The sequence below is a fragment of the Monodelphis domestica genome, chromosome 8, assembly GCF_027887165.1.
Source record: "Monodelphis domestica isolate mMonDom1 chromosome 8, mMonDom1.pri, whole genome shotgun sequence".
Taxonomy (NCBI): Eukaryota; Metazoa; Chordata; class Mammalia; order Didelphimorphia; family Didelphidae; genus Monodelphis; species Monodelphis domestica.
Genome location: NC_077234.1, coordinates 97,496,739 through 97,634,641, shown reverse-complemented (window position 1 = coordinate 97,634,641; position 137,903 = coordinate 97,496,739). Strand labels below are relative to the sequence as shown.

At 35.1% G+C, this 137,903-nt stretch overlaps 1 protein-coding gene across 14 annotated transcripts; it reads left to right on the top strand.

Annotated features, from left to right (window-relative positions):
• Nucleotides 1-16,275: 16,275 nt before the first annotated feature.
• AKAP11 (A-kinase anchoring protein 11) lies at nucleotides 16,276-75,478 on the top strand. 14 transcript variants are annotated; one of them, XM_007501530.3, is made up of 13 exons: nucleotides 16,276-16,478; nucleotides 23,334-23,442; nucleotides 44,557-44,675; nucleotides 47,375-47,491; nucleotides 48,126-48,173; nucleotides 48,647-48,781; nucleotides 52,699-52,963; nucleotides 53,654-58,283; nucleotides 61,087-61,230; nucleotides 65,394-65,477; nucleotides 66,250-66,296; nucleotides 67,818-67,978; nucleotides 71,547-75,478. In XM_007501530.3, exons 3-13 carry the CDS (start codon nucleotides 44,610-44,612, stop codon nucleotides 71,685-71,687), a joined length of 5,838 nt encoding a protein of 1,945 aa, XP_007501592.1. In that variant the 5' UTR covers nucleotides 16,276-16,478; nucleotides 23,334-23,442; nucleotides 44,557-44,609; the 3' UTR covers nucleotides 71,688-75,478. The 14 variants fall into 14 exon arrangements, with proteins under 14 accessions (XP_007501592.1, XP_007501596.1, XP_007501595.1 ...); XM_007501531.3 differs by having other exon boundaries at nucleotides 16,365-16,508; XM_007501532.3 differs by lacking the exon at nucleotides 16,276-16,478 and adding an exon at nucleotides 16,547-16,776.
• The last annotated feature ends 62,425 nt before the right edge of the window (nucleotides 75,479-137,903 follow it).

Genomic DNA, 137,903 nt, shown 5'->3' with positions numbered 1-137,903 from the left:
CCTGGAATATGGTGCCTCCTTCATGCTACCTTTTAGAATACATAATTTTCTTTGAGGCTTAGCTCAGATTTTAATTTATTTATGAGATTTTTTTGTGATTCCCCTCTCCCATCGGTACTCTTCTTCCCCCCCCCAAATCATTTGACTTTATATTATTTTGTAGTTATTGATCCATGCACACACACACATACACATACTGATATATAAGATATACTGTACTTACTGATCTATTAACATATACTCATATATCTGTTACACTATATATGCTGATCTATCAGTTTGTCTGTCTATTTATCTATCCATCTATCCATCTATCTATTTATCTATTTTTCTTCCTTCCTTCCTTCCTTCCTTCCTTCCTTCCTTCCTTCCTTCCTTCCTTCCTTCCTTCCTTCCTTCCTTCCTTCCTTCCTTCCTTCCTTCCTTCCTTCCTTCCTTCCTTCCTTTCTTCCTTCCTTCCTTTCTCTTTCTTTCTTTCTTTCTTTCTTTCTTTCTTTCTTTCTTTCTTTCTTTCTTTCTTTCTTTCTTTCTTTCTTTCTTTCTTTCTTTCTTTCTTTCTATCTGGTATACTGAATATACTGATATACATACACACACATCGATGAATCAGAAACATGTATATATTGATACACATGATATATATGGATATATCCCATATTATATATATATGGAATCCACACACACACATACACACAAAGTGATATATCTAATATACTATGTATACTGATTCTATATATATACATATATATACGGATATATCTGGTATTCTATATGTACTGATATATATATATATATATATATATATATACACACACGCACACTGATATCTGGCATACTGAGTATACTGATATAAGTGTATATGTGTAAATAACACAGATATATCTGATACACTGTATATACTGAGATATATGTGTATATGTATGTGCGTGTGTGTGTGTGTGTGTGCGTGTGTGCATGTGTGTGTGAATATGTCCATGGGTAGATTTCAGGAGGACCAGCTAATTGTTTGACTGTGACAAGTCATTTCATCTGTCCAGCTCTCAGTTTTTCTTGTCTATAAAATGAAGGGATTGGACTAATAGATCCTCCAAGTTCCTTTTAGTTCAAACATTCCAAATAATTTTATTATATATGTCCAATTTTTAAATATATAGTAGCCAAATTCTGGGCATTGTGAATAAAGAGCACCAAAGTTCCTTATATTTTTTGTTTTTGATTAGATTCAGTTCATTTATGTTTTCTCTCATTGTTTTGTGTTATTTTGTTATAACTGAGTGATAGAGAGTACACTTTGTTTACAACACAATAAGACAAGAAATACAATAGCATCTGAAGAATAAAAAGTGAATATCACATTGAGGGCAATGGAGAGGCATATGGTGGATGTGAGCAAGCTATGACATAAAACCCATGAGGACCTTAGGTGAAAAATAGGAATAAATGATGTCATCGAGGAAATGTATGATTGGAAGAGAAGGTGAGAGGGCCAAAAAACATGAGTGAAGTATGACTGAAGGGGAGATAACAGAGTGTACCATTTATAGCCTTGAAATTGCAGGAGTAATCAAGGAAGGTCACCAGAATGCTAGATGAACCCACTTTAGCAGATGTAGTAATAAATGGATGTATATCCAGACAGGTGTAGATGCTGCAATCTGCATTGTAGGAGGGAACACAGACCTAGTTGAGTATTTGGGTAATAATAGCAAAAATAATCTGGAAAAAGTACTCAAAGAAAAAAATCTAGAGCACATGGGAATAAATAGGACATTTTATTATCATATCATTATTAATTTATGCCTTTTAAGACATTTTGATGGCTCAATGATTTCACTGATATAAGTACTCTTTCCAATAGTACAGTCTGAAATGCAGTTTATCTTGTGTGATTCTTGTCCCTGGCTATTGGTAAGAACTCTATAGAGGATCTACTCATTTCACTTGGGATTTTCTGGATTTGTTGACATTACACAGATACCAATGGAGTGTGTGGGATAACAAACCATAAATAACAAAAATTTGGCTTTATATTCTCATTTTTTATTTTAATGTTTGTTTTTTTGGATCATTTCTGAGTCAAGAAATTTTAAAAATATCATCCGGACCAGAAGAATGGTAATATATTTTGATTTTATCCTTAACCTGAAATAGTGTTCACAGCACCCAAGTGATATGGTCAGGTCTCTGACATTTGAAGTGGAGAAATGACAATTTGTGAAAAAAGAAATGGAACTGTAGGGACACAAAAGAAGTTGGTGGAAAGTGTTTATAGATTCAAGTGAGAAAAAGACACATTGTAGTGGAAGAAAATCACCTGAACAAAAGTCCTGTATTGGATTCTTGGATATTGTTTTATAGATTCATTAAGAAAAGGCCATATTGAAGTATGGACCCTACCTCCACAAAAGACTAGCAGCAGATCAGTGGTTCATTCCTTCCCACAATACAACCTCTTTTCCACTGTTTTTTTTTTTTAATTTATTTTACCTACAACTGAAAAAAAAAAAGTTTACCTCATCTTCTTTCCTAACCCACCCAGATATGTGGAAAGAATTCATTTGGATGTTTTCTTTCAGAGAAAATGCTTGAAATACTCCCCCTCAATGCTTGGGTCTTTCACATGGAGCTTCAATAAATTTACCAGAGCAAAAACCCACCATACCAATTTAAAGAACTTGCTCAACAATAAAGCTGCTTTTGAAGCATGGAAGCACCATTTTGAAAGGAAAGAAAACCTTACCATTTTCCACAGTGACCTTGAGAATAGAATATTCTGATTACTTATAAACTTAATTGATGATAGATCCATTGGACCTAAATTTATAGTCTATTCAACTTAACCATCATTATGTTCTTAGAATTTGCAATCTTTAGGCTTATGCATTGTCATGAAAAGCTAAATCTGGTCATCTAACAGATCATTCAGCCTGAAAAGTCCTTCTATAGACCATAAATGTCATAGCCACTAGATTACATCTGGAATTATCAGAACTAATTCACCAGCAAAAATTAGGACAAAAATAGTCATTCAAATGGATCATTTCCTGAACCCCAGGGATATGTCTCATGTGAACTCCTGTACTTAAATTAATTTCTATATACATATCCTAGAAAAGCTTAATGAGTAGTATGCCATCTCTGTCATGCACTTTGATGGTAGGTCACAGGGGACCTTATATAGAGTCATCTGTGACTCCTGGTGGTCACCACTGTAAGACCATATTGAATAATTTATCCAGGCAAATAATGTGTTTGTTTGGGTCAAGGATTCAGAGGGTCAGGGAAAGAGACTAGGGAAACCATTTTGCCACTTAAAATTATAACATCAAAGAATATGAGATTTGGAAGGGATCTGAGAAATCATTAGTACAATTTAATCATCTTTTATGAATGAGGAAAATGAAACTTAAGGGGTGAAGTTAATTATTCAAGGCCATAGAGTAAATTAATAGATATGTCAGAACTAGAAGTCAGATCTTTTGACTCCAAGACCAGAGTTCCTTCCATTTATACCTTGTATACTCCAGAAATGGTGGGACTTTTCACCAGTGAGAGCCAAATGTCACAGGTTCTATGGAAATGAATCATTTATTTTTAGACCTAGAAGATACCTCAAAGGTCATGTAAGCTAGCACTTTCATTTTACAAGTGCACATACAAGACATTGGTGCAATCACTGATTTGCCAAAGGCCACATAGAGAGTAATAGAACAGGCATGCAATTTATATGTCTTCTGAATACAAATCTCTTGTCTTTCTACCATATTATGCTTCTTCTGGCGTCTGGATCCATTTCTGAGTGAGGTGGGAGAATGACTATAACTGACTTAAAATGTTGTAATTTTGTATTGGTTACTTACATGAAACAAATTATCAGAAACAAACCTTGTGCTTTCCCTTGGGGCATTTTATTGCCCTTGCACCACTGGTTCTAGATTATTGCTTCTAGAGTTAGTTCAAGATTTCCTGTTTAACCCTATGAATTGATTAACTTTTAAGAATCTTACTTTTTATTTTACCTCAATAAGGCTTTCTCTTTAACTTTTCTGTCCATGCCCTTTTCCCTTTGGGGTATTATCTTTCTTTGGGTCTCTTATTTACTAAGAATATCCAATTTAACCTTAATCTTCCTTCTCTCTGAAAAGTGCTAAGAAAATGAACATGTTTAACTTTCCCATTCTATTTACTTTTTTTTTTTGCTGCTCCCAGTGAGTAACCCCCTATGAAGGCCCTTGATTCCTTACTGAAGCCATTTTGGAATCCCCTGGAATCTACCTTGAAGTCAACCTCAATAATCTAGTACTTATATCAGATTTTATTAATTCAGTATGGGTTTTAACAGGTGTTTACACTATTGTCCTTTGGACTCTTTGCTTTTTTATGTTGTGATATGTTGTGATATCTTCTCTAAATATCTCTTTGCTTATTGAATAATTGGTTTGGCTGGTTAAAATTTGTATTTCTGAAAACTCGTTTTCTCTTTGGCCTTCATCTAACAAATAGATTTAGCTACTTAATTGCTGAATATATTTAGTTCTATGTACTTCTTTGTATTTTTATAAGAAATTTGGAAATGTGAAATGCTTTTGGCCTTTCAAGGTCCCTGAAAACCCTTTTCATGGTATAGACATGGCCTCCTTTGTAAGGTGGTCATTTTGGTTGCTGAAAGGGACAAAAAAGGGCATTTTTATTAGGAACACTCATAAAATTGACTTGACATGAAACACAGCCCCTTGAATAAAAATTTTGGTGAAAAAAAGTAGTCAGTTTTCAGTTCCTGAGAAAGAAGTCCTCTGAGTTCTCTGCCCCACAGAGGACTAGTCTGAAAGAAGAGAATTGAGTAAAGTTTGAATTTTAAAAAAAGAATGCAGTGCATTCTGGTTCAATAGATCATTTAAGTTGATATGCTATAAATTAAATAACTTTTGAGGAAATGTGGGAGTCAAATTTGGGGAAATGTGGGAGTCAAATCGGAACAAAATGCAGTTTTTAAAGTTTAATATCTTAAATTAGAATTGGGCTACTGTTCATAAGGTTCTAAATTGAGTCATTAGATCCCAGGGAGGCCAGATGAAGATAGAAAATTGGAAACACTGAGTACAAGATAAGTCAGAAGATAGAAATAGAAGGCACTGAGAGAAGCTGCCTACAAAACAAAACAAAACAAAAATACAAAAGCTACTATAAACTGAACTGACAGTTTCTTTAGCTGTTCTGCTGAGACCTGTATTATTTGGAAGAAAGGTATCTTTTTGCTGAGAATTGACTGGTTGAAGAAAGGCTGAGTCAGCCAAGAGGGCTGACTGAAACCCAATAGCCTCTGCAATTGTTGGTAGCTTGTTGTAAGTGAGTTGAATCCTGCTGCTATTGAAGAGTTGTGGAGGATTATTGCTCTTTAGTAACATCTATAACATAAGAAAAGGGACCTTCCAGGGGTATCTGTGTGGCCCTTTATTAACCTTTATAGTTTAAGAGAGGAGGAAGGAGAAGAATGTGTCTGTGAGCTATGTTGACATATTTTTTCTAAAATTGTGTAACATCTCAGTACCCTGCCAGGGAGGCTGTGTGTGTAAAGAGCTTGATACTATTTCAGTAGCTCAAGATTGGAAGCTTCACCTAGTAGAACATTGATGAGTAAAAAAGGAGAAAATTCAGAGTAGTTTTGATGAATATATTGTGCAGATTATTCACTAAAAAAAAAAAGGAAAATGAGGCCCATCAACCAAAGCCTTAGATTACCTAGGAACTCGGGTTTTCCTTCATACATATTTATAGGTGAACTGTTATGATCATTCCTACATTTGCCTTCTGATGAATACATGTTATGTTTATTCTTACTCTTGCTTTATCACTTAGTAAACATTTTATGTTTGAGTTAATAGTGTCAATGTAACTGATTTTATAAAAGCTAGAAGCACATCATTGGGAACTTCAAAGATAAAATGGTGAATAGTAAAAGTAAATCTCCCTTCTGTAGGAATGTAGATAAGGGATAGAATAAATTTCATAAATTAATTTTAAGAGGAAAAGAGGAGAATTTGGATATAAGCCCTGGGAGAGGATTCTGACAAGGAGAAAAGGATTGTGGGAGTTTGTACTGGCATTAACTGTCACTTTCTCTCTCTTGCTTTTGACTGAGCTGGAAGGAGGTTTGCTCTGACAAATTTTCTCTTGGTAGTTCTAATCTTGTGGAGAGATTAGTGATTCCTTGGGTTGAGAATCTGCCTTGGAGTGGACTATTTCCCCTGAGATACAGAGACCATCTGCCTGTTAGCCATATTCCAGAAATCCACTTGGCCAAGGTAATCCCAAGGACTTGTCACCTGGGACTTTGGGTTATCTAGTGAAGCCAACCCCAGGCTTTAGGCAAGGGGTCAAATATACCTGTGAGTCCTTTCCTCTCCCTCTTTTTATTAATCCATATTAAGTAGTTTAGTTTATAGTCAGATAGCTTTGGGGGTCTTAGATAAGATCAGGGAGACATAAGAAGGACTTGAGAAGACCAGAAGAGTGTACCCCATGAGGAGGGGGTGTAGATTGGAAGGGAGGAGCTATAGCTGGATAGATTTAGGACTATATTTATCATTTCCCTACCCTTAATAAACTTGTTTTTACTAATTTTAAGGGTTGTGCTTTTCTGGCCCTGGGGAGGTTCCTAGGTGGATTTTATCATCTCCCATCCATCTAGGAAGGATATTCATTTCAACTCAGAACTATTTGAGTTTGAATAGTAGCCAAGTGGTAGTGACTATGGTCAGTCCTCCATTCTAATTCAGATCTATTCCCTATCCCCCAGTGTCAGGTCATGTTTGGGGTGAATCAGAGAAAGAGAGAAGGTGTCATAGCTACTCCATTAGGGTCCACATCAGGGTTATACTAGTTTTACCTACTTGGATGTAGTGGGGATAGAAAAAAAGAAGGTGAAAAAAGACTTGTCTTATAAAGACTGAAAACTCATGCCCAAGTTGCCTTTCTTTAGCTCTGAATTATTTAGGAAATCTCATATCAAATGTCAAACATATTGATTATAGATTGGGGAGGAAGTAAATGGTTTCCCATGGGAAATCTATGGAGGTAAAATTTAGTGACAGTTTTGCAGATTATATGGTCCAACAGTTTAAAGAAAAAGAGGAAGAAACCTGATAGGAATACAGTTACTGAGGAACAAGAGGGATATTATTGATTTTTTAAAAAGTAATAAAGGGAATGAACAGAGAAATAGTTTGAAATAGGCATGGAAAATTCTTCTACCCCCAAACTGAGTCAGGCAAAGTAATTAAAAATTGCTACTATAAACAGCTCAGTCTGACTATTAAGACTGAAAATTAAACTGCACATACATGTGATGTTTCTCTCACTGAACTCATCCACCAATATCTTTTATTTCTATTTCACTTTTTAAATTTGTCTTTACTATGTAAAATTATTTTTCGTATTCCTCACAGGGTCCTAGACAGTGCCTTCTTTACTCAGTATAGGCTCTCAATAAATGTGTCAATGGTGCATGCTGGACAGGGAAACACATTTAGCAGGTGGCAAACTTGGCTAAAGCTATGCTTATCCTACAAATACTATCAGCAAAGCAGGCTGCAAAACGTAATGGTGACATGTGTCAGGAATTTGGAGTACTGCAAAACTGAGAAGGGAAGATTAGTGGAAGGTATTTCTCCTTTGCCCAGAAGAGTTCCTTTCTGATTTCTGTCTGGTGGTGACTGCTGAGAAAGGTGAGTGATTACAGTTCTTTCAGGGAATATATACAGTGGTTTGGAAGTTCTAGAAAGTCAATTTTGGTGTGGTAAGCAAAGGAATGTGAAAGGAGAGGCAATAGGTTTGGAAGTCTCAATATTTTATTTTGAGTTTGAGATTTGGTATGAGAATAGAGGGAGTGTCAGAAAATCCTTGTGAACCTGAAGATTGGTGATTTGGTGATATTTTCCAAGGGTGGCTTTCTTGGTAAATTAAGAGGACTTTATGGAGGAGAGAGATCTGTTAGTATGGAGGACCTAATGAAGGATGAAAAATCAATTCAACAAGCATTTGTAAAGTCTTTAATATTTATAAGGCACTGTGCTGATTACCAGAAGATACACAATATAATAGAAATTTAAAAAAATAATCTCTACCCTCAGCTTGCTAACACTGTACTGTAGATGCATCATATTTATATTAATAAGGAAATATAAGATAATTTGAGGAAGGAGATGGCACTAACAGCAAGAGGGATTAGGAAAGTCTTCCTGTAATATGTAGCACATGACTTAAGCCTTGGGGTATATTCCTTTTTTACCTTAGCTTCTATGAGGTAAAAGAAATAAAAGAATCTATTTCAGGAGAACTAAACAGCTTGTGTAAAGGATGGAAGCAACAAATGAAAAATTTAATTTAGGGGACAGCAAATAGTACATGTAGGAAAGTAAGGTAAAATAAAATTGGCCAAAGACTGAATGACTTTAAATATAAAACTATGGAGGCTGTGTTTTATCTAAGAGCCAGAATTTTTAACCCAGGGTCCAAAAATTTGGTTGCTTTTTAAAAAAATCATTTCAATGTAATTGATTTCCTTTGTAATTCTATGTATTCTTTTTTTTTAATTTAAAAACATTATTTGGAGAAGTGTTCCATAGATTTTATCAAATTGCCAGAGGTCGGTGATGCAAAAGTCAGGAACCTCTGTCCTAGAAGCAATAGGAAAACATTAAAGATTCTTTAGCGGAGAAGTGACATGATCAGTACTATCTTTTCCCCCTCCCAACTCCCCATAAGCCCTATTAGATGAATGAAAAACTGAGACTACTCTGACCTACAACTTCTGAAGGTCATCTGGACAAGACTCTTGCTTCTCCTAAAGTATTTTAATTTTAAAAAGTTATTATTTATTTTAAACATTATTAATTTTTTTCAATTCCAGATTCTCTGCCTTTCTCTTCCCACATTCACTGAGAAGACAAACAATATGATATCAATTATATGTGTTCAATCATCCAAAATATATTTTCATATTATCCATATGGGGAGAAAGAGAGGGGGAAAAAGAGAGAGAGAGACAGAGAGAGACAGAGAGACAGAGACAGAGACAGACAGAGAGACAGAGAAAGAGAGAGACAGACAGAGAGAGAGACAGACAGACAGAGAGAGAGAGAGAGAGAGAGAGAGAGAGAGAGAGACAGAGAGAATGAGGTGGGGGAGGGAGGAAGGGAGAGAAAGGGAGAGTTATACTTCAATTTGCACTCAGAGTTAATCAGTTCTTTCTCTGGTGATGGATAACATTTTTTTTGTCATGAGGCCTTTTTTTTCCATTTGGCCAACTATGCTTTAAAAAAAAAGTTCTTTTCTTCAGTGAAATTTTGTGCCTCTTTTACCATTAGACTAATTCTGTTCTTTTTTTTTTTTTGAAGGTGTAATTTTCTTTAGAATTTTTTGTGTATCTTTTACCAAGATGTTAATTATCTTTTATAATTTTCTTGCATTACTCTCATTGTTTTAAGGGGAACGTGTGGAGAATTCAACTTGGTCTTGGCTTGTATTATGCTATCTTGACTCTTCCCTCAAGAGTTCTTAAGTAGGTATTAAGAGAATTGGTGGGGTCTAGGTTCTCTGTCATTGATTCTGGTTCCCACTGATAATATTTTTTCAAGTAAAGCTAGTGTAGCCCCCTGTACCCTAGCTCTAGTTAGCTCCTTATAGTCAGATTAGTTTTTAAACAGGAATATTTACTTCAAAAAGTATAATCACCAATACAATCTTACTCCCCCAATACACAATCTACTTCTCCCATCCTTTGTTTACCAAAGCAGTCTATAGAGAAAGAAAAGGGATTGGGTTCATAGTTTATTTCAGTTCCTACCAGGCCTAGTCCCAGTTCCAAATCTAAAATTCACTATGGGTTCAAGTCCCAAGCACCATTATTTCTCTGGACTTCCTTGCTGGGATGCCATAAGTTATCATTGCTCAAACTCTTGGTTCTGTAGAAGCCACTTCTGGTGCCTGAAACTGAGGACAAATAACATAGAACAGAAACAAATACCCCCAGACTCATTTTTCATAGCTGCAGTAAAAGAGAAAGTAAAGAAGGAGAATCCTTCCTCTCTCACTGGTTTGTTTCATGGCCATTGCTGTGGGTGAACTGGGAAGAAAACAGCCAGAGAAGAGAGCATCAGAGAAAGGTGAGTAAAAAAGTGAATGACTCAGTTTGGACAATTGTAAAGACATAGGTAACCAAACAAAGGAAGCTACCCCAACCTTTGTGGTAGAGGGCCCAGCAGATTCCATGTTAAGCAAACTGGGGATGCTCTAAGTGCCCTTCAAGGTGGTCTCCATTTTAGGAGAACTGGGTATGCCAAGAGAAATCCAAACTGCCAAACTGAAAAGAATTTCACATTCTACTGATTTGTTTAAATTTTGATAATACTTCTGGAATTCTGGATTTCATCATCTTTAATCATGCTTTTAAAAATATTATTTTGGCAGCTGTGAAAGGGAGTCTGGAATAAAGAGAGATTGGAAGTAGACAGGCCAATCACAAGGCTATTGTAACATTATTTAAATAGTCTGGGTATGAGGTGAGTCCTGAACTAAGGTGGTGGCTCTGAGGGGATGGGTTTGAGGAGCATAATGGAGGAAAAAATAATACCATTTGGCAACTGAATGGATGTGGAGGATGAAGTGAAATGAAATGTGAGTATTTCCGAATGGACACAAGAAGCCTCTGAGATTCTTCCTGGATTTTTTTTTATATCAGAGAATAATCTGGGCCCAAAATAGATTTCTTAGATGTAGACCTGAATCTTCAGCATGTTCCAAAGTGCTTATAATCTAGTCATAGCCCAATAGGTATATAACTCAGTATATGCTAATTTGTAGATACTTTCTAGACTTGCCTTTCTCAAGCCATTTAAGCATTTATTAAGCTAGAGAGGAATACAACATTCTAAATATGTTGTGTCCCATAACGCTATTTCTTGGAGTTCTTCCATATTAGGGTGGTTTTTTTTTTGGTGAAATATGATGAGTTGATAAATATTGAGAAAGCTCTTGACTGAAAGTCTATGAAGCAACATACCAGTGTAAAAGAACTGGAGCAATAACAGGATAATTTGTTCTAGATATTAGGTTATCATTTCATCATCATGAAATAATTTCAAAGGATTTCCTGAAAAGTTTTCACTGAAGATTTATAAGTTAAGTTGTATGTTCCTGATGATTTATATAAGAATTTATAGTGTACTGTCTGAAATGCTTTATCTTCGTTATGATTCCTCTTCATTAAGCAATGACTCAACATTTAAGTTTTCTTTATTCCTGCCTCTGTTAGATAATTCGTGATTTTTAAAACACTTGGATTCTTCATCAAGGTGGACCAGGGCTCTGGAAACATTGAAAAGAGCAGATATAATTCCAGAAAGGAAGTATCATATGGCTTGGGATTAGAAAGTATGACCTTTATTGGTTTCATATTCGGTTACACAATTGGAAGCAGATTTAGGAGGTACTGAAAATCCTCCTATCCTTAGAAGTAGTTCTTGAGAGACACTTTATCCTTTTAGTAGTAGAAGCACTGCAGTCCTAAATCTACCTTGGACTACAAGTTCAGATTTAGCTTTAGAATCCAGTCCAGAGGGATTTGAATAGAGGGACAAGTATCCTGTAAGCTACTTTGGCTAAGTCACTCTAGCTAGATGTTAAAAATAGGGTCATAATCCTTCACTCAGTAAACTTGTTAATTTTCCATGCTTTTGTGTTGTTCCCCCTATTAATTTCCTACTTTATATTCTTTGGAAAAATTCAAGCCTTGTCTCATTTGAGCTAGGAAAAGAGGGGTTTTTTCCCATAACTTAGGAGAGAAAAGGTCCAGTGTAACACTAGAAGATAGATATGATAGTGACAGTGGTCCAAATCTTTTATAGATTCCAAAGAATCAGTAAAATTTGTGTAAATAGTAATAAAGTAGGGAAGGAACTAGTAAACATTATATATGTTAAATTGTGAGAACTTTGTGGCTTGCATTATTGTACATCACTATAGAATTATTATGATAGGTACTCACTTCCTTTTGACATGTAAGGTCTGGTTATTCTTTGGTGACTTTTCATTTATCTGGCAAAAATTGGGAACTTATATATGGTTGGTTGTTATATTCCTTCCCCTTACCTCTCTAAGAGTCACCACCCACTCTGCCTCATAAGCACTCTAGTCCACAAGGGTCAAAACGTAAAAATCATATTTACAAAGGAATGAACACAGACAAACCTTGCATCTAAGCCCTTAAAAAGTCAGATGGTATCTTCTTAGTTGAACCACTCTATATCCCCCTTCTTATGGATGGACCAGTATCATCTTCATGACTTAATATGTCATCCAAAGTGGGATGCTAATGAGGAACAAATTCAAGGTTTGTTATTTCCAATAACTCACCACTGGAGCTCCTTCCTCTTTCACTTACTATTATATTTATCTTTCTCTCCTCATTTGCTACTACAGTGGCTCTCTACCTATCATTTCTTGTGATTGCTCCATTACTGTCAGGTATATACATTTTAGTTCTGGAAGGAATTATGAGTTATTCCTGCTGGTTATTCATTGACTCAGGTCTCTATGCTCCTTTCTGATCACCTCCCTCAATGGATACCTTCTCTTTCCTCTTATTAAATTTTCAACTGACATAAAACTAGCAGGGATAGCTAACTCATTCCTAATGATGTCAACAAGCCCAAAGATAGTGACAAGTCATAACATTATGCTATGTAATAAGATGAAGTTTAATGGAGACAAATATAGAGTCTAATATTTGATTTTAAGAAAGTCAACTTCACAAATACAGGAATGGGGTAGATGTTATTAGACAGCAGTTAATCTGTATGTTAGTGGACTACAAATTCAATATGAATCAAAACTGTGACATATAGTCAACAATTAATAAATTCGTTTGCCAAATTGTCTCATTCATTCTTTACTTTCATTTGCATCAAAAATTTTAAAAGTACCAGTTAGTTTCTTATCCAAATCATAAAGTTTTTCTTCAGTTCCTCTTCTCCCCTTTGAAGTATTATCTATCTTCCCTGACTAGGAATCTATGAATCATTTCTTGATTTACCAACTGCATACATAAGTCCGGATTATCTGATGAGGAAGGTGATAGGGCACAGAACAGGTGGCAGCTTTTCCGTTTCCATAATTCTGAGAGGGGCAAGCTTTCCTAGAAAAGAATTTCTGGTATCTATTCTAATCTCTTTCAGAGATCCTCAGCTGCTGTGTTCAGTTTCATTTGGCATCTTATGCTGGCTCTGTGTGGCCCTTTTCCTTTTCCTTCCTCTCTCTGCTTCCTTTATACTGTGGTGTGCCTGCCTTCTACTCTGACTTTACCTTAAAAGTAAGCAAAACCTGTTCTGTGCCTGTATGCTGGGGTTGGAAAGACTTGGGGCAGGTGTCCTCACATAGACAGACAGATAGGGAGATAAACAGACAAATATATGGATAGAGAGAAGGGAGATAGACATATAGTAGATAGATAATGGATATTTAGATAGATGATAGATATTTTGAGAGAAAGATCACAGATATAGCTAGATAGTTGCTAGATAGCAAGTAGATTGAAAATAAATACACAGCAGATATATAAATAATAGATGATTAGGCAGACAATAGAATGATATTTATAAAGATTATAGATGAAATAGATACAGATGGATATTATATAAATAATACTCAGATAATTAGATAGACATAGTAGATAGCTTGTAGATATACAGATAGAGAGAGGAGATAGCTAGCTAGCTATTTTCCTTACTCCCTTTTTATAGTGTCAAGTATTCTAACATTTTTGGTTTATTCCCTTAAGATCTTGAATGCTTTGAGGTTTCTGAGAATTCCTCATTAAAATTCAAACGACTATTTATCAGCTAATAGTTAAAGAGAGAGTTAAGACTCAGAATAGCTCTGGGTTAAAAGGTAAGGAGGGACACAGACTAAGACTAATTCATCTTTTTTTTTTTTACAGTATTGTCTGGGATCTGCCTTGATCATAAACAAATAACTATGGCTAAAGTTAGGACTTTAGCAATGATAACTCCCTACTCCTGAAAAGCCTGCCCCTACTTCTTTCTTAGTTTCTTTAGAAGAGAAACCATGGAATAATGTCCACCAGCTTTTCTACTATTCCTGACCTGGACATAGGAAAATGTACCAGGCAAATTGTCCTCCTTGCTGTTCTACTCCATCTACTATTTTTATGCCTTTGTGTATAGGCCTTTATTCTTTTGTTTTTGCTGCCAGTTACTAGTGCTTTCTCTCTACCCTCTAAAAAATATCTTGTATTTCCTATTAACTTAAAGGGGGACATATTGTTTCTCCCTAGTCAATGTGAGTTCTTTAAAGGCAGGGATCACCATATTTATCTTATCTTTTTATAACACTGGCTCTTAGCAAATAGTAGAGACTTGATATATACTTATTGAATTGAATCCATATAGTGTAATTTTAAGTTAAAATTAAGAACCAAAAAAACCCCCAAGTCTTCATTGACAGGCTTCATGGCCTGTTGTTTCCAGACTACTGTGATAAAGTAGAAAAGATCAGATGACTGTGACTTTTGGGGAATTGGACAGAAATCCTGTCTGTGCCACATAGTTATGTGATATCTTGATCCTATCTGTTAGTTTCATTGGGCCTCAGTTTCCTCCTTTGTAAGGTGAGAGTATTGAACTAGAATTTAAGAGTTCCTAAATTGGGGTCCATGACTATGCTTAAAAAAGGTTTTGTATTTTGATATAATCAGTTTTCTTTTTAATCTGATGTATTTTACTTTATGTATTCAAAACTATTATACTGAGAAGTGGTTCATGGGCTTCACCAGACTGCCACAGGGGTCCATTAACTAAAAATGGTTAAGAACTCTTGGACTAGACAATCAGTTCAAGAAAGACTGATATAATAGAGTACCAGTGCAATAACCAGGACATTAAACTGATAACAGTGAGGCAACCAGGATGATAAGGGGCTTTGAAAACATGTCAAATGAGGGTCAATTGAAGGAAATGGGCATGTTTAATTTGGAGAAGATAAGATGTGGAGGACCATGAAAATGTTCTTCAAATATCTGAAAGGCTGTCAGAAGAAATGAAGATTAGACTTGTTCTTTTTTGGCCCCAGAGGGCAGAAGGAGGATTCATTAGTGAAAGCTGCAAAAGAGCCAAGTTTAGGCTTGATGTAAGAAAAAACTTGGCTTTGGAGTCAGAGCCATGGTCCAAAATCTACTTTTGCCAAATGACTGAGTTTCTATGGGCAAGTTACTCTCTTTTGGGCTTCAGTTTCCTCTTATGTAAAATGAGATTAATTTTTAAAAATCAATTTTGTGTTTACTTTTTATATATTCTGTATATCTATTGTATTCCTCTATACCCTAACTCTCCTTAGAATGTAAGTTCTTTGAAGCCAAGGTATGCTTCATTTTTATCTTTGCATCATTACCTGGCACAGTACTTAGCACATACAAAGAGTTTAAAGAATGCATAATAATTGCATGATTCTCTTTCTACCAGTCTGATACATCTTTCAATCTCCTTTGCAGGATCCTTACCCATGTTTCAGTTCCTTTGTGGGAGTCAGTCCCTAGGGCTCTGTCATGGGCCTTCTCTCTCTTTACTTTGGTTACCTCCCAAGGATTCAATGATGCCAACCCTTATCTCTTTCTTGAGCTCTAGTTCTGAATTTCTTCCGGTTCTGCAGTTGCTTGCTTAGAAATCTCTCCTCAAAAGTCCAAAATGGACCCCATCTTTCTTGTCAAAACATCCTCTTTCCTAACATATTTTCTGTCCAGGGCGTCTCTTTCAAGAAACCTTTCCCGATTGTTCCAGTTGTCAAGGCTACCTCCAACCCCATCTCTTTGTGTTTATCTTGTATATGTTCTGCACCATTTATTATCCCTCCATTGAAAGTCATAAATACGTAATGATTATTTGATTGGAGGAAGAAAATCCCTTGCAGGCCTGGGCCTGGATTCAGCACCCAGGGCAGAGGTTGTACAGTCACCATAAACACCCAGCAGGCCTTGCATGAAGAGCATAATGCAGCTGAAAAACATAATGCCAGCCTATAGTTTAAAGCCCAGCAACTGAGATAGCCCTCAGACCAATGGGAAGGCGGTATCATAGTCATGTGACAAATTCGAACCCACCCCCCCTTTTTTTTAAAGGATTCTTTAGCCCCACCTCCTTATGCGCCATCTCGCGAGAGCTACGATTCTCCCACTCGCGAGAGCGGAATGAGCGACAGATTTGGGGCGGGGTGGAAGGGACGGTAGGCGGTGCTGAGCGCCGGAGCTGCTACGGCGGAAGCCGGTACGCGGCTCGGGGGCGGGCCGCGGGGGCAGGGAGGGAGGGGGGGAGGGAAAGAAGGTGGGCGGGTGGGGGTGCTCCGCGGGAGCCGTTGGTCTTCGTCGGGCCGGTGTCATGTCTGGGAGCAGCGGAGGCTGCCGCGGCCCCGAGGTAAGCACAGCGCTGGACCCCCTGTTTTAGGTACTGTGGGGCCGGGGCGGGGCAGGGGGAGGTGAGGTATGAGGGAGGGGGAAGGGTGAGGAGGATGGAGAGGGAGGGGATTTTGCCCGTCCCCCTTCTGTCTTCTTCCCTCCCATCCCCCTCCCTGCCTTGGACTTGAGTCCAGCCCCTCTTCCCCCCGCGCGTCCGGGGTCAGTCCCGCAGTAGCTTGGAACGTCAGCGGAGGCTGCCGCTGCCGCAGTCTCTTCCTGAGCGTCTCCTCGGGCTGCCTGCCGCAGGAGGGAGGGGGGTAAGAGCTGCAGACTGGGAGGGGGCTGGGGCCAAGGCTGCTCTCGGAAGAGGGGGTGGGGGTGACTTGACACAGCTGGAGGAAATCCCTTCTATCTTTCCTCCTCCTCTCTGTCCCCGCACCTCCCCCCTTCCCCCCACACACTCCCCACCCAAGGGGCCGAGCACTAAGAACCTGGGGTTATTTTGTCTGGGATTCGTGCTTTCAGGCTCTTCTTACCCCCACCCTCGGGGACCTGATTCGAACCCTGTTGTTGCAGACTCCTCCTGCCTGAAGGAACCAAGCAAGCCTCTGCGGATACCGCCGCAGAGCGTGGGTACCTTCCCGTTTTCTCCCCAATGAGCATCCTTCTGTGGCTGAGCCCAGTGCCACTCAGCGCTAAGTAAAAAGGGGGCAGGGTTCATGATAGCTCTTGAAGGGACCTATTCTCAGGTTGCTGTCAGTGGTTTATCTGTAGAGTGCTCCTACTGGCCACAAAGCACACACTTTAACCTGGTTTTTCCTGTCGAGCATTCTGACTCACTTGTATGAACGCCATCTTCTCCCGTATTCCAGTAATGCTAGTCATCGAAGCTATTATATCCTTCAGATCATCAGAGGCAAGTGTGGTAAAAAGAAGGAAAATTGAGTTTGAAATTAGAGGACCTGGATTCAAAGCCTGGCCCTGACACTTATCTATATGCTCTTGGGTATATCACTTAACCTCACCAGGCTTCAGTTTCCCTACTACAGAATGAGTAGAGTTTGACTAAGTGGCCCTTGAGGGCCCTTCCAGCTCAAAATCTGTGGGTCTAATATGATCCTTTAAATATTAAGGAGTGAGGTAGTTTGATTATAGTGGGAGGGAGATGTTGTATCTGAAGTTGGTTGAGACTTGGGTTGGAAAGCCTATATAAGTTGTATGACCATGGACAAGTCATTTTCAGTCTTGGCTTACTGTTCTGTGAAATGTACCTTCTCAGGGTTATTACTGTATTCAAATGAGGCTGTGTAAGAAGATACTATACACATTACTTGTTATTTAATGGTAAAGTATCCTCTAAAGCTCATTAAAATAATAAATAGCAATATTGGCAGGAAATCCTGGGTTGAAAAACTATGGAAGTGTCATCTGTCTCAGTACAATTTAGAACGCTTAAATTCTGTTTTCAGCTTTGCAGTATGTTCAGACTTGGACACATTTCTTAACAGTTTTATTCAGTTAGTGTCTTTAACTCTGTAGTGGAGGTGATCTACTTTGCTAAGATTATTGTGTTGATACTGATTTTGGGGTCTTTTGAAAGTGCTCTATAAAAAACACAAAGTTCTATTAAAAATAAGATTTTAAAATATATTTTTATACTAGAATTTTAAAGGTTAATTCAATTTGGGTACTATCTCTTAAATACTTGTTGCTTGTAGAGTAATAATAGTGCAATTTGAACACCAACCAAATGAGAAGCCTTATTTCTTATTTGTTGATGTTCTTTAATACTACTTCTTTTACCTGTGTCATAGAGCTGTTGTAAGGCTCAAATGAGATGATGTTTGTAAAGTGCTTTCAAAGACTATATAAATGTCAAATCATCATTACTATTACTTTAATTCAGGGGTTCTTAACATTTTTGTGTTGGACTGGATCTAGTAGACATCTTTTGTCAATTAATAAATATTTAGTACCAGCTATGTGCTAGGTACTATGATAAGTGTGATAGATACAAAAAAAGGCAAAAATAGTCATTTCCCTCAAGGAGCTTACAATCTAATGGAGAAGACAACATGTTGCAAATAAACATATAAGCTGGTTGGTTGTCATCCTTAGTCCTGGAAGAGGGCCAAAATGACATCACTGGTGATGTTTTTTGTCTCAGGAATAAATTGGATTTAAGTAAGATGGAGTTACACAAAGTGGTTGGCCTCATTCTCTCTTTCAGAGTCATCAAGATCCAGTGGCAAGGCAAAAGTCAAGACATTGGTAATGCAGTGGGTGATGTGGCTTCTTAGATGTCTAAATGAGCTCTAAGTGCTTCAGGTACCCAAGAAGCCCAGGTATCCATGTGCAGCAGTCATACCCCAGCAAATCTCAGCAGACAGGCTAAACCAGGTTGAAGGTAACTGATAGGTCTCAAACCTGACAGTGAGTTAAGGGGATGTATATCCCAGGCATTTGAAGACATTTGAAGACTCTCTGCTGAAGGGGCAGATGGCAGGAGCATGAGAGCAACTAATTGACTCAGTGGATAGAGTACTAGACTTAAATTCAGAAAGACTCATCTTTATGAATTCAAATCTGACTTGAGATACTAGCTGTGTGACTCTGGACAAGTCACTTAACTCTGTTTACCTCAGTTTCTTCATCTGAAAATAAGCTGGAGAAGGAAATGGCAAGCCACTTTAGTATCTTTGCCAAAAAAAAAACAAAAACAAAAAAACCCAAATAGGAGTCATGATGAGTCAGATATGACTGAAAAACAATGTGACTCTAGGCAAATCCCTCGACTTTTCTGTGCCTGAATTTTCATCTACAATGAGAGTAATAATAGCACCTCTCTCAGGATTGTTGAGGTGATCAAATGAGATAATAGTTGTAAAATCTTTGCAAATCTTAACAATGTAATCTTAACAAGATAAATAGTAACTAATAGATAGAAGGCTCTAGAATTAAGGTGGGATGGGAAGGATCCTAGCAAGAGATGGGATTTTAATTGGGAAAAGGAAATGAATGAGAGCTCAATAGGTGAGAATGGAGAAGGAAGAACATTTCAGGCATGGAGAAAATGCCTAGAGTACCCTTTCCCATTTCTCTAGGTTCTAAATAGGTGTCATCCTTTATTCTTCCCTTAAAAACAAAACAAAAAAGACCCTTACCTTCTGTCTTAGAATCAATACTAAGCATCATTAGTTCAAAGGCAGAAGAGCAGTAAGGACTAGGCAATTGGGATTAAGTGGTTTGCCCAGGGTAACACAGAAAGTGTCTAAGGTCAGATTTGAAACCACCTCTTTTCACTAGGCTCTCTATCTGAGAAACCTAGCTTCCCCTTACTGTTCACTTTCTCTCACTTTCCCTTCCCTAACATTCAATTATTTACCAAATTCTGATCTTTCTACCTTTGGTTCTACCTTCATTCCTTTTTCATCCTCCTACTTCAGGCTCACATCATCTCGTGCCTAGATTGTTCTAATAGCCTGTTAATTAGTTTCCTTGACCTAAGTCTTTCCCTCCTTCAGTCTGTCCTGATGTCAGATTGATCTTCCTTAAGCACAGATCTGATCAGGTAACCAGTCTCTTCAGTAAAGTCCAATGACTCCTTGTCACCTTTGGGATCAGATGTAAAGGACTCTATTTTGCTTTTTAGAGTCCTTTCTCACTTCTCTCTTTGTAATCTGTGTTTAAATGACAGGGACCTTCCAATTCTTCAAAAATGACACACCATCTCTCTAGAATGCAGGTATTTTTAGGGGTTTTTCCCCCTGCCTAGAATTCTTTCTCTCCTCACTTTTGCCTTTGATTCCCCAGCTTTCTTCAAGTCTCAGGTAAAATCTTTTGTAAAAAGCCTTTCCCCTTCCCTGGTCCTCCTTAATTTTAGTATTTTCTCTGAGATGATCTCCAATTTATCCTGTAATATCTTGTTTGTACATATAATTTTTGTTTCTCCTTCATTAGATTGCGAGCTCCTTGAGAGCAGGGACTTTTAGCTTTTTTTTTTTTTAATATCCTCAGTGATTAATGGTGCCTGGCACATAGGGGGCACTTAATAAATGCATGTTGATTTGTCATGGCAATTTTTAATGATCTTGTCTGTTAAGGTATCTTTGGACCCCTTCTCAAAATATTGTTTTTAAAATGAGTAAAATAAATAAATAGGATAATAGATACCTGTGTCATTGAAATTCAGTTATCAAAATACAATATTATAAACCAAGTTTATGGATCCCAGAAGAACCCCTGCTTTAATCAGATAAAGCAATTTACTAGCTGTGTAAATTTGGCTTTGTTACTTAACTGCCAGGGCTTTCTTATTTCTCCTATGAATATTCATTTGACCCTTAATCCCTTTTCTCTATAGTTTTATCTCTTATTTTTTTCAAAGACAAACTTAGTAAAAAGCTACCTGTACTGTGTGGTGTGGCTTTTGAAACCATCAATCTACTGAAACTTTTTTAACTCCCAGGCTATCTTCTTGACAACTGCTACACTAAGAGAATACCTTGGAGGATTTAGCCATTTTACTTTTTGAACTCCATCACTACTTCTTCTCTCCTCATCCTGATTTGGGAGTGCCTTATGTACCTACATCTAGGTAGTGTATTAGGAAGGTTTTGGGGATGGGATAAGATGTATTGAGTTGGACCAGTAACAAGATGTTACCCTGTGGGTTGAAAGCCTACAGTTAACTCTCACCAGGGCAAACCTGGTCTGAGATTAACACACAGACCACTAAGTAACTGGGAAAGTATTTTAATTAAATAGGGAAAGATTGAAAGGAACATAGGGTAACATTGATACTAATTTTCTCTAAAGTCCCAAGAATGGAAATGTTTCCTTGAGGAGAGTCTTCATGGAGTTCTTGGTCTACTCTGATCCTAACCTCAATTACCTAAAATTCCTAGTCCCTGCTCTAGCTGATTCTGAACTACCCCTCTCCCCCTCCCCTTGGTTAGTATAAAAGGGTAATGGTCTGTGGTAAGCTTATCAGGACCCAGGGAAAGATCCCAAGTCCAGATGGACTCAGATCTCACATTCACTAACAGCTGCACTTGACTGGATGTTGAGTCAGGCTAGCTTCAGTTCAAGGATCTTCTCAGGAACCACAAGTCTTAACAGCAATGGACAGGTAAAGGTAATTCACCAGGTAGCTTGGCAGCAAAACCTCCCAGATGCTTGCAATCAGCAAACCCCCAGAGAGACTGCTTCTCAGTTTTTCAGCTTAACCCTCTTTTCAACATTCCAGAATTCTTTCCCTGTGATTCTCATGCCTATTCAACTTGTGCAAAATGAAATTTCTTATCTTATTATCCTTTATCTATTCCAGACTTCCCTAATTTTGTTGAAAGTATTAGTATCCTTCGAGTAGGGATCATTGCTTTTTGACTGGATTATTTCAGTAGCTACTGTGTAATACTACCTTTCCTCTTTCCATTTATTTAAAATTATATCCTTTCACACCCTCTGTTCTGACCACTCCCTATTTGTTCTCTGAATTTTGCATTTCATTTATTGCCTTTCTACCTTTGGAGAGTCAGCTTCCATTTCTGAGAATCCTCCATTTTCTTCAAGGCTTTGATCAGGTGCTTCTAACTTTGAAAAACTTTTCCTTTTGCACCCCTACTTGATAGTGCTCCCCCCAAATTTGTTTATTTAAGAGAAACCCTAGGATTTGGAGGTGGAAAAAGCCTTCACAGTGAACTAGGTGAGAAGTAAAGAGTTCCTAGCCCTGGAATGAAGAGGAGAAGAAAAAAGAAGAAAACAACTAGTGAGAGATGCTGTGGAGGAAAAAGTGACAGGGTAGAGCAATTGAGGGAAATGCTGAGTTTAGGAAAGGAACCTGGGAAACTGGCAGGGTAATAGTGCCTTCAGCAAATGGGATAATTTAAGAGGAATGAGTTCAGTTTTGGACATGCTAAGATTTCCCTAGGATATCCAGTTTGAAATTTCCAGTGATAATGGATGATGTGGGATTGAAGTTCAGTAGAGATTCTGGATGACTGTATTGATCTGCGAGTCATCTGCAGAGAGATGATAGAGATAAACTTATGGAAACTCATCCCAAGCGAATAACTGTAGAGGGAAAAGAAAAGATGACCTAGGACAGCACCTTTGGGAGCACCTGCAGCTAAGGGGTGTGACATTAGATGATGAGCCAGCAAAGGAGATTGAGAAAAGTATATTTTAAGAAATCTTAAATTTAATGATTTTTACATATACACAAGAGAAGCTTCAGCAGAATTACCTTTAAGACAATATTTTACTTAACTGAATTAAATACTTTAAAAAATGCTAAGCAAACATTTTGAGACCATGTTTTCTACACATTTTATTCAATTCTATGACTGTAATGACGTGGTCTCTTGTAGACTATCATAGAATTTTAGTTAGAGGTTGAAGTGATGTTAGAAGTAAGTCATCTAGGAACACCGAGGTAGCATAGTGGCTACAGCATCAGGCCTGGAGTTGGGAGGACCTGGATTCAAATTTGTCCTTAGATACTTCCTAGCTATGTGACTCTGGGCAAATCACTTAACTCTCGGTTGCCTAACCCTTGCTGCTTTTCTGTCTTAGAATTGATATTGTGACAGAAGGTAAGAGTTTAAAAAATAATCTAGTCCAATCTTCTTTTAAAAATTAAAGAATTAAAAAAAATAAAAATTAAAGAATCAAGGGGCCAAAGACATGGTGACTAAGCAAATCTTTATATTTGTCTTCAAAAGCAAAAACATGTAATTAAACAGCATGGCAAAATTAGTGAAAAGAATACTTTTCCAGGACATATAGTATGCATGGCATAGTTTACCACAAATAACTACATTGCTTACTCTACACTGGAACTCTGCTTCTTCTTATGCTTGCTCCCCTTCAGAGTTGTTGATGTCTTCTGGTGAAATTATTTGGTGACCTGTTTTCTCTGCTGAGCTGGATCGACATCTCCTTATTCCAACTCCAAACCTACTACTCTGCACTGTTGCCTGGTTTGTGAAAGCCTGCATGTTCCCTTATCATATTTTCATTGATGATAATAATCTTAATCCCTTTTATTAAATGTATTCTCAAAAAGAATAACAAAGATGAGAATGTCCATTTTAAATTCTCTTTGATAGGAAGCTCATCTTCTTTAAAAATTGTATTTAGAATATTTTTCCATGGTTACATGATTCATGATCCTCCCTCCCCACTCTCTCCTCCCCTCTCCCAAAGCTGATAAGTAGTTCTGATGGGTTATATATGTATCATTGTTCAAAACCAATTTCTATGTTATTCATATTTGCAGTAGAGTGATCCTTTAACATCAAAACTCTAATCACATCCCTATTGCCCTATGTGATTGATCATATATTTTACTAATGCATTTCTGGTATAGTATTTTTTCTCTCAAGTTCCTCTGGATTGTCCTGGGTCATTGCATTGCTGCTAGTAGAAAAGTCTATTACATCTGATTGTACCATAATGTATCAGTCACTGTGTACAATGTTCTGGTTCTGCTCCTTTTGCTCCGCATCAATTCCTGGAGGTAGTTCCAGTTCACATGAAATTCCTCCATTTCTTTATTTCTTACAGCACAATAATATTCTATCACCATCAGAAACCACAATTTGTTCAGCCATTCCCCAATCCATGGACACCCCTCATTTTCCAATTTTTTGCCATCTCAAAGAATGAGGCTATAAATATTTTTTTACAGGTCTTTTTCCTTATCTCTTTAAGCCCAGCAGTGTTTGCGCATAATTCCAAATTGCCCTCCAGAATGGGTGGATCAGTTCACTACTCCACCAGCAGTGTATTAGTGTCCCAATTTTACCACAACCCCTCCAACATATATTACTTTCTTTTGCTGTCATATTGGCCAATCTGCTAGGTGTGAGGTGGTACCTCAGAGTTGTTCTAGTTTGCATAGAAAGGTTATCTTTAAAAAATCATTTTTCTTCCACTGATTTTGTATGACTGGCAATCATAGAATACCACATTATTCATAGAATTAAAGTTTAAATTGCCTAAAAGGCAATGGGGAAAATTTTTTTTAGGGAATGAATAGGCTGTAACCCAAAAGGATCTGATCAGAAACGTATGAGTTACTGGAAAAAGAGGTGGGCTCATCATATAGTGAGAATGAATAATAATTGTGGAGCCATTGCCATTCTTCATTGGTATCCATGAAAATTCAGGGTCATTGGGTCATAGAACATATCCTCCATCTAGTTGCACCCCTTCTGTGGAATATGTATAGGTTATCATGAACAGAGTGGAAAAGTATGGTTGGTTTGTGGTTTGAAACTCAAAGAGAACTATTCCCCAAACCATATATTGACTTAGAAAACTTAACCTTGTTTTACTTTATTTTCATTTTATAAAACCTTTTCAAGTTACATTTTAATCTTGTTCTGCCACAATTGGGAGGCCATTTGACACCTTCTCATGGAAGAAAATAATCATGACTTATAGGCATGGGTTATCTCTAAGTCTTTGACTTTAATTTTTATTCCTGAACCAACTTTTGAAAGAAACAAAAATTTTAAACACTTTTACATATATAGCGGATGGCATATCATTTATGATTGATTTAATATGAATATATTTATCGTATTTTCCATTAAAAGTTTATATTCAGATTCTTGGGCAGCAATTTAACCCCAACAAAGATGATCTTTGTATCAGAAAACCAAATTTGATTTACCTCATTTCCATTTATAGCACTTTCTTCAGTGTTTTACATGATGTAAATGTGAAGTTTTCCTGTATTTTACCTTTTTTAAAAAATACCCCAACAACATAGGAACTCTACTTTTACTTTACCAAGGCCTTATTGGTGTCCATTTTGTGATTATAGCAAGATTGAGAATCACAAATCACCATTACCACAACTAACATTTTATATAGCAATATTTATGTGCTGAGCACTATGTTAAGTGCTTCACAATTAACTCATTTGATTCTCTCAACAATGCTGGGAGACAGGTGCAATTATTGCCTTCATTTTACAGATGAGGAAACTGGGGCAAATAGAGGTTAACTGACTTGGCCAGAGTCACATAGCTGATAAGTGTCTGAAGCTGAATTTGAAATTAGGTCTTCCTTATTCTAAGCCTGGCAATCTTATCTACTATATCACGCTAACATACAACACTTTCTGTAGTTAAATCCTTTTTTTGTTTCAAGCAAGTGACTTGCATTTCAACTGTTAGCACATAATTCAAAAGCCTGGAGTCTGGGACAATGCTGGTCTGAGAGTAGCAGAAGAAATATATTTTAAGGATTTATGAACAGATTGGATACATAGGAAACAACAAAGAACTCTCAGGGAGAAACAGGAGGGAGCATGTACCAGAGGTTCAAATGACACCAGCTCATTGATTACTATCTCCCTTGAAACACTGATGGAGACAGTACAAAACTCAGAAATGACCAGACAAGCTTACAGCCTAGCCCTTTCAGCCATAATTGAGGGAGGGGAATTCATTGTAGAAAAGAGGTTCACTACATTAATAGCAGCTACTGATTAATTGCTGTTAATAAGCAGATAAGCAAAAGGGCCCTAGAAATGACAGCACCTCTTAGATCACGGATCCCATTTTTGTTCCAACCCTCATAGTAATTGTCTGGGGAAGCAACCCCTAAGGAGAAGGGGCTGGCCATTCCCAACAATTGCCATCCAATTCTACCACCTCTTTCTCCCCTTCTCCATATTCATACACATACAGGGCTGGTAAAAGCTAGCTTAGCTGAAGCAGTAAGGCATCTTCTAAGGGAGATGCAGTAGGCAGCATGTGCTAGGTAAGCCAAACTACTCCTGTCACCTTGACCAACATTTCTTCCCAGACTGAAGGATAACCCAGGATGCTGGACTTAGGATCTTAAGGAATAGTAGTAGTTCTAACCCAGTGCTTGCCACTATTGTCTTGGGAAGCAGCCCTTGTGTAGTTGCAGTTGTAAATGCAACAACGCGGACATTTGCTTTTGCACATGTTACAGCCACAGCTACTGAAGACCCTTGAGTCCTCTTTACCACCAAAGTCCTTACCTGTCTCCCTCCCTCTGTTCCTTTCCTTTTTTCCTTCCTTAATGATCTTAGCTTACCTGTGACTTGTATAGAATAGGTAGAATTATCATTTGATAAAAGAGAACCTCCATAAAATCTTATCTTTAGTGCTTTAGCTTGACTTGGAGTTGATCTTGGGTTCACCATGCCAGGCTAGAAGGGTTTCAGATTTGGTCTTGGCAACAAAATCTTATCAAGCAGAGGTTTATCATTAGTAGGCTGACCATTTGGTGTTAAAATTATTTATTTTTTGATGGTTCCTTTAATTTTTTCCTTTTTATTATAAATTTGACATGTAAACACGAACATTTCCTCATACAAAGCACAGAAAAAGAGTACTGATTCTCCATTGTGTACAAGGTTTTTGTTTTTTTTGAGATATACTTTTACATGATAGTTCCATTATTGCCCTACTTATCTATGCTTCCTTCTATACTGTGTTTTGGTCTATTCTGTTTAATTTTTAAACAATTCATCGACTTAGTTTTAAATGCCATTATTGTTACTTCAATTTCCTACCATAAAAATCTTCCCTTGTTATAATATAGTCACAAAAAAGGACATTTATATATTTATTATATTTGATGATATAATTCTCGTTCTGTACCTCTCTAGCCCATTTTTTTCTCTATCAAGAGGTGGAAAACATGAATCATAATTAGTTATTGTATTGATTATATCTTTTAAATCTTTCATAGTTCTTTTCCTTTACAACGTTATAGTTGTAGAGATTTTTTTCTTTTTAGGTTCATTTCATTCTGTATTAGTTCATTTAAGTTCTCCCAGGTTTCTATGAAACCATCCACCTTTCTGTTTCTTATTGGTGATGTGTTTTTGGCTATGGCAACTCAAGAAACAAAGATACTAACAAAATGGACTTTGGTCACAGATGGTATACTTTTCTAGTGGTAGAGTAGAGGAAAAGGAAGCAAAGAGTTTTAAGAATTTGTTTAGACAGTCTATAAATATTGATTTAGTTGTTGGCACTATAAATGAGGTCCTTGTCCACAAATATTGGAGAAATTTAAGTGTAGAAACCTTGCTGTTCTTTCCACAAACAAAACTGGAAAACATGGAACGTATAGGTAAATAGAAGACTAGCTACAGGTTCTCTTAGAGAGGGCAGAAAAGGAGTAAATAATTAATTTTATCATGCATTAAGAAATAGTGTTTTGGGGGCAGCTAAGGTAGCTCAGTAGATTGAAAGCCAGGCCTTGAGAAGGGAGGTCCTGGATTCAAAGCTGGTCTGAGACCCTTCCTAGCTGTGTGACCCTGAGCAAGTCACTTAATCCCCATTACCTAGCCCTCACTGCTCTTCTGCCTTAGAACCAATAAACAGTATCGATTCTAAGATGGAAGGTAAGGGTTTAAAAAAAGAAGAAAATATTCTTTCATTGGATGGTTAATAATCTAATTTTGTAGTGATCACAGTAAATTTTCATATGTACTTGTAGATTAAACACCAGCTTCTGTGGCAGCTGAATCATAGGATTGTAATATCAAGATACAGAGCTGAAGGTGGATTTCAGAGGCCATGGTCATCTCCCTCATATTAGAGATAAGAAAACTGAGATCCAAGGAAATTAAGTGACTTGGCCAGGATTACATAAGGAGTAAGCATCAGTGGTAGATTTGGCCCCAGGTTGTATTACTAGTCAGTGTTTTTTTCTATTCTACCATGCTGCTATTTAAGAAATTCCAGGAACTCCTCCAAATTAAATCAAGATATACTTAGATACTTCTTTACTTCCATTTGAAGGTTGAGAATAGAGGTGGACAATTAAAAATATAGATCCAGGAATAAGGAAAGAGAGAGGTCAAGACTTGTAGAATATACAGGAGCTTTTTGCCTATTCATCATGAGTGTTTTCTTCAAGAAAAGATGGAGAAGGTGCTGATCAGGGTGAGTGCAAATACAAACACAAAAGATCATATTTTAACTGGCAAAAAATGACTTATTATTGATGTAGGAGTCATTCCTTAGTCAGCTGTCTGTATAACTTGTTAGAGCAAAGATCAAAGCTAATAAGCTAGGGGAAAAAATGAAAAGAAAAAAAAATCATCTATACTTTTATATTTAAACAATGCAGACAGAAAGGCTGGGAGGGAATGAAAGTATACAAATTATTATAATTATATGCATAACTTTAGCTGATATAAATCCACATCATAATTAACAAAGGGTTTAGTATGTGCTAGGCTCTGTGCCAAGCACTAGGAATACAAAGAATGGGAAAAAACAAGTTCTACCCACAAAGAGCTTGCATTCTAGTGGTTGTGACCCCAAAAGTGCTTTAACAAACACTTGACCTACTTGCCAAATAGAGAGATGACAGTTAAAGGCAACATAGATTTTGGGTATAATTCCATTTTCAGAATGTAACAGAGATGAGTGATGGAAGCTTGTGAAAAGTTGCTTTATAAAACAGAAGCAGTAAAAGGTAGTGGAGTTGTCAGAAAAACAGGCAGAAAACCAGGAGAAAGGAATATCTCAACCCCCCCCCCCCCCCCCCCCCGCTAACAGAATCAGATACAGCAGATACATTGAGAAGGACCTGATTTTTGAAAAGTCCCTGAGTTATTAGAGGTAATTTAAATTTATAACTTTTCATGCTATGGGGGTTGGGAGGTGGGGGGAGTTGGTAGGGGAAGAGAGGATGGTAGGATGTGATGTGTGTGTGTGTGTGTGTGTGTGTGTGTGTGTGTGTAATAATTGAGATTTCACTTTGCAATTTGGGAATTACTTATGAAAGAAGAAATAAATGATGTTATCAAGGACATAAATGAAGGAAAAGAGATGTTATGGTCATTGAGGGAGTCATTGATATAGCTTGTGTGTACTCCATTGGTATTTTAACTATGTCCAAAATGGGAAGAAAGCCTATGAACCTTTTGGGTTGACTCCTTTTGATGAATTTATGGGAGGACATGTATGAGTCACATAAGATGGATAGACGTGTGTAGGTAGCAATCTACTTCATTGGAGGGATTACCTGTGTTGATGAAATAACATCTTTTTTGAATTTTTGAGTGACAAGTTAAAATTGAGAAATGTAATTTTCTTTGTCTAGGGCTACATTGAATCTTGGTCTCTACTCTTGGTTCTGCTTTTATCCACTGTATCTTTTTAATTGAAACATGAGCTTATAGTTGGAGAAGGTAGGTTGGCAGTTGATCTTCTTTCAGTCATTCAACTCCCCTGGCATAGAAGTGGTGGTAACAGATTTTGTAAATGAGCTGAGGTTTAGGTTTTAGTTTTATTTGAGGGACAGAGATGAGACAACATGGTCTAGGATCCCATAACCCTGATGGAAGAAGTTTAGATTTATAGCCCTTTATAGGTAGTAGCAAGTTATTCTTCAGAGGAAGATGTGTTGTTTGTGACATGTCAAATATTGACTTTTTTATTCATGATATCTATAACTTGGTGCTTATATTTCTGCAGATTTTATATAGCTTGAAGGCCAGTGTTTTAAAAAAAGCTGTTTTAAGGTTACCTCTAGGGAACAACAGAAATGGAAATATACAATTTGGATAATTTGAATGAATTTTCTTTAATTAAAAACACATTATGCTCCTCATGTGTATATAAGAAGCACAAAAAACATAAGATTGTTTTCTCATGATTCTAAATTGTTTTCCATAACAGCTGAACTTCTTCACAGTTCCACTAGAAATGAATACATTGGTATTTCTATCTTCCTTAACTTATTTTTCTGGGTGCTATTTGTTTTTCTAGGAAAGACTTTCTTCAGTATATTGCTTACATTATAAATGTGTTCTTTGAAAAATGTGTGTGTTTTTTTTTAATTTTCCTGTGGCAGAAGATAGCTTTGTTGCATTCTAAATTATAATTTTATGAAAAATTTACCCAACACTTATACCGCTTTCCCTCTTGTGCTATTGTTTCCTTCAAAGTTCTGTTCCTTTTCTCCATCCTAGCATAAAAGTCATCATGGTGTTCTTGAAGACTGAGCGAATGATGCCAGATCTGGAGTCAGAAGCTGGCTATATTGAAAATGATTTTGACATCAAGACACAAAGGAAGCACAGTGCAGAATGCATAGTAGGCATTTAGTAAATGCTTGTTTATAGATTCATCATTTATTTCCTAGGACCAAGACTAGTGATTATAATTAATCTGAGTTCAGCTACTTTTTAGTGTAGTTATTTTCATTATTGTGGTCATTAGGTCTCTTAATTCTGCTTATTTCTCTTTACAAATTCAGACAAACTTTGCCCTATTTTGCTGAATTCCTCATAGCTGTCATTTATTAGAGCACAATAGAATTCCCTTATGTTTATTATTATACAAGTTCTTTTTTCAGCTATTCCCTTATATGATGGGGCTCCTCACTTAGTTTCTAGGTCATGCAAATATTCTGGTTTATATGGGACTTTTTGCACTGACTTTGACTTCTTATGGGATCCAAATAGGATCATTTTCCTACATATTCTGAATTGTTTTTCAGGATAGTTGGACTTTTTCACAGTAACATATTAGTGTTATTACCATTCCTTAGCCCTTTCCAACATTGATTTTGTCCCTTTAAAAAATCATTTTTTCAGTTACATGTAGAAGCAATTTTTGATAATTGTTTTCTGACATTTTAGAATTCAGGTTTCTCCTTTTTCTCACCCCCTCTTGTCAGTCAGTAAATAGTCTGATATAGGTTATACCTGTACTTTCATGCTTTACATCATTGATTTTTGCTTTTTAAACAATCATCTTTGACAATTTCATTGGTGTAAGGTGAATCCTCAAAGTTGTTCTATTTGCATTTCTCTTACAAGTTAGAATATTTTTTCCATTTAGTGGGTTGCATTTCTTTTTTTAACTATTCTTTCCTTATATATCTTTTGGTGAATTACTCTTGGTCCTACATGTTTTCTTTATTCTCTCTGTACCTTGAATTTTATGCTTTTTTTAATTTTTATTTATTTTTTTAAATATTTTTTATTTGATCATTTCCAAGCATTATTCGTTAAATACATAGATCATTTTCTTTTCCTGCCCCCCACCCCCCATAGCCGACGCGTAAGTCCACTGGGCATTAGATGTTTTCTTGATTTGAACCCATTGCTTTGTTGATAGTATTTGCATTAGAGTGTTCATTTAGAGTCTATCCTCTGTCATGTCCCCTCAACCTCTGTATTCAGGCAGTTGCTTTTTCTCGGTGTTTCCACTCCCATAGTTTATCCTTTGCTTATGAATGGTGTTTTTTTCTCCTGGATCCCTGCAAGTTGTTCAGGGACATTACACCGCCACTAATGGAGAAGTCCATTACGTTCGATTATACCACAGTGTATTAGTCTCTGTGTACAATGTTCTCCTGGTTCTGCTCCTCTCGCTCTGCATCACTTCCTGGAGGTTGTTCCAGTCTCCATGGAACTTCTCCACTTTATTATTCCTTTTAGCGCAAAGGTACTCCATCACCAACATATACCACAGTTTGTTCAGCCATTCCCCAATTGATGGGCATCCCCTCGTTTTCCAGTTTTGGGCCACCACAAAGAGCGCAGCTATGAATATTTTTGTACAAGTCTTTGTGTCCATTATCTCTTTGGGGTACAGACCCAGCAGTGCTATGGCTGGGTCAAAGGGTAGATATTCTTTTGTCGCCCTTTGGGCATAGTTCCAAATTGCCCTCCAGAATGGTTGGATCAATTCACAACTCCACCAGCAATGAATTAATGTCCCTACTTTGCCACATCCCCTCCAGAATTCATTACTTTCCTTTGCTGTTATGTTAGCCAATCTGCTAGGTGTGAGGTGATACCTCAGAGTTGTTTTGATTTGCATCTCTCTGATTATAAGAGATGTAGAACACTTCTTCATGTGCTTGTTAATAGTTTTGATTTCTTTATCTGAGAACTGCCTATCCATTTCCCTTGCCCATTTATCAATTGGAGAATGGCTTGATTTTTTGTACAATTGATTTAGCTCATTATAAATATGAGTAATTAAACCTTTGTCAGAGGTTTCTATGAAGATTTTTTCCCAATTTGTTGTTTCCCTTCTGATTTTAGTTATATTGGTTTTGTTTGTACAAAAGCTTTTTAGTTTGATGTAGTCAAAATTATTTATTTTACATTTTGTGATTCTTTCTATATCTTGCTTGGTTTTAAAGCCTTTCCCCTCCCAAAGGTCTGACATGTATACTATTCTGTGTTTACCCAATTTACTTATGGTTTCCTTCTTTATGTTTAAGTCACTCACCCATTTTGAATTTATCTTGGTGTAGGGTGTGAGGTGTTGATCTATTCCTAGTCTCTCCCACACTGTCTTCCAATTTTCCCAGCAGTTTTTATCGAATAGTGGATTTTTGTCCCAAAAGCTGGGATCTTTGGGTTTATCGTATACTGTCTTGCTGAGGTCGCTTTCCCCCAGTCTATTCCACTGATCTTCCTTTCTGTTTCTTAGCCAGTACCAAATTGTTTTGATGACTGCTGCTTTGTAATATAGTTTTAGGTCAGGGACTGCAAGGCCCCCATCATATGTGGTTTTTTTCATTATTTCCCTGGATATCCTTGATCTTTTGTTCTTCCAAATGAACTTTGTTATGGTTTTTTCTAAATCAGTGAAGAAGTATTTTGGTAGTTCAATGGGTATGGCACTAAATAGATAAATAAGTTTGGGTAGGATGGTCATTTTTATTATATTGGCTCGTCCTATCCATGAGCAGTTAATGTTTTTCCATTTGTTCAAGTCTAGTTTTAGTTGTGTGGCGAGTGTTTTGTAGTTGTGTTCATATAGTTCCTGTGTTTGTCTTGGGAGATAGATTCCTAGGTATTTTATTTTGTCTAAGGTGATTTTGAATGGGATTTCTCTTTCTAGTTCTTGCTGCTGAGCTGTGTTGGAGATATATAGAAAAGCTGATGATTTATGTGGGTTTATTTTGTATCCTGCAACTTTGCTAAAGTTGTTGATTATTTCAATTAGCTTTTTGGTTGAGTCTCTAGGATTCTTTAAGTAGACCATCATGTCATCTGCAAAGAGTGATAACTTGGTCTCCTCCTTGCCTATTTTGATGCCTTCAATTTCTTTTTCTTCTCTAATTGCTACTGCTAGTGTTTCTAATACAATGTCAAATAATAGAGGTGATAATGGGCATCCTTGTTTCACTCCTGATCTTATTGGGAATGCATCTAGTTTATCCCCATTGCAGATGATATTAGCTGTTGGTTTTAGATATATACTGTTTATTATTTTTAGGAATGACCCTTCTATTCCTATGCTTTCTAGTGTTTTTAATAGGAATGGGTGTTGTATTTTATCAAAGGCTTTTTCTGCATCTATTGAGATAATCATGTGGTTCTTGCTAGTTTGCTTGTTGATGTGGTCAATTATGTGGATGGTTTTCCTAATGTTGAACCAGCCCTGCATCCCTGGTATAAATCCTACTTGATCATGGTGAATGATCCTTCTGATCACTTGCTGGAGTCTTTTTGCTAGTATCCTATTTAAGATTTTTGCATCTATATTCATTAGGGAGATTGGCCTATAGTTTTCTTTCTCTGTTTTTGACCTGCCTGATTTTGGAATCAGTACCATGTTTGTATCGTAAAAGGAGTTTGGTAGAACTCCCTCTTTGCTTATTATGTCGAATAGTTTGTATAGTATTGGGATTAACTGTTCTCTGAATGTCTGATAGAATTCACAGGTGAATCCATCAGGCCCTGGGGATTTTTTCTTAGGAAGTTCTTTGATGGCTTGATGGATTTCAATTTCTGATATGGGATTATTTAAGAATTCTATTTCCTCTTCTGTTAGTCTAGGCAGTTTGTATTTTTGTATATATTCATCCATTTCTCCTAAATTGGTGTATTTATTGCCATATAATTGGGCAAAGTAATTTCTAATGATTGCCTTAATTTCCTCCTCATTGGAGGTGCTGTCCCCCTTTTCATCTTTAATGCTGTGAATTTGCTTTTCTTCCTTCCTTTTTTTAATTAGATTGACCAGTACTTTGTCTATTTTGTTTGTTTTTTCAAAGTACCAGCTTCTTGTCTTATTTATTAAATCAATAGTTCTATCACTTTTGATTTTATTAATTTCTCCCTTAATTTTTAGGATTTCTAATTTGGTTTTCTGCTGGGGGTTTTTAATTTGATCGCTTTCGAGTTTTTTCAATTGCATTTCCAATTGATTGATCTCTGCTCTCCCTTGTTTGTTAATATAAGCTTTCAGGGATATGAATTTGCCTCTGATTACCGCTTTGGCTGCATCCCAAAAGGTTTGAAAGGATGTTTCGCCATTGTCATTTTCCTTGATGAAATTATTAATTGTTTCTATGATTTCTTCTTTAACTAAACGGTTTTGGAGTATCATATTATTTAATTTCTAATTGGTTTTAGATTTGGTTTTCCATGTACCATTACTAATCATTATTTTTATTGCCTTGTGATCTGAGAAGGCTGCATTCATTATTTCTGCTTTTTTGCATTTGTGTGCTATGTTTCTGTGACCTAATGTATGGTCAATTTTTGTGAATGTGCCATGTGGTGCTGAGAAGAAGGTGTATTCCTCTTTATCCCTATTTATTTTTCTCCATATGTCTATTAATTCTAATTTTTCTAAGATTTCATTCACTTCTTTTACCTCTTTCTTATTTATTTTTTGATTTGATTTATCTAAATTTGATAATGGTTGGTTTAAGTCTCCCACTAGTATGGTTTTATTGTCTATTTCTTCCTTCAATTCGCCTAGTTTCTCCATTAGAAATTTGGGTGCTATATTATTTGGTGCATACATGTTGATTAATGATATTTCCTCGTTGTCTAGAGTCCCTTTTAACAAAATATAATTACCTTCCCTATCCCTTTTGATCAGGTCTATTTTTGCTTTGGCTTTATCAGATATCATGATTACCACTCCTGCCTTCTTTCTGTCAGTTGAGGCCCAGAAGGTCTTACTCCATCCTTTAATTCTGACCTTGTGGGTGTTAACCCGCCTCATGTGTGTTTCTTGAAGACAACATATGGTAGGGTTTTGGATTCTAATCCATTCTGCTATTCGTCTATGTTTTATGGGTGAGTTCATCCCATTCACGTTCAAAGTTATGATTGTCATTTGTGGACTCCCTGGCATTTTGAAAGCCTTCCCTAATTCTAACCTTTTCTTCTTCAGCTCTACCTTTTAGTCCAGTGATTTACTTTGAATCAGTCCCCCTTGTCCCCTCCCTTGATGTTTCCCTTTTTAGTCCCTCCCTTTTTGTTCCCTCCCCCTCCCCCCTCTCTTTCCCTCCCTTTTTGTTCTCCCTCTCCCCCTCCCCCACTTGGTTTTCCCTTCTCCCTACCCTTGTTGGGTAAGATAGACTTCAAGATCCCAATGGATCTGGATGTTTTTCCCTCTCAGAGTTGATTTCCCTGAGATTAAGGTTTAAGTAAAAAAAACACCCCTCTCTTCCTCTCCTTCTTATAGGAGTTTTCTTCCCCTCCCCTTCCCATGTGAATCTTTGTGTGAGAACCATTATTCTATTTGGTCTTTCTTTACCCCCTATTTATACATTACATTTTCACACATGTTAGTATACATAGATTGATATAAATGTAGTCCTTATAGAAGAGAGTTTGAGTAAAAGAAGAAGATAACATTTTTCTACTTTCCCCTTTCCTTAATATTTACCTTTTCAGGTTTTCCTTGCACTTTGTTTTTCAGTATCAAACTTTCCACAGAGCTCTGGTCTTTTCTTTGCAAAAAGTTGGAAGTCTTCTATTTTGTTGAATGCCCATACTTTCCCTTGGAAGTATATAGTTAGTTTTGCTGGGTAGCTGATTCTTGGTTGAAGACCCAGCTCTCTTGCCTTTCTGAAGATCATGTTCCATGCCTTACGATCATTCAGAGTAGAACTTGCAAGGTCTTGTGTGACCCTGATTGGCATTCCTTTATATCTAAATTGTCTTTTTCTGGCTTCCTGTAGGATTTTTTCTTTCGTTTGAGAGCTTTGGAATTTGGCAATTACATTCCTGGGAGTTGTCTTTTGGGGGTTTAGTGTAGAAGGTGTTCTGTGAGCTCTGTCAGTGTCTGTATTGCCCCCTTGTTCTAGAATCTCTGGGCAATTTTCTTTGATTATATCTTGTATCACGATGTCGAGTTTCGTGTTCATTTCTGGCTTTTCTGGAAGTCCAATTATTCTTAAATTATCTCTTCTCCCTCTATTTTCCAGATCTATCACCTTGTCGGTGAGATATTTTATGTTCTCTTCTAATTTCTTGGTATTTTGACTTTGCTTTATTAATTCTTGCTCTTTTACATGATCGTTGTCTTCCAGTTGCCTGATTCTGGCCTTTAAAGCCTGGTTTTCCTTTTTAGTTTGGTCACACTGGTTTTGTAGATGCGTGAATTTCTTTTGCATTATTTCCCACTTTTCCTCCCAGAAGGCTTCCATCTTTTTGGTCATTTCTGATTCAAATTCTTCCTGGGTTTGTGGAGAGTTTCCATTTCCTTTGGAAGGTTTCGGGGCATTTTCTTGTGTATCGTCTTCTATCTCCTCTGTATTTTGTATTTTGGCTCCATAGAATGTGTCCAAAGTCGCCCCTTTCTTCTTATTTTTCTTGGGATTTTGGGGCTTCTGTGCTTCTGTGGAGTTTGCCATCTCTGAATGGGGAGGATTATCTTTTCTTATCTCTGTCTGGTGTTCAGAGGCTTTAGTCCTTGGCAGATTGTGGGTTCTATGAGTTTTCCCTGGGTTAAACTGAGTATGCCTTAAGGCAATGACTTCCACTTAGAACTGGAATGGAAGGGTCAGACCAGGGGGCCACACTCTCCCCTGGCTCTCTCTGTTTCCCTGCTGCTAAGGTGCCCCCTCGACTGGACTGGGTCGGATTGATTTCAGGAAGTTGCTTTCAGAATAGCTGGCCGTTAGGCTGTTTTGTCGGCCCTGAGGGTTGCTGTTGTTTCAGAGGACCCTGCTCTCTGAGGGGGGCGGGGCTGCGGCTTCCCGGAGCCTTGGACTCTGCGCTCCTACCCCTTAGGTCTGAGTGATCTCGGGTTCTGGCTTTTGAGGGGGGTCGTACCTTTTGATCCAGGTCCAGGTCCAGGATGAGGATTCCCAGGGTCTCTGCTGTTGATTGTTTTGAATTTCAGTGCCTTAGGAGCTTATTGTTTGAGATTGGTCTGGAAGGGTTTCCGGAGATCTGAACTTTAGCATTCTCTAAGCCGCCATCTTGACCGGAAGTCTAAAAGGGGTTTATTTTTAAAAAGGCTGGATTTTATATTTTAAGAGTGTGATTGCCAGGAATTTAATTAATTCCAAAGAAATTTTATTTACAGTTTCATTACAACATGTAGAAAGAGTGAAGCAAGAAATCAGAGAGAGGATAAGGTAAGATATCTAGCCTCAGCACTAAGAAATATATCTCCCTGCTGCGTGCCACCTCGGTGCACCTAACCCTCCTCCCCCCCAGCAGGGAGAGCTAGTTTCAGTCAAGGACCTGGGGAAACCTCTCTCAAGAGTAGGTCTTTTCCTGAGGCCTATCTCTTCAGAGAAAAACCAGCAGTTAAGAGTCAGCCTTTCACTCACTGCGTGCCAGTCCAGTCAGCAGATTCTTTATCAGCCTCATCAGGAAACCGAGTTTCAGGTCCAGTTAGCACTCCAAGGAATGAAGAAAATTTCTTTCACAGGAAGTAACAGCTCCTTTTAAAGACGCTTCCTTTGCATCACTTCCTACGTTTTCCCTAATTTTATGTCTACCAATCATAGTTGATGGTCTGCTCTAGGACTGCCCAGAAGGCAGTAATTTGATTCTGATTCGTCACCCACTAAAGCACATGTGGGTCACAGACCTCCCCCACTCACTGTGTGAAATGGGGTGTTTGCACCTTTGGTGATTAAATCTAAAAATGGGCAGATTTCCTACTCAACTTTTAGTACCATGTTCTAAAAATAGGCAATGGTTACAATTTAATCTTCACAGGACTGTCTCACTAAATGACCTAGATAATAAACATCTCTACTCCAGACTTAATAAAATTGTATGTATTTTTCATTCTCTTTCAAATGCGTATAGAACCTGTTGTTGAAGTGTAAATTAATTTAAAAGCATTTTGAATTCCTAGTAACATGTAATGACTCTTTTGGTGAGCTTATTAGCTCCAATGAGTTTAATATCTCTGTGGTTGACTTCCAGATGTGCATATCTAGTCTTAGGTTCTCTCCTGAGCTCTAGACCCATATTGCAAGTAACTTACTGGACATTTTCAACTAGTTGTTTTAGGGGCATTTCAAATTCAGTTTGTGCAAAATAGAATTCATTATTTCCTCCTCCAAATCCGTACTCTTCTTCCAACTTTCCCTTTTATAATTGAGGATACTTTCAGTTTCCTAGGTTTATAACCTTGGTATCGCTCAGGGCTTTTCATTCTTTTTTATCTTGTTCAGTCATTTCAATGGTATCTGACACTTTTTGACCCCATTTGATGTTTTCTTGGATGTTGTTTTTAAATATACCGGAGTAGGTTGCCATTTCCTTCTCCCTCTCACTTTACAGATGAAGTAAACAGGTTAAGTGATTTGTCCAGGCTCACATAAGTGTCTGAAGCTGAATTTGAGCTCAGAAATATCAATCTTTCCAACTCTGGGCTCAGCACTCTCTCCATTGTGCCACCTGTTGGCCTCTTTTATGTTTCCAAAACATCATTCATATGTGTCTCTTTTTCACCACTTCTAAAACTGCTAAACTAGTTCAGGACTTCACTGCCTCTCACCTGGGCAACTGCAACAGCCTTTTATCTCTTCTTCTTGAGTTAAGCTTTTCCATATAGCTTGCCGATGTGGTTTTCCTAAGACATAGTTTGATCATGTCATTTCTTTACTTGGCACACTCCAGTGGCTCTCTTACTGCTTCTAGGTCAAAATATAAATTTGTTGAGCTTTGAAATGCCTTCACATCCTGACCTCTTTCTTCCTTCCCAGTCTTCTTATACTTTTACTCTGCTGTAACACTGTACTGTGGTCCAGTAGTTCTGTCCTTTTTGTTGTTCTGTATACATGATGCTCCACTTCTGTCTCCCTGCTTTTTACTAGTTGCATACCATTGGAATCTAGTTCCTGCAGTCTTCAAACAGCGTCCTACCAGAAGCTTTTCAAAATACTAGTGTACCCCCTTTCTAAATTATTTCGCCTTTATTTCGTGTATTATATGTGTAGACATGATCTTCTCCATTAAAAATGTTGACTCCTTGAAGGAAGGGACTGTATTCTTTTTCTTTGTATACATGGAGATAAAAGCACATAAATACTTGCTGATCATTTTCTTCATCATTAACTAGTAATAATACAGCTACTAACTTGGTGCTGGTGAATTTGCTACTTTCTCTACAATTTAAAACCTTCAATGCCTAAAGCTCTAAGAAGTCACATGACTGCCCCAGGATATTTCAGAGTCAGGACTTGAATCCAGTTCTTCTTCATTTGCAGGTCATCTGTATCCATTATGTCATGCTGCTTCTCAGAGGCTTAATATGGCTCTTCAGAAAATCCTCTGCTTCTAAGCTAATTTACTTTTCTTTATAGCAGCACCATGGGAAGGAAATACATTTACTACCATATGTATATGCTCTGATAATTAAGTTTACCACTTTAAACATTTTAAAATTCCTGTGAATGAATGAGAAATGTTTTATTAAGCATTGCTGTTTAATATATCAAAAACTCTGTTAATTCCTGGTGATAAAAATACAAAAATAAAGATGATCCCTTCCCTAAGACATTTTACATTCTAATGGAAGAAAAACATACCTAAAGGAATGGTGGTCAGGGAGAGACACTTAGGTATATGAGACCCTAGATTGATACACTGTCCAGGAACAATGGCAAAGTCAATTTGATCATCATTATTGGTTCTAGAACTGTAGAGAGGTAGTATGTATGTGGAAAGAGTGCTTGCTTGGAGGGCGATTAGTGATTGGAGAGGTCATTGTGGAATAGCAAGTGTCCAAGCGGAGGAAATGCAGTGAATTGAATCATAGTTAGGCCTTTCCTAAAATAGTGAACTGGATGAGGTAGTCACTCATCAGGAGACTGAGGGCACAGACTGGAACTTCTCCAGGATATGATTTTTGGTGTGTGAGGCAAGACAGTTTCCATAATTCCTTATATGCATGCACAGATTATATGCATTTAGAGATCTGCAAATTAGAAAATCTTTCTTTTCAAATTGTTAAGAAGTGTTTGGCAGAATTTACCTGTTATTGGGATAACGTTTTCTTTTAAGATGGGGAAAAGCTAAGATTATTTTGTAAGTCAGTCTATTTTTAATACCTCAGATTTTATTTACAGCTTTTGTTTTTATCTCACCTTAGTTTCCAAATACAGCCTTCTTCCCCCTCCCCAGCAAAGGATCCCTTATTAGGAAAAATGAAAAATAAAAGCTCAGCAAGCTAACCAACCCATTATTTTAGCCTGTGTTACAAGGGAATCACTTTAAAAGACTGATATATATTAATTTAAGGTCGCCAAGGAATTCAGCTATGTAATTCCTAAATGAAAACTCAAGTCAGCAGTAAATCTTTTATGGAGTTTAATTACAATAGGAGTAAGAAAGGAATTAGAGATAGAGAGAGAGAAAAAGGGAGAGAAGGGAATAGGGCTTAAATACCCCTTCTGTTTAGGCTGGGCCAAAAGGCCCAAGCCCTTAGATAGCTGGGGCAAAGAAAAGAGATCAGTCCCTATTACTCACGTGACCAAAATGGAGAAAACAGTCTCAGAGGCCCCCACCTTCAGCTTCCTTCAGAGCAAGCTTCTCAGAGCACACCGCAACCACTCCGGCCAACTGCTCAACCACCACCCTGAGTCTTCAGACCCCCCTATCCTTAAGGAAACCATCCAAGTTCCCTCTCCTCAGTCCTCACATCTACCAATCACGTGTCCATCAATTTCCCTGTGCCAATGGAGGCTCTAGCTTAACCCAGGACCGCCCAGAGGCTTTGCACATGTCTGTTGAAGGTCATATTTTCAAATAATTAAATCTTTGCTCCTTTGCTACAGCCCTTTCTAAATCCTGTTAACCTGAGTAGGGTAGAGATTGGAATAATTAAATTTTGATCTAGGCTGCAGCCCTTACTCAATCCTGTTAGGACTGAATAGGGCGGAGATTGATTCCAAGTATCTCCATTGTATCAATTCTAAAATCAATCATGACTCAAAGAAATTCCTGTTCTATGCTTAAGCATAGGTCAAAGTCCTTTCCATTGTTCAGCAAAGGGTTTCTGTCCTAAAGTAATCTTAAGAAAGGAAAGGAGAAGAAGGAACCTCCCATGCCAATGGGGTTCACATTCCAATAGTCAAGACCCACTATCAATAGGAAATTTTTCAAGTATGAAATTTCCCAATGGTGAAATTTCCAACATTTATAAGTCTAAGAAATTTTGAGGTTTACACCTGATAGTATATGTAATGTTACCACATCCATATTTCCTTTCCTCCTCTATAGTGCAGAGAGAAGGATGTGTTTTACTTATCCTTTCTTTGGAGACAAGTTTGGGAGTTATAATTACACAGCATTCAGTTTGGGCTCTTTTTATTCATTTCGTTTAATTGTCACTTTGTATACTTATTTCCTTATTCTTTTTCACTCCTCATTAGTTCATATTAGTCTCCTCATGTTTCTTGGATTTCTTCTTCTAGTTCATTTGTTATGGTACGATATTGTTCCATTACATTCATGTATCATAATGTATTGATCCATTCCCAAATATGTAGGTGTCTTATTTTATTTCTAGTTTTTTGCTACTACACAAAATAATGCTATATTTTGATATATAGGAAACCTTTTTTTTTCTGATTTTGACTTCTTTAACAAAGTTACATGCCTAATAATTAGTGAAATCTATGAACATTTTAGATACTTTGTTAGCATAATATTAAACTGGTTTCCAGGAAAACTGGACTAATTTTTATAGTTCGGTCAACAGTGTATTTATGTGCCTGTCTTTCTGTATTCCTCCAACATAAACTGTTCTTTCTTTGCCAGATTGCTGCATATAGTTGTTTTAATTAATTAGCATGTGTTTTCTTATTAATTTGGAACATTGTTTTATATGATAATATTTTGCAGTTCTTTTAATAGCTGTTCTGACCAGAAGCTTTTATTGGTTTATACTAAATGCTTAAATGCTTTGTCTATATTTTGACCCCATCAATTAGAGAATGACTCAATCTTAAATAATTCTTCTAGTTTCCTATTTACCTTGGTGTCAGATTGAGAGGTAGCATGGTGTAGTAGCTCATAGAGAGCTTGAACTCATCTTAGTCTTGAGCCAGGAAGACTTAGAGTCAAGTCCTGCCTTTTACATAGAAGAAGCCATATGACCTTTAGCAAGTCATTTAAACTTTTAGTACTCCAGGCAATTCTCTAAGACCATAAACTGAAGAAGTTCCAACCTGACTTGTGAAAGTTTCCTCTACCAGTGGAATCATAGGGCCAGGCCCTTTCCCTCCCCCATGTTAAAATTTATTGTGGTTGGACTCTGAATATGTATATAGGTGGTTGCCAGGGATTTAATTTCTAAATCCCAAAATGAATTACTAAAGTAAATGGAATTTATGGTAGTTTATTTACAATAGAACAGAGGGAAGATATTACACCTCCGAGAAAGGCAGGGTCCTGGTAAGTCAGCCTTTCACTCACCAAAGGTGACCATCTAAATAGAAAGAAGTCTTCTGGTCACTCAAGTGTTTGTCTTCCAGTCTTTCCTCCAAGTCAGAGAGCTCAATCTCTTTGAATCTAATATCAAGAGGCTAATCCTCCAGTCCCACTCTGTGTCAGAGATCCTTCATCCAACTGGAATCTCGAATTGAATATCTTCTTCTGGCCTCTGATTATCTTTTTAAAGATCTTTTTCTCTTATGTCACCTCCCCTAAATTTTACATCTACCAATCACAGCAGACACTTTACTCCAGGACTGCCCACTCTTTAGTTTACACTTTCTTTGGTTAGATTATACCTTTTGGGTTACTTAACATCTCTTTTGGTTAGTTCACCTTTTGTAGTTAACACCTTTTTTGGTTAGTTCACCTTTTGTAGTTACTTAACACCTTTTTGTAGTTAAAATGGGTAGATCTACTTAAAATACTGAGTTATCACCTTTTGGGGATTAAAATCTAAAAATAGATTGTGGATTACAATTCAATCTTCCCAATAAAGGAAGAGTTAAGTACCTTCATTGTTACAGTCAGGGATTACAATTTAAACATCACAATAAAGGAAGAGCTAAGTATCTTCAATGTTACAATCAGAGGAGAGCTAAATCCAATCTTCACACCCATTAGACTGTTATTAGAAATATATAATGCAAAGATTTTTTTCTGCAATTGTCAACTTCCTTAATGTCACAAGATATTAATTTTGTTAATGCAACAGCTTTTTAATTTCATGTAAGAAAAATTATCTTTTATAATCATTCTCATCCCTTATTTGATTAAGAATTCTTCTTCCCCTAACCATAACTGTGAAAAATATCTGATGTTTTTCCTCTTCTAAATTTTTTATAAAGTACCCTTTAAGTCCAAGCCATAGTAATAATCCACTTTAAAGATTTAAAATATTTTTTTCTTTTTCAAATATTTCTTATTGAAATTGTGCAACCAAAAAATGAGTGTGAGAGTCAAGGGAGATGTTAGTAATTCTGAAACTGAAATTCTTTACATGAACCTTATACTTTTTTACAAATAACTTGCAAAGCATTTAACTCATACCTCATTTAAGATAGAAGCCTCACAATAACTATATCAGAAGTGTACTACAGGTATCGTTATACCCATTTAACAGATTAGGAAACAGATATAAATGGTTTGCTCATAAACATGTGCCTAATAGGTTCAGAGGTGGACTATGCACTCAGTTATTTGCTAATTCCAAGTTCATCACTCTTTCTTGTATGCCACATCTTCTCTTAAACCCATTATTAGTGCTTTCCAAATTGGCATGTTAAATTAGTTTAAAAATTATAGGTTATTAATTTTTAACAAATGATATTAATTAGTATAAAATAATTGTTTATTTTACTTAGGATAATGGCTTCTTTTAATATGTGTATGTATTCTATAGGTTTTTTTTTTTGAGAAATTCATCACTGATTGACTACAAACCATAATATAGCAATGGATACTTATACTATTAAGAGCAGTAAGATGAAGACAGTGAAGGCTACGGTGACTGTCAAAAAGGTAAGTATATGGTTACCTTTTTTTATTGTTAAATTCTTTACCTTTTATAGTTGGAAAAGTCCTCAGATATTTAACCTTTTTCATTTCACATTTGATATAATTGGAGTCCCAGATGATTGTGACTTCATATGGCTACCTAGCTAGTTACAGTCAAGCTGGAAACCAGGACCAGAACTCAAGTTTCTAAATTTTGAGCATTGTCTATTTGCCCTTATATCATGTAGCTACTTCTGATCAGTTTTTGAGAAAATTCTTTATTTAACATTGCTATTGTTATAGGATTCTTCAATATGGTGTCTATGGAGCCAGAATTTTAAAGTAGCAAATAAATTCATTAAAAATTGATAACTTTATTAAAACATTAATCAGCCTTTAATTTTCTGCTTTTTTGTAATGACGGCAAGGGTTAGAAATCCAAAGGAAATCCCAAACAGTAGACTTTGTGGTTGTTAGGTGTGTTTTTTAAAAAATAAATATATTAATTCTTTCCCCTCAACTTCCTTGGTTGCTTCATGAACATCAAGGCCATTATTTGTCATTATTATACACTCTCATCTTTACCACAGCTGATTGATTATTTAACTCCCACATCCATTTCTTGCTACTTTTTTTATTTTACTTTTACTTTTTTTTTACTTTTACTTTACAACAAGAAGGATAATATAGTGAAAAGGTTGTGAGATTTAATCAGAAGTCTTTGCTTTGTCACTCAATAGGTTTCTAATTTTGAATAAGTTGCTTTCATTTCTGAAACTTAGTTTTATTTCTTATAAAACTGAGACATATACATATCAAATCCAATATTTAGTTAATTCTTTGTGGCTTGCGGTGTACTTTATAGTCATTATTTCTTGGGGTCTGCTTAGCAATTCTGGAAATTGCATTGTGTATGTGTAATCTTATTTATAGCTTATAGGTGAGGAAACTTAGGTTTGGAGGCCTTAAATATTTTCCAGAGGTCACTACCAACTGGTAGAGCCATAGAAAGCCATGCTTTCTGATTCTGAATCTAGCTACCATTTTTTCCCATTAAACCAAAACTGCTTTTGATAATAACTCATATTACACAGTTACATATATAGAGGATCATTGTGAAGGAAACTATAAGCTCCGTGTGTATGTTAGCTGTTGTTATTCAAGCATGCTTGTATTTTCTCTCTCCTTAAAGTCATTCCTAGGTTTTTTCTCATAAGTCCCTCAGGATTGTCCTGGATCATTGCATTGCTGCTAGTAGAGAAGCCCATTACATTTGATTGTGACACAGTGTGTCAGTCTCTGTGTACAATGTTCTCTTGGTTCTGTTCCTTTTGCTCTGCATCAATTCCTAGAGGTCTTTCCAGTTCACATGGAATTCCTCTAGTTCATTATTCCTTTCAGCACAGTAATATTTCATCACCATCAGAAACCACAATTTGTTCAGCCATTCCCCAATCCCTCTCTCATTTTCTAATTTTTTGCCACTACAAAGAGCACGGCTATAAATATTTTTGTACACGTATTTTTCCTTATTTTCTCTCAGCTGTTGGATCAAAGGACAGCCCCTTGGGCGTAATTCCAAATCGCCCTTCAGAATGATTGGATCAATTCACAGCTCCACCAGCAACGTATTAGTATCCCAATTTTGCCACATCCCCTCCAATATTTATTATTTTCCTTTACTGTCATATTGGCCAATCTGCTAAGCATGAGGTAATACCTCAGACTTGTTTTGGTTTGCATTTCTCTAATTATGAGAGGTTTAGAACACTTTTTCATGTACTTATTGATAGTTTTGATTTCTTTATCTGAAAATTGCCCATTCATGTCCCTTGACCATTTAACAATTGGGGAATGGCTTAATTTTTTGTACAGTTGATTTAGTGCCTTATAAATTTGAGAAATTAGACCTTTGTGGTTTTTGTTATAGATTTTTTTTCCCAATTTGTTATTTCCCTTCTAATTTTGGTTGCATTGGTTTTGTTTGTACAAACCCTTTTTAATTTAATGTAATAAAATTATTCATTTTATATTTTGTAATATTATCTATCTCTTGCTTGGTCTTAAATTCTTTCCTTTTCCATAAAACTATTCTATGTTCACCTAATTTACTTATAATTTCCCTCTTTATATTTAAGTCATTTACCCATTTATCTGGGTATTGGGTGTAAGATGTTTATCTAAACCTAATCTCTCCCATTCTTCTTTCTAATTTTCCCAGTAGTTTTTGTCAAATAGTGGGTTCTTGTCCCCAAAGCTGGGATCTTTGGGTTTTTATCATACACTATCTTGCTGAGGTCATTTACCCCAAGCCTATTCCATTGACCTACCCTTCAGTCTCTTAGCCAGTATCATATTGTTTTGATTATAACTTGGCCACCCAGGGGGGCAGCACCTGTGGAATCAAGTTTCCCATCTTGTTGGTTACTTGGTTCTTTAACTTCCTTTCTCTGAGGTCTTATCTATACTTGAATTTACTCAGTGGTATTTGACCTCCAGGTCACTGAGAGATGATGTTAAAAAAAGACTCAATGGAGAGAGAAATTTGCTTTTGACAGATTATTAGCTTCTTGAGTACAGAGATTTCTTTTTACCCATAGCACTTATTACAGAGCACCTTATATGTATTAGATACTCAGTAAATATTTAATAAAGGAATGTTTAAAGTCACATTATTTCATAGATTAATTTGTTTTATAATAAGATATATGGTTTCCTTTCAGAGCTTCATTGAAGGTGTACTCCGGTCTATAAAGTCTTTGTTACAGAGCCAAAAGGAACTATGTAGTGTGTCAACAGAAGAAAGCTTAAAACCAGAAGAACAAATCAGTATAATTGAGGTTTGACATTACTACTTTTTTTTTTTAATCCTTACCTTCTGCCTTGGAACCAATTGGGGCAGGCAATGGGGTTGAGTGACTTGCCCAGGGTCAAACAGCTAGGAAATGTCTGAGGCCAGATTTGGTCCCAAGACCTCCCATATGGCTCTCAATATACTGAACTACCCAGATTCCTCCAGACATTACTACTTTGTAACATTTAAAAAGTAGGCAAAAGGAAAGATTGAATATTTTTATAAACAGTTGCCTCAATTGAATCTAGCATTAATAAACTTGAATGATGTTTCTCAAGTAAGACCATAGAAGACTAAATTAAGTCTTTGTTTTCTATAAGAAATCAATAAGAGTCATTCTGTTAAGTGGAAGAATGTGTTTTTTAGAGACTTTTAGCAAAACTATATAGGAATTTAAAGTAGTAATGTTCATAAAATAATGATCATCTTAAGATTCTTCTGTTGCATATCTAAAATTGTGGTATATGATATTCATTACCATTTTTGAAAAATTGTTATCTGACAATAAGCAGTTACATTTTTTGTGTTCAGTGGGCTTCTGCCCTGCTTTTAAGCTCTACCTTTCTGTCTTGATACAACAATTAGGAAAATTTTATCTTAGCAGAATTTTTTTTTTCCAGGTTACCTTCCTAGGTTTCAATGAAGAAACAGATGCTAATCATATGCAGGTAAAATAAAACATAGAGCTTGCAAAAGGAACCTTCATACATCATCTCATGCCTCTTGATACTATGAAAATTTTGCCTAGTATATCATTATATATTAAATCTTTGAATTAAAACTTGATTTTTTGAAAAATTCTGACAGTGCATTGAAAACTTTGTACTTCTGGTATTTTCATTTGAGTTTTCTTCTCATGGAAAATAGTTATAGTAATTTTAATTATTATTTCTAATTTAAAATTTAATTATTTTAATGATACAGTAATCATCAATGAAGTAATCTGAATAGCAGATTTCAGGTTTCTAGGTAATATGGATAAAAATTTAATTTTTTCTTTTTTGAATATTGGTTATTTCCTAGATAGACTATTTTACTTGTTATTTTATATTTTACCTGTTAACCAAATAGATTTTGTTTTCATGTTTAAGGACCCAAATTAGCATTATCTCATGTGTTTCTCTATGTGTTTTTAAATTAGGATTTAGCAACAGTGTCTCTGGAACTTCCTGATATTCTGAATTCTATCCATTTCTCCAATCTAAATGAAAATGAAATTATTTTTCTTAAGGATATAAATAAGTCTTCAGAAACAAATACTGACTCTCAGAAACAGGTAAATAAGATTTAATAAAAAAAAAACTTCATTTTCCCAAGCATTTAGCTTTTCTTAGTTCTTCTCTGTAATATTGAACAATTAAAAAGTAAAAGAAAATGTGGCAACTATGTATAGACTTGCAAAACAAATCCCTATATTTGCCATATCAAAAACATGTATATCACATTATGCATTTTAAGCCTATGAATTCTTTGGCAGGAGATGGATAGTGTGTTTCATCTTTAGTCCTCTGATTTACCATTTATAGTGATTACATTAATCATTGTAGTAATCACTTTCAAAATATTTCAAATTTATTTTTTGTTTTAGTATTGTTATTGTATGAATTGTTTTAATTCTTCTAATTCACTTTATGTCAGTTCATAGAGGTGTTCCAAGTTTCTAATAAACAATAGCATTTTGTCATTTCTTACAGCACAGTAATATTCAAATAATTCATATTCCATAATTTGTTTTGTTCCTCAGTTTCCTTAGTAATATAGTACTATAGTGTAGTACTATATAGTACTATATAGTACTATAATCCTATAGTAATATAAGTATAAAATAAACTAAGGTAATTCCCTTAGTTTCTTGTCTGGGACTATTATGAAAAAACCTGCCATATTTTTGTATACATAGGGCATTTTCCTCTTTGATTGTAATTTTTTTGTGAAAGGAGAGTATGCATAATACTTTATTGACTTCAGGCATAGTACCAACTTGCTTTCTAGAATGGCTGGTCAGTTCACCATTCCACAGACACTTCATTAATGGTCCCATTTTTCAGAAACTCTTCCAATATTTGTTATTTTCCTCATTTGTCACCTTTGCCAATCTGTTTGAATTTGAATTTATTTTATTAGTGAATGGGATTCTTTTTTCTTCAGGACAATTTTTTCTTTGATTTTCCCATGATAGCACTGATTTTTTTCCTTTGATAACTGCAGATTCATGTCCTTTGACTATATTTTTCTATTGGAATGGCTCTTACTCTTATTTAATTTGAATTAGTTCTGCACAGTTCTTTGATATGAGATATTCATCAGAAAAACTTACATAATTTTCCCATTCCCCATCTAATTTTAACTGCTTTAATTTTATTTGCATGAATTCTTTTTAATTTTATGTCATTAGAATTGCCCCTAGTAAAACCTTTCATTAATTTTTTACATCCAAATTTAGATTTCTGGCTTACAAATTATTGTTTAATTTTCACACCATGAGTTTTTCAAATGAACACAATTTTTTTTATAAGATACTCTTCTTCTTTTTTTTTTTAAGACCCTTACCTTCCATCTTGGAGTCAATACTGTGTATTGGCTCCAAGGCAGAAGAGTGGTAAGGGCTAGGCAATGGGGGTCAAGTGACTTGCCCAGGGTCACACAGCTAGGAAGTGGCTGAGGCCAGATTTGAACCTAGGACCTCCCATCTCTAGGCCTGGCTCTCAATCCACTGAGCCACCCAGCTGCCCCCAAGATACTCTTCTTTTTTAATTAAAAATATTTATTTAATTTAATGTTGGATTTTTTTTTTTGGTTTATTGAGTTCTGAGCACTTTCTTTCCTTCCTTAACTCCCTCCCAGTTCCACGCTAGATAAGGCCATTATTTGTCCTAGATATATATGTGAAACTATACAATACATAGTTCCATATCAGTTCTTTTTATAGAGGTGGACAACATCATCCCTTATAAGGTCCTTTGTAGTTGATTCAAATATTCATATAAGTCAAAATAGCTGTTATTCCTATTTACTCTTCTGTATATATTACTGTTAATATATATAATATTCTCTTGGTTCTCCTTATCTCACTCTTTATTATTTAATTCAAGATGTTTGTAAAAAAATCATCTTGTTCCTCATTTCTTACAGCATAGTAGTATTACTTCATCAGTGTTTTTCCAATTTCTTCCCCTCTTCCATCAAAACAGGAAGGTGGATAGTGTTATAAACTTGAAGTCAGGAATTTAAGAATTTGAATCCTGTTTTAGCCCCTTAATACTGTGTGACCTAAGGCCAGTTAACTTCTGGTCCTTGATATTCTCATCTATAAAATGAGGGCCCCAAACTTGATAAACTATAAGATCCATTGAGTTTTAAATGTTTCTTTTTTTCGTTTTCCCTTTGATCTTTGTCTAAAACTAGTTCAGACTTTTTAAAATTTTGTGCTTGGACAAATGCATATGTTTGAGTAAATCATTCCTTGTGTAGATACCATCAATGGCTTTTCATTGCCAGGTTACTAAGTTTGGACTTTAATATATATTCATAGATTCAGAACTGTAAAGGACCTCAGAAGCCATTGAATCTAGCCCTCTTATTTCAAAAATAAGGAAATGGAGACCTAGAGATATTAAGTGACTTGCCCAAGAAATGGAATGGAACTAACTCCAGAATCAGACCTTTTTCCACTCCACCATATTGTTATTAAAGATTCTCTGTAAAGGGGCTGTCCAGCTCTCTTTCTATTCTTAGTTTATACACTACCCTTCACATAGTCTATGCCCAGTAGTCTATGCCAAAGATAAACTTGTCTGGTCTTTTGTCAAACATGCCCTGGGCTACTTATGTTTATTCATATTGTTCATTGTAACTGGAATAGTTGAAAAAGAGACTTTCCTCAGATAGACATAATTGGAAACAAGACTCATTCTTCAAGGTTTCATTCAAATATCACTTTCTTGTAGTCTTTTCCTTTCTTTCTAGAGAGTTCCTACTTTTCAACTCTGGCAATGTTTTAGTGCTTCCTTTGTATGCTTTCATATTTTGTTTTATTTTATACAGATGTTCCTAATAGTTTATATTATTTTCTCTGCTTTACAAATGAGGAAACTAAGGCTCAGGGAGATTAGGCAAGTTGCCCTGGAATTCTTTAGTTAGTAACTAGGACTCACAGACTTAGAGACTCAGGCCTCTGATGTGTGGCCTTGCTCTTTTTCTATTCTACCGTACTACACATCTATTAGAGGATAAATTTCTTAGAGGGCAGTGTCTAACCCTTAACTTATCACACTTGTATGCTTTGTTGTGAGTGTAGTTGAAATGAGGAAAATATTTTGCATAATGATGTTGTGTAATTCTGTTGTATAGCATTGTACAATGCTTTGTAACCTTGGGAGAGCCACTTAACTTCACAATGCTCCGGGCAGTTTTTCAAGACTTTAAATTGAAGAAAAGATGTAGACCTAGAGGAATTACCTCACTGAGTTATCCCTATACCAATGAAACCACAAGTCCAATCACTATCCCTATTTTGTGTAATTAAAGATGTATCATTTTTAATATCTAGTGGTATGTTAATTGTTCTGCATTCATAGAATTCTTGATAACTCATCAGGGTATAAAGATATCCCAAAGTTCTTGGTTTATCTAGTAAATTCTCTGAAAGGTCTTACCAAGGTGGAAAAACTTTGAGTACTTGTCTGTAATATGTTATATATCTATCATCATGGTACTGGTCAAAGTTGAGAGAGAGAGTCACATCATTATATTGATCACCAGGTCATGGCCAGGTTATTTTGTTTTAATGCATGAAAACTAGCCACCAAAGTATAAAGAAGTTGTATTCAACAAGTATTTATAAAAAAAAAACAACCCTACATTGGGGATAGGTAGATAACTCAGTGGATCAGGCCTGGAGATGAGAGTTCCTGGGTTTAAATATTGCCTCAGACACTTCTAGCTTTGTGACCCTAGGCAAATCACTTAATTCCAGTTGCCTAGTTCTTACCATACTTATGCCTTGGAACCAATACTTAGAATTTGTTTTAAGACAAAATGTAAGGGTTTAAAAAAAGAAATAAGCAGACAAAGGAATAGACAAGTATGCTACTATTTGGGCAACATTCTTTCACTTTTAGTTATATTATTTTTAGACTTTTATTACTGGCAAAGGGAAAGTAATATTTTAAATTTTCTATTGTCTTCTCCAAGAATCATTTTTCTAGAGTTCTTTGTGTAATGAAAGTATCTCCAGCAGCATTCCCAAGACTCAGAGTTGACTTCATATTTAATCTACTAAGCAAATATGCCACAGGCATCATATATACCCTGGAAACATACTTACGTCAGAAACGTCAACTGGAGAAATCTCATGGAGATGATGATGATGACACCAATCAGTCAGTGTCTTCTATTGAGGATGATTTTGTCACTGCATTTGAACAGTTAGATGAAGAAGAACCTTCCAAGATGCATGGTAAGTTTTGTTATGTTTTCTTGAGATAGGTTACAATACAGGGATAATTGACATTTTTAAAAAGTACAGTTTTTGACGGTAGAGAAATGTACTTCCCCAAACTTGAAGCACATATATTAATTTGTCTATTTTTACCTTTTTTAGGTAGTTATATTACTGTGATGTCACAAGTTTCAAAGTCTTAATTCCATTGCAAAGTCCATTATACTCAGTGGTATGCTAGTAAATATTTAACACCCTGTTCCCCAGCATAAAAAACTGAAGTTTAATCTGCATTATTAATATTTTCTTAATGTCTAGACAATCAACAAAACAATAAATCAACTCCTGATTTATAACATTTGCTGATTTTTGAATTATAAATACTCACACAGCAAATTTAACAGTCAGCTTTCCTGAGCTGGTATAAGCTATCTCAGCACACCTGTTATTATACTCATTAACTGGAAAAATTAGAATACTGTTACTATTTACTCAAAGATTAGCAGGCTTCAAACTTAAGAGGAATTGTTGAAAATCACAGTCATGTCATAAGACTTCAGATAAAAATTTTGGTAAAGTAGTGTAAGTTCAAAAATACTTTTTTAGTTTTATATGTATGTGTGCAAGATACATATTTTATTAAAGTCAGCTAGTAAAGCTGAGTTAATATATCTTTTTTGTTGAAGAATAATTTTATTTTTGCTTTAGGAATGAGCTTTGCTACATTGCGGAGCCAATGTGATGCTGCTTCACAGACCATCCCTGCTCACTGCTTGGAAGCCAGTGATTCAGAGGTCCTGGTTAGCTCCATGAGACAGAAATCATTGGCTAAGTCTTCAGCTTCACTAATAAATATCTTGGGATTTAAGGAGCGACCTTCTAATGTGAAAAATTCAGTGACAACATCTATTTCTGAACCTTGGACTCAAAGGAGCTTCTATAAGTCATGTAATCCTTCAGATACAAGTGTTAATTTACACAAAACACTATTTTTATCTTCTCCTGCTGATTCCTCTGAATCAGAATGTTCAAGCCCAAGCCCTGTTATTTTCTTAGATGAAGAGGGATATCAGAAAAGCTTAAAAGCAAAACTTGAATTGCCCAAGATTCCTGTAGGGAAAGATGGTATAGAAGACTCAGATTCTGAAATAGGTGAATTTTTTGACAGTTTTGATCAGTTTGATGAGCTAGAACAAGCTTTGGATGCACCTTGTTTACTTAAATGGGAACCTATTGCAGGAAACCCATCCAAAAAGAGAGTTCACAAACACGGGAAGTCTTGTTCCATTACCACTACCATGAATCCTCAGAAATTTAAGTTTGATCGGCCCACTCTCCCAGCTAATGTAAGAAAACCAACTCCTCGTAAACCAGAATCCCCCTACAGTAATTTATATGAAGTCCCAGACTCTCCTCGCCCAGTGAAGACATCTGGGGAAGATAGTGGTTTGTTTAGTCCCATTAGATCTTCAGCTTTCAGTCCCCTAGGGAACTGTACTACTACTGAATGCTGCTGCCACTTTGATGTCATTGGAGAGAAATTTAATGAAAATCACAATATTGCTTATCATGCTTACTCTGATTATGCAAACAATGTTTCATGTGCAATACTTGGCTCTGTTTTTCATTCTCAGTTAGTTCCCAAACACACTGATAGTATTATATCCACAGAGGGGAAAATTCCAACTCTAGACCTTAAACATAGGGTACCTGATTGGAAAGTAAGATCAAAATACAAATCTTTAATGATTAAGGAGAATATTCAAAAATTTGCTACAGACCTTGTAGAAAAAAGTTTTGGCCATGCTTTTAAAGACTTACAGAAGGGAGTCTCTTCATGTACCAGTGCACTCTGCAGCTTAGCAGTAAAATTGACATCCTCAGTCTTTGATATGGCATTTAATGAAATTGGAAGGCGGAGAGCATCTTTGCTGAAGGAGCGCGCCATCAGTGGTTTGGCCAACTTCTTGGTTGGGGATGCTCTAACTAGTGCTTTACAAGATTTACACTATGTCAAGAAGCAGATATTTACCAACACCGCAGCCAGATTTGCTGCAGACCTTGCTGAAGAACTTATTTTTGAAGGCCTTATGGAAGTATGCCAGTTTTCTCTTCCACCATCTCCCACAGGAACACATGAGGGCCCTTTTGATTATGAAGACAAAGTAGTTAGGTCATATGCTAAAGACTTGTCTGAATCTGTCATACAGGAAGCATTCATTGAACTATCACAAGTTGATGTGACTTTTACCACAAAAGCAGCAATTAGTGTCTCTATGGATAATATCAAGTATGTCAGTGCAGAAAATGTGTTGCAGTCAACACAAACCTCAACATCTTTCCCTACTTGTCACGATCAAGTGCTGACAGCACTGAATCCAGTACAGAGTAACAGAAAAGAATACACAGTACAGCAGGCTTTGTTTTGTACTTCTGGTGTTGTGACGTCTATCCCAGTGCCGTTGGCAGGAAGTGCCCTTGGCAGATACATTTCATCTAATTCATGTCAGGAAATTTCTCATCTGCCATCAGATAATAGTCTTAAAATGTATAATGATGCTACCCAAAAACACTTTGTTGTAAAAAATAAGGAAGAGGAAGTGGCTTGTCTTAGAAATATTCATCTGCCTTCAAACATCAATCTATGTGATGAAAATAAATATGAATTTTCACATAATAAGAATAATCATAAATTAATGAATAATACTGGAATCAATAGCTGTTCAGAATTAGCATATGGTCCATCAGCCATCAGTAGTTTCTCTGGCACAATGGTAGATATGATAGTAACTGAAACTTATGAAGCAATCACCTCCAAAGTTACCAAAGCAGTTGGAGAACCTTCAGATTATTTAATGAAAGATAAAGCAGAAGGAAATGTCCCTTTACTACATGGTGGAGTATCTCTACAGCATGGTGAAAGAACCTATAAGAACTATTTTGCTGATCATTTATCTAAATATATTATACAACATTCTATAGATGAAAGCAAATTGATTACTTCAAATAATAAGAATATGGCACACATTACAGGTATCCCAACATGTGCAGGCAGCATTAGAAAAGATGTTTCTAATTTGATTAAGAAACATGAAACAGAGAAACAACAATATTTGCCTGCCCTCAAGGAAGAGTCACAGCTGACCCTGAATAAACCAACCAACTTTCAAGATTATCTAGATCAACCTGCTCAGTATATGTCTTCCTTAATAAAAGATTATATTCCAGAATATAAGGGCTCTATGGCTCCCAAGTTTTCTTCAGGCACATTACCACCATGTCCAGATATAACATTCCAAGGACAGAATATAGAAGATCTCACTGAGGCAATGGACTCTTCAGTAAAACCTTTTGATAAATCTTTGAAAAAACATGACCTGAATAAAACTGTCCTTGGTCCTCTGCCTTATGGGCAAGAAAACTGGTTTTCTCCTGCTCATACATTCTCACCTGCAGTGCTTCCTGGTGAAGACATTTCACAGGCAGAAGATAAGCAGAAAATCAGAGATGGGAATATAATACCTGATACTCCTCCACCAACTCCTTTAGTACCCCCCCAGACTAGTTCAGAGCAGAACCTAAGGAAATTAACCAAAAAGCTCAAAGGAGAATTAGCAAAAGAATTTGCACCTGCTACACCACCTTCCACACCTCGAAATCCATCTGTTAGTGGCCTATCTGAAAATGAACAAAATACTATAGAAAAAGAGGAGTTTATGTTGAAACTCATGAGATCTCTTTCAGAAGAAGTTGAAAGCAGCGAAGATGAAGAGTATCCAGAAATGCATATGAAATCAGAATGTTCAGAGAAAACAGCTCAGTATGCAAATAATTTAGCCACACATATAATTTCTATGGCAACTGACATGGCTGCTTCCTATTTGCATAGCAAAAGTTTCCAAGGACCTAGTACAAAATCTCAGTTAAATGTGAAGAGTCAAACAGCTGGTTATGCTACAGTTGTAAATAAAGATGAGACTTTACAGTTCTTACAGGATTATGCAGGTGGTGTGGCTGGGGATGTCATCAGAGAGGCTAAGAAAATGGTAAAATCAAAATACTATAAATTATTGAGGCTAAAGAAGAATAATTGTCATAGGGATAGTCTTTGTCTCAAAAGAGATGAGAGAGACTATAGCTCAAAAGAGAAGTGGAATATATCAACCGAACAGTGGCCAAGAGAGGTTGACCCATTTAGTCATTCATTACCTCAGAATTGCTGCATGTCAGGTCTGACATCTAAGTATCCTAGCTGTGAAAGTGTGACAGATGAGTATGCAGGTCACATTATCCAAGTTCTGAAAAGGGAGGGTGCTAATAGGGAGCTAATAATGGATCAGTATGCTAGTCGACTTGCTTATAGATCCATTAAATCAGGTCTACAACAAGCAGCTAGGAAAATTCAACTCAAATATAATAGAAAAACATTCCCTGTACTAAGCTCACAGATGAACGATAAAAATGAATTGTTAAAAATTTTGAATCAAGAAAAGCACCAAATAGATAAAATAGGACAAAGCAAAATGTTTGAAAACCAAGCCGATGAAAGGTCTAAACTTACACAGAGAATTGAATGTCCAGAGTTGATAAGATTTTCAGATTCTCTTGCTTATAACATAACACAAGATGTTAAAAGAAAGCTAAAAATGTCCACAGTTGGTTTGCCAAAATCTTTCACAGATTCTTGCCTTTATGAAAAATCTGCCTGTGAGGAAGATATGGGGGCTTATGTTAAATCGGCATTTTCTAAATCTCTTCAACTTTCTTCTCCAAAACAAAAACTTTACCATAGCACAAGCAGCTTAAATGAATACACGGACAGCATTCTTCAAGCTATAGAACAATATGCCAAGAAAATAGTAGATGACACTTTAGAAATAAGTTTGGAATCTGCAGTTTTCCAAGTTTCTAAGAACAGAAAATCGGCAGCTCAATTTACTTATGCTGAAAAGTTGTCACCACTCTCTGGTACAGCTTGCAGATATTGTAACCTAAAAGAATACCAGGATTGTATGGCAAAATCATCACAGTACTTTCTTGGACAAGAGTCCTTTGCTAGAAATAAGCCAGTATCTAATTCAAAACTTATAACTGGCTGTCAGAAGTCTGGAGTTTTACACCTTGATGTTCCCAGAATCCATATTGATCTTGAACAGAAAGTGGTATTGGCTGAAAAGATAGTTGCTGCAGCTATTGAAAAAGCAGAAAAAGAACTAAGTACTACCAGTCTCGCAGCCGATAGTGGAATTGGAAAAGATGGTGTTAGCTTTGCTGACAGCCTTACCACAGAAATAATGACTTCAGCTATGACGAACATTGGTCAGACTGTTAACATCAGGTAAATTTAATACTTTTTTGTTTTGCTTTTATTTGAGAAGTTATACTCTCCATTTCAAGTATTGACCACTCTTTTAAAAAAATGTGCAGAACACTACTAGATACCAGCAAAGTGGGGACTGTCCACTTTGCCTTCTGAGGATTCTGTTTTCCCATAAGATCAGGCCCTTTTGACTATATTATTATAATAAGTTTCTTTGCTGCCAGTCTTTCCTCTTCCTGGTATATCCTTCACCTAATCATCCCCCCCTCAAAAATATTCAGTTGTTCCCTGTTGAAAAATAGAAAAATTTCAACTTGGCATTTAAAGTGTGCTACAATCTGGTGCTTCCCTACTTGTTTAATCTTTTTTCATATTACTTCCTTTACCTAATATGCATTCTAGCCTTACTGGACTCTGAAATGTTTCCTGCTCTTCACATGATATCTTTCAACCTTATGAGTGATAGCATGTCAACATCAGGAATTCCCTATGCCTAGAATATATTCCCTTTTTGTCTTTGCCTGTTAAAATCTGTTTGTTTCTTTTTCTGAGATCCACTTAGCTGTGACTTTCTCCATGGATACTTTCCTATCTTCTTGGCTGAAAATGATCTCCCAATCTCAGATTTTCTTAGAGCACTCACTGTATCTCTTCTTTGTCTCCATTACCTTATACCATATGTGTTTCTTATTTGAATCCATGTCATACCCACTAGTAAGTTGTAAGGCCCTTGAAGGCAGGATAGGTGTCATTTCAATTTTGTATCCCCGCAGCTAGCATGTAGTAGGCACTGAATGTTTCTTGAAATATTTTCATTTCAATAGAAAAATTCCCTTAAAAATTGGAGCTACACAAACAAAAGCTTTTGTTGGGCTCTTTTGTTTTAGTTTGTAGTGCTATATTTAATGTAAATTGTTCCAGTTTTATGAACTGATTATTATTTCTCAGCTTTCATATTTTGTCAGAATAATTGTTTCAAATCCTGCCGAGCAGTGAAAAAGAGAGAAAAGGGAAGCTGGTTGTCATTGACTAAGCATAATTTTTGTAAAATAAGATTTTATTGATATTTTTGGATTTTTATATTACCAAATTTTGCATTGATTTCCTCCTTCCACTAGCAAATCCTTTAAAATAGAATAAAAATAAGTTTTTCAAAATTAATATAACAAAAAATTCCAACAGTGTGTGTGTGTGTGTGTGTGTGTGTGTGTGTGTGTGTGTGTGTGTGTGTGTATATATATATATATATATATATATATGCAGTGTTTACTAGCCATATCTTCTACCTCTAAATCCCATGCCAGCACAATGGATTCTTAAGAGATCCGCTTGTTTTGGGGAAAGATAGTAGTTTTCCTCTTCTAATTTTTTAATTAGTATTATTGCATGACTTATAGCAGCTGGCCATCTTGCTTGTTCTTCCCTCTTTTGATCTGGCATATGTCTTTAATTTTTTGAGGGAAGGTCAGATTTATGCAGCTATTTGGAAACATGTTACAAGGCTGTCATTGATCAATTTAGTTGCAGAAATATTTTAGTGTTGGCAAATGTAGTCTTCAGTTTAGAGGGAAAAATTTTAAATCGTATTCTGAACTATAAGTTATAATAATAATTGTCAATAACAATGTTAACTGCTATTTATATAATGCTTTATGGTTTGCAAAGAATTTTACAAGCATTATCTCATTTTATCCTCACAAAAGTCCAGGGGGTCAGATGAGAAAACTGAAGTTAAATGAATTTCCCAGGAGGATCACATAACTAATAATTTTTCTGCAGTAAAATTTCAATTTAGGTTTTCCTTTTTCTTGGATCAAAACTAGGTACTGTACTCCTTAGCTCATTCATTGTTGACCATACTTTCAGATCACTAATTCAGTGTTCATTTCAGCAACAATGTCAGCAAAATGTGGAGTTTTTTCAGGAAATATATAAGGGAAAAAAACCATGTCAAATTCTACTCTTATATAAAATAAAAATATATTTATCCTGTTATATTTAAATTCTTTCTGATGTTTCATGTCTCAGGAAAGACAGTAGAACCAGAAAAGCACTCTTATCTAGCAGAGTGATAAAATGATCTTAGGGATAATAGTATTTTCATATAAGAGTAGGTTTTTTAAAAAATTCTTTTGTTCAAGAAAGAGAAATGCTAGTAGAGGGAATGTGACAAAAATTTGTGAAATCAGAAAGACTAGAATTGGAAGATGACTTTATCACCAAATCTTGGAATCTTTGAATAGAGAGGTACTTCTTAAAGCTTGATGATGTTTTAGGAATTTCTACATGATTAATTGTTCTGATATTAATCATAGTTTAAATTTAGATAGAACTTGAATAAACAAAATAATATTTCCTCATAACTATGAAGGGGTGAAGAAGAGTGAAAGTATTATTCCTATTTTACTATTGAGGAACTCTTGCAGAGTAAGTAGTAAAAAACAGCAATCATAAATTATTAGACCTGAAAGGGAAATCATCTAGTTTACCTTTCCACCTCCTTTTATAGTTGAGAAATCTTATTTAATATTACAGGTTGAAAATAGAAATTAATTTTAAGAAGAGCTTTGATTATTCAAGAGTTATAGAAAAATATTAATGTAAAATTGGAACTGTTTGTAGTATATCCTTTAAGTTATTATCATGAATCCTTTTGACCTAACATCAGGAATTAAATACTAGGTTAGAGTGCTTGTTTCAGTTTGGACATTTCTTGCTTTCCCAAGTTGTTTGTGTTTTTGCATTTCTATTAATTTTCTTGTTGAATTGGTGCAGAAATATAATGTAGAATGAATATCACTGATTGGAATTTTTGTTTTAGTTCGATAGGAAAAGAAGGATTTCAGTCAGTTGAGTCTGTTGGTAGCCAGCAGCTGAGTGTTGGTGATGACAGTAGTTGGTCCAATTTAAGTTTTGAAGATGACCATCAAGATGAAAGCAGTAGTTTTCTTCATCTCAGTGACAGGTAACTGAAATTTTACACTTGTATGTAAATCTAGTTTGTTTGGCCCCACATACTTCTTTGTAGGCCTCTGTTATAGAAAATCTTCATGCCATAACCTTATAGCTAATAAAAATGTCTAGAAATTTTAGATATGGTGTTATTTCATGGAACAAGTATTCATTGAAAGCAGATGAAATACACTGTGGAATACAGAGTTCTTCACAAAGCCGTACATGATAGTTGTAACAGTTAACTAAATAAATCATAATTAAAATAAAAACTATCTTATTACTAAAATTTATGATATGGTGTGAAAAAATACCATTTTGGAAGTTAATGCAATATAGAAAAATGTTTAATTTTTCTATAAATCAAAGAAATTAGATGTGAAATATATCATATGTAGTAGTAAAACTCAATATTGAAATGTTTGTCTTTGTTTAACCTGTTTTGTAAATTTAGTGGATTTGTTATATTAAGGTAATATAGTAAGAAATATTAGACAAAGTATAAAGAAGTCATGATTAGACAAAGTATAAAGAAGTGATTTTATTTTGGAATAACACTATAAGACAGAAAGTTGACATGAAATTTTAAATGAATAATTCCAAATACTTTGAATTCTGCTATGCCAACAAAAATATATTTAATATTTATTTTTATAACCTTTAACCTTTTAAAAAGTCTTTTCATAGACTTAAAAAACCTAGCATGGCATAATGACTAAAGTGTTCTGCTGTGGAGTAAAGAAGACCTGAATTCAAGTTCTTCCTCTGACACATACTAGCTGGGTATTTGAGTCAACTCTTAGTGTCCTACTCAGTTGTCTTAAGGCTATAATTTGTAGGTGAGTTGCTCATTTGCATTTGTGAAGGGAATTTCCAAACTGGGAAGGAACTCCCTATACTGATACACTGATGAAATCATAGGCCCAGACAAAATACATAATCTGATCTCCTTTGTGTGTGTGTGTGTATGTCACACACATATGTACATACACTCATGTTCTCACTTTGTTCATAGGATTACAGATTTTAGAGTTGGAAGGAAGAAGACAGGAAAGAAAAATCTATAAACCATTTCAGCTGAATAAAACCTAATAAATTCACATACAATGTGTTCAAATTAGTCCTTTTATTAGAAGTTCTTTTTATCTTAGAGCACAGTTAACAAATGACAAGTCATAATAACCTTTATATTATACAAGTTGGAAAACTATAAGCATTATAAAATCAAGTGTGATTTTGAACAGCAGAGAGTGCTTGTATCTTATCTAACTTTCCCTATAATAACATTTTAGAAAAATTTTATTAAATATTTTAAAATTTTTTTCCTTTATTCACAACTTACTTCAAGTATATTCCTGATTAAAACATAGTTTTCATACTCTCTTTTACTTAACTTAAAAAAGCAAATAGCGGTTATTCCTATTTTTATTATTCTCTTATGCCTTCTAGATTTGTATAGTTCCTATATTAATTTTTTATTTTTGTCTAAATTATTTATTTTGACTTTTAATAAATTATAATTCTAGAAATTGAACTACTTGAGATTTTGTTTATAGGTTTTCACTTACAATAAAAAAAAATTTCTTTTTCTTGGTGCTGTTTTGTCATTCTATGATGTTTGTTCTGAGAAATGGCCTAATTCAATAAACTCTGGGCCCCCAAATTTGCCCCTTTAACATTCTTAGTAGTATATTTTCTGTACTCTGATGTTTTTCATCAAATATTAGGCAAAAATTTCATATATTATAATATTGTTCTGAAACTTGTATAAGAAAACTTTAGTCCTCATTACTACTCTATATACATTGTGTAGATAGATGAGGGCAGGGGAAGAGGAAGGCTGCTATGGAATTGGTGAAAAAAGACTAGAGAATGAGGAGTGGATCCAGGAGTGAAGGAGCCTGGCCAGGGTGTCTTATATAATGGTGTTCTGGGCCAAGAACTCAGCAATCAAAAGAGAGGGCCTTGGGTGGGGAGCTCACATAGTAAGTAAGCACTTAATAAATGCTGTTCCATTCACATTTCTCATTCACAAAGATAGCTAAACTACATCCTCTGAGGTGCATGTTTAAGTATTGATAATGTCTATTTACGTACTTTGTTCCCAAAAAGTCTGGTGGATTTGGAAATTAGCCCATAAGTATTAATAGAATATTCACTTTGATCATAGTTTATCATTCCTATGAAAATCATTATTTCTTAAACTCAACCACATAAGAAAATGGATTCATTCCATATTTTCAAAATATATAGGAGAAAGCAAAGAGAGATTACATTTTGCAGCCTATTTCTTCTCATAGCACTTAGCAGTTACCTTTAGAAATCATAGCAGCTTAGTTTTAGCAAGGCATTTGAATTGTAGATTTGTAGATATTTGAATAACATGCTCAAAAAATTCATATTAGTGTAACAGTGAAAAATATGGAAGATCCCTAGTGACATACTACATAATGACCCTTACAAATGGTTCATTCTTTGTCACCATTTTTACCAGGACCTTGATCAGAGCCAAAAGGTGTGCTTATCCAGTTTTTGAATGGTACAGATCTAGGTTGGAAGCTAATAAATTGGAAAGATTAAAAAAATCAGATTTAAAAAAACCAACACAATAACACAAGTACATAATGAGGAAACCTAGGATGAAAAAGATCTGAGGGTTTTCATTAAGTATAGAGTTAAATTGGTTCATTGTATGGCGCTGTTCTAAGAAACTTCTTAAAATTTTGGGCTTGACTTATAGAAGAATGGTATGCAGAATAATAAGAATAATATTCCCATGATACTCAGCATTGAACTGCTTTTTAAATGTACAATGATGTGAGCATAGACTTATTTATAGTATCAATTACAAACTAGAGTAAAAATAGAATTGCTTAAAAATAACGAGTAGTTTGAAAGGCTCAGAATGATTCTAGATTCTAGAATTGTATAATTTTGTTATTAACATGTTACATGTTAAACTTCACATTTTTAGAAATAAAATATATTTGAAAATATTGTTTTTATAATTAGAAGAAATATATTCTGCAAATATGATTTAGATTGAGAAATGTTTTATAACTACTTATTACAGACTAATAGATTCATTATTTTAATTACTCAGATTTTAAAATTGCATGTTGAAAGTTTCTGTAATTAATTGCATCTAATTTTGTTTCTAAGTGCAGTTGCCATTTTCTTTGTAGTTGCTTTGCTGCAATTTAGAACACAATTATTTTTCCTGTTTAGAAATGGCCACTGCTTTTTTTTTTCCTTTTTATTAGGTAGCAGGCATGTAGCTGTAACAAATTATCTGTTTCATATTAAAGACTAGCCAACCCCCAAAATACAATGTGTATTATATGGGCTCCATTTATTTGTGATTTCACTTTATCAGACATCTACTCTGGAAATGTTAACATTTACCTCTTAACACACAAAATATGAATTGATCGTTGCTTATGTAATTGCAATACTTTTACATAGACAACAAAAATAAACAACACAGTATATCAGAAGGTAGTCTTGGTTTAAGCTCTATTTTAGTATCTTTCCTCCCCCCTTTTCCAAACTATACTCACATTGAAGATGGTTTAATTAAAAATTTGTCTGAAGCTTAGTTGTTCATCATGGAACCTGTTACTTTGTTCCTTTATTTTCTATTCTATAAGGTGTCATTCTAGTTCCCTGGCAAACAAAGTCAAATAATTAAAAAAAAAAACATCACCACCCCAAGTAATTGTCTTTATATGTTATTGTTTAGGATAACACCAGCTATCTCTAATTACTCCTCTTTGTGTTGCTCTAGTCAGTTTTGACAGTTGCAGGATGTCATTATGGGTTTGGGATAGGGAATAAGTCTTTATTTTTCGCCATGCACTTTCCTAAATGCTTTACAGATATCTCATTGATCCTCACAACAAACTTGTGAGGTAGGTGATGTTATTGTCCCCAATTTCCAGTTAAGGAAATTGTGACAGAGGTTAAATTACTTGTTTAGGGTCACAGAGCTAGTGTCCGATATAAGATTTGAACTCAGGTCTTCCTGAATCCAGACCCAGAGCTCTATCTACTGTGCCAACTAGCTACCTCTGTCATTGTATATAAGGACAGAAACAGCTCTGAAGGAAAAGCAAGATTTATTTTAGATCTACTGTTCATTTTCTAGTTCAGCTCTGTTCTCTTCTTCTCTGGCAGTAATGGTAACAGCAGTAGCTGGAGCAGTCTTGGTTTAGAAGGAGATATGTATGAGGAGAATTTATCCTTTCCAACATCAGACAGGTTGGTCTAGTCCAGAAATTTAAACAGATGAGTTTTTCATTACTAATGCATGAAATTATACTTATAAATGAATGTACCCATGCACATGAATATCAACATGCTTTTCTCTTAATCTTGGCATGATTTTGCCTAATGAACTTACATTTGATGAGATATGGCTATGCCAATTATGAATGACATCTAATTATAGAAAGTAAGTTATCTTTTTTGCATGCTTTGCTTGCTCTTTTAATTTATCAATTATTATTTTCTAAAGAATAGCTTACTTCCTACAGAATTTCTGTTTTTTTCCTTTGTCTTCAATTCATGCAGGTTTTATTTGGTAATGGGTTGCTCTCAAGTGTAAGAAAAATGAACCTTCTTTAGTCTGAAGAGAAATATCAATGTTATCATGTATTGAGTACCTAAGTAAATGTTCATGCCATGATATAAAACTAAGCGAAGCTCAAGCCTTGTCTTTTAAGAGCTTATATCTAAGCAAACATTGTAGACTACTTTTGCATTTGAATTCTATGTCTAAAATTACTTGGATATTTGTCACATTAAGGTAGGATTTCTGGATCACTGATTATCTATTCTTTGGAACCCATTGACAGATCATAACATGAAATGATGTAAGAAGCAAAGTTTTCTTTTAATTGTTATTTCTCTATTCTTTCTTAAACATTGTCTGCTGTACCATTTTCACATTCATGATTGTGTTTTAGAACTGGCTTTTTTATATTGTTGGTTAAAGTTTCATTAACATATGCCTTTTAATTTCAAAATACAGTGATGGAATAGATGATAAAGATGAAGAACATAAGCATGTTATTGAAGGTAATGAATTTTACAGTAAATAAATCTGGCATTGTATGGCACTTATTCTTATTGAATACTTTTTATTATTCTGATACTTAAAATATTTTTGTTTATTTTCTTTTGTTTATGTCAAATGAATTACACAGTATCAAGGTTGTTTATGTAAATCATATCAAGAGTCTCAAAATATTCTTGATTAAATAATAGTTATGCAATTTTAAGCTCTCTGTGAAGTAGGATTAGTAGTTCCTAAAATAATGAAATTCATGTTAATATATGCTCTAAAATAATTATATTTATTTGATTCATCTAACTGTAATCATAGTTCATGTAATATTTTGTTAAAAAGTGAAAATATCCATGAAATTTAAAAAATCCACCATAAAAGCATAATTATATTATAATTATGGCATAATGTTAGCATGATCTTTTATTCTTAACCAGAAGATAAAAATTATAGTAAAATGGGTTTATTTTCTAACTTGGGAATTTCAGCTTATAAATGATAGCAGACATGTTTACCTAATTTAATCCCTTCTTTTCCACTTACATCCAAACTCATATCATTTAAACAGTAGTCAGATTTCTATGGATTTAATGTTCTAGTATTTAAAGCTGAAAGCAAACTAGCCCAAACTAATTTGTTTGAGACTATAGCTTTAATTAAACATCTTTTCCAAGGTCAGAGAGCTAGTTAGTAGCAGAGCTTGGATCTACTTCATACCCAGTTAATTTAAAATCTATATTTTCTGGTTCATGCATTTCAAATTAACAGGATATTGCTATGTGTTTTTATTCTAGAATATTAATTTCCTAGGCATTTTCTTTTTCTTTTTTCAAAATGTAACTAATCTAATTTAATTACTAGTTTTGTAAAGAATTTCATATGCATGTTTCACCAGTTTAGTACGAAAATAGTTTTAAAAAAACACCTCTCACCTTCTGTCTTAGAATTGATACAAGGTATCAATTTCAAAGCAGAAAAGCAGAAAGGGTTAAATAGTAAGGGCCAACCTTAAAGAGCTAGGAGTGTAAGTATCTTGCTCAGGGTCACACAACTAGGAAGTGTCTGAATTCAAATTTGTACCCAGGACCTCCTCCACCTAATAATTGTTCAGTAAAGTTAGTTTTAATATGTTATAGCTCATTTGAAACACAGATGTTTTGAATTAATAGGGACACTTTCCTCTTATGTATTGTATATTCCCTATTTGGGGATTTTTGGTGACTAATTTTTTTTCTTTGATGTATTTGACTTGTAAATATGACTTTTAGACCATGATCATGTTATTCATAGCATATCAGACAGTGTTTAAAGCTTCAAAAGGATATCTTCTACTTTAGCTATAACTGCAGGAGAAGAAGTATATAATGGGAGCCAACTTTTCTGCCTCCTTGGTGGTATGTTTGGAAAAAAAAATAGATTCACATCATCTTTTTAAAAAAAATTATTATTCTCTTTATAAATATTTGGAAAATGTAGTACTTTGAGTTTGGTTGATGTATTTTACCTTATAATTGTTTTGTCTTAAATATTAGGTTTGGAGAAAGTTGGGAAAAAACTACTTATAGTGAATATTGATATGACTCCATGCAGTGTGGATCCTCAATTGAGGCTTGCCCTTCAGTGGCTGGCTGCCTCTGAGGCAGAGGTGGAACAGCTTTATTTCCGTGACTCTGCAAGGAAAGATTTCATGCTGGTGAGTGCTGTTAGAGTATTGCAGACCTTGTTAGCATTATTCAGCCATTAGTCCTTAATTGGCATGTTTTGATAAAGGTGGTTTCTATGGCTGAATATCACCAATAGATTCACCATGAAGCAGGAAACAAATTTTTTGTTGTTCTAGTTCTAAACTTCTGTTTAGAACTACATTAAATTTTCTGTTTCAGAATTATAATAATTTTCCCTTTATAATCTTATTTTATAATTTTATATTGTTAGTGGGTATATTCTAAACAAAATCTTAAAGACTTCTCTTAATGAAGAAGCATTGTCTTATTTTTTTTTTATCCAGAAGATCATTAGTTTTTGAATCAGTGATAAATTAATCTTGTAGATGTCAGGACTTGGGCCAATATAATGAGCTTTAGTTGAAGCTATTAGCTTTATAGTTTATCTTTTTAGTGTGATAATTTTAATTATTATGGTAGATTCATTGCCTTATTAAGGGTGCCATTTGATAGCACAATCCTGATAGTTTAATTTCACCAACTTCTTATGGCTTGAGGCATGTTCTAATATTACAAATCTTCTATTCTGTTGTCTGTTTCTATCTTTTTAAAAACATTTAAATGTAAATTTAAGAAGAATTTCTTATTTTGAAAATTCTTATTAGAAGAAAATTTCTTTTTTTATATATGCCATTTCCCCACAAATAATTCAAGGCCAATTGGTTCTGCTCATAAGTTGTTTAGTTGAAAAGGTGTTCATTGTTTATGATCACAACTTGGTTGTAAGATGTTTTTATTATAATTAAATTACTCACAGTGTATACACACATGCATGAATGTCACAGTGTATACACACATGCTTGAATGCATGTCAGACACACACATGCCTTAGTCCCCTTTTCTTTCTCTCCTACCCTTCCTCCTTTGGTCTGGTTCAAGTGATTCAATTTACTAACCACTTCATTTTCCCATTACTGTTGATAATGATGAAGCTGGAAGCCAAGCAAAAGCTGATATAGGTAGCTAGATAGAGAAGTAAATGCTATAAACACAATAGGCTTTCTACATCTTTAGTTTGTGTTTTTCAGTGGTAAGATATTTCATCCTAACTCTTAAGCCGAGCAGATAGTTCCACTACTTTGAACTTATTAATTCAGCATTCATTTATTAAACACCTAGTATATACAAAGCATATTTCATCTCTTAAAACCTGAATAAAAATAGCCATAAGATTTTCTTAAATAATCTTGTGCAATAAAAAAATCTATATTCTACATGTTATATAGAGATACATTTTATACAATCCTAAAAAAATAAAATCAGTATTTCTACAGTAAGAAGATTATTGAACTTAAAACTAGAAATTGGAGTCAGATGGTTTGTGTTTGAAATTCTGGCTCTGCTAGTTGCAGTTTCAGTTTTTTCGTCTGAAATATGGGGATAATGGTACTTATTCTAACTATCTCATAGAGTTATTGTGTAGTTCAAATGAGATAGTCTTTATTACAGTGCTTTTTAGCCTAAAGTACCATATTAACTAAATTTAAAAATCTGAGCCCTGAATGTGGAGATAAGAAATGTTTTGTAAACTATATATATATATATATATAAGTGGACCAAGTCCTGTTGGGGACAATAAGTAACTGAAATAAAGTTATAAGATTACAAATTCCTATGCAAAAAGAGCACAGAAATAATAGGGAAGATAGGAGTATGCTAAAGAAACTTTGATATGGAGCATTGGTTAATAGTCTTTTTAAAATCAGTTTATGATAACAGCTCCAAGTTCAGTGAAACGAACAGAATATTGGGTTAGTAAAAATTCATCAAGATCAAACTTCCACGGCTTAACAGCTTTCAGATAATTTGTGTACTAACTTTTGAGAGAGATGATTTTATTTGGTTGGCTTTGTCAGTGTAAACAGTTTCCTCTCATCAGCATTTTTAGTATAAATGAAATTTAAAAAACTCAAAAAACCATGGCAACCATACTTACTGAATTTTGGGGTAGTATTTCTTGGAAGTATTCATTGGGGAAATTGTAGTATTCATGATTTAATGCATATAACATAGTCTTCAGTCTCTTTGTCAGTTTCTTATAATTTTTCTTGGATAAAAATATTTGTAATTGTAATAGTGGGGTGCTTAACATTATAGTTGTATTTCATTTTTATTCTCTTGATGGCATTAAGGAAGAAAAGTGGAAGGGATAAAAATGTAATGAATATTTACAATGCATAGAGTGCTATGGGAAGGCATTGTGTAAAATATAAATCAAAAAGAGATGGGTGAATCATTCACAGATAGTTAAAAATTGTGATTTACAAAACAAATTTGTGATTCAATATGGGCATACCAGAGTAATATCTTCTAAAAGTAAATGCTGTTTGTAGCTTAAAGATATTTTATGTTTTAAAAATTTTTACTTAAGTTTGTGAATAGGAGTATTAGGATTATGTAGAAAACCGGAAAAGAAGTGGACTGCTTAGGGGCAGCTAGATGGTACTGTGGCCCATGTTGGCATTTAACCTCAGACACTTAACTATCTATGTGGCTCTGGGCAAATCACTGAATTGTCTGCCACAATTTCCTTAATTGTAAAATGGCAATAAAAATAGCTTCTACTTCATAGAAGTATGAGAATCAATTGAGATAATATTTGTCAAGTGCTTAGTACAGTGCTTGGCTCCTAATAGATGCTTGTTTTCTTCCTTAATTTTTTCAAGTAGCAGAGAGAATAAATAATACTAGTAGGTAGTGGGTTTTAAAGGAGCTGGCCTCTTGACATCCTTCTTCTACCAGTCTGCCTCAAATTTCCACTTTGTCCTTTAAAAAAAAAAATCCTTACCTTCTATCTTAGAATATACTCCTCTGTATTGGTTCCAAGGCAGAAGAGCAGTAAAGGCTAGGCAATGGAGGGTCAAGTGATTTGCCAGGGTCACACAGCTAGGAAGTGTCAGATTTGAACCCAGGACCTCACATCTTTGGGCCTGACTCTTAATCCGCTGAGCCACCAAGCTTCCCCCCAACTTTGTCCTTTTTGGAGGCACTCACTTTCAGGGTCTGAGTTCAAAAAAACACTTTCTCTGGTAGAAATTGAATGAAGATAATGTGATAGAATTGGCATTTTTATTATTTTAAACTTGATCACATTTTATATAACCATATAACTAATTTGGAAAACCAAATTTCAGTTGGGCTTCAGGTGTTTATTCTTTTGTACCTACATTCTGTGTTGCGAAAGGAAATTTTTTAATTTATTCTTTGACGTTCTTTTATTATGATTTCTTGTACTTAATTGAGGGTGTGACAAAACTCTTTAGATTGAGAATTTCCTGTTTTATGCATCCTCTGCACTAGTTATTGAAGTTCTAGGTTTTATATAGTTGTATCACCAGAGAAGATACAGGGCCATACCTTGAAGAAGATGTGCCTTTAGACACCAGCAAAGAAAAGTGTTTTTAGCTTGAGGAAAACTTAGTTGATATTGATTCTTATGGTGGGATTCTTAGTGGTGAAAAAAAAATAGTGTTTTAAAGACATCTCATACCTGTCAGATTTTTGGCTAACTCTTTTCTTTGTTTTTTTCCTTGCTAGCTTTCAAAAAGAATACGAGAAAAAGAATGGAAAGTGGGAGACCTTTTGCAGGCAGTTCTTAAATATTATGAAATGATGGAAAAGGCTTCAGATGAGGAGAGATGCAAACCTCTGTTTTGTTGGATCTTGGAAAATGCATAAAACAAATTCAGCCACTGTCCAATTTTATTCCTCCTTTTAAGTGAAAAAAATGTACGCAGGATAAAAATGAAACTAGTAAACATTAACATTGTTAGCATAGGTGAAGGTAAAAAAAAACATTTTTGAGTTATTTGTGATATATACACAATATGATAATCTAGTTCATATCTTTGTAATCTGTATTGGGATATTATCTTCATTTATTCTTCTATTCACGTATGTTTGTTATGTTCAGATTTAGAAATTAGTATATGAAGGAAAGTCTGATGATGAAGCTCTCAGGTGACTTTGTCTAGCAGGATTTTCATCATGTCCAAATAGTGCTGCTAAAAACTGCATTTGTGATTTATTGAATACTCTTTTATTACCAAGATGGCTGTTAATAGAATTTAGCCAGCTAAGATTTATAACACTTTTACTTGCTACAATTTTGCAACATATATGCCCCTTTGGGAAAAAATAGTATTAACAACTAATTTGACATAAGTTGTCAATAAAATTGAAGCTAGGTTTTTCTTCTGGAAAAATTTGTCATTTGGCCAATCTTTTTAAATCATAGTTTTATTTTTCATAGTTAAGGTATTATCAAACTTCCTACTGTAACTGCTTGAAACAGAACAACATAATTTATTAAATAGCAGATACATTAAAAATTTAAAACAACAGAGGTAATAGATTTCATAATCTTTAATCAAGTAAAACAAGTAATTTGCCAATGTTTCCAATTTATGTTGGAGTGAAAGTATGTATGTGAGAGAGAAAGAGTGTAAGTAGAACATCCCCTTGGTGTTGCAAATGATTTTTGCCCCATTTCCATGATTTCATTTTATTTTACTTGTCTCTTAGGAAGAAGTCACTGTTGAACATTATAAAGGTGCTTTAAAATCTGACATCACATCAAGAAGAATTTTGATTTATCTTTGTTTCTATTTACATATTAAATTTCTGAGTTTACCCTATAATGTAATACTGAAAATATAGGTTCCCTAAACTCAAAGACAGTGCTATAGTAGACATTGTTTAGAAAGGAATAGTTATAGAGTTGATTGACAGATTTTTAACAACACTATATTCTGGTATCACATTTTTTCAGAAAAGATAAGACCTCCTGAAATTCTAGAAAATATGGTGTTAGGCTTTTAAAAAAAATTTGAAACTTTATATCCTTTTTTCCCCCCAATAACATAGTATTTCAGTACCAACCTTTTGGATGAAATATTTCCTACTACTTGTCATTGTAAGCCGAAAATTAATTCATGCTGATGACTTGGAGATCTACATCATATTACATCTAGGTTTTAAATTCTGCTTTGAGTTTTCCCATTAGATGGAAGACCTTCAGTACATTCCTCATTGTGGTTACTTCTGTTTTTATTGTCTTTTTTTTCCTGAGCATCAAATATGCACAGAATATAAAAGGCATGGTCTTTTCCCAGAACACTTATATTCATTAATAAAATATGTGCAAAGAGAAAGTATTATTATTACAGTGAAGTTCTCTTAATTTTTTTAAGCAAAGTGCTAAAAAGTATCTGAATACCTTTTGAGGTATTGTGGCAAACTTTGAAAATGTTTTATAAAGAAAAACTGCCAGAAATACACCAAACCTTTATTATTTTTATTATTTTATCTTGAAGGGTTTTTTCTTCTTATTGGACTCAAAAATGCAGGAAATGTTAGGTGGAATTTTTATTACTTTTATAGACAATGAGATAAAGCACCAGTGGGCTTTTATTAGGATTATTTTCTCTTAACCATGAAATACATAAATTGTGTGTCATATTTTAGATTTTATTTTTCATACCTTTATATTTTTAAAAAATCTATCATTGCAGTTAACATGCATAGTCAATCAGCAGCCAGCCAAAATTCTGAATTTGTTTCATTCTGAAGTGGAAATAGAAATTTGCTTTGCAAATCTTTTTTTTTTCCCTAACATGGAGAGTTTTATATTACTCTCAGTAATTCTTGTTTTCTAGTTAGATTCTGCTTAATGTCCTTGCCTCCCTTACAGTTCAGTGGATCATTACTGAGTTCAGAAATCCATTACCAGAATTACAGAGCTACTAATAAATATGATTATCAATAGTAAAAAGTAGAATGGACATTTCATATTTATCAGGACAATTACATAGACCTCATTTTAAATAGATGTCAATAGAGGCATTACTTAAGTTTCTTCATGGAAAGAAAATAAAAGGGTTCAAACAATATATTTAATCAACCCTGCAATTCAGGATCATTTTTCTTAAAGATTCCTCTGTATGTATGTGTTTGTGTGTGTATGTGATTTTCTCCACTCATATTCCAGTTAATTTTGACTTGTTATGCTTACTCTGTTGAGGACAGCTCTCATAGATGTTTTTAAATGATGAAAATTGCTCGATGTTCTAATTTCATAAAATGTCTAACTTGTGAGAATTTTGATCCTGATAAAATGTGAGGACATGTTCTGACCTACTTAAAGTTGTGACTTGGATTGAGTTGATTTTTTTGTAAATCAGTTCCATCTTGAGCCATTGCAAGAAGTGTAGAAATAAAAATCTAAAAAGACTGAAGATAAAATGAGTTATGCTTTAGTACATCATTATTTTCAGGTTGATTAAAGTATTGCTAAGATTTGGTTTTTTTAGATGGACATTTTCATAAAACAAAATTTGTCATATTTTTGGTATATTTAAAATCAGTAACTGATTTATTTGAAAATTCTTTATTTTATATAAAAAGAATGATTCCTTTAAAACTGTGGAGGGAATCCCAAAATTGGATAAGAATTAAAGCAGTGGGGGAAAAATTCAAAATCCCTTTGTTAACAAAAGTCTTATGGATACATGTGGTATAGTGTCTTTTAAAACTGCTTGCAAAATTTAAATAAATTATCTATAAAGCTTTAGTTTAGCCTAAATAATGGGTTTTATTTTGCTGCTGTAAAAGGTTTAATTTGCTTACTAAATGTGCCATTTAGTAATGTAAAAATGAGTAGTTTACTCACATGGCCTTGAAGGAATTAGAACTAAACTTTGCATTTAGAAGAAAGTACTATCTCATCAATGTCTATATTTGGTGCTGGTTCAGCAAAAATTATTCTTCAAGATCTGATATTGTCAGTAATTCAACCTATTAATATATCATACTTCAAAATTTATACTTTTCTAAGGTAAGACTTTCCATTTCTTTTTGTGGAGGGGAGGAGAGGGTAGAATGGAAATAAGGAGCTGTTTGTTCATCCTCTGGGTATGGAAGAACACCCAAAATTACAAATCCTGTCACCAGCACAAGAAGCATATACAAATTAGAGGATATTGATGATTATTAGTACTAACAACAACAACAAAAAACTTCTTGGTTTCTTTCTTGGCTGCTTTTTTCTTTTGGGTGGAAAAGAACATTATATAAATGTCAGCAAGAAGCTTTTTCAAGCATTTACTGCATTCTTGTTTTAAAGAGACAGATGCAGTATTAGCTACTCTCATTCTGTTTCTAACATCTGTGTACATTCCTTTTGTACAGGTGAAGTTAAAGTTCTACAAGTTCACTGTTATGTTTGAATAGTATTTAATATTGGATTTGCTATTTTTGTTAATTGTGCAGTGTTACAGTAATTCTCAATCTTAGTTTAATGTATACTGAAAACAATAATTCTTTATGTAACTCAGTCTTGTATTTTGTAACAGTGGCATTTTTTGCTATTCAGTAATTTCATGGTATATTCAGTTTCCAAATGATGAACTCCAGTTGCACTTAATTGTGTTTGTTTTTGCAGTGGCTTAAAATAAACATTTCAAAAAATACCATTGTGATAGTTTATAATTTTTATTTTACCCTACAGTACACATTTTTTAAAAAGTCTTTAATCTCCCAGCTTCTCTAGTAACTTCAAGAATCTATTGGACTTGGTTTTGGTTATTCATTAAATGATAAACTCTCTGTTAACTAGAGACTAGTGGGATTTGTGTCGGTTTGGAATCTTTAAAAAATGTGGAAGAGGCAAGTAATTTGTAATCATTTCTAAGAGATGTCAAACTCATGCACTTTCTACCCCCAAACTCCCCAATACAGCCCAAACCATATTAAAATGTCATCAAGAAACATTTAACAAATTAGATAAAAATATAATAAAACATATTATTAGTTTATGGTTTTCTAAGTCAATATATTTCTATTAGTGTTCTACAACACTGATAATACATTTCTGAGGATCTTAGAGAATTAGGGGAAATTTAGTTGGGGGGTGGTGGTAAACCTTTAAAAAAGAACAAGGTCTTATTTTCTGCTTACAGGGACCACTGTTGTATATTCTTCCTTACCTTCTGAGAAAGTGACTTGAGGTGCTAATGTGCTCATGTGCTTTTGACTTTGGTGAGGATGAAATAATTTTTTCCACTTTGAGATGCTATAAATCATGATATAAAAGCTCTCTTCAACTTAGTTACATTATATCTACTTAGCATGTAATTTCTAGGCCATTTCTCTTATTAAACATTTGTAGAAATGAAGGCATCTTAAATTACCTCTGCTTTCCCTAGTGAATGTGCCATCATATTAGCAGCTATGCTTGTTTTTGTTCCTTTGAGTCCTTTTTCCCTTCCCTTTGACTTCTGAGGATATATACCTAATAGTGGCATCCATAGGTCAGATGATATGTACAGTTAGTAACATTTGGATAAATTTCCAAATTATTTTCCAGATTTACTGACCTAATTCAAAGTCAACCATTATGGTCATTTACCATTTTCCTCTTAGAGTTATATTTGAATTTTTCTTATTATTGTTGGTTTAGGTCATTCATATGGTTGATATTTTGTCTTTCTTTTGAAAACTATACTCATGGATACAAACATAACTTGTGGCCATTTTGGGGGGAAGGCTTTTGTTCTTAAGTATCAAATTGATTCTGTATATATCTTGGTATTTGTTAAAGATTATTTTCCAATTAACTGCAGTCTCCTGGCTAAGTTAAACAATTTGGGAAGCAGTTTTAACTTCTTCAAAAGTTCCATAAATTGCTGTTGCTGTATCCCATCTACCGACCAAAGCCTGAAGGAGTTAAAGCTCCTTACTGATGCCTTACTGAATACTTGAGAAAGCAAAGGGAAATCTGGAAGAGTAACTTGTTTAAAACTCAGTATTTAAGAATGTTGTGATTTTCTTAACACATAAAGGATGAAAGAAACTGATATTTGTAAGAAATGTTTTAAAACAAAAATGGAAGGCAGATTTATAGGTAAAGGACTCAGTATGTGGTTTAATTTTTATATTAAGAGGCTTTTTCCCCCCCTCAACGCATCCTATTTATTGAATAGTAGCTTATTTCTGGATGTCAGAAATGCCTCTTGGCTTTATTATATTTGCCTGCAGGAAACAGACCTACAAGATGTACAATCACTAAAGTATTCTGGGATGAGGAAAGAGATGTAAAATAGCTCTAGGCAGGAAAAGCTTAGGGAGAAGCTAGGGAGACAGTCATGTACATTGAAACAAAATCAGAAAGGCTGAGGATTCCAGGGCTGGCAAATGGTGCCCGGAGTATTTTGAGCCTGAGCTGGAGTTTTCCCCAGACCTGACTTGTCCTACTTAGGGCCAATTTTAAACCCCAGGCGTTCTCCTGATCCTCCTCCCCATCCTTACATTTAGATTTGGTTTTGCCTCCTGGCCATTTTCTTGCATTAAGTCTGACTAGATGGTGTTTGGGCAGACTTCTAGCTTCTCATTGTTCCCATCATGAGCACCCATCTTTGTGTCGACTTCTAGGATGTTCCTAAATAAGTATCTCTCTTTAATCATGCCTGTTCTGTATTTAATCCTTGTCTCCTGCCCCTAAAATACTCCTTACAAATCAATACGGCATTAAAATAGTGAGGACTAGTTAACTTTAAGGTTCACGTTGAAATGCAAAGTTTAGCCACCAGGAGGCAGTGTGGTGCAGTGGAAAGAGTGCTGACCTGGGAGTGGAGCATAGCAGGATTGAATCCTGGCTCTGTGGCTTTAAGTCAGTCCCATCCCCACAGCTCAATTTCCTCATCTGTAAAATGAGTGTGCTGGATTAGGAGACCTCTACCAGGATCTGTGATCTTCGAATTACTTTGAGTGCGTTGATTTTGCACCAGTACCTACTTGTGCAGCGTTTCCACTGCATTGTTTAGGATCCATCGATCTTACACGTTTGAAAAAAGGCAGCTATTCCTACAAATTGAGGGGTTTGAATATAACAAAAGCCGACTGGGGAATTAATTGCATTATGATTAACTTGAAAATTTCAAATTACATTAGTACAGGCATGGTCTCAAGCAGTACTTACCTTGGACTTTAGATGAAGTAGAATTTAATTTTATACTTTTTATGCTTGCCTTTGGGGACCTGGAATTACATAAAACACTTAGAAATGTGCAACTGAAGTTAAAAATACACTTCTCAACTATACTATGCTCCCCCCCCCCAATATTATGTCCTTGTTTCATGGCAGTAAATGAAGGGTATACTGAGTATCAGTTATAAGGGATATTTTGGGTATAAAAGTGATTTGGGCTGATTGATAAAATTTATAGAGTACTGCATTGCCACACATGATAAATACCTCAAGTTCATCTTTTTTTAAACTTTGTCTTCTGTCTTAGAATCAATACGAGGCAATTGGAGTTGAATGACTTGCTCAGGAGCACACTGCTAGGAAATGTCTGAGGCTACATTTGAACCCAGGACCTTCTTAACTTTAGGAATTTTTTTTAATTACTTTCTGTTTTAATAACAAATCTAAGAAAGGCATTGATAGAAGTAGAAAAGTTCAAAGAAAGGTTAGGGATTTGGGGGGAGATGTGGTAGAGATAATATAGTAAGTCCTAGATTCATATTGCAATCCATCCATGCCAAGTAATCCTGTAACTCACTCTGAGGGTGGTGGAGCTCTTGGTGACCATTAGTCCAGATCACAGAGCATCATGTGAAAGATACCCGAGGAGGCCATGAGGTACCTGGGGAAGCCATGAGATGATAGTGGGAAGGAAGAGGAAGAGAAAGGAGAGGGAATTTTCCCTAGGAAGCTGGGCAGAGTACTTGGGTCTTAAATGATTTATGAACAACCTGAGAAGATGCCAAGGAAGAGTAGGCTAGAGGTGGAAGGGGTCAGTGGTGAAGTGTTGATCCTTTTAAAGATGAAAGAGATAGGATAGTTATGTTGGAAATAAGCCCATGGGAGAGTTAAAGGAAGAGGGATGGGACTTTCCATGGCTCCATAGCATATCTTGGAGACCATGCCAAAACTTTCCTCCCAACATTTTTTTAGAGGCCAGTGCTCTAATGAACTCACTAGCATGTTTTTATCAAAGTTCTCTGTCTTTTAAATATCCATCATTAGACTACAAGCTCCATGAAGTCAGGAGCCACATTTTAGTTCCATCTTAAATCTACACTAGCCCATAATACAGAGCTCTGTATATTGCAGACCTATAAGTGGCCATTGTCTGATTCATGTTTGCTTATACCCATCAAATTGGCAAAAATGACCCAAAACAGTGCCATAAGTTGGAGGGGCTGCTGGGAACCCGGCACATTGATGAACCATTCACAGACCTGGAATTGGGTTCATTTATTTGAAAAGCAATTTGGATTCAGAGAAAAAGTTAATAAACTATGTTTTGTACAGCACTCTGAAAGAGAATTCTTTATTGTCTATCCTGAGTTAACACTAATTTAAGTACCTCACTAGATTGTGAAGACAGGATTAACTCTCCTTTGTCTACCTTTTGATTGAATCAACACAAGCTTGAACTAGGTGGAGGAGTTCACAAACCACTTGGTGAATTCATACCCTAATTAATGCTAGGAGAGAAACAGACAAGATACTTGGAAGAGCTCCACCTCTTTTTTAACTCAGTCAAAAACTTGTGAATTCCTTTAAGAGTTCACACCCTCAGAAGCTGTTCAATCAGAAAACTGAACCTCCTGGGCAGTGCTAGACAATTTTGGAAACTGATTGGCCCCTGCGAAGAGGGGTGGAGACAAGGAGACACTATAAGGGCCCCTGAATTTCTGAGGCTAAAGGGAAATTAACTCCAAAAAGGAAGTTGGCTTCAAGGAAGAAGGTTGGCTCAAAGAAAATAGTCAGCCTCAGGAGTCACCTTCAGCTCAAGTCATTATCTAGACTTGCCTCTTGGAGGGAACTTGGGTGAATAGATAGCTGGTTTTCCCTTCCTGTCTTCTGGAAAGAGTTTAATTCCAGTTGAAGGTTAATAAGTCCTGGCTGAGCCAAGCACTAGAACAATATTTAGTTAGATAGGTTAATGTCTTCTTTACCCTTTTATATTTCTCTATATTTACTCCACCTTTGTGGAAAAAATTTATCTGTAAATAAAAGTTATAATTTTCATATAGTTAGCCAAATCATTAATTTTAACATTTATATCTAGGCCTATATCTAATAAAGATTTTAAAAAAGGAAAAGGTCCTTTTAATAATATATATATATATTTGTAAGCAGTTCTTGTGGGAAAAAAGTAAACAGGGGATGGCTATTACTTGGGTGAATGGCTGAACAAATTGTCATACATGAATGTTCTATGTAAAAGAATAATAAGGAATTAAATTATTTCAAAGAGACTTGAAAAGACTTGTATATACTAGTGCTGAGTGGAATGAATAGAACCAGAAGAATAATTTATAATAGAACAAAATTCCTAGCAATAAAAGAGAAAGTTTTAAAAATGGAAATTGCTTTTTCCATTTAGAATGGAGGTGGGAGGGAAATAAAACAATTATTAATTAAATAAAACAAGTATTAATTAAATGTTAATATGTTAAATATTTTAATTAGTTTATTTCCAATACTGAATTTTTATTATGTAGTCAATATTTTAAATATTTAAGTTAAATATTAAATAAAATATAAATATATAGATCAACAGACCTGGAGTTGGGAGGACTTGGGTGGCCTCAAATACTTCCTAGCTATGTGACCCTGGGCAAGCCACTTAACTCCATTTATCTAGCTTTTGCCATTTTGTGTTTGGATTATTACTAATACAGCAAATAAAGTTTTAAAAAATTAATTAAATTAGTTGAGTAATTGGATCAAGTTCAACTGAATGGATCCAGATGGGAGGATTCCCTGGAATAAACTGCTCAGAAATTACTTCCTTGCCCTTTTCTCCCCATTTCTTCTTCCTTTCCTCTTTCTCTCTCTATCTTTCTCCCCAGTCAGAGAGGACAGAAGGGAAAAAAGAAATCATTACGTTACCTCTCCTCCCACCTTTTTCTCAACTCAAGTCCTAAATATATGACAAATTGAATACCAAGGGCTTCACAGTTCAGAGACTGCAAAACCTACCTCGCTGAAACTGCCAACTTCCAAAGGGGCCTAAGACTAGCAGCCTTTCATCTCTGAAGCCTTTCATCTCCCTTTCCTACAACAGCTCTCTTCTGAGGGCCTTAAAGTGCCTCAAAGATATTATCTCGCCTCTTGAAAGCAGGCAGGGAGTAAGTATTCATCTTATACTTCACATGAGAAAAGTGAGAAGAAGAAACTTTTAAATAGATTGCTCGGGTCCTTGGTGAACATGTGGACAACTCAGGACCAAAAAGAAGACTGCAGAGTTCAGTGTTATAACCTTCCTCGTGTCCTTCTGCATAAATAAGGTGATGGAGAATAACTAAATCTGATCAGTTGTCTATTGCTTTGCTTTAAAGCACACCCTGGAAATGGCATTTTTCAAACTGTGTTTAGTTCAGAGTTAACCCTGAAAGGTCTTGTCTTTTTTTTTTTATACCTCGGTGCCATCATTCACAAGGATCAAAGATGATTCACTTCATCTCCCATTTCTACACAGTGAGAAAATGATTTTTAAAAAGTTACTGGGAAGCAATTACTGAGTCATATTGACATTTATTGTAGAAAGTTGTAAATTACAAAATGTCAGGGTTCAGACCTATCCCAGCTTGCTTATGCATCACCAGGGCATATAGAATCAAAGTACAGCCCCCCCCCCACCTAAAAGGGAGTGGGCTTCTGAACACCTCCTCTCAAATGGGGTGATCAAAGGTCTTTTTTTTTTTAAGAAGGTATATTCTCTAAAGAAATGATCAGTTCCAATATGAGAAAAGCCAATATCACTTCTGGCAGTTGCAAAGCCAACTGAGAAATCAGACTATCTGGACAGCTTCCAGGAGGCTGGACGCATGCACACAGCTCCCCTTGGCAAAGATATCTGACCAAGGCATTCCAGATTTTCTTTGTGATTTTTACTCATAATATGATTATAGATGACTGATTCCTCTACACAGTTATTTAACAATTAATTGGGGCTAATCCATATCATTAATTCTATTATGATTACAACTGATTGTTATTCTATTGTCCATGTAAGGATTACATGTAAAATTATACACTCGCAAAATATTAATAGAAGAATGACTATATCCTTATTGAAGCAGCGGAACTAAGTTATATTTTACAACACTTAATACAAACTATGCACAATAATAAGAATAAGAACTTAATTCTCTAGAATGCTTTAAAGTTTGCAAAAACACTTTTTAAACCTTCTCTCATTTGAACTTTACAAAAACTCTGAAGAAAGTATTATAGACATGTTATCCCCATTTTCCTTATGAGGAAAGTGAAGCCTTGACTTGGTCAAGATCACATAGCTAGTCAATTATCAGCAGGATTTAAGCCCAACCTCTTCCAGTTTCAAGTACAATATCCTATCCATTATATGTAGCACGGCTTTTCTAAAAAACAAAACACAACCAAAACTCCTCACTTTGAAGCTTTAAAAGTCATTTCCTCACAATCCTGTCAGTCATTCCTTATAACAGCTCAGGCCAGTACAATTTCCATTCCCATGGAAATAGAAAATGAAAAATGACTATCGTATGATACTAATTGTACCGGATATCTTCCTAGCTATCTTAGACCATTAATAGTGTGTCTCCACCAGAAACACTAAATCAGGAAATCCGCAAAGACCAGACTGACATCATGGTTCATTTCTGGCTAATAATGGCTATTTAACCAGACTCAAAGTAAACACAACCTCACTCCAAGAGCTATGCTATTTGTGCATAGTTCCTCACTGAGGATGCACTGAGAAACCAACTTCATGGACTAATTTGTAAAGTCACAGCCCAATTTGTGCATTGCCTCCAGCTTGAAGCCAGCATCTGCTAGGTCTTGGGTCTGACCGTAATGATAGGATTTGCTGAATGTTGAAGTTGAGCGTGTTGGAGTTGGGCTGGTCATCGAGGGCATCAGATTACTTGATTCCACGGGGGCCAAGTGAATTACTGTAAACTAAAACCTGGGACCCATGGGCAGGTCATGATGGCATTGCAGTGAGTGATAGCAAGCCTGGCTACCTTTCAAATCCTCTTCTGGAAGCAGAGCTAGAGATAGGAGACTTTGGCAGATGTTTGATTGTGGCCTGGCTGATGGTATTCAGAAAACCACTATCCACTGAGCAGTCATGGCAATTCCTTCAACATTTCTGTGGCTTCCTTGAGTGGGTGATATTTGCTAGGTGAGTAACACAGAATCTGCTGCCATGTTTTTTAACACTGGTCATGAAATAACTGTGACCATCTTAGTCTTTCCACCATATATTTTTCCATGCTGAAAGGGGGGTGGGAAGCCAATTTTATTTTATGAGCAAAGGATTTTCAGGGGTTTTCCATCTTTGGAGCTTTACAATCCCTTGGCATGACTGGGAGAAGCATGAACAGGAAAACACCCAACTTGGTTACTCTGAAAATTAAAAAGAATGTAGAAGTTCTCTTGAGACAGATGTTTTGCGAAATTTTAGAGACTGAAAGTTGGTGGCATCCAACGTAAATCAGGTTAAAGTGGAATAAGAATCCTAATAAAAACAGTTATAAACTTTATGTCAGAATTCGTAATTTAGAATACTGGCTGTAGACCTAGTGACTAGGTGACTGGAGACAATTCACAACCTTTTTGTGTCTATTTCCTCATCTATAAACGGGAATAGCCATATCTGCACTAAGGATTTTTTTTTTTCAGGGAAAGCTCTCTATTAATCCAAACATTCATGTTTTTTTGACATCACTGCTGTATACTGGTCAGTGTGAGAAGGTCAGGGAAATTTAACAGAGCTGTAATTACTTTAACAGGGGGCCAATTTTTATGCCCATTTCTAAGGCTATTTTAATTGGATTGTTCCATCTGTAATTTGAACTTCTTGTCATAGCTCGTTTCTCAGACTATCCCCAGTGAATAATGACACAAATAAGATTTATCTTAGGCTTCCTTTTTCCCTCATGGTGCAAGGGTGATAAAAAAGAGAATTATTTTTAAATGTATCTTAGCCTCAATCATTCCTAAGGTCATGGGATCATGAATTGTGAGCAGGAAGGGACCTTAAAAAATATCGCATCCCAAACCCTCACTTTACATACAAGAAACCAAGATCTAGGTACTTGTCCAATATAATGTAGGAAATAAGTAGCAAAGCAGGTAAGCAACTCCAAAGTCAGCATTGCTTCCAGTCAATCAATCTGTCAGTGTTTATTAAGTACCTACTACTATATGTCAGGCACTGCGCTCAGCATTGGGCATACAAAAAGAAGCCCAAGGAATCAACCCTACCCTCAAGGAATCAACAATCTAATAGAGGAGATAATATGCAAACATATACATGATTATAATATCTCTATAATACTGATATTTATAGATGTCATATTTATAGTCTACAGATATCTCTATAATATATATAATAAACAGGGAATAATTAACAGAAGGAAGGCATTAGAATTATGAGAGACTTGAGAAGGCTTCAATTGCATTAAATATTACACAGGAGACTAACAGCAATATATCACAAAAATTATATATTATCACCAAACAGGACCATGTAGGGATGGTATAAGGAAAACTATTAACAGAATTGATTACATTAACAAAAGGTAACAAATCATATGATCATATCAATAGATGCAGAAAAAGCTTTTGATGAAATACAACACATCCCATTAAAAACATAGGAATTAAAAAGCATAGGAATAAATGGATTTTTCCTCAGAATAGTAAGCATAGACTTAAAACCATCGGCAAGCATCATTTATACAGGGAATAAATTAGAAGCCTTCCCTATAAGATCAGGAGTGACAAAAGGAAGCCCATTGTCACCAATATTATTTAATATTGTATTAGAAATGCAAAAATAGAAATAGCAATAAGAGAAGGAAAAGAAATTGAAGGCATCAGAATGGGCTGAAAGAAAATAAACCATTTCTTTTTACAGATGATATGATGGCATATCTATTATATATGGAGAGGACTGGGAAATTAGTTGAAACTATAAATAATTTTCACAAAGTAGCAAGATGTAAAATAAATCATCAGCATTTCTATATATCATCAACAATGTTCTGCAAAAGAGATAGTAAGAGAGAACTTATTTGAACAGTCCATAGATGGGATAAAACATGTAGAAGGAATATATTTGAAAAACAAACCTGGAAATTATATGAACATAATAATGAAACTTTTTATACATATCTATTTAGATTTAAATAAGTGGAGAAATAGTCATTGTTTATAGTTGGGCAGAGCCTATATAATTAAAGTGACAATACAACCTAAACTAATCTACTTATTCAATGTCATTCCAACTAAATTAACAAAAATTTTTATTGAACTAGAAAAAATAATAAAATTCATTTGGAGAAACCAAAGGTCAAGAATATAAAAGAAACTAATGAAAACCAGGTAAAGGTAGGAGGTCTAGCAGCACTAGATTCTGAACTCTGTTATTAAGCAGTGATGATCATTGGTACTGGCTAAGAAACAGAAAAATGGAATAGTGGAACAGAACAGATATGTAACAATAACTTGTAAAAGGTCATGGTGATCTTGTGTTTGACAAAAGTAAAGATCTGAGCTTTTGTAATAATAATTTGCTATTTGGGGAAAATTGTGGGGGAAACTAGAAAGAATTCTGGCAGAAACTAGATATAGATCAATATCTTACACTATTTACCAGGATAAGATCAAAATGTATACATGGCATAAAGAAATATGTCATAAGCAAAATAGAACAGGGATCATATTATGTACCAGATTTATATATAGTAGAAGAATTTGTGAATAAATGAGATAGAAAGCATTGTGAGATATAAAATGAATAATTCTGAATGCATTAAATTGAAAAGTTTTTGTACAAATAAAATGAATGTAACCAAAATTAGAAGGAAAGTAATTAGTTGGGGGGGTTATAGACAATTTCTCAGATAGAGGTCTCATATCTAAAATATATTGATAACTTTGTCCACTATATAAGCATATGAGTCATTCCCCAATTGATAAAAGGTAAAAAATATAAACAGACATATTCATTTAAGACAATCATGGAGATATCATCAGGTATCCTCCACTTCACAGAATGTCAGACTTAGATGGAACTCAGAAGTCTCATCTAGTCTAATCAATATCTAAGAATGAATGTTTTCTGTGTTATACCTGACTATTATTGAAAGGTTTCTATTTCCAAAGAAGCTCATTCAACTTTGGAATAATAGTACTGCTTAGGAAATTTTTTCATAACATCAAGCTTCTGCCTCCTGTGACCAATCAGAACATGTCTAAGCCCATTTCCACATTAAAGTTCCTTAAACATTTAAAGATGTTTTCTAAATTTTATTTTTTTTAGGTCAAATACATCAAATTCCTTCAAAAGATCCATATATGAATAATATCCCATAATCAAAGAATATTAGCATCAGAGACAGTATGAATAGCTATTTAGTCTGGCTCAGACCTCAAAAGAAAAAACTACTGTAACAAACCCCAAAAATCGCCATCAAATCTTGGCTTCAAGACCTTTAATGAGAAGGAATCCACTTTTTCTTGAGGAGAGTAACATACATAAAAGTGGGGATATGTTCTGGTTGAGTGATAGTACATAACTAGAGTACTAAAGAACAGAGAGAACCATGGCCGTGTGCCTGTAGTCATATAGAGCTGCATTAGAACTAAAGGGAAAGGAACATGATTATAACTGATGCCATTCCTGTCCCCCTAGAAATGATTCAGGTGAAGGGATAAATTTTCTGAAAGTGAAATCCTGAACATAGTAGGAAGGTGAGACAGTTTTGAGGTCCTCCTCCAAGAGGACCTACCATCAAATAAAAAGTAACCAATGTCCTTGGGTTGGCTAGTATAGCCTTATTGTGGTAGAGTATGAGGTATTGAGTGATCTCAGGGTAGGTGACAGGTCAAGTTTTTTAAAAATAATTTTTTATTCTGTTTGTTTTATATATGGATGTAGCAGTCCACAGTTGTGTTTACTCTAGAGAGATAATTAAGCTGTAAAGTTGGTCTTAGGAGAGCGCATTCTCTGTCCTGCGCATGGCCAGTAAGGCGCTGACCCTTGATCCCCACAGGTTTAGGCGTGAAATCAGGTTTCTTTGTTCTCACCAGGCTGTGAAAAGGCTACGCCCTGATTTTGTCACGATGTACATCTGTACCAATGACAATCCGCTATGTCTTTAATTAATATGTATTATGTATCTTTGCATGTGAAAATCAATAAAAGACGAGCTCACAGGCCCAGCCCAGCGTTTACCCACTTATCTCTCTTCCTTACTACTATCTCTTTCTCTCTCTCTTGGAGCTGGCCTCTGGCTGTGCTCAGCACCTTTGTTTCTCTAACCCCTATCATTAAGCCGGAACAGTCTGTGCTAAAAGCATGGGTTTAAGGACTGTGGCTTGTCTCTGTTGATCTCTAAGCTTATTTCTGATGCCCATGATGTTGTGTTATGGTCTTCTCACTGTCTCATGTATCTATGAAGTGGAAGGCCAGAACTAAAGTCTGTGAGCTCGAAATTCATGTATTCGGTGTCTGGTTCTCTCTCTTGCCATCCCTCCGGCTTCACATCCTGTTCCCCCAAAAGATAACCTTCTATCTTTCCTCTTGTGTGAGGGCTGCTGGCCAGTCCCTCCCACAATGGAGATAGCTGATTTTCCTTTATTTTTGATGAATATTTTCCATTTTGGAGTTATTTGAGAGGTCACGGGGATAAGAGACAATATCTGGTTCTCTGCCTTGGTCATGTGACCCAAAATCCACAAATATAATTCTAATCCCTCAACCAGACAATGATAAAGCCAAAGAGAACTATAGAGCAATATAATTCATGGATATCAATTAAAAAATTTAAAACAAATTCCTGTCAAATAGACTACAGTCACTTATTTAAGAAAGTATTTGGCCAATTTGGATTTATATTAGGTATTCAAAGATGGCTCAACATTAAGAAAATACTAATATAATTAGTTCTAAAACCAAAACATATCCAAAGCCACATGACTTTAAATTGATACTGATAATTTGACAAAATAAAACATTTATTTTTATTTTAAAAAAATAGACTACAAAGTAGCACAGGTATAAAGGGACCTTTTAAATATCATAAAAAGTATCTGTCTAAAACCAAAAGTACAAGGAAAAAATATTATAAGTTGCTAAGAAGAAGTCATTCAGATACCATGAAGTAGAAATCAAAATGTCGGGAAATACATAGCTGGTAATCATTACTCTGAATGTGAATGGGATGAACTCATCCATAAAATGGAAGCAAATAACAGAGTGGATTAGAAACCAAAATCCTACCATCTATTGTCTACAAGAAACACACATGAGGCAGATAGACACACACAAAGTAAAGGTAAGCAGATGGAGTAAAATCTATAGGGCATCAACTGAGAAAAAGAAGGCAGGAGTCACAATCATGACATCTAACAAAGCCAAAGTAAAAATAGATCTAGTTAAAAGAGATAGGGAAGGTAGTTACATCCTGATAAAAGGCAGTATAGGCAATGAGGAAATATTAGTACTTAACATATATGCACCAAATGGTATAGCATCTAAATTCTAAAGGAGAAACTAGTGGAGCATGGATGAAATAGATAGTAAAACTACACTAGTGGGAGGCCTGACCTTCTTCTATCAGATCTGGATAAATCAAACCAAAAAATAAATAAGAAATACTTAAGAGATGTGAATGAAATCTTAGACAAATTAGAGTTAGTAAATATGTGGAGAAAAATAAATAGGGACAAAAAGGAATATACCTTTTTACTAGCACAAGGTACAATCACAAAGATTGACTATGTACTAGAGCATAAAAACATTGCAAACAAGTGCTAAAGAGCAGAAATAAGAAATGCAACCTTTTCAGATCATAATGCAATAAAAATAATAATTAGTAAGGGTACATGGAGAGGCAAATCAAAAATCAATGGGAAATTAAATAATATGATTCTCCAAAATCAGTTTGTTAAAGAACAAATCATAGAAAGAATCATTTCCTTGAAGAAAATGACAATGATGACACATCCTTTCAAAAATCTATGGGATGCAGCCAAAGCAGTACTCAGGGGGAAATTTATATCCTTGAGTTCATATATTAGCACATTAGGGAGGGCAGAGGTCAGTGAATTGGGCATTCAAATGAAAAAAAAAACTAGAAAGTGAACAAATTAAAAATCCTCAGACAAAAACTAAATTAGAGATCCCAAAAATTAAAGACAAAATTAATAAGATTGAAAGTCAAAGAACTATTCAATTAATAAATAAAACTAGAGTTCGTATTTAAAAAAAAACAAATAAAACAAAGTTCTGGTGTTAAGGGATTGTAGAGTGACTGAAGAGGGAAAAGGGATAAGGAAGGTTGTGTAACAAGGAATGAAGGAATTGAAGGGAGAGAGGGAATATGGCTGCCGGTGAGGTAAAAGGAGAGAGGTACCCCCTGCCAAGAGGCTATCTTTGAAAAGTGGGTTTTGTATTATTATTTTAAATTGCACATTTTAAATTCTTTTTGAGAGTAATTTTAGGTTAAGAAACATGCTACCTCTCCAAATCCAGAAAATGAACTCTTTTTAGAAGGCAACATGAAGATGCCTCCACAGACCACAAGCCACAAGAAGATCCAGAATGAACTTTGGGTGTGGTTGATTGAACATTTAATTTGAAAGTATACTCCTATGCCAAAAGGGGACTGCCCCCTAACTGGCTTTTTGTAAATATGCCTAACAATTATTGATTTTATTCTCTTTTCCTCTTATCCTCAAATTATTGCAATTTCAAAGTTGGTATGTTTACAAGACCCACTGGAGAGACTAGTCTTCCATGGGGCTCAGGGGGAATGTATGATTGAAAATCTGTTACCCTAAAAAAAACCCCTTCATATCCCAAGAGTCTACTGACTTCCTGTCATTATGTACTTCCTGTAGACAGAGGATAAAGAGCGTGGGCTTTGGAGGCTCCTCCTCTCTGATGTAGAATCAGCAGTGATGGTGGTTAGTGGGGATGGCTAAAAATTGCTAATGTGGTCTTTATTTTGTATCTTCTTTATTCCTTGATTTCTAATCATTAATAAATCTCTTAAAATATAATATTATTATTGAGATTTAATTTTAAATTTTACAGTTTACAGAAATGGACCAACTATGATAGCCTGAGGGATATCTTCTCTATTGATTGATGCTGAAGATACCCCAGGGCAGGTAAACACAGATCCCCCTAAGGGACAAGCCTCCCCCCAGACCAAGTTCACCTGGCAGATAAGGACTGTTTATGGTTGAATGGCTATCCTGAGGTTCTGCTCCCTCTATGTCCCCCTGAAATGATAGTCCTCTTATCTTACTGTGGTTATTTAAATAAAGACAACTTTAATAACAAGTTTGGATTGGGAGGTATCAGGGAAGAGGGAATCAGGATTTCCCTAGATTGGGTTTGAGTCTCTCTTAGCTTTTGAGCTGAGGCCAGGCCTCTCAGGCTAGTGGAGGGTTTCTTTTGTTCCTTTTTATGCTAATCTGTGCTAGTTTTCTTAAGTTCAAAGTTTTTAGCAATAGACAGCAAGAAGAAGAAAAGGTTCTGACTTTCTGAGTTGGTTGGGCTTGTCTCTTTGGGCTGACGCCCCTAAAAACCATCTTATAGTTCAAACTGCTCCTCTTCAATCCTTTATTTGATGACATGATCACAGGAATCCATGTAGAGCACACAGTTGGGAAAATCAAGGAATAGAGGTACTTCTATCCAGAGACAGAGAGAGAGTGCTCCTTCCAGTCTGAGGGCCAGGAAAGAGTGCCAGTCATGAGATCAATTGTCACTCCAAGTTGCCCTTTCCTCATCAACCTTCATTCTTGACAGTATCTTCTTTCTAACATTTCAACTGCTGTTTGTTCCACCTGAGTGGCAGAAAGTCCAGAACTTGATTCAGTTTTCCTTTCTACAATCATCCCCTTTTTTTGTTGTGACCTTCCCAAGGTCAATCATTTTTATTATACTTACCAATCTACTAAATCTATTCTAACTAGCCCCCCCCCCATAATAAACGTCCCTCAATTACTCTATCACTATTCTATGCTAACTTCATCCATCTACTCTAAGGAATTCTATTCAGGAAAGTTTGGGTAAGTGTAGTTTCAGGGTTTTACAATAAATCGATACAATAAATGTTTGAACAAAACGATTATAAAGAAATTTGAATCTTAGTGCTAATACTACTTACTCTTGCTAAGTTAAACTATTACAAAAATTTCCCCTATTTTAATTATCTATACTTAATTGCAAACTATTTTATCTCTCTCTATACATATATTTCCATTAAATATAATTTCAGCATTAGCCTTACAATAAACAATTAAAACATTACTATCTGCAAGTGCAGCTTAAGTCTATTTCTAAGTATAATTAACTGTCTATTCTGTTTAACTTAACTTACTCTTAATCTATTCCCTACCTATTATAACTATTCTCTAAATCCCTAGTCTAATGTATAACCTAATTTTATGTTCAACATATATACATGCTATGCTACATAATAAAGACTTTATCACTATGTTACTAACCTAATTATAGTATATATATATATATTATTTATAGAGATTATTTACATATAATAAAATAATAGGCATAGTTCCCTAATCTTGATGTCAGTCAAATAGAAATATCTATTGATCTTTCTATTTTACATCTTTACATTTTACATAAATACTATTTCAGTCAACTTGTTTAATTAAACAAGGTCTCCCATTATATGTCAGTTTGTGATTTTGTGTTTTGTGTCTAATAGTGTTGTGTTGAATTAATACTTCTCAAGTTTCTTCAGATTTCCACTTCTCATGTTGACTGATGGATCTCTTCTTTTTTCCAAGTTATGTAGTATTGCATGCTATTTCCCTAATATGTAAAATTAATTTTATTTTATGCTTTTGCCACACTCAGTCTTACATATAAGTCCCATGTTCCATCTGTCCTCTTCTTGTATAAACAAATGTACAAAGTTCAAAGTTTTAGCTGTCCTTTTCAGCTTTTTCTTTTTGTTTCTTCTCTCTATCAACTTTTTTTTATGCTTTTCCTCTGGTATGCTTTAAAATATTTTCCTCTGGGATGCTTTAAAATATTTTCCTCTGGGATGCTTTTCCTCTGGGATGCTTTTCCTCTGGGATGCTTTTCCTCTGGACTGGAAAGGTGTCTTCTTCTCATTGCTGTGGTATGCTTGCCTACTGGGATGTCGTTGTCTTGAACATTATGTATCACTATTGTTTCTTTGTGGTGTACTTTTTATGTTAATCAGCTTTTGTTTTCATTTCTTGTTTTCATTTCAAAGCATTATCTTTTGTGTAACTATTCTTCTTCTATGTCTGTTATAGTGATGTTGGATTTTTCTGATTTTACGTGAGAACAGTGGAACCATGAGTCTTTCCCGACAATTTTTATAGCTGTCAGGGTAGTAAGTGGTCCAGTCCATTTTATGTCTGTAGCCAATTTTCTATTGAAATTCTTTAAGTATACTTTGTCTCCTGGTTTGATGTTGTTCAAATTGTAATTCAGGGGTACTGTTTGTTGTATCAAGCCCATTTTGTGCAACTCAGATATTCTTGTTTGTAAAGCTTATATATACTTTGTTAATTGACAATCTCCACCTATCATTGTAATGTAAGCTGGTTTACAAGTCTTTTCTTGCTAAATTGCATGTCCATATAGCATCTCAAATGGAGAGATGTGCAGGTCTCCACTGGGTCTTGTTCTAAGATGGAACAGAACTAATGGCAGAATGTCTGTCCATTTTTGGTGTGTTTCTGCACAAAACTTTCCTCTTGTTGTTTTGATGTCTTTATTTAATCTCTCCACTTGCCCTGAACTTTGGGGATGATATGGTGTGTGGTATGTTGCTTTTATTCCTAGATTTTTATAAATTTCATTTAATATTGATTGAGTAAAGTGACTCCCATGGTCTGAGTCCAATTTTGTGGGAATCCAAAATCTAGGTATTATTTCTTTTGATAGGATTTTGACCACAAATGCTGTGTTGTTCTTTTTGGCCAGAAAAACTTCTGGCCATCTAGTCAGTCTGTCTATGATGACAAAGCAATACTTAAATCCTTTGTCTTTTGGCATATTGATAAAATCTATCTGTATGCTGGAGTATATGCTTAGGGACAACCTCCTAACCCTTTGGTCTTATAAACTCCCTGATTGAACTGCATACAAATTTTACATTTTTGACAGAATCTTATGGCATGAGGATATTCCTGGTGCAGTCCAAAATCGTCTTGCTGAATCGATCATAGCTTGGGTTCCATAGTGTCCTTGTGCATGTATTATGTTGCATATGTGATAGAATAACATTCTAGGCAGGATGGGCTTGCCTACTTGTGAAAAACACATACCTCTTATTTGTTTTTCCCTTAAGTTCTTTTTCCATGATTGAATTTCCTGTTCATTGTAGTTGTTAGTTAGATTATCCTGTTCAACTATTGAGAAATTTAATACATGTAGAGGTCCTTCTCTAGCTCCAAATTTTGCTGTAATGTCAGCTCTATGGTTTCCTAGCCGCCATGTGTGATCTTCAGTGGATTATAGCCACTTCCTTAGGCTCATGGGTAGGATGAACTAACATAATAAAAATGACAGTCCTACCCAAAATTATTTACTTATTTACTGCCATACCCATCAAACTACCAAGATACATTTTTACTGAATTAGAAAAAAACCATAACAAAGTTTATTTCGAAGAACAAAAGATCAAGAATATCAAGGGAAATAATGAAAAAAAAAGTGAAGGAAGGTGGCCTAGTAGTACCAGATCTCAAACTATATTATAAAGCAGTGACCATCAAAACAATATGGTACTGGCTAAGAGACAGAAAGGAGGATCAGTAGAATAGACTTGGGGTAAGTAACCTCAGCAAGACAGTCTATGATAAACTGAAAGATCTCAGCTTTTGGGACAAAAATCCACTATTTGACACAAACTGCTGGGAAAATTGGAAAACAGTATGGGAGAGATTAGGTTTAGATCAACATCTCATACCCTACACTAAGATAAACTCAGAATGGGTGAATGACTTGAATATAAAGAAACTATAAGTAAACTAGGTGAACACAGAATAGTATACATGTCAGATCTTTGGGAAAGGAAAGATTTTAAGACCACACAAGAGTTAGAAAAAATTCAAACTATAATATAAATAATTTTGATTACTTTAAATGTAAAAGTTTTTGTAAAAAAAAAAAAACAAATGCAACCAAAATTAGAAGGGAAGCAACAATTTGGGAAAAAATCTTCTTAACAAAAACCTCTGACAAAGGTCTAATTACTCAAACTTATAAAGAGCTAAAGCAATTGCACCAAATAATCAAACCATTCCCCAATTGATAAATGGGAAAAGGACATGAATAGGAAATTTTCAGATAAAGAAATAAAAACTATTAATAATCACATGAAAAAGTGTTCTAAATCTCTCTAAGTCTCTTATAATCAGAGAAATGCAAATCAAAACAACTCTGTGGTACTGCCGCACACCTAGTAGATTGGCTAACATGACAACAAAGGAAAGTAATGAAAATTGGAGGGGATGTGGCAATATTGGGACATTGATACATTGCTGGTGGAGTTGTGAATTGATCCAACCATTCTGGAGGGCAATTTGGTACTATGTCCAAAGGATGCTAAAAGATTGCCTGCCCTTTGATCCAGCCATAGCACTGTTGGGTTTATACCCCAAAGAGATAATAAGGAAAAAGACTTTTATAAGAATATTCATAGACGTGCTGTTTGTGATGGCAAAAAATTGGAAAATGAGGGGATGCTCTCCTATTGGGGAATGTCTGAACAAATTGTGGTATATGTTGGTGATGGAATACTTTTGCACCCAAAGGAATAATCAACTGGAGGAATTCCATGTGAACTGGAATGACCTCCAGGAATTGATGCAGAATGAAAGGAGCAGAACCAGAACATTATATACAGAGACTGATATACAGTGGTACAATAGAATGTAATGGACTTTTCTACTAGCAGCAATGCAATGATCCAGAACAATTTGGAGGGATATATGAGAAAGAACACTATCTACATTCAGAGGAAAAACTGTGGAAGTAGAAACGCAGTAGAAAAACAAGTGTTTGATCACATGGGTCAATGGGGTTATGATTGGGGATTTAAGACTCTAAATGAACCCCCTAGTTCAAATATCAATACTATGGAAATAGATCTTGATCAATGACACATGTAAAACACAATGGAATTGTGTGTGACCTAGAGGAGGGGATTTGTGGGAGGGGAACTAATGAAAAAATTGCAAAAGAAAAAGGTCTAGTAGTACCAGATTTCAAACTGTACTATAAAGCAACAATCATCAAAACAATTTGATACTGGCTAAGGAATAGAATGGAGATCAATGGAACAAATTAGATACACAATATACTGGGTTAAATGACCTTAGCAACCTAGTGTTTGACAAATAAGAACTCACTATTTAACCAAAACTGCTGGAAAAATTGGAAAAGAGTATAGAAGAAGCAAGGTATACCATAATAAGATCAAAATAATATGTGATTTAGATATTAGGAGTGATACTATAACCAAATTAGCATAACACAGAATAGTTTACCTGGCAGATCTTTGGAGGAAGGAAGAATTTAAGACTAAATAAGAGATAGTATTATAAGATGTAAAATGAATAATTTTGATGATATTAAATTAAAAAGGTTTTGTACAAATAAAACTATTCTAACTAAGGTTAGAAGGGAAACAACAGACTGGGAAAATTTTTTATAACAAACATCTCTGATAAAGGTCTAATTTCTCATATTTATAAAGAACTAAGTCACATTTATAAGAATACAAACTATTCCCCAATTGACAAATGGCCAAAAGATATGAACAAGCAGTTTTCAGCTGAAGAAATCAATGCCATTAATATATTATATGAAAAAGTGTTCTAAATCACTCGATTTGAGAAACACAAAAAGAAATGTTGAGGTCCCATTCACACCTATCAAATGGGCTAATATGGCAGTAACAGAAAGTGGTAAATGTTGGTGGAGATATGTCAAAATTGGGACACCAGTGCATTGTTGGTGGAATTGTGAACTGATCCAACCATTCTGGAGGGCAATTTAGAACTATACCCAAAGGGCTATAAAACTGTGCCTTTGATACCCTTTGATTCGTTAATACCACCACTACTGGGTCTGTATCCAAAAGAGATAATAAAAAAAGGGGAAAGGACCTACTTGTACAAAAATATTTGTAGCCTCTTTTTTTTTTGTGGTGGCAAAGAATTGGAAATTGAGGGGATGTCCATTAATTGGGGAATGGCTGAACAGATTGTGGCACATGTCGGTAATGGAATACTATTGTGCTATAAGAAATGATAAGCAAGATGATTTCAAAAAAAGCTGGAAAGATCTGTGGAAACTGATGCAGAGTGAAATAAGAAGAACTGGGAGAACATCGTATACAATAACAACAATATGAGATAATGATCACCTGTGAAAACTTGGTTACTCTCAGCACTGATCTGTGATAATTATGAAAGACTTATAATAGGAAATGCTAGCCACCTCCAGAGAAAGAACAGTTGAAGTCATCTTTCATATCAGTGCATCTTTGATCTTATTTTGGGGTTTTGGTTATGTATGAATCTGCTTTTACAACAATGCCAAACATGGAAGTATGTTTTGCATAACAATAAAAAATAAAAAATAAAAAAAATTGTTTTTGACATTTTAAAATTTAGATTTTATCCCTCCTCTACTCTCTCCCACCAAGCAATAAATAGTATGATATAGGTTATACCCATACTTTCATGTACATATTTCCATATTGCTCATGTCATGTTAGAAGGCACATATCACACATATAATAGAAATCTCATGAAGGAAATATAGTGGAAGATGGCATGCTCAGATCTGCACTCAGATTCTAACAGTTACTTTTTTGGGTGTGGATAGCATTTTCATCATGAGACCCTTGTGTTTATCTTAGAAATTGATTTGTTGATAATGGTTTAATTCTTCACAGTTGACCTTCATATAATATTCCTGTTACTGTATTCATTTTTCTCTTGGTTCTGCTCAAGACTTTCTAGGTTTTTTTTTAGCTCATCCTCTTCATCATTCTTCATGGAACAATAATATTCCATTACAAATGTATACCACAACTCAAGTGATAGACAACCCTTCAATTCTCTGCCATGAAAAAAAGAGCTGCTAAAATTTTTGTTATTGGTAGGTCCTTTTCCCTTATCTCTGACTCCTTTGGGATACAGACTCAATAGTGGTTTTGCTGGGTCAAAGAGTATGCATAGTCTTATAGCCCTTTGAGCCTGGTTCTATATTGCTCTCCAGATGGTTGTATCATTTCATAGTTCTACCAACAGTGTATTAATGTCCCAATTGTCACACATCCCCTCCAACATTTATCATATTTTTTTCATTACATTAACCAATCTGGTGGGTGTTAGGTGATATCTCACAGTTTTAATTTGGCTTTCTCAAATCAATAGTGTTGTAAGGGGTTTTACTAGGAGAAGAAAATCCTACAAACCAGGAAGTCTTACAAGGAAGAGATAGAAAGTCCTAGAGAGCAGAGGATTCCAGAAGGTTGGGAAGAGAAAGACTGTTGCTTTTCCCTAACAGTCGGGAGCGCCAAGAGGATTTTTCTGTCTGGTGATTCTGGGGTGGACCCAGAGAGTCAGTGATACCCTCTCCTGTGGGCTTTCTTGATATTCTGCCTATCCTTGCTGCTGTTGCTGAGGAGTGGATGTTCAACAGAGTTGTTGCTGGTGACTTCCTACTGGGACTACTGCTTGATCCAAAGAGGATTCCATTTGTGTAAGATTCTTTGGCTCTTATTATTGCTCCTATCAAACCCTTCCTAATCTTAATTAGTAATTTAAGGAGTTAATTTAGTATAGTTATAGGAAGTTATAAGGGTTTTAATTTCTCTTTTGGGTTGAGTTAGTTATTCCCTGATCCCTTTTCCCTTTTCCCTTTTGATTTGTAGTCTTATAAATTTGACTCAGTTTTATATATATATTTGAGAAATGAGTTTTTGTCAGACACTTGCTATAATATAGTGTTTAATTTGTTGTTTCCCTTCTAATCTTCGTTGCATTGGTTTTACTTGTACAAAACTTTTTAATTTAATGTAATTAAAATTATCGATTTCATTTTTCATAATGTTCTCTGTATTTTGTTTGGTCATAAATTCTTCCCTTACCCATACGTCAGGTACACTTTTTCATGTTCTAACTTATTTATGATGTCACCATTTATTTCTTGATCAAGTATCCATTTTAACTTTATCCTAGTGTATGATGTGAGATATTGGTTCATGCTTAATCTCTGCTATATTACTTTTCATTTTTCCCATCAGTTTTTGTCAAATAGAGAGTTCTTTCCCCATAAGCTTGGGTTTATCAAACACTAAGATGTTATGGACATTAACAGCTATGTGTTAATTACCTAATCTGTTCCACTGATCCACCACTCTTTTTCTTAGCCAGTATTAGACTGTTTGATGATTACAGCTTTATAGTATAGTTTGATAACTGGTATAGTCAGGCCTCCTTCCTTCATATTTTTTCAAAAATTCTCTTGATATTCTTAGTCTTTTATTCTTCCAGATGAATTTGTTGTTATGTTTTCTAGTTCTATGAGATAATTTTTGGGTAGTTTGATTGGCATGGCACTGAAGAGGTAAGTGAATTTAAGTAGGGGTGTCATTTTCATTATATTGGCTTGGCCTATCTATGAGTAATTAATGTTTTCTAATTGTTTAGGTATGACTTTATTTGGGTGAAATGTTTTCTAATTGTGTTCATATAGTTTCTGGGTTTGTTTTGTTAGGTATACACCCCCTTTTTTGGGTTGTGTAGAATTATTTTGAATGTAATTTCCTTTTTTATCTCGTGATGTTGGATTTCACTGGTGGTAAAAATGCTAATGATTTATATGTGTTTCTTTTATATCCTCTGACTGCTGAAGTTAATTATTTCTATTAGTTTTTTTGGTTGATTCTCTAGAATTCTGTAGATATACCATCATATTGTCTGTAAAGAGTGATAATTTTGTTTCTTCATGGCCTATTCTAATTCCTTCAATTTCTTTTTCTGCTCTAATTTCCATAGAAAGCATTTCTAGTAACAATATTAAATAAGAATGGTGATAATTGGAATTCTTGCTTTATACCTGATCTTAATGGGAAGAAATATTTAGATTATCCCCATCATAGATGTTGTTTTCTGGTGGTTTTCGATATATGCTATTTATCACTTTGAGGAATATTCCACTTATACCAACATTTTCTAATTTTTTTCTAATAAATACAAACCCTACCTGATTGTGGTGTATAATTCTCGTGATATAATGTTGTAAACTCTTTGCTACTATTTTATTTATAGTTTTTGCCTCAATGTTCATTAGGGAGATTGGTTTATAGTTTTCTTTCTCTGTTTTAACTCTTCTTGGTTGAGTTTAATTACAATATTTGTGTCATAAAAAGAGTTTGGAAGGATTCCCTCTTCCTGTATTTTTCTACATAGTTTGTTTAGTCTTGGAGTTAGTTGTCCTTTGAATGTTTAGTAGAATTCACTTTTGAATCCATCTGGCCTTTTTCTTAGGGAGTTCTTTGATGGCTTGTTCAATTTCTTTTCTGTAATGGGGTTGTTAAAGCATTCTATTTTGTATATTATTATGCTAGGAAGTTAATATTTTTGTACATATTCACCTATTTCACTTAGACTACCAATAATTGCTTTAGTTTCTTCTTCATTGGTAGTGATTTCATCTTTTTCATTTTTGATATGAGTAATTTGGTTTTCTTCTTTCTTTTTAGAATCAATGGTTCATCTATTTTATTTTACTTTTCATAAAACCAATTTATTTGTTAATTTGTCTTGTTTCTTAATTCAATGGTTCTTTTCCATTCCATTTTATTAATCTTTCCCTTGATTTTCAAGATTTCTAATATGAAGTTTAATTGTGGATTTTTCATTTATTCTTTTTCTAGTTTTTTTTAATTGCATGCCCAATTCATCAATCTGCTCTTTCTCTATTTTATTGATGTAAGCATTTATAGATATAAATTTCCCCCAAAGTACTGCTTTGGTTGCATACCATAAATTTTGATATGTGGTTTCCTCATTGTCATTTTCTTTAATGAAGTTGTTAATTGTTTCTATGACTTATTCTTTGACCCATTATTTCTTTAGGATAAGATTATCTAATTTCAAATACTTTTTAGTCTTTCTGTTGCCCTTTGTTGAATGTAATTTTTAGTTGTTTGAGGTCTGAAAAGTATGCATTTAATACTTCTGGTTTTCTATATTTGGATGTGAGGTTTTTATACCCTATTATGTGATGAATTTTTGCAAAGGTGCCATGTGCTCCTGAGAAAAGGTATATTCCTTTTTCTGTTCCCATTCAGTTTTCTCCAGAGGTCTATCTTATCCAATTTTTCTAAAGTTATTGTATTAACTTCATTCTTGTTTGTCTTTTGTTTGGATCTATCTATTTCTGGGAAGAGAAGATTGAAGAACTTTCTTGGGATAATATGCCATTTGGTGCATATATATTTAATATTGTTATTGGTTCATTGTTTATGGTGCTTTTAATCATGATATAATTTCCTTCCTTTTCCTTTTTGATTAGATCAATTTTTATTTTTGCCTTGTCTGAGATTAGGATTGCTACACCTAATATTTTTACCTTAGCTGTGGCATAGTAGATTCTGCTCCAACTTCTTACTTTTTTATTCTTTGTGTATTTACCTGTTTTAAACTTGTTTCTTGTAGTCAGTATTTCATGATGTTATAGTTTTTGTGTTTCCCTCAATATTATTTCTCCCCTGCTTATTCTTCTTTCTTTCCTTTTAGCATTTCTCTGTTCACAGATGGTTTATTTTTGATGCCCTCCCTCTAATTCATGCTTCTTTTTGTCTGTCATACCCTCCTATTTCCCAAAGATTAAAGTAGGTTTCTATAGCTGAGTGTGGGTGTTATTTCCATAGTGAGTTAGTTCTGATGATAGTAAGGTTAAATCATAGTCACCTTCACCCCATCTTCTCCACTATATTTACCACTTATAAGCCTTTTAAAGAGAGGTAGTTACCCCCTTCTGTCTCTCCTTTTCTCTTCTCCCTATGCATTCCTCCTTCCTATCTCTTTTTGTACCAGCCCATCTTATTTAACTTCTTTCCTTCTATGTATAAATACTCTTGTTCATTGCTTTAATAGTAATAAAGTTCTTTGGTATCTTAGGTATTTAGATATCTTGCATACTTTAAGTACCTTGCCTTTCTCAAGTACTATAGATATAATCATTTTGATTATCACCTCACCAGATATGAATGTATTCTGTAATAAATTATTTGTTAATTAGGTAAGCAATTAGAGACTCTTGATAAGTTGGAATAAGCGATAGAGCTGAAGATGTGTTTTTGAATAAGCTGGACTCCTTTAATTCAGAGTGGAATCCTAAAGGGATGATGGGAAAGTATTTTCCCAAGGAGCCTTGGGAAAGGACAGTTATTCAATGATCTCTCTTTGGATGGTCCTGGTTAAGGAAGGGTGTCCAAGGAGCTTGCTCTGAGAGATTTGGAAGGTTCAGAGAGAGAAGATAACTTGAAACATCTTGATACAGTTGCTGTTGCAGTTCCTCTGGAATTTCCACCAGGGGGCACCAAAGAGTAACTTGGAGCAGAAGATAAGAGTGAGTAAATTGTCAGATAAGATCTTTCTCTGGATTTCTAGCAGAGTCTGGATTTCTAAATTATATTTAAGAAGACCATTAAATAGATTAGTTTAGTAAGATAGTTATTACATCTTTTAGATAGATTAAGGAGTTCAGAGTAGGTCTGGTTTCAGTCAGAAGATACTCCTTACAGAGTTTTAGTTGGGTTTTTTGGGTTCAGCTAGAAGTTTTAGATTAGGGAATGTTTCCTATTCAATAACTCCATTTCCTTTTCCTATCCCTGTTCCTTTAGAATTTAATATAAATAAATAAGTTTTTTGTATAACTGATCTCCAGCTGATTCTACTCAAACGACAGTTTCAAAACCATCAACCTCCAACAACTGAATCTCCAATAGTCTATCAATACACCATCAATAGCTACCAATTAATAACAGCTCAGATTTCCTACAACAACTCAATTCAACTTTATCAACCCTTAAATTTTCATTTTACCTTTTATGTTTCTCTTCAGTATAAAATTTACTCATTAAATTTTCTTTTCAGCTCAGGTTTTGTTTTGTTTTTGGTCAGGAAAGTCTGAAATCCCTGTATTTATTTAAATTTAAATTTCCCCCCTGAATAATTCTAGATTGTAGTCCTACATCCTTTGATTCTATGACTTTTGGTCCTTTAATAGAAGCTACTAAAATCCTGCATAATCCTGACTGTGGCTCCTTGATATTTGAATTGTTTCCATCTGGCAGTTTGTAGTCATTTCCCCTTGGCCTGGGAGTTCTGGAATTTGGTTACATTAGTCCTGGGATATTTTATTTTGGGGGTTTCTTTCTGGAGGTGATTGGTAGAGTCTCAGTTTGTATTTTTCCTTCTTATTTGAGAATATCAGGGTAGTTTCCTCTGATGAATTCTTGTAATATGCTGTCCAGGCTCTTTTTTTGATCATGGCTTTCAGATATTCCAATGATTCTTAGATTATCTTTCCTCAATCTATTTTCCACATCAGTCATTAATCCAGTGAGATATTTTATATTTTCTTATGTTTTTTCATTTTAAATTTTTTGTCTTATTCTTTCCTGATGTCATATATTTTCATTAGCTTCTGTTATTCCAATTCTATTTTTAGGAAGTTATTTTGTTCCTTATCCTTTTATATTTCTTTTTTCATTTTGTCAATTTTATTCTTTAAAGAGTTGTTTTCTTTAGTTTTACACCCTCCATTTCTATTTCATCCATTCTTTTCCTTAGGGAGTTGTTTCTTCAAGATATTTTTTCTGCCTCATTTTCCTTTTGGCTTATTTTAGTTTTTAGGGAGTTGATTTCTTTAGGGAATCCCCCCAGCTGTTTTACCTGTCAGTTCTCTTATTTGGTTTTTAAACATTTTTCCCCACCTTCTTTCAGGGGTTCCTTTGATGTATGGTATCCTTTCATCATTTACTTTGAGGCTTCAGATGTTTCATATTGGGCATTGTCGTCCTCTGAATTGTATTTTGGTCTTCTCTGTTAATAAAGTAACTTTCTAAAGTCAGGTTTAAATTTTTTTTTCTTCTGCTCATTGTTCTGGTTGTTTTCCCTCTGTCACCTTATCTACTGTTGAGGCTCTTCTCTATACCTGGGGTAGAGGGCATCTGGCTTCAAGATTGCTTTGTATCTTCTCTGGTACTTGGATTAGGACTGGCTGTGTCTGTTGAGGAGGTGGTCTTGCTGGCTTGCCCTAGGGAGGTTTGCAGTTGTTTTGGCTAGCTATATTCAGCATCCTGTGCTACCAGTTCCCATATTTTTTGTGGGCTGGTTTGGTCCCCATTCTGCTGTTACTCTGTCCCTGCCAAGTGGCCTGGGATGGGCAGGTCTTCTAATCTGAACTTCACCACTTCAGATACTCTGCTGCCATGTGGACGTTAATAGGTTCCTGTAATTCTAGTCCCTCCTCTCTGCTACCTTGTAGCTCTAGGATTCTGCTTTACCATGGGTATGAGTAGGGTCCTAACTTTCCAGTTCTCCCTTGTTGCTCCCTTCAGGTCTCAGGACCCCATTGCCATGTGAGAGTTTTTAGGTTTCCTGCCTTCTCTGCCTTCTATACCTGTGTGGAGTGGCTTGGGCTGAGTTTGTTCCCAATTTGAGTTGCCAAGTATTGGGCTGCTCCAAATTTTTTTGTTTTTGCGGATGCTATGCTGTATGTGCCACTCTCTCATCTTATCCCAGTCATATGTATTCCTCTAGCTTTCCTTTGTTTTGAGGTGATTCATTTTCTTTTTGCATGTGTGTGGAGTTCTGCCATTTTAGCTCCAAAGATTTCTACCTGATATAGCTCTGGAATACTTGGTAATAGAAATAAAAGAAGAGAAATAAATTAAAGGTATAATAATAAGGAATGAGGAGATAAAACTATCCCTATTAGCTGATGACATTACCCTTTACCTAGAAAATAATAGGGAATAAATATAGATTTTAATTAAGATAATAGCATCAATGAAGTTGTTGGCTATAAATAAACCCAACAAAACAATGGTATTTTGTGTAATAATTACAAAATGAAAAAGGCAAGAATGGAAAGGGAAATCCTATTCACAATAACTATAAATGCACGAAGTGTCTGGTGATTAATCTACCAAGATATACAAAATAATTATATAGGTTCAATTACAAAATACTTCTTAAAGAAATAAGGAACAACTTAAATACCAGGTTGGATCTTCTGTACTCATGAATGGACTGCCTCAATATAATAAAAATACAACCAAAATTAATTTACAATTTTAATACTAAAGCAGTCAAACTGTCTAAGTGATATTTTAAAGAACTCAATAAAACAATACAAAATTCATTTGGAGAAACAAAAGCTCTAGAAGATTAAATAAAATAATGAAAAAAGGCAGAGATGAAGGAGAAGCACTTCTAGACCTCAGACTATGTGATAAAGCAGAAGCTCTAAAACCATTTGTTACTGATTAAAAAATAGAGGTGGTCATTGGAATAATCTAGACAAAAGAGAGTCAGAAACAGTAGAATTTAATAATGTAGTAACTAACAATCTGGAAAATACAAATTGCATAGGAAAGATCTTCCTATATGATAAAAAAAAACTGCTGAGAAAACTGGAAAACTTATAAAAATTAGACATAAAACACTATCTTATTCCATCTTCTGTAATAAATTCAAAACAGATACATAGCTTGAGGAGGAAAAGAGAAACTAGAAGTAGTTCATATGCCTTTCATAGTTTTTTGTGCCATCCTGGCTGATTTAGTTAAATGGAGGTACACTGGCAGAGTCTTAGGAACTACAGCTATCATTAGTAGATATATGGCTTCCCCACATCAGGTTTTATAGCTAGGATAATGAGAGCTAGTTGCTGTACTGCTGGCAACTATAGTCTCTCTGCCCCCAATCAGTGCACTTCCTATTTAAGTAAATCAATCAGGATTACTTCTGTTATGAAATATTTATAAAACATGATTGAAATGAATGAGTAAGACTCAATCCAGAGAGACAGAAGATATAAAGGGAAGGGGAGTCAGCCCTATTATCATGCTACATACCTCACTGGTTCTCATTCTTGATGAATCCATCTTAGTAATCATCCATTCTTTTTTTAAAAAATGGTTAAAAAAACCATTTCTTTAAAAATTATTACCAAGCATTTTTCCTTACATTATTCCATTCTTTTTTCTGATGGATATGGGGAAAGCAGTAGAGAAATAGGCTTTAGGGTGATTTCATTTATTTTTAAATGACCATTCAATGGTCATGATTTTTACATTCCATGAATATGACATTTAACATGGTGACAGAATGGTCAGTTCCTCCTGAGTCATGTCATTATTATTAACTAATGGAAATTCATGAATAATCAGAAAATCAACTTTAAAAGTAGTTTTATTTTATGATAAACATCTCAGAAAAGTACAGGGAAAAGGAAACTTATTAGGAGGCTCTTAACAATTATTCAGATGAATAATACAAAGCATGTATCCTCCAGAAGCATTAAATCTATGCAAATTGTAATGCTGTCAGAGATCTTGAAGACATACGTTAATAAGTGCAAATATTGAGTTATTTTTGCCTCACACTTATACACAAGTACACTTAATTAAAAAAAATTCTAGATCCGTTTAAAAATAATTCAAATTGGCATTTTGTAAGAATAATTTGTATGATAACTAAACCAAAACAAAACTATTCTTTCTCGGAAAGAAGAAAATATGGACTGTTCAAAAGGAGAACAGTATGCAATACAGAATAAGCAAGACACTTTTGTTCTTAATTTGTTACCAAGTTAGTATATCTTCGTTCCTCAAGAAGTAAATAGTTTACAGTTTATAAGTTAGTGTGATTTTTACCTCCCTTTCATTTGTCTAATTTGTCTTCCTAAAAAGTACAATTGGCTAAATAGAAAGAGATACAAAAATTCGCTAAAGAAAAGAACTCCTCAAAATTGAAATACAAAAGCTCACTGAAGAAAATGATCCCTTAAAAATCAGAATTGGCTGAGTAAAAATTAATGACTTCCTGAGACACAACCCCCACCCCCACCAAAATCAAAAGAAGAAAAAAATGAAGAAAATATTAAATATCTCATTAGAAAAACAACTAATCCAGAATATAGTTCTAGGAGTAGTTGTTGAACTACCTGAAAGCCTTGATCAGAAAGAGACTTGACATCATATTTCAAGAAATTACCAAATAAAACTTCCCTGATGTGCTAGAAACAGAGTAAAATAGAAATTGAAAGCTGATTACTTCCTGAAAGATATCCCAAAAGGAAAAATCCCAAGAATATTGTTGCCAAATTCTCTAGGTCAAGGAGAAATATTGCAAGCAGCAACAAAGGAGTTATTAGTTTGGTGTGAGAATCAGAAGGACTAATCAGATTCTTACTTGAAAGTACAGACTTCATTTTGTGCTGCCACATGTACTTTCCTCCATTTTGGTGTTTTCCCATGGGAAATGAGAATATATACATCATCTATTATACAAATTATATAAGTGGTTATAATTAATCAGCATCTTTGAATAGAGGACCCTGAAATTTGCATGTCTACCTCTCAACTGGTCTGAAACCTATCCTTTTTCTCCAACCAACTTGGAAAGCCCCTACATTTTTCTCCAATTAGAAATTAGATTACTTAACTTTGTATCCTGAATTGCTTCCTGGTTAATTGTTTTTGTTTTAATCAACTGATCTTTTAGATACATTTGGTTAATTGTTTTTTGGTATAATAATTTGCTATCCTCTATATTTATATTTTCACTCTGGGGAGTCCATTGATTATTACCTTTTTATTATTATTTTATTATTACCCAATAAACCACTTGTAACTAAATTGTTCCTCAGACATTGCTATTTTTTCATTACAATGAGAAAATGATACACATAACTACTAGGAACTTTATCATTATTGGGGTAGATAAAAGGAATATACATAGACAGAGGGGATAGGTTTGAGCTGACCATGATGGAATGATTTAAAAAGTAAAATTAATCAGTGAGAAAGGGGAATAGAGAAGTAGAATGGGATAAATCATATCACATAAAAGAGGCATGAAAGGAGAGTTTTTTCCTTTGGAGGAGAAGATAAAGGGTAGTGGGTAATGATTGACCTTTACTCTTAATGGAATTACTCAAAGAATGAATAACATAATCACTCAGTTGTGTATAGAAATCTATCTTGCCCTACAGGGAAGTGGAAGGTAGGTGGATAAGAGAAAAAGGGGATGATAAAAAGGAAGTCAGAACAGAAAGTGGTGGTTAGAAGCAAAACAGAATTTTGAGGAGATACAGGGTTAAAGGAGAGAGAGAAAGAGAAAGAGAAACAATGGGAATAATAGAATGTAGGGAAATATAGAGTTAGTAAACATAAATATGAATATGAATAAGTTGAACTCAGTCATAATTAAAAGTGGTTATCGAGGTGGGTTAAAAATCAGAATCAGACAATATGTTGTTTACAAGGAAGATATAGAGAGAAACACAGAGTAAGGGAGAGGGGCTGGGGCAAATCTTTTATGTTTTAGTTGAAGTAAAAAAGGCAGGTGTAGCAATCATCATCTCAGATAGAGCAAAAGCAAAAGACTTAGTTAAAAGAGATAAACAGGGAAACGATATATTGCTAAAACGGCATTGTAGACAATGAAGTAATATCCATACTAAACATAAGTGCATGAAGTGCTTTAGTGTGCAAATTCTTACAGGAAAAGTTAAATGACTTAGGAAGGAAATAAACATTAAAACTCTACAAGTTGGGGATTTCAACTTTCCTCTTTCAGAACTAGATATATTTAACAAAAAAATAATAAACAAGAAAGAAGTTAAGAGAATGAAGAGAATTTTAGAAAGTTGGTATAATTGACTCTGGAGAGAATAGAATGAGAATAGAACGAAATATACTTTTTTATCCCCTCAGTACAACATGGCACCTACACAAAAACTGATTATATATTAGGGCATAAAAACATTACAGCCAAAAGTAGAAAAGAAGAAATAGTAAATGTGTCCTTTTCAGACCATAATTCAATAAATTTTCCATTAATAAAATGCTGTGCAAACACATTTAAAAGTAATTGGAGGAGCAGCTAGGTAACTCAGTGGACAGAAAGCTAGGCCTGGAAACAGGAGATCCTAGGTTCCAATATGGCTTCAGACACTTCCCAGTGGTATGACCCTAGGCAAGTTACTTAACCCCAATTACTTTGTCCTCCCCACTCTCCTGCCTGGAACTGATACATAGTAATGATTATAAGACAGAAGTTAAGGGTATAAAAAATAATAGGAAATTAAATAATCTAATCCTAAAAAATGAATGCATTAAAATTATCACAGAAAAAATAATTTGAATAAAGAGAATGACAACAATGAGAGAACATACTAAAATTTATTAGATGGATCCAAAGTGGAACTTAGGGGGAAATTTATATCTTTCATTACTTATATCAACAAATTTGAGAAGGAATATGTCAATGAATTTGGCATGCAATTAAAAAAAAAACTAGAAAAATAACAAATTAAAATACCCAGTTAAAATCCAAATTGGAAATTCTGAAAATCAAAGGAGAAATTGACAAATCAGAAAGTAAGAAAACCATTGAACTAATAAATAAAAGTAGATGCTGCTTTTATTGGGGGGACCCTAATAAAATAGACTGTTAATTTCCTTTGAAAAAAAAAAAGTGGAACACCAAATTACCAGTATAAAAAATGAGAAGAATGAATTTACTACCAATGAAAAGGAAATTAAAGTAATTTTTAGGAATTATTTTGTCCAACTGGATGCCAATAAATTTAATGATCTAAGTGAAATGGATAAATATTTACAAAAAATAAATTGTTCAGATTAACAGAAGAGGAAATAGAATACTTAAATAATTCTATCTTAAAAAATAAGTTGAACAAGTCATAAATGGGCTCCCCAGAAAAAATTGCCAAGACCAGATGGATTCACAAATGAAAGGAAACATTTAAAGAATAATTAATTCCAATAAACTGTCTGAAAAATTGGCAAAGGAGGCATACAAAATTCTTTTTATGACACAAATTTGGTGCTGATTCTTAAACCAGGAAGATCAAAAACAGAAAAAGAAAAGTATAGATAAATTTCTCTACTGAATATTGATGAAAAATTTAGATAAAATCTATCAAGGCAATTATAACAATATATCAGAACTCTCATGTATGATAAATAGGTGACATTGATACAAGGAATTCAGGGCTGGTTCAGAATGAGGAAAGGTATCAGCACAATTGATCATATCAATAATAAAAATAAAATCACATTATAATCTCAATAGATGTAGAAAAACCTTTTAACAAAATGCAGTACTTATTCCTATTAAAAACACTGGAAAACATTGAAATAAGTGGAGCTTTCCTTAAAATGATAAGTAACATCCATCTAAAACTACCAGCAGATGTCATCTGTAATAAGTTTTAATGAAGATCAGGTGTGAAGCTTGAATCTTCACCAATATTATTCAATATTTTACCATAAATGCTAGCTATAAAAATAAATGAAGAAATAGAAATCAAAGTAATTACAACAGACAAGGAGGAAACAAAATTATCAGTTTTTGCAGATGATTTGATGGTATGCTTTGAGAATTCTAGAGAATCAACTAAAAAACTAGTTGAAATAATAACTTCAGCAAAGTTTCAAGGTGTAAAATAAACTCCCGTGAACCATTAGCATATTTATATATTACCAGCAAAGCCAAGCAGCAAGAGAAAAAAAGAGAAGTTCTACTTAAAATAACTATGGATAATATAAAACCCTTGGAAGTCTACCTGCCAAGACAAACCTAGGAACATATGAACATAATTGAAAAAGCACTTTTCACACAAATAAAGTTACATCTAATTATTGGAAAACTATTAATTGCTCATGGATAGGCAAGCCAATATAATAAAGTGGCATTTCTACCTAAATTAATTTACCAATTAACCAATCAAACTATCAAAACTTATTTTGTATAGCTAAAATAAATAATATAAAATTCATCTGAAAGAAGAAAAGACAAAATATCAATGGAATCAATGAAAAAAACACAGGAAGGTAGGTGGCTTAAGTAAGGGTTAGTCATCAAAACAATTTCAAGCTGATTAAAAAATAGAGAGGTAGGTCTGTGCAATAGAGTAAGTACACTATATACAGAAGTAAATGACCAGAGTAATATACTGTTTGACAAACCCAAAGATCCAAACTTTTGGGACAAGAACTCATTATTTGACAAAAATTGCTAGGAAAACTGGAAAGTAATTTGGCAAAAACTAGGTATAGACAATCTCTCACACTGTATACCAAAATAAGGTCAAAATGGGTTCATGACAGACATAAAGGGTGAATTTTGAACAAATTACAGAAAGCATGCAATATCTTACCTGTTAGGTCTGTTGATAAGAAAAAAATTTCTGACCAAAGTAGAGAGCATTACAGGAACTAAAATGAATAATTTTGATTACATTAAAAAGTTTTTCCCACTAATAAAACCAATACAGTCAATATTAGAATGAAAGCACATTTCTCTAATAAAGGCTTCATTTTTCAAATATGTAGAGAATTGAGTCAAATTGATAAGAATATATCATTCCCCCAGTTGATAAAAGGCCCAAGAATATGATCAATTTTCAGAAGAAAAAATCAAGTATAATAAAATAGAAAGTCCTCTAAACCATTCTTGATTCAAGAAATTTACATTAAACTATCTCTGAGGTTATCACGTCACATGTAACATATTGGTTAATCTGACAGAAAAGAAAATAATGGAGAGGATGTAGAAAAATTGGGGACACTAATGCACCATTGGTGGAGTTGTGAATTGATCCAACAATTCTGGAGAGCATTTTGGAACTATATACAAAGGGCTATAAAATTACATATACACTTTGACCTAGTAAAACTACTACTAGATCTATACTCCAAACAATCTTTTTTAAAAGGAAAAAGACTTTTATCCCCCAAATATTTATAGCAGCTCTTTTTGTAATAACAAAGAATTGGAAATTGAGAGGTTAACCATCAATTGGGGTAAAGCTGAAGAAACTGTGGTATATAATTGTAATGGAAAATTATTGTACTTTCAGAAAAACCTGGCAAGAATTATGTAAACTGCCACAAAATGAAGTGAGTAGAAATAGGAAATCATTGTACACAATAACAGCAATATCATAAAGATGATCAACTGTGAATGGCTTACCTACACTCAACATAATGATGACCCAAGATATTTCCAAAGGACTTACGATGAAAAATGCTATCCACTTCCAGAAAAGGAACTGATGGATATGAAATATAGATGAAAGTTTTGTTTTTTTTCCTGTGTGTTTTCTTTTACAACAGGGTATAAATATGTTTTGCATGACTGCACATGTGTATGATCTATGTCAAATTGCTTGCTTTTTCAGGTAAAGAGGTAGGTGGGGAGGAAGAGAACTTAGAACTCAATAATTTTAAAAAATGAATGTTGAAATTTATTTTACATGTAATTGGAAAAAATAAAATATTAACATTAAAAATTAAAATTAGATATCCCACAAAGTATAGTTACATTTCATGAAGATAATCAATAAGTAATGATGATAATAAAGGATAATTCTCTACTTTCTGACTCTGTCCTTGCTGCAAAAATAATGAAACCAAAAGAAAAGGAAAAAGAGTAGTCTTCACTTTTTAGCAGTTCTGGAACTGAACATTGAATTCTTATAGACTAAGGGGATGAGTTCATAGAGAAGGGAGCTGAGTGGGAGATGTAATAAGAGGGTCCAAGAGCCCAAATCCATCTGTAATTAGTTATACTTGGCTTGATGGTGTTTCCCCCCAAACTTCAATATATTTGTTCTATGTTTAGTAAATCAAAATAAACACTTCTTTAGGCTAATGAGATAGTATTCCATAGTAAATAGCTGACTTGGCACATTGAAAACAACTTGGATGAATAGGATAAATATTTGTGGCTGTTAGAAATCTTAACCATATCTTTGGAATTGGTTCCTATGGGCTATTATAGAAGAGCAATGTCTTTATCTATCCCCCCTGCCCCGTGCACCCCACTCCCCCACCTAGAGTAAGAGAATGTCATGATCATTTCATCTCTGGTCCATTGTTCAGTGGATATATTCTTTCTTTCCTAATGAATATGTCATTGTATAGTGACAAGATGGTCAGTTGCTCCTGGCTCATGTCATTATTCCCAACTTATGGATATTCTTGGAGCATCAGGAAAAGCACGGCTGTTTTATTTTATTTGTGTGTGTGTGGTTAACCAAACCAGCCATCCTGTCTGCCGAAAGAAGCATTGCATGGAGGGATTGTGATAGGAAAACATGGTGTTTTGAATACTCAAGAATTCAGCAGCTGTGGACAGCCATTTGCACAGAGTTTGGGCATGGCAGTTGGCTTGCCTGGCTTCATTCATGGGGATGCTCCAGTGCATGAAGGACAGGGTCACTGTTTTTGTGACTAGAAGCCTTTCCTCCTAATCAAAATTAAGCTGTAACTCTATCTGTTTTTGACAGAAATGTAAGGGATCCTAGGTCAACCCAACCACAGAAAGGGGCTTACTGTAATTTCTGACTAGCTAAAAAAGTCTGTGTGAGGTGTCTTTGGAAAATAGCCTAAGGCTGAAGGTCTTTGGGCTGAAGTAGTAGAATATGGAAAAAAAATCCATTGAAAAGGATTTTTCAATGTATGCTGCCAACCTCAAATGATTAGTTTCCATCTAGAAAAGAAAAATAAAGGCAAGGACAAGATAAAGGTCATTCCTCAGACTGCCCTACTACATGAATCACTCCAACCAAATAATCAGGAGATTTCCGTCCACAAGACCTCAAAACAGGCTCAAATGGCATTGAAATAAATTGTATTTCCCCATTTTTAATGGCAAGAAGTTCATTTGAGTTAAACAAATGACATCACACAAGAAGGAAAAGGAGGCTAACATTTTGGTTATGACAAACCGTGGTGGGCTTTTTTTTTTTTAGGGCAGCCTTTGGGCCCTGTGATGTCTATGATAACAACGGGTTCAGAAATGTGGAGTTAGAGTCATGCTGGAGGGGAGGCAATAGACAGGTTTCTCAGAAACTGAATCTTGCCTTCATCGCTGGGGTAAATCATTCCCAGATTTAATCAACACTGTGAACAGGGTGACCAACTAGTACAAGTGGTCTTCTTCCTGAAAAAAACATGCAGGATCCTCTTCTAAGCAAACAACCAGAATCCAAGACATCAGGCAACCAACTAGTATTGAACTGCAAGGGAAAAAAGCAAGTGGTTACTTTTCATATCAAGAGGTCCACCTGTTGAGAACTTATCACAAAGATAAAGAGATAAGCCAGAAATATTTGTAGTGAAAGGTTGTTTCTTGATCTTTGGGATTGGAAAGCTGGGCTTTCTAGCTCTATCTGACATCTTTCTTTCCCAGAACTGATCAATGACCATAGCCAGGAATAGCTGGAAGTGAGGTAGGCTCTGATAGTTGTGATAATCAACAAATATTCATCCAAACATTGATAGGGGGATCATTGCATCCTAGTTATAAAACTATTTCTACTGTTTTTGGATCACACAATCAGCACAAGTCCCCCAATAAAGTGTAGGAGCTGGAAGAGTTGACTCATCATCTCTGGGTATCAGATGAGTAGAGTGGGACAAAAGAGAATAGTGCTATCTATCTCTTTAAAATGACTAGGTGTTAAGATAGGAGGCTTATTAAAGAGGAGAGAGAAGTGGGAATGTCCAGGATAATTCCCTCATTTCTAGAATTCAGATATTCATCACATAATGCTACCAGAGATGAGGAAACCTTGCCAAGGCAGGTAAAATGAACCAATGATCATGCTTAACTTTTGTGGTATAGAAATTGTAGCAGTGATGCTTCCTGGGAGGCAGTGACTAGCTATGCAAACAGGACCTTCACTGTAGTTAAATTCCAGCATCTCTATTTCACTTTTATTGTAATAGCTGGTTACTTAAAATTTTGAATGTATCAAATGTAAATTATTGAATCCTAGTTCAGCAGGGCCTTCAAGATGATTTAGTTCATTCAGCTCCCTTGTAACTAGTGCTTCCTGCCCTTCTCAAAGTTTTTGGGTTCACTTGTTCTTGGGGCTGATCTCAACTGAGTAAGTTGTGCATATGAGTTCATTGTCCAAGATCATCTAAAAAAACCTACAACCAGCAATGGATGAGCCTGTGCAGGTGGGTGTGCATTGGAGGTTTCTCACATTATCTTTCTATCCTGCCTGATCTCACTTTTAAGTTTCCCTATTTCTCTGAAGGACACCATCATCCTTCCAGCCTCCTGAACTTGTAACTTCAATGTCATTCTCACCTCCCAATATCCACTCATTCAAATTATCTAAGAAGTTGCCAAATATTGTCATTTCTATCTCTACATTCATCAAATTTATGCCCTTCACTCCATTTATACAGCTTCTAATCTTATCCCCTTTCTCCTGGACTATTGGAATAACCCTCTAATTGATCTCTATCTTGAGTATCTCCCCACACTTCTCCATACCCTACATTACTGTCTAAATGATTTTCCTAATGTTCAGACCAGACTATGGAATCTCTCTGTTCAATAATCTCTACTAATTGTCTAATGATTCTAGGATTAAATATAAATTCCTTTCTTGAGCATTTAAAATGCTTCCCAACCTGTCTCTTCCTACATGTTACAATTTTTTCAAACTAACCTTTCTGCCCTTTGAACTCATACAAAAATACAATTAAAATCTATAAATGTATTTTATAATATAATATATAAGTACTAGATATAATATGTAAATATGAAGAAGGTATGATACCATCCCTTAATCAGAACCAAGATACATGAAACAGAAGAGGCAAATAGTGCCTTGAGATCAGGCCATTACAGAAAAGTATATGGTCTTGCTGCTTTGTTGGTGCAACAGGCATAGGGGACAGGAAAGGAAGAAATAAGAAATATCTCTCTTTGTTCATAGGCAGACCAAAGGGGAACTGGATGAGTCACAAGGCATAAGGTTCAGAAGAGAAGAAAAAGGCAAGTTAGAAGCAGAAGTTGTCTCCTTTTAATGTTCATGGAACAGGAGAAATGTTTTTGCTCAGTGGCTAATCCTCTTTCCTAAGTCCATCCCCTCAATGGAAGTGAAGGAAAGATAGGGAACCAACCAGAAACATGTGGTTGTTCATGACCTCTAGAAAAGAGATCCACCAGAAAGGACCAAGGACCAAAAAAAAGACATCTCTCCACATATGTTCTATTGCATGATCATAGTGACACAGTGGTTGTATGGGCATGGCATCTACTATGTCACCCACAACCCCCTTTTTTCTCTATGGGTTGGTTTACTTACAGCAACTTATTGGCAGGTCTAGGGGATTTCCCTAGAGGGACAGAGATAAAGAAATTATTCCCTTAATTCATGTTTGACTTTTTGTGACTGCTGTCTGGGATTTTCTTAGTAAAGATATTGGAGAAGTTTTCCATTTTCTTCTCCAACTTATTTTACAGATGAGGAATTGAGGCAAACAAGGTTAAATGACTTGTCCAGGGTCACATAACTAGTAAATGCCTGAAGACAGATTTTAATTCAAGAAGATGAGTCTTCCTGACTCTAGGTGTAGCATTCTATTCACTGTGCCACCTAGTACTGTTATAGAAGTAAATAGCTTTATAATTTCTAATGGCATCTTGATGGTACTTAGGATAACTGTTGAGTATGACATAGTTTTTACTGAGTTTGGTATCCATGAAGACCTCCATCACTGGCCCCATGTCTATTTCCAGAAGTTGGCTATTTGGAATTCTGCTTTTCATACACCAAATTTTCATTCTTCATTCTGGGACATAAATCATCTGTCCATCTAAGCCATAGTTAAAATAAAACATCTCTTCTACTTCATTTATAGTTGGCAAGTGGCAGTTTTCTGACATTTGGTCTAGAAGGGTCCCTTGCTCCAGTTATACCAAGTAGAATGGTCTTGTCTGGTATTCCCCTGGTCATCAGAGTGTTGATGGTTTCTGCTCCCAAGTAAGAACAATATAAAGTAGCCTTTCCTTCAGTTCTTTGGTTGATAGTTTGGGAAGATATTCTGGTTTGTGATTTCATTGTATTTCCATCATATTCTAACTTATTTACTATTCTCAACAATTCACCAAAATTTGGCATTTATCTTTAACACTTAGAGGGATGCCTTACCCAATCACAATTCTTTCCCTTTAGCCTCTGTACCCACCAACTTTCAGTTGAATCTCTTTTCCCAAAACTGAGTTGGGGGTGGAGGAGGGTAGAGAGGGAGATACCCCTTGCTTTCTGCCATCTTCCCATTGGGCTCTTCTCTCCAACACAGGGCCACACACTACTTTCCCTTATGGTCCCTCTCCAGAGAGTTCTTTCTTTATACAGCCTGCTAATGGTTGGAGAACTCACTTATACTGTGTATTATCTAGTATATTCTAATCTATATAACTTTGATTTTTGTTTGCTACCAGCTTGGATAGATGGCTTTATTTGCTGTTCACTATTTGTAATGATCTTGGTGTAATGATTTGGTGGAAGGGAGTCAAGCCTTTGGATATGGCCTGGGGTACTCTTTCCCCATTAAGGGATAATGGCTAGAAAAGCAGCTTGATTCTAAAAACTAATTTCTCCTTGACTAACATTTATTGAGAGGAAAGAGGCAGATAGATGTAATTCTAGTATATGACTTCTCTGAGGAAAGCAGGATTCCTCAAGAATGGAATAAAAAATATCTCTTTGGAAAAGATGGTCAAGATTTCAGAGATATCTTCTCACATTTCTTTGCAAACTGCATTTAATCACAACCATGTAAACACAAATAACTTACACAGGCAAAACAACCACCCCCACCTCCACTCACCTCTCCCTCCATACACTAAAACTCTTTTCAAACAGATCCAGATCTTTTTTACTGCATTCATCTGAGACACAGATTTCTCTGGTCCTCAGAGCAAACTTTTCTCCCTCAAGCATTTTTATTCGAGGGCTCATGTTTCTTTTATAAGATAATTTTATCTGCATTCTTTACACAATTTTACACATTATTTTTCTGCCCTTCTTTGGCAACCAAAATGGCCACATAACAAAAGAGGTAGTCCCTTACTCATGCAAATTGAGATTATGGGATATACATAGTGAAAACATTCTGCTGATTTAAAATAAGAGAAATTCAGTTTTGTTTGTTTTTGGTCTTATATATGATGAATATTTATACTCAAGAAAAACATGACCTGCTGAAAAGCTGTTTATTGACTTACTGTACTGAATTAGTTTTATTTTTTAAAGCCCCTTTTCCAAATAAAGTTCACTTGCTTGTCTAATTGCCCTGATCAAATAAATTGAACAATCAATTACTATGAACAATTATTATTTTCATATTTTACTGTCTCTCAGTCATACACCAAGAGTCTTCCAAATTATTGAAGCATGTCCATTTCCATTGCTCTCATTAAAAAAGATTTTTATTAATAATATTTTAATGAGAGTAAAAGAGGTTTTGTGCCATTAAAATAAAATAAGATAAATGATTAGTTATTTCATTATCACATCATGTTTAAAATTTCTGTTTCTATATTCCATACTATATATAACAGTTCAATAGCATATATAGGACATGGAATCATAGAATTATGTACAAGTACAGGGGATCTTAGAATCCAGGGAGTCCAAATGCTTCATTTCATGGATTAGGACACTGAGGCCGAGAGGTTAAAAGACTTGCCCAGAATCATACAGTTAATGGCTGAGGAAAGATTTGAAGCCCTATCTTCTGGACTTCAAGCCCAGAACTCAATCCTCTGCATCACCTATATATAACTTAAATATTATTTCTGTATATGTTCAATTTTTAATTTTATTTTTACCAATAGACATCTGTGTGGTAATGTAAGTTGAGACCATTGATGCTCACTATTAATAGAAATCTATGGTAAATCCCTTTGTAAAGAGGATAATGATGACCTAACTGTTCTGTCCTGTAAAAATCAAATTGGCAGAACTGCTGGCCAGCCTCTTGGTAGGCTTTTTGATATTTCTGAGGTTTTATGTCAAGCTGGTGATTTGGAAAAGGTATCTCTGGAGCCTGCTTCTATGAGACTGTCAGGCAAATGAGCCAGAGGTAGAGGTCCTCAGAAGTCCCTATAGTTTGCTTCTATTTAATTTCAATTATATTATCTTGTTTGTTTTGGCTACAAATTCAGTGTCTTTTCTCCTTTTTTTACTCAGTTGTTCTAGGTTTAATATTGTAATTTGAGGTTAAACACTTAATAAAATAATCTCTGATTAAATCTCAAGAAAATTAAACACAACCAGAAGTCTAGAATAAGAGATGTTAGATAATCTGGAGGATCTCAATATGATCCTATTATTAAACCTATAAATTATTTTTTTTGTATTTATAACATGTATTTTTATTTTGCAATAAAATTCTTAACAGTAGTTTAGACTATATTATATTGTTTTTTATCATCAAATGGAAATTGTAGATTACTGATGTATTTTTCTTTTTCTTTTCTTTTTCTTTTTTTCTTTTTTAATTTTTATTTGGTCATTTCCAAACACTATTCATTGGAAACAAAGATCATTTTCTTTTCTTCCCTCCCTCCCTCCCACCACCTCTCCCACAGCCGACGCACGATTCCACTGGTTATCACATGTGTTCTTGATTCAAACACATTTCCATGTTGTTGGTATTTGCATTAGAGTGTTCATTTAGAGTCTCTCCTCAGTCGTATCCCCTTTCCCCCTGTATTCAAGCAGTTGCTTTTCATCGGTGTTTTTACTCCCACAGTTTATCCTCTGCTTGTGGATAGTGTTTTTTAGATCGCTGCAGATTGTTCAGGGACATTGCATTGACACTAATGGAGAAATCCATCACCTTCGATTGTACCACAGTGTATCAGTCTGAGTGCACAATGTTCTCCTGGTTCTGCTCCTTTCGCTCTGCATCACTTCCTGGAGGTTGTTCCAGTCTCCATGGAATTTCTCCACTTTATTATTCCTTTTAGCACAATAGAATTCCATCACCAACATATACCACAATTTGTTCAGCCATTCCCCAATTGAAGGGCATCCCCTCATTTTCCAATTTTTGGCCACCACAAAGAGTGCAGCTATGAATATTCTTGTACAAGTCTTTTTCCTTATTATCTCTTTGGGATACAAACCCAGCTGTGCTATGGCTGGATCAAAGGGCAGACAGTATTTTATCGCCCTTTGGGCATAGTTCCAACTTAGCCTCCAGAATGGTTGGATCAATTCACAACTCCACCAGCAATGAATTAGTGTCCCAACTTTGCCACATCCCCTCCAGCATTCACTACTTTCCATAGCTGTTATGTTAATGACTCCAAGACAGAAGGTAAGGGTTTTAAAAAAAGGGGTGCTCAGGGAAGGGTAGTATCTCTGGTATGGAGGGCTTGTCATGCCCTTCTAGGGCAGCTCTCCAGCCTCAGACCCTCACCTGACACCCAGCTCTCACTTGTGGCTCCCAGTAGCTGCTAGCATGCGGCAGCAGCCACACCCCAGGGAATGGCTTCGAGAGGCCGGCTAAACCTTGTAAGGGTAGCCATCGGGTCGACATTGACCCCTGGTGAACTAGGGCTTTGCTCACCCAGCATGTGAAGACTGCTTCGGCGGAACAGGCGGAAGAAACCAACAAGAAGTTTCAATGGCTGAGATGGCGATGCAGCAAGGCACTGTGGAGTGCTTAGGGCGTGTTGGAACACAAAAGACAACATGGCCATCCAATGCAGCTGAGGAAGTCTCCAGGTGTAATGACTTTTCGTGCCAATGGACCCAGGTTTCCAACGCTGAGAGAGTGGGACTGTCTCTGTGCATCAACTTTTCCACTTAAATCTTCAAGCACAGGTGTCTTCGTGCACAAAAACGCACAAAGACAATCATCTTCCTCAGTTCGAGAGACAACCAACCAAGGTGTGAGGTGATACCTCAGAGTTGTTTTGATTTGCATCTCTCTGATTATAAGAGATGTAGAACACTTTTTCATGTGCTTATTAATAGTTTTGATTTCTTTGGCTGAGAACTGCCTGTTCATGTCCCTTGCCCATTTATCAATTGGAGAATGGCTTGATTTTTTGTACAATTGATTTAGCTCTTTGTAAATCTGAGTAATTAAACCTTTGTCAGAGGTTTTTATGAAGATTGTTTCCAAATTTGTTGCTCCCCTTCTGATTTTAGTTACATTGGTTTTATTTTTACAAAACCTTTTTAATTTGATGTAGTCAAAATTATTTATTTTACATTTTGTGATTCTTTCTATATCTTGCTTGGTTTTAAAGCCTTTCCCCTCCCAAAGGTCTGACATGTATACTATTCTGTGCTCATCTAATTTACTTATAGTTTCCTTCTTTATGACTTGAAAGTCATTCACCCATTCTGAATTTATCTTGGTGTAGGGTGTGAGGTGTTGATCCAAACCTAATCTCTCCCACACTGTCTTCCAATTTTCCCAGCAGTTTTTATCAAATAATGGATTTTTGTCCCAAAAACTGGGGTCTTTGGGTTTGTCATAAACTGTCTTGCTGAGATCATTTACACCAAGTCTATTCCACTGATCCTCCTTTCTGTCTCTTAGCCAGTACCAAATTGTTTTGATAACCACTGCTTTATAGTATAGTTTGAGATCTGGGACTGCAAGTCCTCCTTCCTTTGTATTTTTTTTTTCATGATTTCCCTGGATATCCTTGATCTTTTGTTCTTCCAAATGAACTTTGTTATTTTTTTTCTAATTCAGTAAAGAAGTTTTTTGGTAGTTCAATGGGTATGGCACTAAATAAGTAAATTAATTTGGGTAGGATTGTCATTTTTATTATGTTGGCTCTTCAATGTTTTTCCAATTGTTTAGATCTAGTTTTAGCTGTGTGGGAAGTGTTTTGTAGTTGTGTTCATATAGTTCCTGTGTTTGTCTCGGCAGATAGATTCCTAAGTATTTTATATTGTCTAGGGTGATTTTAAATGGAATTTCTCTCTCTATTTCTTGCTGCTGAGATGTGTTGGAAATATATAGGAATGCTGATGACTTATGAGGCTTTTTTTTTTATCCTGCAACTTTGCTAAAGTTACTGATTATTTCGAGTAACTTTTTGGTTGATTCTCTAGGATTCCTTAAGTAAACCATCATATCGTCTGCAAAGAGTGATAGCTTGGTCTCCTCATTGCCAATTTTAATGCCTTCAATTTCTTTTTCTTCTCTAATTGCTACTGCTAGTGTTTCTAGTACAATATTAAATAATAGAGGTGATAATGGGCATCCTTGTTTTACTCCTGATCTTATTGGAAAGGTTTCCATTTTATCCCCATTTCAGATGATGCTTGCTGATGGTTTTAGATATATACTGTTTATTATTTTTAGGAAAGGCCCTTCTATTCCTACACTTTCTAGTGTTTTCAATAGGAATGGTTGTTGTATTTTATCAAAGGCTTTTTCTGCATCTGTTGAGATAATCATGTGATTTTTGTCAGTTTGCTTGTTAATATGGTCAATTATGTGGATGGTTTTCCTAATATTGAACCATCCTTGCATTCCTGGTATGAATCCTGCCTGGTCATAGTGGATGACCCTTGTGATGACTTGCTGGAGTCTTTTTGCTAGTATCCTATTTAAGATTTTTGCATCTCTATTCATTAGGGAGATTGGTCTATAGGTTTCTTTTTCTGTTTTTGACCTGCCTGGCTTTGGGATCAGTACCATGTTTGTGTCATAGAATGAATTTGGTAGAACTCCTTTTTGGCCTATTCTGTCAAATAATTTGTTTAATATTGGGATTAGTTGTTTTTTGAATGTTTGATAGAATTCATTTGTGAATCCATCTGGACCTGGGGATTTTTTCTTAGGGAGTTCTTTGATGGCTTGTTCAATTTCCTTTTCTGAAATGGGGTTGTTAATGTAATTTATTTCTTCCTCTTTTAGTCTAGGCAATTTATATTTTTGTAAGTCTTCATCCATATCACCTAGATTGCCATATTTGTTGCCATATAATTGGGCATAGTAGTTTTTAATGATTGCCTTAATTTCCTCTTCATTAGAGGTGAGGTCTCCTTTTTCATCTTGGATACTGTCAATTTGGTTTATTTCTTTCCTTTTTTTAATTAGACTGACTAGTACTTTGTCCATTTTATTTGTTTTTTCAAAGTACCATCTTCTAGTTTTATTTATTAAATCAATAGTTCTTTGACTTTCAATTTTATTAATTTCTCCATTGAGTTTTAGGATCTCTAGTTTAGTCTTCATCTGAGGATTTTTAATTTGTTCACTTTCTAATTTTTAAATTTGCATGCCCAATTCATTGACCTCTGCCCTTCTTAATTTGTTAATATATGAACTCAAAGATATAAATTTCACCCTGAGTACTGCTTTGGCTTCATCCCATAGGTTTTGAAAGGATGTCTCATCATTGTCATTTTCTTCAATGAAGTTATTAATTGTTTCTATGATTTGTTCTTTAACTAACTGGTTTTGGAGAATTCTATTGTTTAATTTCCAATTAATTTTTTATTTATCTCTCCATGTACCCTTACTAATTATTATTTTCATTGCATTGTGATCCGAGAAAGTTGCACTTATTATTTCTGCTCTTTTGCACTTGTTTGCAATGTTTTTATGCCCTAATACATGGTCAATTTTTGTGAATGTACCATGTGCTGCAGAAAAGAAAGTATATTCCTTTTTGTCCCTATTTATTTTTCTCCACATGTCTACTAACTCTAATTTTTCTAAAATTTCATTCACTTCTCTTACTTCTTTCTTATTTATTTTTTTGGTTTGATTTATCTAGTTCGGATAGAGGAAGGTTCAGATCTCCCACTAGTATAGTTTTTCTATCTATTTCGTCCTTGAGTTCCTCTAGTTTCTCCTTTAGAAATTTGGATGCTATGACATTTGGTGCATACATGTTGAGTACAGAGATTTCCTCACTGTCTATACTGCCTTTTATCAGGATGTAATTACCTTCCCTATCTCTTTTAACTAGATTTATTTTTACTTTGGCTTTGTCTAATATCATGGTTGCGACTCCTGCCTTCTTTTTGTCAGTTAATGCCCAATAGATTTGGCTCCACCCTCTTACTTTCACCCTATGTGTGTCTACCTTTCTCATATGTGTTTCTTGTAGACAGCACATGGTAGGGTTTTGTACTCTTATCCACTCTGTTATTTGCTTGCGTTTTATGGGTGAGTTCATTCCATTCACATTCAGAGTTATGATTACTAGCTGTGTATTTCCCCGCATTTTGATTTCTGTTCCTTTACCTGCCTTTTCTTCTTTCACTATTTCCTTCTACACCAATGTTTGCTTTTGAACAGTCCCCCTTGTTCCCATCCTTATTTTACTTCCCTTTCTACCACTCGCCCTATTTATCCCCCCCCTTATTTTCCCTGTAGTCTTTCTAAAATTAACCCTCCACTCCCTCCCTCTATTGTACTGCTTCCCTCCCCACCAGAGCGTTTGTTACCCTTCTACTCCCCTATAGGGTGCAAATCTATTCTCTGCTCCCAATGGATTGGATTATTTTTCCCTCTTTGAGTCACTTTCAAAGCATGTAAAAGTTGAGTATTTCCTGGCTCTGACCTCTTTAGCCTTCCAGTGTATTGATGTTCTCCCCCCTCCCACCATGAGCTTCTTTATGACATATAAATTCACCCCTTGTTTCTTTTCCCCTTTCTTTTAATATTAACCTATTTTTAAGCTCTAGTTATATATGTAAATATATATATGCATACTTATGTGTATATATTTTTGCATGCATGTATCTATATACCTATTTATGTCTTGTCCTTTCATCCTATACAGTTTGTTGCTGTTCCCTCTAAGTATACTTCTTTTTGCTGCACAGCAAATAACAACAGTTTTTAAGAGTTACCAATGACCTCTTTTCTTATAGGGATACATATCATTTTAACTTATTGAGTCTCTTAAAAATTTTTTTTTTGTTTTTCTTTTTTCCCCTCTTTTTTAATTACCTTTTGATGATTCTCTTGAGTTCTGTGCTTGGACATCAAATTTTCTGTTCAGATCTGGTCTTTTCTTTACGAATTCTTGGAATTCTTCTATTTGTTTGAATGACCATACTTTCCCCTGTAAGAATATAGTCAGTTTTACTGGGTAGTTGATTCTTGGTTGTAGACCTAATTCCCTTGCTTTCTGGAATATTGTATTCCATGCCTTTTTTTTTTCCAGTGTGGATGCAGCCAGATCCTGAGTTATTCTCACTGTGGTTCCTTGGTATCTGAATGACTTCTTCTTGGCAGCTTGTAATATCTTTTCTTTTGTCTGATAGTTCTTAAATTTGGCTATAACATTCCTGGGTGTTGTCAGTTGGGGATTAAGTACAGGAGGTGATCTGTGGATTCTATCAATCTCCACTTTTCCCTCTTGTTCAAGGATTTCAGGGCAGTTTTCTTTAATAATTTCCTGTAATATAATGTCCAGGCTTTTTCTTTTGTCATGGTCTTCTGGTAGGCCAATAATTCTTAAATTGTCTCTCCTTGAATGATTTTCTAAATCCTCTGTTTTGTGAATGAGATGCTTCATATTTTCCTCAATTTTTTCATTCTTTTGATTTTGTTTTATAGAGTCCTGCTGCCTTGTGAAGTCGCTCGATTCAAGTTGTTGTATTCTGGTTCTTAAAGACTGGATTTCATTCTTAGTTTTTTGGTCGTCCTTTTCCTTTTGGTCGGATTTTCTTTGGAGGTCATCTTTCATCTTCTTCACCTCATCTTTCATCTGCTTTGCCTCATCTTTCATCTCCTTTGCCTCATTTTCCAGCTGGTTGATTTTGGCTTTCAAGACACTATTTTCTGTTTCCAGATGACTTATCTTAGTTTTTAAGTTCTTTTCCCAATTGTCTTCAGCCTCTCTTAATTGTGTTTTGAATTGCATTTTGAGTTCTTCCAAAGCCTGTATCCAATTCACTGGGATTTCTGATTTTTCCTTTGCTGGGTCCTCCCCCTCTGTTTCATTCGCTCTTTGCTCATTACCTGTGCAGAAGCTGTCTATTGTAATTTCTTTCTTCTTTTTCTGTTGTTTGCTCGAGTTTATCCTTCTTTGCTCCCCATATTTGGCTGTGCTCTTGCTCCTCTCATTTTGTTTTGGTTTTGGGGCTGTCATTCTCCCCTCATGGAGCTTTGTCAGATCTCTTGGTACAGTCTCTAGGGGAGGAATGTTAGCTTCCCTGTCTTCTGGAGGCTTTTGATTGGATTGAGTTCAAGTGGGTTGGGCTGTATGTGGTATGAAGCACTGAGGCTCTGAAGACTCCTGGAAGTCTGGGCCACCCAGGCTCTCTCCAGTTCTCTCTAGCTGCTTCTCAGCTGTCCGCAAGTGCCTTTGCCCACCTCCCTAAACTCTAAGGAGTTCTGATGGGATTAGTTCACCTGGTTTGGTCTGGATGTGCCCGAGGCAAGGGTGAGACTGGAGCCGATGGAGGGACCCAGTCATGGTCTGTTTCTCCCTGGCTTCCTCCCCACTGTCCAAGCTGGATGCTCCGAGCCCTGCGACCTGCTGCTCACAAGGTAGACCCTGCAAACCAGCACCTTTGCCTGCTCAGAGGTTCCCACTGCTGCTGGGGGCTCAGCCCTCTGGGTTGTGGGGGAGGGGTCCTGGGACCTTCCCTCTGCCTTCTCCTTAGCCCTGAGTATTCTATGATTCTGGCTTTTGGGGGGGCGTACCTTTTGATTTGAGTCCAGAAGGAGGGTTCCCCGCTTCTGTCCTGTTGTTCAGATTGAATTTTGGTGCCCTAGGAGTATTCAGTCTGTATCGGTAAGGAAGGGTCTTCCACGAGGTCTGAACTTTTCCAGCTTGCTAAGCTGCCATCTTGACTCCGCCCCCCAAACATTTCTGATGAAAAGACTAGAACTTGATAGGAATTTTGAATATAAATTTAAGAACCAAGAGAAACCTAGGAAGGAAATTTATTGTGCAATTAGAAGGATCTCTTTGGTCATGCTGTACTGAAATTATAATAGAAGGAGAGGTATTAGATGAACCTCTTTTTTATCTGAAGCGGACTACCTAAAGAATTTGGTGAAGAAATATATCAAACTGAACATGAAAATAAGTGGGCATAGGAGAGGGGTAGCCTAAAGGGGGGAAATCTAGAGAGGGGATGATCACAAGTAAAACAAACTTCCTTAACATTAGGGAAGATTAAAAGGGGAGAAAAAAGAGAAACAAAGAACTAGAATCTAAAGGAGTGATTTAGATTATTTTATTCTTAGATAACTGGAGAATGGGTGAAAAAACTGAGTTATATGAATGTAATGGAACATTATTGTGATAAAAGAAATTATAAAAGGAATGATTTCAGAGAATTTTGGGTGATATGAACTGATGTAGAGTGAAGTGAATAGAACCAGGAGAACATATATACATATAAGGAAGGCAACATTTAAAGGAAAGCAATTTTGAAATACTTAAGAATTCTTAATCAATAAATAACCAAACATATCTTCAGAGGACTTTTGGTGAAGTTCCTGTTAGCTCATGTGTTAACAGAGAGGTGATAGAGACAGGTGCAGAAAAAGACATACATTTTTGGACATGGCCACTGTGTGCATTAATTCCATTTGATTCTTCTTATTTGTTGCAAGCATACCCTTCTCCCCTTTATCTTGTATTTTAATTGAGAAGGATGTCAGGAAATGGGAAAAATAGCAGTACTGATGCCAAAAAAAGAGGGGTGTTGTAAACCTATTTTAAAAACCCAGAGAAACACAGAAGGAATAGTTTTAAAAGTTGCATACAATACTTCCAGTCAAGATGGGAAATAATGAAAAAAAATACAAAGGAAGGGGGCCTTGCAGCCCCAGATCTCAAACTATATTATAAAGCAGCAGTCATCAAAACAATTTGGTACTGGCTAAGAGACAGAAAGGAAGATCAGTGGAATCGACTTGGGTCAAGTGACCTCAACCAGACAGTATATGATAAACCCAAAGATCCCAGCTTTTGGGACAAAAATCCACTATCCGATCAAAACTGCTGGGAAAATTGGAAGACAGTGTGGGAGAGATTAGGTTTGGATCAACACCTCACACCCTACACCAAGATAAACTCAGAATGGGTGAATGACTTGAACATAAAGAAGGAAACTATAAGTAAATTAGGCAAACACAGAATAGTATACATGTCAGACCTTTGGGAAGGGAAAGACTTTAAAACCAAGCAAGACATAGAAAGAGTCACAAAATATGAAATAAATAATTTCAACTACATCAAATTAAAAAAGCTTTTGTACAAACAAAACCAATATAACTAAAATCAGAAGGGAAGCAACAAATTGGGAAACAATCTTCATAAAAACCTCTGACAAAGGTTTAATTACTCAAATTTACAAAGAGCTAAATCAATTGTACAAAAAATCAAGCCATTCTCCAATTGACAAATGGGCAAGGGACATGGATAGGCAGTTCTCAGATAAAGAAATCAAAACTATTAATAAGCACATGAAAAAGTGTTCTAAATCTCTTATAATCAGAGAGATGCAATTCAAAACAACTCTGAGGTATCACCTCACACCTAGCAGATTGGCTAACATGACAGCAAAGGAAAGTAATGAATGCTGGAGGGGATGTGGCAAAGTAGGGACATTAATTCATTGCTGGTGGAGTTGTGAATTGATCCAACCATTCTGGAGGGCAATTTGGAACTATGCCCAAAGGGCGACAAAAGAATATCTACCAAAAGAATATCTACCCTTTGCACTGCTGGGTCTGTACCCCAAAGAGATAATGGACAAAAAGACTTGTACAAAAATATTCATAGCTGCGCTCTTTGTGGTGGCCAAAAACTGGAAAACGAGGGGATGCCCATCAATTGGGGAATGGCTGAGCAAATTGTGGTATATGTTGGTGATGGAATACTATTGTGCTAAAAGGAATAATAAAGTGGAGGAATTCCATGGAGACTGGAATAACCTGCAGGAAGTGATGCAGAGCGAAAGGAGCAGAACTAGGAAAACATTGTACACAGAGACTGATACATTGTGGTACAATCGAAGGTAATGGACTTCTCCATTGGTGTCAATGCAATGTCCCTGAACAATCTGCAGGGATCTAAAAAACATCCACAAGCAAAGGATAAACTGTGGGAGTAAAAACACTGAGGAAAAGCAACTGCTTGACTACAATGGTTGAGGGGACATGTCTGAGGAGAGACTCTAAACAAACACTCTAATGCAAATACTAACAACATGGAAATGGGTTAGAATCAAGAACACATGTGATACCCAGTGGAATCATGCGTTGGCTATGGGAGAGGTGGGGGGGGGAAGGAAAAGAAAATGATCTTTGTCTTTAATGAATAATGCTTGGAAATGATCAAATAAAATATTGTTTAAAAAAGTTGCATATAAAATCTTATTTATTTAAAAATTTATATATTTTTAAAAGGGTATTATGACATGGAGATAAACAGCTGCATTAGAAATCTGTGCTCTGCTATATGTATAGAAATACTTTTTAGTTTTGGTATCCATGTTTATAATAAAAATAAATAACTTTAAAAAATGAAAACTCCAAGTTTAATGCATATATTTATTTAATTTTGAGCAATTAATTAAGAATATTTCCCCATGGTTCCATGATTCATGTTCTCTCCCTCCCTTCTTCCCTTCCTCCTCCTGGAGCTGACAAGCAATTTCACTTGGTTATACATGTTTTAATGTATATTTAAAAAGAAAAGGTAGAAATTATAGAGATCTACAGTTTCCTATCCAGTCCTCTTTTCTGTTTACTAAGTATGTGGAAATCCTATTGGCTCGTTAAGTTCTGATTAAAAATAACTTTAAGAAAAGGAAGGACACCAGAGGTTCTTGTAACCGAAACAGATGTCTCTAAAGATATAATGGGAGGTGTTGGTACATACTTCTGTCTAATCCAGAAAAATAGTGCAACCAAATAACATGAGAAAGCTATGTCCTTCAGAGGGAATACAAACGGCACTTTTTTTTTTTGCTTCTAGTCTTTTGTTTTTCTGCAACAGGCTATCTCTCTGATAGACATGTCTCTTCCTCATCCCTGGTGGTTCCATTCTTTCATTTTTCTGCAATCCTCCCAATTCTGGAAATTTCTAGGTCCCACACAGTCACATCAATTGACACACAGAGTGGTGCCACTGTAGAGGATAACCTAAGTATTTCTTCTCCAAACTGAGAGGAAAAATGAGAACAGAGGAGTAGGTCACAAATATTTTTTGCCCTTCTGCAGATGTGAATGACCACTTATTTCTCTACTGAATACCTGCCGTCCGTGTGTATTCTTGCTTTCTCTTTCCTGTCCTTCTCTGTTCTGGGGCATAGCAAATTATGCTATAGGTTAATTTGAGTATAAGCACAGGAGACAGACCTATTACATTTAGCATTTTCTGGCCAGCCTACTTTTCTGTGAACGTTCCCCACAGCAGCTGAAGCATATTGACTTCCAACGGAAGCCTTGACTATGCTCCCTCTGCAAAACAATGGAAAGTCACCTCTTTGCCATGGAGTTGGTAAAAATTCTGCCTGGGTGGCAAGAAGTCACTTATTTGAAAAAATCAGAAGTTTATTATATTCTGTAAAAGAGACCCATTCCTTAAATCATCACATAGCTCAAATTTCAGGGTCAAGAAAATGTCCCCTAAAGTGGTCTGAAGTCAAGGGTATGATCACACAATACTGGAAAAAATTGACTGAGGAATTGACCCCCCGCTACATAGCAAGGCAGAGTGAGACTTAGCAACATAAAACAAGTTTCCAGCCCTCCCTTCACCATACATAGGCTTTCATTTACTAATGAAACTATTATTACCCAGGTATAGAAAAGTTCCTCAAAAGATTAGTGAAATAAACATAATTGCTTCTATCCTAAACCATGTAAAATTGTCCATCACCTAATTTATAATTATGGTTCTACTGGGCCAAAAAGTAGTAATTTTAACCGGAAGCTGAGGTAGGCAACTGATCTGAGGCAAAAAAGGACTTTGCCTCTCTACTGACCAAGAGAATTGGAAGAAGTAGCACAGCCTTGCAGTGGAGACATAAATGACAACAACAACAACTCATTTCACAAGCTCAAGTTTATAATGGCTTTCCTCACAACAACCCTACAAGGCAGGTCATGCATATATTTTTGCTGTCATTTTCTAGATGAGGAAATTAGACAGAGAAGATTAAGTGATAACTTGGCCAAGGTAACATTATGATAAAGTACCAGAACCAAGGTGTGATCTCAATTGACTGACTAAAAGGACAAATTATCATCATCATCATCATCATCATCATCATTATTAATACATTGTTCTAGGAAGGATGAGGTAGAAAAGTATTTAATTTTTCCTAGTGTTAGGGGTAAATAAGGAAAAAGTGTATTAAAAACAATGAGTACCCAGAATACTTCTCCCCTCTAATTGGGGTGGACTGAAAGATAGAGTGTCAATCTCCTTCCAATGCCTTCCTTTATAGAGATCAGAAACTGGACTCTCAGCTCACTTTACTTTGCATCTTCTGCTCTGCCTGGTTTCAGTTTCATGGAACAACACCTTCCACCCAAGTTAAACTTATCTCTCTTCCTCCCCTCAGTCTCCTGCTTTCCTCTTGTCTCCCCCTTTAAACTGTAAGCTCATTAAGAGCAGGAACTAGATTTCTTTTTATTAATTTCCCCCATTGTTTAGCACTCTAGTCTCCAGAGGTCAAAGTACTTCTTGTCAAATATATACTATGGAAGGGATCCTTAATTAGGAATAAAGGACACAACTATGTATCATCCATCTATCATGTACCAGACGCTGTGCTAAGCACTTTTTTGAGGTACAACTTATGCCAAATGACCTCTAGGATACCATCTAATTCTCATATACTGGGTCTGCCAGTTGTCAGAAGTCACAGACTTTGGGGGAAATATTACAACTGTACTGAATTGATCTTCCATTTTCAGGCCAAAGTTTTAGAATTAGAAAGAACTATAACAGTTCATTTAGCTTTACCTCCTCATTTTACAACTGAGGAAACTGAGAACCAATGAAATGACTTCTCCAAGGCCACAGAGCGAGTTAAAGCAGAAATGGAGCTATAATCCCCATCATCTGTCTTATGAGATAGCCTTCTTTCTATGACATCATGTCACTTCTCTGGATTGGGTGGATTTTCAGAAGTGGTGGAAAAGATATATGGGCTATAAAGTTCAAATCATATTCCCTTTTGTTCATTTCCAAATTGCACAAGAAATCTTTGATTGAACTTTGCCTATTGTACCTCAAGAAGTTCATGTCAAGCAGACAGGCTCACCTAATGGTAGTTATTGAGAAGAAATTTCTTTTAGATGGGGCTTAGTACATTTGAATCTTATTTGAAGTGGAGGTTATTCCAGTTAGTGAACCTAGTAATATACCCTTTCTTTTGATTGGTGCTTTAGAGCTGGTTAAAATGAGAGCTTTCATTTCTGTTTCCAGAACATTCTAGCTATACATCAAAAGTAATTTAGAAGAAGGAGTTTGGGAAATGCTTTTTGCTTCTAAGGAGGTAAGATTTGTAAGGTTTCCTAAGGAAAAATGCAATGCTGACTCCCTATCACAATTATGACATCCAATTTCCAAAGAAACAAGTGTGCATTCAGTGGTATGGGAAAAAGTACACTATAATCAGTGGTCTGCCCTCAAGGGATGATAAATACATCATTTTGCAGTTTGGGCTGATAAACTCTGGGCTCCTCTAATGATCTCAGAGTTTACAAGCCATAACACATTAGGATTCCCACAATGACCTACACCAGTTGATAGCAAGCATCTTCCTTTTTATAACTTGCAGGACTAAGACACCAAGATGTAATAAAAAATTAAGCATTGAATGGACTGGTGGGGAGGGAAGCAGTATATGGGAGAGAGAGGGTGGGGATAATTTTAGAAAGACTACAGGGAAAATAAGGGGGGGAATAAGAAGGGAGGCGATAGAAAGGGAAGTAAAATAAGGGTGGGAACTAGGGGGACTGATTAAAAACAAATATTGGTGTAGAAGGAAATAGTGAAAGAAGAAAAGGCAGGACCAGGAGTAGAAATCAAAATGCGGGGAAATACACAGCTAGTAATCATAACTCTGAATGTGAATGGAATGAACTCACCCATAAAACGCAAGTGAATAGCAGAGTGGATTAGAATCCAAAACCTTACCATATGCTGTCTACAAGAAACACACATGAGGAAGGTAGACACACATAGGGTGAAAGTAAGAGGATGGAGCCAAATCTATTGGGCAGGAGTTGCAATCATGATATCTGACAAAGCCAAAGTAAAAATAAATCTAGTTAAAAGAGATAGGGAAGGTAATTACATCCTGAAAAAAAGGCAATATAGACAATGAGGAAATATCAGCACTCAACATGTATGCACCAAATGGCATAACATCCAAATTTCTAAAGGAGAAAGTAGAAAAGCTCGAGGATGAAATAGATAGAAAAACTATACTACTGGGAGATCTGAACCTTCCTCTATCTGAGCTAGACAAATCAAACCAAAAAATAAATAAGAATGAGGTAAGAGAAGTGAATGAAATCTTAGAAAAATTAGAGTTACTAGACATGTGGAGAAAAATAAATAGGGACAAAAAGGAATATACCTTCTTTTCAGCAGCACATGGTACATTCACAAAAATTGACCATGTATTAGGGCATAAAAACATTGCAAACAAGTGCAAAAGAGCAGAAATGATAAATGCAACCTTCTCAGATCATAATGCAATGAAAATAATAATTAGTAAGGTACATGGAGAGGTAAATAAAAAATTAATTTGAAATTAAACAATACAATTCTCCAAAAACGGTTAGTTAAAGAACAAATCATAGAAATAATTGATAACTTCATTGAAGAAAATGACAATGATGAGACATCCTTTCAAAACCTATGGGATGAAGCCAAAGCAGTACTCAGGGGGAAATTTATATCTTTGAGTTCATATATTAACAAATTGAGAAGGGCAGAGGTCAATGAATTGGGCATGCAAATTAAAAAACTAGAAAGAGAACAAATTAAAAATCCTCAGATGAAGACTAAATTAGAGATCCTAAAAAAGAAAGGAGAAATTAATAAAATTGAAAGTCAAAGAACTATTGATTTAATAAATAAGACTAGAAGATGGTACTTCAAAAAAACAAATAAAATAAACAAAGTATTAGTCAGTCTAATTAAAAAAAGGAAAGAAAAAAAACAAATTGACAGTATCCAAGATGAAAAAGGAGACCTCACCTCTAATGAAGAGGAAATTAAGGCAATCATTAAAAACTACTATGCCCAATTATATGGCAACAAATATGGCAATCTAGGAGATATGGATGAAGACTTACAAAAATATAAATTGCCTAGACTAAAAGAGGAAGAAATAAATTATCTAAACAACCCCAGATCAGAAAAAGAATTTTAACAATCCATCAAAGAACTCACTAAGAAAAATCTCCAGGTCCAGATGGATTCACAAATGAATTCTATCAAACATTCAAAAAAACAACTAATTCCAATATTATACAAACTATTTGACAGAATAAGCCAAGAAGGAGTTCTACCAAATTCATTTTACAACACACACACATGGTACTGATCCCAAAGCCAGGTAGGTCAAAAACAGAAAAAGAAACGTATAGACCAATCTCCCTAATGAATATAGATGCAAAAATCTTAAATAGGATACTAGCAAAAAGACTCCAGCAAGTCATCACAAGGGTCATCCACTATGACCAGGTAGGATTCATACCAGGAATGCAAGGATGGTTCAATATTAGGAAAACCATCCATATAATTGACCATATTAACAAGCAAACCAACAAAAATCACATGATTATCTCAATAGATACAGAAAAAGCCTTTGATAAAATATAACACCCATTCCTATTGAAAACACTAGAAAGTATAGGAATAGAAGGGCCTTTCCTAAAAATAATAAACAGTATATATCTAAAACCATCAGCAAACATCATCTGCAATGGGGATAAACTAGAAGCCTTCCCCAAAAGATCAGGAGTAAAACAAGGATACCCATTATCACCTCTATTATTTAACATTGTATTAGAAACACTAGCAGTAGCAATTAGAGAAGAAAAAGAAATTGAAGGCATTAAAATTGGCAATGAGGAGACCAAGCTATCACTCTTTGTTGATGATATGATGGTTTACTTAAAGAATCCTAGAGAATCAACCAAAAAGCTAGTCAAAATAATCAACAACATTAGCAAAGTTGCAGGATACAAAATAAACCCACATAAGTCATCAGCATTTCTATATATCTCCAACCCATTTCAGCAGCAAGAATTAAAAAGAGAAATACCATTTAAAATCACCCTAGACAATATAAAATACTTAGGAATCTATCTGCCGAGACAAACACAAGAACCATATGAATACAACTACAAAACACTTTCCACACAGCTAAAACCAGATCTAAACAATTGGAAAAACATTGATTGCTCATGGGTAGGACGAGCTAACATAATAAAAATGACAATCCTACCCAAATTAATTTACTGATTTAGTGCCATACCCATTGAACTACCAAAAAACTTCTTTATGGAATTAGAAAAAAAAACATAACAAAGTTTATTTGGAAGAACAAAAGATCAAGGATATCCAGGGAAATCATGAAAAAAAATGCAAAGGAAGGAGGACTTGCAGTCCCAGATCTCAAACTATATTATAAAGCAGTGGTTATCAAAACAATTTGGTACTGGCTAAGAGATAGAAAGGAGGATCAGTACAATAGACTTGGGGTAAATGACCTCAGTAGGACAGTCTATGATAAACCCAAAGATCCCAGTTTTTGAGACCAAAACCCACTTTTTGATAAAAACTGCTGGGAAAATTGGAAGATAGTATGGGAGAGATTATGTTTGAATCAACACCTCACACCCTACATCAAGATAAATTCAAAATGGGTAAATGTCCTGAATATAAAAAAGGAAACTATAAACAAATTAGGCAAACACAGAATAGTATACTTGTCAGATCTTTGGGAAGGTAAAGACTTTAAAACCAAACAAGAGCTAGAAAAAAATCACAAAATGTAAAATCAATAATTTTGATTACATTAAATTAAAAAGTTTTTGCACAAACAAAATTAGTGCATCCAAAATTAGAAGGGTAGTAACAAATTGGGAAACAATCTTCATTACAAAAACCTCTGACAAAGGTCTAATTACTCAAATTTATAAAGAGCTAAACCAGTTGTACAAAAAAATCAAGCCATTCTCTGCTAAATAGACAAGGGATATGAATAGGAAATTTTCAGTTAAAGAAATCAAAACTATTAATAAGCACATGAAAAAGTGTTCTAAATCTCTTATAATCAGAAAAATGCAAATCAAAACAACTCTGAGGTGTCACCTCACACCTAGCACATTGGCTAACATGATAGCAAAGGAAAGTAATGAATGTTGGAGGGGATGTGGCAAAGATGGGACATTAATTCATTGCTGGTGGAGCTGTGAATTGATTCAACCATTCTGGAGGGCAATTTGGAACTATACCCAAAGGGCGATAAAAGACTGTCTGCCCTTTGATCCAGCCATAGCACAGCTGGGTTTGTACCCCAAAGAGATAATAAGGAAAAAGACATGTACAAAAATATTCATAGCTGCGCTCTTTGTGGTGGCCAAAAATTGGAAAATGAGGGGATGGCCATCAATTGGGGAATGGCTGTACAAACTGTGGTATGTGTTGGTGATGGAATACTATTGTGCTCAAAGGAATAATAAAGTGGAGGAATTCCATGGAGACTGGAACAACCTCCAGCAATTGATGCAGAGCAAAAGGAGCAGAACCAGGAAAACATTGTACACAGAGACTGATACAGTGTGGTACAACTGAATGAAATGGACTTCTCAAATAGTCGCATTGCAATGACCCTGAACAACTTGGAGGAACCTAGGAGAAAAAACACTATCCACATTCAGAGGAAACACCGTGGGAGAAAAAGCACAGAAGAAAAACAACTGCTTGAATACATGGGTCAAAGGGATATGGTTGGGGATGTAGACTCTAAATGAACATCCTATTGTAAACAACAACATGGAAATAGGTTCTGATCAAGGACCCAAGTAATAACCAATGAAATTGCCTGTTGGCTGTGGGAAATTGGGTGGAGGGGAGGAAGGGAAATAATATGATCATTGTAATCAAGGAATAATGTTTTAAATTGACTAAATAAACTTAATCAAATGGAAAAAAAAGAAATGAAAATTAAAAAATTAAGCATTGAGAGTTAGGGTTAACTTTTGTTATAATTATTATTATTAGTATTAGTATTAGTATTAGTATTAGTATTAGTAGCAGTTTTCTTTTTATCACTTCAGCACTTTGTTTTGGAGGACACAAAGTATGTTATGGAAGCAATATATTGTAGTGACCAGATCATTGGAGTTGGGGTCTGAAGATGTGGGTTTGAGTCCTGGCTCTGTTACTAAACACCTGGGCAATGTATATAAACTCTGGACCTCAGTTTCCTCATCTTTAAAATAGAGATGTTAACACGTATTGTATCTACACATTAGGATGTGATGATCAAATAAGCAAGAGTGTGAAACAGTTACTCTTTTGCTCAAAAACCTTCACTGGCCCCAAATTGCCTTATGAGATATAAAACAAATAAAATGAGATAGAAATGAGATGAATGAGATAGAAAACAAACACCCCAAATCTCTTTATGACATTGAAATCTCTTCACAATGTACTTCCAAACTACTTTTTCAACCTTATTTCACTCTTAATTTATAAATATACTCTATGTTACATTGTAGTTGTTTCTCCTTCCCTAGTTGTGTTTCCTTTTTATTCAATCTTCTATCTCACTTCATCCCTACCAACTCATACCTACTCAACCCATATCTAGTCTACCTTCTCTTCTCATCCTGGTCTGCTGAAATCCTTCTCTTCTTTGGAGAACCATCTGAGACCTAATTTTTAAAGATCCTTTAGTTTAAAATTTTCTAATAGTATATTAGATCTTTGCTTTTTTTTCATATCCTACTTCATAAAATTCTTTTATACAGGGTATCTCAAAACACATTAGTACAGTTTTAAGTCATCAAGATTGTTCTGAAAGTGATCTTCCATTTTTTTCCTTCTCATTTTACATTTGAGAAAACTGAGAATCCCCCAAAGAAGTAACTTGTTCAGGGTCACACAGTTGATTAATAGTAACATTAGGAGCAGAGCCAAAGTCCATATTCTCTGAATCACAATATGGCAACCTTTCTACTACATCCTAGAGACTCACTAGATTGGGTAGATTTTTGAAAGCAGTAAGAAATGTTGTTTTGGATTGTAAAGTCTAAATAATGTTCCCTCTTGTTCAATTCCAAATTGCACTGAAAATCTTTTTCTATTTTACCTCAAGAAGTCTGCATATAGGCTCACCTGATGGTGTGTGGGGATTTTTTCATTCTTTTCCCTTGTATCCTCAGCACTGAGCAGAGCATCTGAAATATAACTGGTGTTTAATATACAGTTGTTGACTGATGGTTGTAGTAGAGAGCTCTGGCAACAAACAATATTATTAACTTTAAATCTACATCTTGTTTTATACAAGAGAAATATTCCTGAAATATTGTATGGAGATTAAAGTTGTATGAATTTACCATTCTTTCTCCTTTGATCCCATTAACAGTTTGTTGTCTGTTGTGCCTGCCTCTTCGTGATTGTGATATTGAAATCACTTTAAAAAGACTGATATATATATATATGTACATATATATGTATATATA

Coding starts and splice junctions, on each gene's coding strand:
- AKAP11 (XM_007501530.3), top strand. CDS start 44,610: ATGGATACTTATACTATTAAGAGCAGTAAGATGAAGACAGTGAAGGCT. Junction 47,492..48,125: donor AACAAATCAGTATAATTGAG/GTTTGACATTAC, acceptor TTTTTTTTCCAG/GTTACCTTCCTAGGTTTCAA. Junction 61,231..65,393: donor TTTCTTCATCTCAGTGACAG/GTAACTGAAATT, acceptor CTTCTCTGGCAG/TAATGGTAACAGCAGTAGCT.